The 144,179-nt window shown below is 39.4% G+C and overlaps 3 protein-coding genes across 6 annotated transcripts; all 3 read left to right on the plus strand.

The window, feature by feature from the left end:
- Positions 1–13,544: 13,544 nt before the first annotated feature.
- On the plus strand, positions 13,545–101,133 carry EXOC6 (exocyst complex component 6). 2 transcript variants are annotated; one of them, XM_033065865.2, is made up of 24 exons: positions 13,545–13,672; positions 32,019–32,190; positions 33,477–33,524; positions 33,652–33,742; positions 34,649–34,694; positions 41,833–42,037; positions 43,107–43,262; positions 43,920–43,988; positions 47,315–47,398; positions 47,491–47,537; positions 47,911–48,031; positions 49,826–49,897; positions 51,396–51,493; positions 52,577–52,682; positions 54,518–54,627; positions 55,642–55,753; positions 56,566–56,700; positions 59,809–59,988; positions 63,000–63,029; positions 68,586–68,727; positions 76,656–76,729; positions 99,079–99,191; positions 99,521–99,532; positions 99,999–101,133. In XM_033065865.2, exons 1-24 carry the CDS (start codon positions 13,590–13,592, stop codon positions 100,129–100,131), a joined length of 2,439 nt encoding a protein of 812 aa, XP_032921756.1. In that variant the 5' UTR covers positions 13,545–13,589; the 3' UTR covers positions 100,132–101,133. The 2 variants fall into 2 exon arrangements, with proteins under 2 accessions (XP_032921756.1, XP_032921757.1); XM_033065866.2 differs by lacking the exon at positions 63,000–63,029 and having other exon boundaries at positions 13,559–13,672.
- A 600-nt stretch (positions 101,134–101,733) lies between these two features.
- On the plus strand, positions 101,734–110,602 carry LOC116999142 (cytochrome P450 26C1). The gene is made up of 6 exons (XM_033065461.1): positions 101,734–101,925; positions 102,000–102,224; positions 102,354–102,629; positions 104,194–104,349; positions 107,715–108,221; positions 108,486–110,602. The coding sequence occupies exons 1-6, from the start codon at positions 101,734–101,736 to the stop codon at positions 108,846–108,848; spliced, it is 1,719 nt and encodes a 572-aa protein (XP_032921352.1). The 3' UTR covers positions 108,849–110,602.
- A 696-nt stretch (positions 110,603–111,298) lies between these two features.
- On the plus strand, positions 111,299–115,303 carry LOC116999144 (cytochrome P450 26A1). 3 transcript variants are annotated; one of them, XM_033065464.1, is made up of 7 exons: positions 111,299–111,769; positions 112,609–112,833; positions 112,925–113,212; positions 113,324–113,473; positions 113,809–113,943; positions 114,162–114,314; positions 114,506–115,303. In XM_033065464.1, the coding sequence occupies exons 1-7, from the start codon at positions 111,350–111,352 to the stop codon at positions 114,845–114,847; spliced, it is 1,713 nt and encodes a 570-aa protein (XP_032921355.1). In that variant the 5' UTR covers positions 111,299–111,349; the 3' UTR covers positions 114,848–115,303. The 3 variants fall into 3 exon arrangements, with proteins under 3 accessions (XP_032921355.1, XP_032921357.1, XP_032921356.1); XM_033065466.1 differs by lacking the exon at positions 111,299–111,769 and adding an exon at positions 112,014–112,115; XM_033065465.1 differs by lacking the exon at positions 111,299–111,769 and adding an exon at positions 112,142–112,410.
- The last annotated feature ends 28,876 nt before the right edge of the window (positions 115,304–144,179 follow it).

The following is a 144,179-nucleotide window of genomic DNA, read 5'->3' on the forward strand; positions in this document are numbered from 1 at the left end:
TATTGGCAGTTGTCACCTGTAACAACCAGTTTTCCTCACTGCAAAACCTGGGCATGTCTCAGGGTCTGGCAGAAGGCACTGCTCAGTCCCAGTAGTCAGGAAAAATGAGGCCATACAGTCCAGCAGGAGACTGATGTGTGGATTGGGCTGTGTTGTGCCCCATGAACCCCCCCCAGGTGAAAAGGTTGTGCGGCGGATGCCCAGGTGAGGGATGCTCGCCCTGAAAACAGTGCTGCAATGACCCCTGTAGCTAAGGAAGAATTAAAGGGCTCAGGAAAAAATGTTCTGAGACTCTCAAAGATATTGACTGCCATTGGCAGGGGACTTTAGAGGCCCCAGCAAGAAGCATCTCAGTGATGCACTCAACTATTTAAAGTGATCTTAAAATGCTTGCTATCTTACAACCAGTAGAACTGTTATAGTAGCAGACAGGGAGATGGGGTCCCTTCTGTTTCAGCTCTCACAAAGCAAATCCCATTGGGAATGATGAGTTTGCTTTAACGCTGCTTGCAAGGGGTCATCTAAAACCAAGATGTAATCCTGTCTCTGTCTCTCTGCTAAACTAAGCTGGACTTCAGTCCAGCTAACAAAAATGAAAAAGGAAAAAAGGAGAAGAAAAAAAAAAAAGAGAGGGGGGAGTTTATCAAACTTATTAAAACAAAACAAGAATGTTCAAACTACTTTTAAAAAAAAAAACGTTTAACTGGCTGGATTTGAACTAGTTATTTATTGGCCAAAGTTTTTTTTTCCTCATTTTTAATCTCATTGATGATGAAGTATTTTAAGTAGTATTGGGTAATTCTTCTTTCTTATTAGAACATTTCTCTTCCTCTTCCCCCTCTTCACCTCATGCTTTATATTTACAGAGAACATCAGGTAACAAGGCAAACCTGGCTTCTGACCAAAAAGGTATTTTAGCTGGAGATTCATTAGTGTGTATAAAAACAGCCAGCCTTGTTTAAAGGCACTTCTTAGACAAGAAGAAAGGGGTTCAATCACCATATTTCATTTAAAGTGAAGATTAAACATCTTTACCAGGACAGTGCACTAATCCCATGAATCCTATTTATGTTGAAATGTAGTGCTATTGGCAATAAACAGCAATTTGAGAAGTCATAACCCAAGGAAATAATTGTTAAGTGACTTTAGAGCTCCCTATAAATTTCCTCTTCATGACTTTGGCAGTAGTGTTCAACAACAGAGTTAAATATTTGTTTTAGGTGCTCCTGCCTTTAACAGACTAATTAAAAAGATGGAATTCTTTGATTCTATCTCAAATAATTTTACTTCTAATCTCTCTCAGGCAAAGTCAGCTCTGTAAATGAAACTAAAGATTTTTTTTTCTGAATCGAGACTTTGCAGTATAGCAATAAATTCAAGCACTGGGAAAGTAAATGCAACTGAAGTACCCTTAATGATGCTATTGTGTAGTTGTTATGGTTGTAATCCCATTACACAGACCTTTACCTTGAAGGCCATAAATTCTTTGAGAAATAATTCTAATGGAAAGGTGCATTACTTAAACATTGTGTTTCAAAATGATGGCAAAGGTAATTTAAGTTCGAAAAACCAAGTCACACAGACTGAAGTAGTAATAATGGAGGGAGATTAAACTTTTGCCTATCATGCAAACCTTTTAAATTTGTACTTCCTGAGAAACTGTGCAATGGAGCTGTTCCCGGAGTTACTTGTAATTTGCATCACTCACATGCCTGGAACTTGCCATTAAGGATCAGGGCCCCATTCTGCTCTACACCTGCAAACTTAAAAACAGTACCTGAAATGAAAATTGTCTGTCTAAATACCTGACCCAATGCCCAGTGAAGTCAATGGAAGATTTTTCATTGATTTTAATGATTTAGTTCAGGAGCTAAGTAAGTATTTCTAAGACAAAAATCAATACTGTCCCACAGTGGTAATGTTTTCATGTGCTTCTATTGATCCTTTTGACACAGATTACAGGATACCTTGGCACTGTCAACATACCAGGTTTTAACAAACTGATTTGATTTATTAACACCATTTGATAAACATCTGAAGTAGCAAGTATTTATCAAATGTCAGCAAACAAATGTTCAGCAGACGGGTCACCACAAAAAATGACTTCTTGCACAATGTCAGCTGAAGTTTAATAGGAAAAGGCTTTCTGTAAAATCAGTTTAGGTGAGAGCCCTTCCATGATATGCTCAGCATAAGCTGGGTATTGAGAAACTGGTTTGTTTAAACCAGCTATGTTATCAGGTCTAAAAAATGCTCTTACCTCTCCTGGAGTACCTTAACTTACCTCCTTACATGAACAGTGAAAAAAAATTGCTATTGACAGCACAGTTGTAAAAAATTATTCAAATTTTTCAAATCCATTGTTTTTCAAAGCCAGTGTAACTTGCTTAGTCTGTCAGTTATGCTTTATGATTTTATAACCTATCTTCTAAATAAATACAGGGAAATGCATAATTCTCTTTGAGAAAGACTGAAATTCATTCCTGTGTTTGGAGCATCTGACTTACAAATGGAAGTCCTGGGGCATCAGAAATGGGACTGGTTGTCAATGGTATTTACAATGTGATCACTCAATTGGCAGCACTGTAATTTAGCTTTGCCCCTTTATAAACCAACCAAAACTCTTCAGTCATTTCACTAATTCAACTTGATTTTTGTATAGCTATTTGAAAAATAAATAATTCATACAATTAAACAATTGTATATGGTAGTCTAATGGTGCACACCTTTCATACTACATGAAAGAAAATCTACTCTTTTATGACAGCAGATTCTTCCACATGTTATTGCTTTTCAGTTTACTAATAGTCACCAGAGTGATCCACAAGTTTAAAATATAATTTCCTCCCTTCAAAAGGATCTTTTTCTCCTGGAAGAATATTTGAAACTTTTCAGAATTTTCCTGATCCAAACCCAAAACTACATGTTATATCTGACACAGACTAGGATGGGCTGCATTCATTTGTATTTTCCAAACCAATGTAAAGCCTAATTTGCTAATTGAATTGGTAATCATTTATCACACATAACCTGTTACAGTATGAATATCTCTAACAGTTAAATCGATCATAACAAAAATGTGGATATCGTGTAAATCTTATCAGGATCACTAAAATAATGGGACTTTTGTTTACAAGGTGTCGATTGGTTTTAGAAGCTTTGATAATGACTCCAGACAGTCAATAAATACAGAGACTTTTACATAGCCAGTAGGAGCCGAACTAAACTATCTAATCTTTTTAAAATGACAGACAACACAATGAACTCTGAACTTAATCCCCTCCAAACATTAAGGAGACAGTTCAGTGCTTAAAGTACTATTCAAACTCAAACCCTACATTAAAACAAAATCATTAAGTGTCTGCTTTAAACACACAGGAAAATTCAGAGGTAAGGCTGATTTTTTTCCTTCCCATTGTGCCTGGGCAGTGGTCTGTGGTGGGCTCCAAGTCGTCGGTTGCTTGTCTTGGACAAGGAAAATACCTCTGTGCTTTTTGAAATTTTGTAGTCAAAGCATTTAAAACCCCTTCAAAACTGAAATCTTAATTGCTTTTTGTCTCCATCAGGCAAAATTTCCGGTAAGATTTTGCAGCAGACGTGGGAGACAACGTTGCATGCTACATTTCAAGTTGCAAAATTTATACAGTTGGGCTCATAACCTCTGAAAATGATACACTGCCTTTAAGAGGAAAAGGAAACTATAAATGTAAAGCTTATATTACACTGAGAGACGGGGGAGGAGAGTGGCAGGTAATGGCTAACACAGAAGTTGTGTATTATGAGCATATAAATATATTAAATACCATTTATTTCAGCTTGTCAATTTCTGGAATAGACAATAGGACCATCCAACTGTAGGACACTTTAATCTAGTAGTAATAAAGTAAGAGAAGAGAAAATAAAAATATTTTAAAATTATCATTAACAATTCTTCTGAAATAATTGTTAGCTTTCTAACATTATTAGAATCCCTATTTGCAGTGCAAATCTGAATCCTCCCAGTACTGCTAAAGGTTCATTATTACCCTGTTTCCATGAATTGCATCTTGTCTGTCCCTTTTATTAGTTTGTCTTATAAATGTACCTCTCTGGATAATGAAAAGAGGAATTATTCTGTTCTAACCTATTCAGTGTATCCATCTTGCTTCCTAGTGTAAAGCTGATGTGAAAAAATATTTTTGTTTTCTTCTTAATGTGACCCAGATATCTTTAATGTATTCCTGGCTAATTGGAGATAGGACATGTTAAATATCTGAATTTGTTATTAATTAATTCTACTGAACAGACAATATTTCCTGAAATCTTAGTATCTCAGATAGATAGCTGTATTCAAAGGGGGAAATACAATTAAAATCATCATTTGGACTTTAAATTTTTTAATTACCAGAATCTGCTTACATTGTAGAATGCAATTTGTTGTTCTACAATTTTGAAATTTTGTTTTATAGTATCCTCATTGTCTTAGTAAGTTTCAGTATGCAAATGGCTTAATATATTTTATGTTATTAACAATGATTCTTAAGTCAGGAATTTCTGATATTCCCACTAGCTGGCTTTTGCCATGATTAATTATTTAATCTTGTCTTTCCTGCAGTGCTTGATGAGCAGACTATAGCTTCTCGCTGTTGAGTTGTCACTCAGATGAGCTACATTATCAGGAGAGCCTAAATCTCACAATGGATTGTTATCTGTGTTCTCAAAATGAGATCACCCAGCAGAAGTGAGAGTGTGAGTATTCATTTGGCATCAATGTGTGATATTTTAAACCATTTTCTAAAGTCTGAATTTACATTAACTGTATACAAACTATATCTTGATTTCAGACTCCAGTTATGCTAATAATTTTGCTAACTGAACACAACATTTCAAGATATTCTAATTTTGAAATCCCTCTAAATCCTTACTTTAGGGTATTTTTATATGTTTGACTGACAGGTTTTTTGATAATCATTACTTTCTCTGATGATCATTTGTAGCAGGATTAGTAGAATTTCATGACAGCTTATTGCACAGCACATTTCCTTAGCAAGAGTTGCCTTTCTTTTCCATGATTGCCTGATTAGTATTTCCTGAATCAGAGAACAGCTATGTTTCATAATGAAAAAAAAAGAAAGATAAAGAACCAGAGATCTGCCAGATCTGTGCTGAATGAAAATCCACAACTGCCAACATATTTGGCTGCTGGCTTTTTCCTTCTTAATTTCTTCAAAACTTTTCTTAGTCATTCTAACAGATTTCTTCCTAAATCTGCCCCAATAAGTTACTATCCATTTAAGGAGAACTACTGTAGGAAATTTTACAATAGGAAAGTTTGTGTCAAAGAACTATAAACTGGTTGTGAATAGCATCTAACCAGTACCCAGCCAGAGCAGAACCTGCAAGTGTCTAAAAGATCTTAGTGTCTTTTCCAATTTTTTAATTGATCAGACCCTGCCCTTACTTTGCCTGACTGTGTGTATTTATAGCAGTGTAACACTAAACCAGATTTGCCTTTGTTTTTGTGATTTATGCGTTTTTTTCTTGAACAGGAAAACATTCATTATCAAATGTTGTGAGAACAATACAGTAACTGGAGGTTATTTTATATGAAAATATTGTTGATTGTTCGTCCCGTAGAAATCTCTCTTGGCAGCTCACTTCCTGCCAAATGAATCAGCAAAAGCTGGTCATGAAAGTTGTTAATATATAATACAATCACCCAGCACTGCACTTGCTCCTTATCTATAAAGTCCTTTCGTGATCAATGATTCACACCACCTTTTGATTATAGTCTCTGAGCACAAACAGTTTCTTAATATAAATTAATGGCCTTGGAATTTCTAAATAAACATTCCCTTTTGTTTAGCATCATTTCCTATTTTCATACCAAAACAGAGTCTTATTGTAATTGTTCAGTTTTCACTGGAAAAAGGGTTTGTGGCCTGGAATGTTCTCAAAAAACAACCGGTTCCTTTCAAAGCTAATGGTGTTGATTTGCAAGGTCTAATGTGCTACATTAATTGCATAATATAGGAAATATTATTAAAAAGCAGCTAGTGTAGTATGATACTTTAAATAACGATTCTTGTACTCATTTACTGGAAAAGAGATTTTCTCTTGAAGTGTAGTATTATTTGGCAATGTTTGCTTGGTAGGTTTTTCTTTTTCTTTCATAGTAATTAAGACCCAGTTATCTAAGCAGCAGATAGTCAAGGTACTTCCTTTAAATTTCCTGATTGCTGTTAACACTACTGAATAGGCATGGGCTCTTCAGCAAAATGAATACTGAAAATTTCCTCTGGCCAGATCTGACTAGAAGGACAATTAAATACCAGCCACCATGCTGTGGTAACCTAATGTTAACTGTTCCCTCTTACAAACTTAAGGGAAGCATGAGTGGAGAATATAGCAGAAGCATAAGCATGACCTGCACAGAACTGGTGCAAAAAACTGATAGTATTCCTTTCTAAGGCAGAGTTATTTCACTTAAACCAATTAGGTGGAGTTCTAACTAAACTAAGAACCTGAAAGACTGAAAATGCCTATGGAGATACTTAGTTTAATTAATTACTAGCTAAAGTGATTCAAGCCTATATTCAGACAAGTTTTTTTTTTTTCTTCCTGAAGTATTAAAAGAATAAAGGCCATGATAAAAATGCTCACACTTCTAAGTAGTACTTCTGTTTGTAGTAGTTTCAGTTAAAGCATTTAAGTTTTAAGTGAGAATAGACTCACAGTGGGCACCATGTCTGTCACTCACTGGGGCTCAGCTGACACAGCAACTCCTCAAGCTGGGATCACTTGGCCATCACCAGTCACATGTCCATCATGCACTCATCCCAAGCCCAAAAGTAGTTTTACTTTCTGACTCATTCATACCCCAAACTAGAAGAGGGGCTGTTTTTCTCAGGAAAGTTCTCCTGGGTTACATAAGGAATATAATTGCTGTGGCTGTCTAAGACTGGATGCTCGTAAAAATGTAGAGAAAAAAAAAAAGCCCTCCTGAACCGTAAGGAAAGTAATGTCCTTTTACAATTACAATATCTGTAATAGAGCTCCTCGCTGCCTATAAAGAAGCAAAGCCCTTAGGCCCCCAGGACATGTCCTTGACTCAGTTTTAGTCAATGCCTTTTCCCTAAGGTAAGCAGAGAGAAATTTTTTTGTGCTTGTGTGTTTTATTCTGTAGAATGATAAAGATACTACTTTGTAGCATCATTCAAATGCTATGCTAAAACATATGGTTTGTATGTTGCAATGAAAATGAAATAGTACTTGTTTTCAATGGCACCAAGCATTATATAAACACACATGTAATGACAGTGACTCTCCTCTCCTTCCCACTGCAGCCAGACAGAAGTGCCTCTGTTCAACCAGCAGTTTTGATGCCTTTATTGACTCTTACAAAGATAACATCAGCATGAGATGAGGATCTCCAGATATATTTAGGCACTTATAAGATGTCAGTGAAATGTCAAAAGCAGTTAGTGATGCACTGCCTTCCTTGTGGGAGAGACGCGTGCTGTTCTGACAATTTACCACAAAAAAACCCCCATGTGAAATAGAACATTGTTCATTCAGTATTTGGTGAACGTGGATATATACACTGTCCAATTCTTAAATCTGGTGTAACTAAACCAAAAAACCAATGAATTTGATTTTGACTACTATTCAGAGAACATAATTCACTTAAATGCTTTGAAATTAAAAAAAAAGGTAATTTCCCTGCTGATACCTAATGAATGTACTGGTCATATATTACGTAAAAAGGCAAAAAATGGCAATGGTAATTCCATCATCTCCCTTCTGCCTGTTTTCTTCAAGAATCATTCGATAGGGCTGTTGCTACCATGTTTCATCTAAGAGGCAGAAATGAATCTGGCTATCAGAAAAACAGGCACAAGGGGAATGGGAGCAGCCAGTTCAGTTTTTAGGGAGAATGAGCTGGTTTGCAAGGGTCCAGTTTGGGGATGAGCCCAGGAAAGAAGGCAGCAGCAGAGCAGGAGATGCCAGAGAAATGACTAATGGCATTGTTGTCCTTGTGGAGGGATGTAAACAGGAGATATCTGGGCAATGACCAATGAAGTAATTTGTTATGGATGGCATTGCATGTGAAAATTATCTATAGTAATTCCATTTGAGGCTGGACATTTTCCCCCTTCTCTCTTTTCCATGATTCATTCAAAATGGATTCCAATCCAACTGGGAAAGAAAATTAAACAGACTCAAAGATGCTAATCATGCATTGGCAATTTTAAAAAAAGGAAGTAATCTACCCTGGAATTGCATACCCTGTAAGGACCCTATTATATAGCACATTCTTGTAATGGTCATGTGGGTAAAATGTATTTTTAAAGTATCAACACAAGCAGGCAAGATTTAAACCAGCAGCTCTTGGCCCTCTGGTATCCCACTAGGGTTGGGGAAGAGCAGGAATTAGGGGAGGAAGGGGAGAAAGGACATGGTGAAAGTGGTTTTGCTTTAGATAAGCCTCTGCATCCTGTTTCACAATATTGTTGATAATTTGCCTCAAACTCCCCTCTTGCTCTCTTCTGAGCTATGAATTGTTTTTGCACCTTCAGCAAGAAATAGGTGCTTTGGATAGTTTTTTCAAAGGAAAATCTCAGGATGATTGGTAAGACAGCAACAGCTCTCTTTATAGCTAACAGGGCCAGAGGTTTCTACCTGTTCAGATAATTAAATACTTCCTTCACAGAAATAGTGTGAGTTTAACCAGTTCAGAAACTATCTTCTCATTTTCTGCCAGGAACTTCTAGAAGATTAATACCTTCTCAGGCTTCTTGACCTGGTTAAATCTTAACTAGTACAAGTATGATACCTCAGAAATGATAACGTCTACTGTAACTGACGTCTAACGTCCTTTTCTGCATGGAGAGTACTATAAATTAAAAAAACGCACTTACATTATTTTTGATGACAAACTATTTAGTTGCACCCTCCAAGTATGTTATGTATAGTTGTGAAGAAAAGATACACTGTTCTCCCAGAAGCCGATGTCAAGTGCCTATACTGAATTTGTCCCTTTGTCTTTTTACAAAAATACTTTATTTCCTTGAACAAGACAGTTCCCTAAAGCTTTCTGAGAGTGGCCCTGAGCTCAGCTGGAAAAAGGAAAAGCTCCTGTATGACTGAAAGATGTAGATGTTGGGCACATCTGATGAGTACTGGAATTATGGTGGGGAGGAGCAGATGACAGAAGTGGGGAGGGAGAGCACAGGTTGCACAGACAGCACAGGGTAGAAGCAGGGTCATCTGCAGCAGAAAGGGCTTTTGGCAGGTGTTGATGTACTCCTGCCCACGGAGCTGAGGTCAGACACAGATCCACCACTGAACCTTGGATCCTTCTCTGGATGTCATGGTCTCAGACAGGTTCAGTCGCAGTGTAAAACACTCTGGAGAGCTGAGCAGCCAGGTCTGGTGCAATTTGGTCTGATCCTGTCCAGAGAAACAAGGTACTTCAACACCCACTGCCACAACAAGAGACTGCAACATCTCCCTATTTCTTGGTCATTCACCTTGTATTTGTTTGCTTCTTTTTAGATTGTTTTGCTTTGTTATCAACCATCTTTACTTCCAGGCAGCTGTGATACCAACAAGAACATTTGCACAACAGATTCAGAGTCCTGTTTATTTGGTTAGTTGATTTCCTAAAGCAAGATACTGTTTGAATTTTTGGGAAAGGAGGAAGAAATTTTACCCAAAACCTCTGTAAGAATAAAACTAATTTAAAATCACATAAATATATTAATAAAAGCATTTTGTAAAAATTGTCATGCTTCCATCACTGCATTCTATTTTTATTGCCAGCCACAGTGTGTGATGCCTGGGTGTAGATGTCTGAGCCATTTACTCTCCTCTTCCACAGTGCAGCAGATGTACTTTCTTCTATCACTCAAATAAGCTTAAGCTTGTTATAATATTTGGAGTTTACTTTCACAGTGTCACCTCATAATTGTTAAATTAATACTCAATCCGGTGACTGTTAAGATTAGAATGAGTAGTTTCAATATCCATCCTTTCATCTGCATTTGTGTGACATCCAGTGGCTGAATGGGTCAATCACAGGCTCCCATTTCTGGTGAAAAGTGTAAAAATTACTCTCAACTCCATGTAGAGCATGAAAGCAGGAAACGTATTGCATAGTAATGCTAACAGAGCAATTGCTTAATTTTGGTTCAAAAATAAACTGGTGATTATAGCAGCTTGTTCAAGGAAACACATTGCAGATTTTTATGTAGCCTTAACTCACTGCAGCCTTCAGTGTTCTTTCCCACTGCTACTGATGTGAGCTCATCTCCTCAGAGTTCCCCCTGGGCACAGAGAAGTGAATAAGCTATTTATCACCCTGCTCGAAAATGAGTAATCTCTGTTTCCCTGCATTGAACTGTTGACTGCACCATGAGTGTCCGGATTCACCAATTTTGTCAGGAACAGTACTGAGAGTAGGAGCCAAATTTTGATTAAATCCCTTGAAATGTTTTAAAAAACAAAATATATTGATTATCTGAATGATATTGAATTAGGCTTCTAAAAAGTTGTTTAAACTTAAAGATCTAGAACTCCAGCCTCATGTTTGAAATAACTGCCTGAAATTAATGGCAGTTGTGCAAAGTGTTTTCTTTGCCAACATCATGAAAATTACATGACAGCAGCACTGCTCTCAACATTTGTTTATCCATTTTTTCCCATGCAGGTAATAAATCAGTAACAGGGGTTTTTTTGCTCACACAGTTATCATAGAGCATTTTTTTGCAATTTGTTATTATAAGTGGCAACTACTAATGCTGAAAATTATGGGAACATAAATGTTTCTCTGCTTTTCTAATCTGCTTTAGAAGATCCATAAACCTTTTTCATAAATCCAGCTAAGTCCTTGTGTGCAAGCTTTTTATACAGCAAAAGGAAAATAGAATTAAAAAAAAATAAAATTCTAACCCCATAAAACTTAACAGAGAAATTAAGCATTGATGTCTAGTATCTGAAATTCCTTTAAAGTTATGTTTTCACAATGATGAAATTTCAGGTTTAATATTTATTTCAAGGATGTAAAACTATCATTTTGTCAGGAAATTTGTTGTTAAGACAAATACATACTGGACACACAGAGAAAAGACTGTGCAGGCCTGGGTACTGCATACGAGGCAAATGTTAGCAGCAGACAGGAAAAGAGCAGCTGTGCACCATTCTTGGACACAAAGTCCTCAGGAGTCACGAGGTTAGCACAGGATCTTTTTCTCTATGCCTGGTTTTGCTGACTACAGAGTCACTTAGTCAACTATACTAATCAGAATAAAAGTCTTCTCCTGAATTTAGACTAGTTTTATGCTATTCTATGGCAAGGAAAAGCAAGTCAAATCTCTCAGAATTGTATCTAGAAGAAAATAAAGATCAGATATATGAAAATGCCCTTGCTGAGATCCAGTCCTTTGAGCTGCCTCTTGGAACCACCCTAAGGTATGCTTCTTTTTAATAGTATTATGCTCTTCATGATGGATGTGTTCCATTTTATTGCTGGTCTTTCAGTCAGCACAATATATTAGAAACTTTGTTTTCTTGACCCTGAAGCCTACAGGAAAGCTGAGTTTAATTTCAATGCGATTGGCCCTAAGTGAAAAAATACAAACCAAGGTCACCTACTCTGCTCTTCCTTTTCACCAGGATAAAGTGATCTGTTTCTGATGGCTGGCTGTAGCAAGTGCTCTTAAAAATGGAAACAAGGGGAAATTTTCTCTTTTGTGTAGTAGTGTTTTTAGTTTAAAGTTAACATCTACATTTTAAAAGAATTAACTGCTTCTTACTCTTAAATTTTTAATAAACGCAACTTTTATTTTAATCACCAAAGACACAACTAACTTAAGGTTTTACTGTTGATATTTCTAAATATCTGAAGTTGGGTCTTTTTTTTTCATTTGCAGCTTATGGAAACTGTTTAATGGTAAAAGTACAACTGAAAAAATGCCTCTGCATAGTTGTCCTTAAAAAAAAAAAGTAATACATATAAGATTGCAATGTAATTTGTCTAGGTGTATTGTCAGTATTTGTAGAAGAGTTTTAAAAATAACCTGCCTGGCACTGTAGGCATCAGGTTGCAGTACTGGTCATGCTAAAAAAAGAAAATTAAATTTACCCTGAAAAATGTAAATGTATCAATCTATAACTTCAGTATTTTGGTGATGAGGGGAAAAAAAGGAATGTGGGAAGATTGTTACTGCATTTGAGAGATTTCTTCAAGGAAATACTACAAGTGGTATGATTTTTCTTTTTTTTTTTTTTTCTTATAATCATGCACTTTGCAAGCACTTGTCTACATTCAGAATAGTCCTTGTTGATTTAGTAGGTGCCATCAATAAATTCATCTGAATCAACACTGAAAATGAGAAAGACACAGCATACACAAGATGTGCACTGTCTTCAGTGCTATTTATTAACTCATGTACAGGTGTAGTTGCACCAGGGCAGGACAGATGATGAGCTTGATAACAGTAACTGGAAGGATGCCAAATGCAATTGTAGACCTCGATGCATTCACATTTGTCAAATGCTGACAGTTCCTTACTGGAAAAAGTAGCTATACATCACCCTGAAGTTTTACATATCTGGCCTATTTCTTTAGACGAGCTTCCCACTCGTGTGCAGACAACTTTGCCCAGAAAGCAGGTGCATCCTGTCTCCTGAGCATGCAAAACCCAAGGATCAGTTAATCCCTCACCACAGGACACAAAGTGTAAAATTTAAATAGAATATAGGTTATTCCTCCTTCATCGGCACACGAAGCTTTGCTGTACAAAGCAGTAGGAAACATGATGGCAGTTTATAGTGAAACCCAGCAAGCCACTGCACGTAAAGGTGCACATTTTTTGTGTTGGCTTGGGTTTGTTCTATTTTTACCCGGACACTCGAGCTTCTATCATGTAAAGGATGGGAGGAACGAAGTCAGTGACATAACCTGAATGCAGAAACCCCCGCAGAGCCTCCGCCTCAGGGGTCGGTGCCTCCCTGCCGGGACGGGCACGGCCCGCGTGTGCGGCAGCGGTCGAATCAAAACAAACATAATAATAATAAATAAAACAAGACCATACCACGAAACAAACCAGAACTAGCTCAGTGAAAAAGGCGGTGTTGAACCCTACAAGCCCTCGAGGTGTGTGTGCAGCGCGGCGTGCAGCCGCTCCGGCCGGGACAGGGCACGGGCCGCGGTTGGTGCGTCCCTCGTTTGTCACAGCGCGCTGAGCGGGCGGCAGCGGCTGGCGCCGGGCACACGCAGCTGCCCGCGGTCTCTGCCGGGCACCAGTGCGCGGAGGTGCCATGGGGACAGAGGGGCTTTGCTGGGCTCCCCGGCCTGGCCCTGACCCTGACAGGGGCAGCGGAGTACCGCCGAGCTGGTGGGAACCCGAGGAGCGCGGCCCGGCACGACCTGCGCACCCTCACCTGCACCTGTCCCTGCTCCTCCCTCCTCCTCCTCGCCACCCCGCCGCCCCGCGAGCACCGGGAAAGCCTCCCCGGCGGCTCCCGTGCTCTCCGCCTGGCTCCGCCGCCGCTCCTCCCTCGGCGCCTCCCGCAGCGGCGCGGCCGGCGGGTCCCTCCCATCCAAGATGGCGGAGAGTCTCCCCGAGCATGATCGGATCCTGCAGGAGATCGAGAGCACCGACACGGCCTGCGTGGGACCCACCCTGAGGTGCGAGGCGTGGGGGCCGCGGCGCCGCCAGCGGCCGAAGCTCCCCGGCCCTGCCCGCTCGCCGGCCCGGGGAGCCGCGGCGCGGCCCGGCCGCGCTCTCTGACAGCTGCTCCCCAGGGGCCGCCCGCAGCGCCGCCGGCGAGAGCGGCCGCGCCGGGCGCGGAGGGGACGCGCAGCCCCCGGTGCCGCTCCGCGGGGCCCGGCCGCCGCCCCCCGCGCCGGGCGCTGCGGGGCGCAGGGAAGGGGCCGTGCGACGCGGGCAGGGAACGGGGCTGTCACGCCGTGCCGGGACGCTGGCAGGGAACGGAGGCCGAGCGGAGACGGCGGCCGTGGCCCTGCTCTCGGCTGGCCGCTCTCTGGCATTGTGTCCCGGGGAAGCAGCCGGGCACGGCGCGGCTCCGGCGCGGCTGGAGTGCGGCCTCGGGCCGGGGCGGCCCTGGGCCCGGCGCGGGTGGCCCAGTGCCGGCCTTTGCTTGGACACGAATCAGCCCCCTGGCTGTGCCGGCACCCCCGGTTCTGTGCTGAGAACGGGGCCGAAACTGTATCATGGGTGGGTGTTGCAGTGCCCCACTATGCTACCTCTAAAGGATGCGGTCTGAAACCTACCCCCCTGGCCAGTTTCCTTGGAAATGTGACAGTGTTCAGAGCATTTCTGGTGTGCCATGACTTCAATGGTTTGGTTTGCTGTCGTTTTCCTCCGATTCCACATACTGCCAAATGGCTTGACCTGCAGTTGAAGACAAGGTTTTGTATAACCTTTCTTGTTCGCGGCGAATGTGGAAGTGCCTTACACTTAGAGCTGGGGAGATAAAGGCAGGGCCTGTGGAGAGTGAGTTGGGTTGTAGGGGAAACACAGGAAAGGGGATCTTCATCATAGAGCTTTGCTGGTGCTTCCCCGATTAAAGATGTCTGAAAGAAGTAAAAAAGCATAGGCACCAGCCAGACGGGGGAGAGAGAACTGTGGATTTGAATGTTATCTCTTTGAGAAGATACAGCGAGCCTGTGTGCAGAAAACTGGAAAAGGCAGTTTGTGTGGTAGCGTGCTGCAAAGCAGTGAGCATGGTGCTGCTGGCTGTTCCTGCAGTGGGAATGGTGCCTGCTGGAGAGTGTGGACATGGCTGGAAAAGGATACATGCATGAGTGAGCAACGCAGTCCTGAGAACTGGTGAAAGAAGAGTTTCTGTTGTATGCCAAATGGATCATTTTGCACATCACGGCAGTTGATTTTGAGGTTGGCTGCGTGTGTCTGCAGTGGACCCTCCAAAGCTGTGTTGGAGGTGGCAGTCTGGGCATTTATGTGAGGCTGGGGCTAATCAGTCCTCTGAGAGCCCCCGTGGGGAGTGTGGGGGATTCGTCTAGACATCACACGGGAGCTACTTGCTGGCTCAGCCTGGTCTTGGAGGTCAGCTTGGAGCAAACTGTGCTCTGATCTCCCCTTATGCTCCTTAAACACAGCTGCTGTTGGGAATACAGTGTGGAGATGCTGAAGCTGAGCATCACAAGGAGCCTCACCTGTAAGAGTCTGTGGGCTTAGGCTGACAGAAAGTAGCTGGAGTGCTTTCAGACTTGAGCTGTCCCTGGAGGCAGTTTCACCATGTTTCACTTAACAAGCCCAGGCAGGTTGAAGCTGGTGCCTGCAAAAAAACCACAACAAAATATTAATTGCAGTTTCTCCACCATCTTCAATATAGAGCTTATATCAGAGTAACCTGTACAAGGGACAAACTGAGTATTTAGCTACACAGCAGAAGAAGGCATCCACAGGTGTGGATGAGGAAGGGACTGTAGAAATCTCTTATTCATATTAAGCATTTTAAAATGTGCTGATGTTTTTTTAAATACTAAAACTTAATTTCTTTTTTTTTTCCTACATGTTCCTGTCCTATCACTGACTTTCCAGTAAGGGAATTTTGCATTGCTGACTTTGATGATTTTAGGGAAAAAGTGCATGTTGGTCTGATTTAACCTCTAGTATTTAATTACAAATAAAAAAACCTGAGGTGAAAGAGTGGTTACACCCGGCTGAGTGTTTTGAAAGAAGTCCACCAAGCACCACAGAAATATACTTCTACTCCATAAGAACAGCAGTGTTTAAGATCAAAACTTGAGCTGTCTGCTCAGCTCTGTGTTATAACTTGTGAATTGCAATTCACAAATTACAATTGTGAAACTGAAAAGTCTGAAGTCCCACATCAAACTGCAAGATCTATTTCAATGAAAGAAGCATGAATGTAAAATGGAGCATTATTTTCTGCATGAGATCTAGGTTTTACTTGCTAAACAATATGAATCAAAGAAATGAGTTGAGTAATTCTATGTGCAGTTGCATAAGGCTACAACATGAAATGATCCATTGATTTCCAGTCACAAAAGCTATTGAAGCCAGTTGTCTTGCATAATGACTGAGATTACATTAATTTCATTATGTGAAGTGGAATATTTTTGTAATCTCCGATTTGTAATGCTGGGAGAATATTTATAGCGTTGCCACATGAAGTAAAGTACCAACACACCTACTTAAATAGAACAAAAGAAGGGACTTGAGGTGAGTGGTTTGGATAAGTAGCATGAGGTAATATTAAATGCTGAAGATTGTCAGATATGCAAGATCTGACTTATCCTTAATTGTTAATATCAAGATTTTAATGTCTTCCTAGTGCATCCATGCTTCACAAAGGAAGTGTGTACTTTTTTTTTCCTTGTGTGCCCGAAATACATTTTTCCTCCTGTTTTTCTTCATTGTTTTCTTGCTGGTTGGGTATAGCTGTCCCTGCCAGCGTGTAGTTTCCTACCCTGCTACCAGAGTGGCAGCACTTGTTCTTACGATATAAAAAATAATAGCATTTAATGATATATAATAGTTTTGTTATAATTTACAGGAAAAGAACAGCATACAGACTGATCATGCAGGTGATTTTCTACTGCTGAGATCTACCCATAAAGAGGAATGTGAAATGCAGATCCTGTTTAGGAAGAATCAACATACAACTAGTGCAGTTTGGGTTATCTGCTGCTTAGAGTACTGCTTTAGACTGCTCTGCATCTCACAAAATGAAGAGATTGTATTGGATTAAATTAATTTTCCTTTTAGATTTTAACTGGATGAATTTATTGCTATAAATTTGCTGCTATTTTACTTGCATCTCTAAATTCAGAAACGCATGCTGAATCATTACAAATGAGACCTAAGCCAACATGCCTTTCATTAAATAGGCAGACTCTGTATATAGCAAGCCAGGATTATTTTTTTAAAATCAGACTCTGTGAAGCTTTTATCAGCATATTTTTGGCTTTAATGGCTAACAGAATGAGATTAATGACAAAACTTGTTAAAGGCTCATCACTCTCACCTTTGTATATAACATGTTAATATTGTATAATTCCTGTTGCATACATACTTTTGAGCTTCTCTCAGAACTATCACATTTTTAATCTTTAGAAAGGAAAGACAAAAATAAAGGCAGTTCCTTCCCATAATCCTCTCAACAACAGCAGAAAAATCAGAAAGTTAATAACAAAAAAATTAAGGCCCTCACTTAAAGCTATGTCTTAACACTTCTTGAATCGTCAGTTGGACATGCTGTGATAGCTAGTAAAACAGATTCTCTTCAGAGGAAAATAATTGACCTTATTTGATGTTTGGTTTATGGTTAGTTGAAAAAGGTCAAAGTGGAACTTGACAGAGGAGAAGTTGTTCTGCCAGTGGCCTGTCTACTATAGCTATGAGTCTCTTTGAGTCTGTAGTAATGTATAGTATTTCAAAGCTATTTTAAAAGATAAATGAATTAACTCTTAAACTCTAGCTTGGCAATATATTTCATAAGCATATGGTAGACTTTCTCGAAACACTTTATCTTGCGAGCTTTGCGTCACTAAGTCTGCAGTGTTCTGTGTTTCCCATACGCAGCCTGTCGGGGGAGTACCTCCATGCCCACAGTCCGTTGACTGAACAAAAATACAAAAGTAAAATTAAATATAAAAACTGTGGGGGATTTGATAATGGAAATTTTGTTGCTAAGGTGAAGTTGATAAGGAGGTGCTATGTCTACAGATGTTTCTGTAAGTGGAATGTACTCTGTAGCTTTAACCCACCATCACAGCTTGGAAAGTGCTCCTCAAAAGTCAGTGTAATAATGCTTTTAATCAGATTCTCTCTTCTTGAAATGTCATCGCCAAGCTATTGGCTGGTAGATGTTAGAGCCTCTTCTAGGTTGCTCTAAGTTATACATGAAACTTCTTTGCTGAGTTCTTAGAGAGCTTCCTGTGAAAACATTTTGCTGTCCTGTTGTCTCTGGCTGCAGCAATCACACCCACAAGCAGTTGGTGCATTTCTGTCTGATGCTGCAGTATGCTGCAGTCACCTTCCACTGATCTAGGACTGCATTGCACTGGTAAAAAGCAGCACTGAGCTGAGACTCAAAGCAAAATAATTTCTGTATGGTGCTGCATTTTTCTCATTTAGTTTAAACAGAGTTTGGAGGTCAGACGTCATAAATGAGTTTGGCTAAAGTGTTAGAACCAATTGATAGGTGTTCATTCTGGACTTCTGTCCTTGAGTTGCAGAAAAACCAAAGGTAAAAGCTGCACTTTGGTAGGACATCGTTACAAAAACTAAGCAAGACTGTTTTGTCCTTTACTGATCAATGTCTCTAAGAAAATTCGAAATTAGAGATATGGAGTGAGAGTCTAATTCTGCTGCTTTTACTGTGTTATGGTACACATTGCAACTGCAGGTGCTTTGCCTGGACTTGGGTCTGTAATTTGTATTTTGGAGATATTCTTGGCCTTTCTAAAGCAAAATGAGCAAGGTGCTTAAATGTTATGTAACTTCAGTTTTACAGAAAGTGTACATTGCAGTTTCCAGCAGACATGATTTAGGTTTGTGATTGTGGGTCTTCAACACAGCAGTTAGTAAGCAGTAGCATAGGCAGTATGAATGAAATCTTAAAGTGTGGGAAGATTTTATAGCATTTACAGAATTGCAGGCAGGGAAATACTTTTTCTGCCTGTGGTCTATTGGGATTTGTAATGTGGTTATCCAATAACAAAATGTGGTTGCCTTCATTTTTCTCCTGTGGTCTTACTTGTCTGGTACAATTGTCTAAAGTAATTTTTCTGTGTTTTCATTATTTTGGTTTTGGAGCATGAGCCAGCAATTGGCATTTTTGTCTATAGCTTAGTCTTGTTTCAAATAAAGAGCAGATGTAAGAGTACTCTGAGATCATCAGCCAGTGCTTTAGAATTTTAATGGTTTGATCATATATTTTTATTAAATATAATATGATAATGTTTTACAGAATTGTAAGCTATTGGTTTGAAAATCGGTAGATCGTATCTTTACTAGTGGTCAGTTTTCAAGCCCTTCTCAGTGTTCAAGTTAATGTGTTTTGTTCTTGGTTCCCTTTCAAAGAGAAGTTACAAAGGAGCCCCAAAGAACTGGAAATTCCTTGTGTGATAGCTGTGATCTCTTTTGGATCAGGACTGTACTCTCATGTATATTGGCTGTGGTTTAGCCTCAGCCAGCAGCCAAGCCCACCTAGCTGCTCATTCACTCCCCCACATGCAGCATGGGGGAGAGACTCAGAAGGGTAGAAGCTGCAAAACTTGTGGGTTAGGATAAAAACAGTTTAATAAGAGAAGCAAAGGCTACACACACAAGCAAAGCAAGGAATGCATTCACTGCATCCCATGGGTGTTCAGCCTTGTCCAGGACAGCAGGACCCCATTGCACATAGTGGTTACTTTGGAGCACAGAATCACAGAATGAAGTAGGTTGGAAAAGACCTTTGAGATCATTGAGTCCGACCTGTGACCTAATACCTCCTCATGAACTAAATAAACCATGGCATTGAGTGCCACATCCAGTCTTCTTTTGAAACACATCCAGGGACAGTGACTCTACCACCTCGCCGGACAGACGATTCCAGAGCCCAGTCACTCTTTCAGTGAAGAATTTTTTCCTAATCTCTAACCTAAACTTCCCTTGGCACAGCTTAAGGCTGTGTCCTCTTCTTATGTCAGTTGTTACCTGGGAGAAGAGACCAACCCCCACCTGACTACAACCGCCTTTCAGGGAACTGTAGAGAGTGATAAGGTCACCCTGAGTCTCCTTTTCTCCAGGCTGAACAGCCCCAGCTGCCTCAGCTGTTCCTCACAGGGTTTGTGTTCCAAGCCCCTCCCCAGCCTTGCTACTTCCTCTGGACGCACTCAAGTATCTTCATGTCCTTCCTAAACTGAGGGCCCAGAACTGGCCACAACACTCAAGGTGTGACCTCACCAGTACCAAGTACAGGGGAAGAATGACCTCCCTGCTCCTGCTGGCCACACTGTTCCATTGGCCTTCTTGGCCACCAAGGCACACTGCAGGCTCATGTCCAACCTGCTGTTGACCAATACCCCTGGGTCCCTTTCTGCCTGGGCACTGTCCAGCCTGTCTATCTCCAGCCTGTAGCACTGCAGGGGCTTGTTGTGGCAAAATGTCATCACTCCCAATGTTCCCCCCTTCCTCCTTGTTCCCCCACTTCATGTACTGAGCAGGATGCCCTCTGCTGTGGAAAATCCCTTTGGTCAGTTGGGGTCACCTGTCCTGGCTGTGTCTCCCCCCAGCCTCCTCAGCAGCGTGGCAGCACGGAAAGGCCTTGGCTCTGTGTGAGCCCTGCTCAGCAGTGACAACAACATCTCTGTATTATCAGCCCTGTGTGCAGCACAAATCCAAAACACAGCCCCATACCAGCCACTGTGAAGAAAATTAACTCTACCCCAACCCAAACCAGCACATATGTTTATATATCAGTTAATCTTTACTATAACAGCTAACTTTTGTTTTATGACTGGGTTGTTATGGAGTAAGGAGAATGACCTACTTGCTGTGAACCAGCATATCCTAAAAAAATAGAGGATTGCCTTTAGTGTCACTTGCATATTTTGTTACTTGGTGCAGGATTAGATGGTATTCCAGGTATTTAAGTTGAAAGACAACAGTCAGATAAAGCAGCTGTATATGTGATGTATATTGCCATGAAGGAGCAATTTTTTTTTATTGCTAGTCCATTATATAGAGTCAAAAGGGCATATGAAGAGTGTATTCTGTAGACTGATTAATCTGGCATTCAGCAGCAGAACTGAAGTACTGATTTTTCTGTAGCCTGGTCATATTTGCCATTGGTAGCAAAAGTGTTTTAGAAGGAATCACTTACATTGCTGCAAGTTTCAATATATTACTTCTCAAGTTTTTATAAAGCCTGAAACCATTTGCAGGTAATCATATCTGCACTGCATTTTTTTGTTGTGAAAAAATCTTTAAGTTCAATGCTGATTAAGTTTTTCATGAAATACGTGTCTGCAGATCAGGTTATCTTGATCTTTTAACTGTTCATGCATCAGCTTCTGACTCAGTTCTTGCAGTGATTTCCAAATGAGCAACTGTCAAGTGAAGCTTTAACCTAGCTAGTAACCTGTGTGAATTGTTCTGAAATAGCTCTCTCCAATTTCACAAGCATTACCAAAGAGCTTGAAATTGTCCCAGTGTTTAGGAAACAAACTTCAAAACACATTAAAGCTTTTAAAATAGGGGAATCATCTGATACATCATCATCAGAGTGGTATACTTAATAGATGTTTCATGCAGTTTGTGTCATTGTCTCATTTAAATTCAGCCTTCTCTTCATAAGAACAGCCTATGCTTGTGCACTCTTACATCAATGACATTCAGAAAAGCCAGTTCTTACTCTTGTCATCTCTTCATTGACTTGTTCCTCAAGCTGATTTTATTCAGCATCTGGTGACCCAGATTTTGGACCTACCATGTGCATAGGAAGTGCATAATTTTACATCCTTCACAAATGCCAGTCACACGGGTGCTTACTTCCTTGCAGAGTTTTTTGGAAAGCCAGCAGCATAGCCTGTGCTCCAGCTTGCTTTGTGTGTGGCTGAACTATTGATACCTACCTAAGGAACCTTAGCATAATTCAGTTACATAGAAGCCTGGTTTTGACTGGTAAGTGCTGGTGTATTTGCAAGTTTTGTTATGTTGCATTTTATGTATTATACTACTAAAATGAGCTCATTCAAATTGAAGAGGAGTCATATGTCTTAAATAATGCTTTTAAGATAATACCAGAAAAGGATTTGCAAATAGGAAACTATTTTCATGGGTTGTAGTAAACTATTAAATACTAACTCATTCAAAAATACAGACCTAGCTTTGCATCAGCATCAAGTAATCACAGGGCATTTTATCTTGCTAAGGGCTTGCTGTGGCTAGTTGTAAAATCTAGCTGTGGCTAGTCTTTCTGGCTATTTTCTGGTGATGGTTGAAATGCCCAAGCCTAATCCCTGTCATCACAGAGCTTGGTACAACAGTAACAGTTCAATTTGAGGTTCAGCTTGATGAAGTATTTTCAACAATGCTTCTCTTCCTCATCTTGTACCTGTTTACTATGGAGCTATCTGTACTCCTGACAAACTGGGTCCTGTGCAGGAAGGAGTTAATGATGTCTCCTGGGCCCTGGCTGAAGCCCTTCCCACACCTCAACCTTTGCCAGTAATAGCAAACTAGTAGGGAACTTAATCACTGATGGAGGTATTAAGAAGGAAGGAAACAGATTTTAGGGTGCATCAGCCTTAATGGAAAGATAGGATTGGACAAAGAAGACCTAAAGGACACTGGGGATTTATTTATTTTTTTTCACTATATCATGAGAATAATGTTCAGTTCTAATAGTGCGAGTGGGATTTTCACTGTGTCTCAGGGAAAGTAATTTGCTTGCAAAATTGCAGTGAGTGTAACTTGCAATTCTCCTGTGAATCAGAGTAATACAAAATTAATAAAGCATGTACTATCATATATGTACCTGGGGGATACTTTTGAGACATTTCAGCTTCAAAAGGAAATGTTTAAACTATTAAGTTTTGGGACTTTCACAGTTTGCACGCTTCCATAGGCATAGTGTGACTTTGGAGGATTTTTACCCATTTTGTTTACGGAAGCAATGTTTTCTTACAAGTTTTGTTTTCAGTTAATTTCAACATTAAAGTGACATAGTAGATACTGTTTTATACTGTGTATTTGTTCTGGTATGTTTCATAAACTTAGGAAGCTGCAAAGAAACATATTTTCTTTTTCAAGCAGGTAGAGAACTGGAGTTAGTTGCATCACACTCTTAATGGCCTCCTAACTGAGAGAAACTCTGAGTTTCAGTTCAGCTTCTGAATTGAAAACAGCCTTTTTTTTTAGATGTCTTATTTTCTTCAGTGATCCTGGGAGATGCGCAAAGAATATGCAGCACAGGCTGTTGTTTTACGTGAATTAATACATGATGATTTTTAAAATTTATTTTTATGTATGTGTGAGCTCACAGAGTTAACAAAAATGAATAATAGAAAGTCATTCTAAAATACAAGCTTTCATGTTATAATGTTTGCAGAGGAGTGTGACACAGAATGGTCTGGTTTGATCTGTATTGAATAGAATATATTCTTAATCAAATTGCTTTTGAAACTTTTTAATTACTGGGTATTTTATCTGGAAGTTCTTTAATTTCTGAAATTATGTATTTACATCTGTGTAGCGTTGATATTCAAAGCTTATTGAAATAAGTAACTTACACATTTCTGACATTAAATATTCTGCTCTATTTCATATGTCTTGTGAAGAGACATATATGAGATTGTTGAAATATGAAATTTATTTTCTTCCAAAACAATTGGTGTGTATTTATCTTGAAGATTATGTCTCAAGTGCTCTAGATAAAGTTGACAGATTAGCTAGATGTTGTAATAGATGTCAAATTATTTCTGGTACACGTGTAATATAAATCTCTCTAATTTTTAAAAAAATAACGTAGAAGCTCACAATTTGGTTTACAGATGAATCCATTGCTCCCTAAAAGATAACAATTTATGTAACAAACAGTCTCTGGAAATATTAAGGGAAGATAAAAATATTGCTATGTAGACTTGAGTTTCCTACTTCATATTCTAGGAAATAACAGGTTCCAGCTACATCCACTTGTATCCATGTAGGCATATGAAACAGATGGCCAAGCTTGGCACTTCATTCGTGCCGATAGCCGGTACCAGAGCAAGCAAAGCTGCCGTTTCCTTTGCTGCCTTTTTATCTGCTATTACAACACAAAATTATAGGAAAAAAGTGGCAGCACTGCACTTGTTTTTCAGTTTCTTGCTTCATACATCAGTAAGTCGCACAAAGGCTCAGCAGGAAGAGGCATCTCCTTGGTCAGCAGTGTAAAAACAGGAAGGAGGAAGTCTATTGCAAATCTGGGTGTACTGATTATCAGCTCATGTTTCGCTGCAGAGGATGTCCATTAACAGCCATCAGCATGATCCATTGCTTATCCACATGAGCAATGACTGCTCTAGTGCTGCTACTACAGAATAAGGACCCTGCTTATAGGAAGTAATGTTAACTAACAAACTGTACTCGGCCCTTTCCTGCTCATAGAAACAGGATACTATTAGTGAGAACAATTCACAGAAATTGCACATCCAGGAAAAGCAGGCAAGCAAAGCATAACAGCTAAACTAAGATTAATAAAATCTTTTCTCTGAATAGGCCATAGCTGAGGTCTGTGTTGTTCTGGCATGTAATGTGAGCTTTTAAATAGAGTGGTGAGGTGTAATTATGAGTAAGAATGGCAGAACTGGAACATAGGTAGCATCTGGAATTGAAAGGCTGCTTAGGTTTTAAGAAATGTGCTTATTACCATAACTGCAATTGAATTACAGGAAACACCTGGACATTATTTTATAAAGCTTTTTAGGGTGTATGCAGCCACCTATATGACATTACTCCATGGAAAAATCCTTACAAAGTTTGTAGCTTGTGTAAACAGAAAATATCTTTGTATATTGTAGGACAAAGGAAGTTTCTGCAGTGTTTCCTGTGAAAATGCAGCTCAAATGGAGTGTGTGATACAGTATCGTGGTTAGGGATGCAATGGTTATAGTCACAGTGTGACAGAGCTGTTTCAAGGGCAGAATCTTAATTTCCATTGTCAGTGTTTTGTGCTTGCATTGATCCCACTAAACTCAGCATGCAAATTTGAATTGTAATTATTACTTTATTTTAGAATTTTATTTTAAAAAATATATTTTTTGTTTCATTTTGGGATTTTTTCTCAAGGAAAGGAAAAATAGGGAGAGCATCTAGGGGGTCACTTCTTGAAGTGTGTGTATGACTAGTTGAGAGCATCCCTAGGACAAAATTGGCATTGGGAGCAAGATAATGAATTCTAAAAACATTATTATCCATAAACACAGTTTCTTCATTTGAGAGTTGGTTATTTGTGTGTTTTGTTTAAAGTATTAATTTGAAACGTTTAATAAAAAGTGCATTTTTGGGGGGATTTTTTTTTGTGCTTTCGTTTAATTGATCAAAGTAATCAGTAGGTTTTTTTCCCCTCCATGCTGCTTAGTTTGAAGCTCTACAAATGAATCTTTTTCTTTTGCTTCCGTTGGAGGTCAGAAGTTGCATGGTCAGACTTGCATTCCATGTCAAACTCGTGCAACTGTTGTACAGATACGTGTAATTCCTGTCATTGTCACAGCATTCATGGAGTTGTAACTGATTGGCACTTACTGAGTGGTTATCAGTATCCTGAAAGGAATGTGTACATACAGTTTTTTATTGCTTCATATGTCTTGTGTAATCAGGAAATGAAAGACTTTGTGGCAATATAGGCAGGGGTGGGGAAACCTGCAATTCTTCCTAGAAATGGGACAGAACAGGATGAGTTGGGGGAGGTGTGAAAATGGTGGAAGGTGGCAAGTCATTAATAAGGAGTTTCTTCATCCTCTAAAAAGACTGATGTTTTTTTCTCTTTTCTTCTGACATGTTTTTTGGCTACTTTAAAGTATGAGGTCTGTTTTAAAAGTCTCTGCTGCTGCTAGAACCTATTATAAAAGATTACTAGGAGGAGAATTGTTCTCTCAAAAAGTTTACAGTAATGCTCCATAAGCTCAGATTTGTCTTTCCTGAATATAGATTGCAATTAAAAGTTGAATCATTGCCCATTTAAAAAAACCACACAAAATCCCAAAACCTTCAAGAAATAATAATTTTTTTAAAACTCCCATGGGATTTGTTAAATATTACTTTTTTCTTTATCTAATAGACTGTTCTAGTAATAATTTTCAAGTGAGAGAGTTAACACCAACCAGGAATTCATATTATCTTCTGTTTTCTTATGAAAGTATAGGTATTTTATTTTTAATAAAATAAACTCTTCAACTTCATTTTTTGGCCTGAAGCCTGAGTTCTTGAGCAGTTCTTCTCTCCTTCAAAAAGTTACAGCTATTGCTATATAGATATGAGACAAAATTACTTTAGTTCCTATTCTGATTCTTGAAATCTATTTTTCCATGCTCAAACAAGAAGATTACAGTAGAAGTTGTACTTAGGTGTGGTTATCGTAGTTTTCTCCTCTAAACGCCATAGATGTGGAGATAGACTGGAGTTAAGGAGGGAAAAAAGCAAATTTGAGATATTTACTCAACTTCCAGAAAGTGATTTTGGGTTCTTCAGCTTTTACACTTACTAGTCTATATGCACTTCTATTGCCTGCCCTTCCCAGTCAATGTATTAAATTAATTTCTGGGCTTATACAATTTTTTTTTTCTTCTAACTTTTTATTTCCCTCCTTGTTGGTGAAATTCTCATCCTCTTTTACTCCTACCTACAGTTAGGCATTTAAGGATATGTATCCTGATTGCATGCAGAGAAATATTTGTATGAAATGATAGAAATATATTTTTGAAGTGAGATGTAACCATTTGTGAAGACATTTATGATGCTCACTTAGAGTGATCGTGTGTATGTATGGAGTTGTCATTATGGAATAGATCAGATTATTTCAGGATAATTTATTTTGAATATTAATTTTTTTTAAGGGTTGTGTGGAATTCTTGGCTTGTAAAGTTTAACCGTTTTTAACTTAATTTTAGTTCTCTGGAGATAAGCTTTTTTACTTAACCGTTGATATTTTTGTGCATAGGATGGTGCCCTCTGGTGCTTCAGTGTATTTTTGCATGTAAACACAAAAAGTCATCAGTAAGACCTATAAAATACACATTTATTGTTTTCAATTGGAAAATGGTCACACATCTGAAAATCCTCCTTCGTTATTTCTTGAGATCTGAATTCAAATCTGTTTATCCTTGTCATTCTCCCTTCAGCCTACCTGGTAAGAATGATCAAGGTAAAAATATTCCTATTGCAATAAAATGTATCCGGTGAACTCGGACATTTTTCTCGTTTAGGTCAGTCTCTGACTACTCCTGGTTTATTCTTTTTCCTTTTTCAAGTACTTTCTACGCTATCTTCTTCTTGCCTAGACTGGCATTAATGACTCATCCAATTTTTGGAATGAGTCAAAAAAACAAGTGTCTCAGTTTATATACAGGGTTCTGGGAATATAGACAGATAACCTGCTACACATTACCAGGAAAGCTGTTCAGCTCTGCGTATGTTCTTCACGGGTCTCTGCTTGCCTTATTCATTAGGAAAGAAATTAGTACCTGTCCTGTCACTGATTTGCCATACTGGTGGCTAAGTAGTCATTTAATTTAAAGTTCTCTCATTCCAGGCTGAAAATTAAGATGATAACGTTATATTGGTTTGGGTTTTTTGGGTACCAAAATAAATTATAAACTTCTGTCTCCAACATTAGTGATTTTCTCCTTTTTTTAAAATCCAGTCTGAAGACTCATACCAAGAAAAAAACTTTCTTGTTGAAGTTTCATGGTATGAATCAACCACTAGTAGTCTATAGGGTCCTGTAGTTGTGCAGATCAGAGGTTGAAAGCAATTTTAATAAAAACGGATCATGTCTTTCAGTTTTTTTCAGTTCAGATTTGTGCTGTGTTTCAGACCATCAGCATCCATTTCAGGGGCCCAAAAGCAAAGGAGATCCTTGGGGCTCTTCATTCAGAGGTGTATAAATGTAAACAAAACCTGAAAGAACCGTGTGTTGCACATGTAAAAACTCCTTTGGTATCCTAGGCACATTTGTCCCTTGTTTTGACTTTTCCTACTGCTGGATGTGAAGCGATTTACAGTGAGAGAGAGATTTTTAGAGTAGACATAATTGCATTGTCATCTCCTGAAGAAGTGGAGCTAGAAGGGTTACTACTTCCTCGCTTGCTTTTGAACAGAACTCTGTGTGTATTGTAAATTCAGTTAATTTTGTCTTGAAATTTTAAAGAATTATCTCTAGGATGATTTTAGGATTTTGTGTCTCTCCAAGATACTGCAGTATTGGTGATTTGATTTGTCTGCCTAATAATTTAGCTCTCAAAAGTGGAGAATTGTTATCAACATCTCTTGCAGTATCATTATCTGTTGAAAAGTACACTTTCAGATAATTTTTAAGAGGTAGCAATTCTTTATTAATTATAATAATTATTATTATATCTTGATTTAGATAGGTGTGGGTAATCTTTGAAATATGTGTGTGTATGTATGGAAAATGAGCTTCAGTATCAGAAATAAGCTCTGATGTGTGATGTTCCCTAACAGGTAAATCAAGTGTGTATTGTCTCGGTTGTGTTAGCAGATTTGAGAAAAAAACCTAATTTCTGTCCACAGACAAAGATGGCCTGGCTCTCCAGTGTACACTTACATTTTCAAAAACACTGGTTGTTTTAGGCCACATGTAGTTCTGAAACCCCTAAACTGTGTGTGTAAAGTATCCTAAGGGAGTCAATAAACCTGTTTATTAATCTTCTTCTCAACGTATATGAGAAGACTGTGATACAAAGAGTGAATTTCTTTTCAGTACTCTGATGATTTGTTTCTGTAAAGGCAAGCAGTTCTGTCTCGGGGGTTTTCTCACGCGTGTGCTGACAAGCGTTGGTTTGTTGTTCCCACAAGGTGGAGCTGTTTGCGTAGGTAATTAACATGGAATTTGTAGTACTAGTGCATCTTAGGGAGGTCTGTCAAAATACTGGTTTAAATCACAGATCACAATTTTGTTAGTATCCTTGCAGAAAAGGGTACAATGTACACAAAATAGTAACTATTATTTTAAGAAGGTAGGGTAATCTTGTGATTAAGGTATTGGGAAAGTATTGCTTTCTTCCCCTTTATTTTGAACATTTATTCCCTGTATTATTTTCAATTAAATGTTATGATAATACCCCTGAGATTAAAAAACAGTACTTTGTTATAATTAACTTTAAACTAAAGCGACCTTAATGTTGAGGAAAACATAATCAACACATATTTTTATAACAGTGAAAACTGTATTGCCTAGTCTATATTGTATGTACTTCCGGAACTTCTGACTGTGTTTTCTGGAATTTTTTGGTATCATTTTAAAGAGAAATCTTCTGATTCCTTTGGTCAGTATTGTAAGAGCATGTCTGAAAGTGTGAAATGGATCAAAAGTTTTCAAGGCAGTTATTGGGTACTGCCAAAACATCCTGCAATAACTAAGTCCAAAAACACAGTGTATTGCTACTATCAAAGAAGGTTTGGTGGTACAAAGTCAAGTATGCAGTTCCTCTTGTACAATCTTTTCTCAGTCTCATTCTTATTTTAATTACATTTTCTTTACTGAGTTTTACTGCTCTTTTAATTTATGATTGCATGACACAATTTGCAGTTTGGGCACATGGTGATAGAAGTTCCCTGTCTTTTGGATAATGATGCTCTTTTCTCACTTCTCTTTGAGAACACTGGAAGGAGACCTAAACCTGGAGGCTTCTTCCACCCTTAAACAAAAGGCCTAAAGAAAGCAGTAATAAATTTAACTTTCTCTTCTGTTTAAGGTTTGTTTTTTTGTTTGGTATTTTGTGTGTGTGTTTGGGTTTTTTGTATGTTTGGTTGGATTTGTTGCATTTTTGTTTGGCTGGGGTTTATTTTGTTTGTTTGTTTTGGTTTTGGTTGGGCTTTTGTTGGTTTGATTTTTTTTGGATTTTTTTTTTCTTTAGCATGCAGTGCAGTATAGGTATACTACAGGTATATAGTATGGTGCAGTATAGCCCAATTTGAGGAGGCTCATGCTTGCCAGATGTCTGGGAAGGCACCTTAATGCCTCTGGTCCTCCTAATCTTCTTTTCTTCTTCAAGAACTCTGACGACAGTTGGATGCCCCTCTGTATCCACCCTGTAGCTTCCAGCATCTCTGACCCTTTCTTAACAGAGCAGCACTCATGTAACTGCAGTGTGTATTTTGGAGTGCTACCACATCAGTCATTGAACTTTCTTTCTGAATTTTCTTATCCCTTCCCCGTTTCTGTACAGGTGACAGTGCTATAGTCCACGTGCTTGTCCCTGTGTCTTCTCCTGCAGAACTCAATGCCCACTCTGTCTGCACCTTTCTTTCCTCCCAGGCCAGGATGCTGCTTCTCCCTTCAGCCAGCACTGGATTCTGTGTGTGGGTATTGCCCTGGTGATGCAGGTCACTTATGACCATCCACCATCCTGGGCAGCCTTGAGGGAGCCCTTTCAGGCTGTCTGACGGGAGCCTCAGGAGGAGAGACTTAGGGGCAGCACACATCTGCTCCCTCCAGCCATCATGTGATGGTAGAAATGGTGAGGGGTGAACCACTTTATGCATCAACAATCTTATTTTTCCTTTGGTGCACTTTGGAGGAAAGAACCCGCTTTTATTACCATAGCCTTATTTTCCTATCATAAGCAAAAGGGGCTATTATTGGAAAATTTTATTCAATAGATTTTTCCACTGGAAAAGTATCTTTAACAAGTAGAATATAAGGAATTGGCTTTCTTCCTTCGGCATGTAGGACAGGATATTGCCTTTCTTTTGTCACTTAAGTTCAGTTGCTTCTCTGAATATATTGTACAAGGTCAAAAGAAACTCAAAAAGTATAAAGAATGTTATTACATGACTCTTTTCAATCTCTTCTGCATCCTTTCCTTCATTGAAAGGTCATGTTCCTGTCAACTACTCAGCTATAGGTTTGTTGTGCTGATGATGAGTTCAGATCTCAGCAAAGCCCAGATGTCTGGTTAGAAAAGAGAATCTTGAAGAATATGGGAAATCACACTTCTCCAAGAAGACTGGGAGGGAAATGCTTTGTGCTGTTCAAGAGTTTTAGAGGCCTTGACTCATGGTCTTGAACTTAAGACTACTTCTGCAAATAATGCTGAAACACTTGGAGTTTCAGCCTTTTCTTTTCCTCATGTTAACATTTTTTAATTCTTCTGTTTTTCTAAATGATTTTCTCCTTATAAATATCTGGAGAAAAATTTATAATTGCGGAAGTAAACTAGAGGCTAAAAAAGCAATTTAAAGATTTTTGATCCCTCTTTTTTAAACACTTGCAGTTTGCAGTACAAACGTGTTTTCATATGTATGATTAAATCATCTTTGTATTGCTGCTCTCATTCTATGTGCAAAGCTACTTCAAAACTACCAGTCTTTGCTGTTGTTGCTGTATCAAATTACTAATCAATTTTTGGAGCTGTCTGTGCCTTACCTTTGTTGGGAGACTCCATACCCCTTTGGATTTGGTGCAGTTCTTTGTAAAACCTCTTCACTTGCTTACTCTGCCAAAGTCTAGAGCTTTAAATTGCCCTGTGCCTCCTTTGCTCCTTCTCATGCTTGAACTTTTTCCATGCAGAGTTCTGTTTCTGACACTGCTTAACAAACTACACCAATAATTTCTCCCATGTTTCCTGCTGGAGTTTTCTAAGTGAGCTATTCAAGAATTAGTAAAATAAGCGAGAAGACCTGACCTTTCTGACAGGTGCTGTGAAGGAGGCAGCCTTAGGTGTGTGCATGCCATGGTTTTGCCCTGGGAGCTGTTGGCATGGGCGGGAGGGGACGGAGCCTTGGGGATTGCCTTTGCCAGGGGTCCGGCTGCAGCCGCACAATGCTCCGGTCATTGCGGCTGGAGGCATCCAACCCTGATTTAGTTGGATAACTCTGCTGTTAGGAATACCAGGAAAGCAGATTTGTATGTTTGCACTTCTTTATATTTAGCAAAGAGTGGAATTTGATGGAAAAGCGATCCATGCTATTTGAGGTGGTTGGAGAAACTGATTCTTTTGTACCCATATTTGAGCATTAGGGCATAAATAACAGACCAGTGAGGCTCAGGTCAACCATGATGTAACTGGTTAAGCACCTGGATTAATGCCATAAGGGCTGGGTTTTGCACCATCAGTTCTCAATTTTGTGCCATCTTTTTCTTAAATGCTGTTTTGATGGAATGGATCCACCAAAAGATGCCAGTAACATCAAGTTTGTTTGCTTTTATTTTCTTGTTGAGAGAGAGGTTTCAATAAAGATTGTTGCATACATGCTGTTTTCAACTGGGGAAAAAAATAAAACTTTTATTTTCTTATTTGTATTTAATAGGTCTGTATATGATGACCAACCAAATGCACATCAGAAGTTTATGGAAAAACTTGATGCCTGCATACGTAACCATGACAGGGAGATAGAAAAGATGTGCAATTTTCACCATCAGGGCTTTGTGGATGCTATTACAGAACTTCTTAAAGTTAGGGCTGATGCAGAAAAACTAAAGGTAAGGAAACAAGTTTTTCAGAGTTTCGTATATTATTGTCTTTGAAATTAGGAGGAGCTGGACTCTTCTACTGGAGATTAATTTAGTGTCTATCACATGCACTCTGATGTTTGCAGCAATGTTTTAGAAGTGAATTGAACAGAATTTGTGATTAGAGCTGTGTTGCCTGATACAGTAATTTATATTTACAAAGCTGAATATTTTATTATATCTCATTTTGGTTTTTTTAATGTATGTTTTCAGAAAATGCTACCAAATTATCTTGCCTTTTTTTAAAGGCTTTCTCAGAAGATGAAGGGCAACAAATGATAAACACAGTATTTCTTAAATAGGTCTTTTCCTAATCATGTGTTTATATGTCAGACATTAGAAGAATTGAAGGTCCTTATTACAAAACTAAAAATAGTACAATTATGCATGGGAAAAAACCCTGTTTTTTACTTTGTGCTAATCAGGAGAGTAGGTGGTGTTAGTAGTTTTCATGAGATATGAGAACCAAGATTTCCTTGCAGATCAGAATGCAGAATAGTGAATTATGAGATCCGTCCCTTTTAGCTCTCCTTACACTTTTGAGAGCAAAATATGCACACCAGACAGAATGAGCATAGTTCATCAGAGGTTATGATTAGAAGACCATTATATAAAGGATATTCAGATAACAAGAGACCAAATACAGCATCAATGAGGTCATTGAGCATCTTTGTTCAGAAATTAATGAGATTTTTAATAAACTAGAATGTGCTTCCTTATTATGATGACCTAATGAGTCACTTACTATGTGGGAAAATCTGAGGTTGAGCTTTGCCTGCACCTGCAGCATTAAAATGTTGCTGTGGTTTGGAGATTTCCACGTTTGATGTTAATCAACCACCCAGTGTTTGCATTCAGCAAAGTATGAATGTTTAATTACCATAAAATGCAATCACCATTTCTTACAGACAATGAATGGCCCATAGAGCTCATTGAGGTTATCAAAAAGGGACCAGTGGTCAATTGGGTCAATGATTTGAATTGTTTGACAGACCTACAGAAACAAGGAAAGTTCAAAAATCCCAAGTAAATTTGAGAAGTTTGCCACAGAATCTGTTAGAAAGAACTGTCATAAGTAATTGAATTTAACAAAAGCCCTTTGCGATCAAAAGTTCAAGTTCAAGCTGTAGAGTTAATTTGAATTTGCATTTCTTTGTTCTAAGTTTCTCAGGAAGCATGATCTGATTACAAGGGTGAGCAGTCACATCAGGGCAATATATGCATATTTGTCTAACAAAGGTGAAATTATTTTTAAGGTCCAAGTTACTGATACCAACCGAAGGCTTCAGGATGCTGGGAAAGAGGTGAGAAAATGGTGCTTCCTATATGACATTATGAATATTTGTAGCAAAATAAATTTATTTGCATAATTTAAGTGTGATTTTCTTTCCTTTTTTTTAAAAAAAACCCCAAACAACACAAACCTTTAAGGTGATAGCCCAAACAGAGGAAATCATCCGATGTAGAGTTCAACAGCGGAATATTACTACAGTTGTGGAAAAACTACAGTTATGTCTTCCAGGTGAGAGACCTATAGCTAAGTATGATGGCAAATTAAATAAAGTAAGTCACAATAGCCAAAAAGAAAAGTCTTCTATATTTTCTAAGTTCCAGTCCTGTAACATCCAGTTTAACAAAAAAAAGTAGATTTTTAAAAGATGTCAGCATGTAGGTTCCATCTTTTGCAATATTTGACACAGAGCAATTGTGACAATGTCAGAAGACGGTGAGACATTTAAATGGTGCAAACAGTGTAACCACATACAGCTTTCAATGAACTAATATTTTTAATGTGGTAAACAATTAATTTGTTGCTTGAGAGGGTGGGTTTTAGCATTTGAATACTGGGGAGAATACTAATGATGCTTTTTCAGCATTGTACATTCAGCTCTGTGTCACTGCAGGTGTTCTGAAATAAAACAAAATGGCTCTAAATGTTGTTTCAGGAAGGTGTTATTGTAGGATTACACACAGCTCCATAAGGGTTTTATCCTGTTTGTCATATTGGTGTAAAATAGATTTGAGAATTTTTCTCTGAAGTCTTCTTGTTGACGTGTTCTGAGTACAGTAGGTGGTACTGTTGCCTTTTTATGGAGATGGCCATGGACTGGTGATGCAGATCAGGTTGTGGTGTGTAGTAAGTGAATGAATATGCTTGATATGTATAGCCTTGACTGTTTTATTAATCTTAATTCTTTTTAATTTAAAAGCTGCTAAGAGTTCCATTATTTTTTAAAATTTTTTTAGCTGCATTCTAGAATATTTTTTGCTAGCTTTATCACATTTATGCTACAGTAGGAATTAAATAAAGTAAATATAGCATATCCTTTTCTATTTCTAATTTTGTCCTTTACAGTATTTATTTTCCTCTTTTATTAACTAAAACCACAAATAAAACTCACAAGTTAATCTGCTTGCTTTTATGCAGTGCTGGAAATGTACAGCAAACTAAAAGAACAGATGAGTGTGAAAAGGTGAGTAAACCTATTTCTGTGAGAAAAAAATGTAACATTTGTAAGTAAATCGACAGAATAGCAAACACTTATGTAGACAAGTAAGTATTCTTAGTCTGTAGCTTGGTAAACGTGTAGTCTTTGTTTCCTAATAATGATCTGTATTTCAAGAATATTTGAAAATTTTGTATTAAAGAACTTCTAGGACCTTAATGATTGCCATGAAAAATACTGCTTACTTAAATGGGGATGACATGTAGTGGAATTATGATTATAAAATGTGAAATAAAGTTTACTGGTTTTTACTACTTAAAGTAGTTTAAGAAGTGACAAGAATAAGATCCTTAGGGACTAAAGGTCTTTGAGAGTGCATTAATATCTGATTAATATATCGTTATATATTTAAATTAAACTCATAATGCCAGAAGAGGGGACATTTTACACCTTATACCTTTCTTTAGGCCTATCTGGTTTCTCTATGGTTTTTGTGTAAATGGGACAATGAGACTCAAGTGCAGATAATGTGTTGTTTGGGGTTTTTCCCTCTGCGACAAATTGACTTGTTAAAAAGAATTAAAACTATAATTAAAAATTAATTTCTAGAATAATAGTGTATAACTGGTACATGACCAGCTGCTCCTTCCTATTGTGTCTCTACTTTTTATTTTCTCAGGGAACCATTCACTGCTTCTGCAGTCTCAGTATTTCCAGTTCTCCCTCCCTCCATGGCAGCTTGGCTGCCCCTGCCCCCTGCTTTAGTTGCATCCTGTCCCACTGGGGCTGCTGCCTGCACCTCACACACCCACCCCAGCACTACCACTGCTGCTGTTTTCTTCTTCATGATTTGCGTGTCATCACTGCCACCGTGATCCCTGCCTGGTTTTCACAGTGCCTCAGTCACACTGGTGCTCTGAGCCTGCCCTTTCTGGGTTCCTGGTTGCTGGCAGTGCCTCTTTGTGCACTTGGCACCACTGCAGGGAGCTCCTGCTGACAAGTCTGTCTGGACAGGACTGTTTCCATTTGGAACTAGCTGTGCACTGTCAGTTGTCTGCAGGCCTGCTATGTAATACAGATTTTCTTTTGGACTGTTTGTCTGGATTTTGGTTTCTGAGTAGCCAACACCTTCTGCCGTACTGTTGGACATCTGAAAACCCTCAGCAGCCACTGTGTGAGCAATCACCTCTTAGAGCCTGTGTACAGACATGTCCAAAATGCTTCAGATTAACTGTATGCATCAGATCTATGAACATTGCAGCAAATCTGATGCATCTTTGACAGTGATATATGTGCTACGTGATACCTATGCATGTTTGCTCTCTGGGAGGTCTTCTGCAGAAATACAAAATCTTAAGAATGACCTTACAGCTATGGCACAATGGCGTCTCTTCATTACAGTTAAAACTTGCGGTATGTGAACCAATGTGGTAGATCTCATCAGCTTGACTATTATACAATAGTTACCTCTGAACAGGACACTGGTTCAGCATGTAGTAGTAGCAGCATGTTGCAGTATTTTTGGAGCAGCTCTTCAGAAAGATGTGAACAGTCCCCTTGCTACTCAAGTCGGAGATCAGACTGAAGAGTGTGCTGTCTGAATCACACCACTTCCCTCTGCAAGATCTTCTATGGTTAATGCTACACTTAGTGTCCTGAAAAATACTGAAAACACTGGATTCATGGCCTGCATTCTGCCCTACCCTTGCTCTACCAGGCAAGGCAAGCAGCATCCTGGTTTTAGAATTGCAAGGGAAGTTGTAATTCCTAATGTCATCATGTAAAGGTCATTTACATGGGATAAAATTGCTGGTGCTTTATAGAATTTTGACTCTGTATTTGCTAGTGCTTTTGTAGAGTTCACTGATGGTTGATGTGCTTTCTGAGAAACCATCAGTACTCTTCAAATCTAAAAGACTTCTATCTGACAATTTTCCCGTGGAAATTGTTGCCAGACAGGAAGTCTTAAAAGTCAAAGGACTCTTGAATTGAGGGGTTTGGACATGTTATTGTCATACCATAAAGAGATCTAAAGGAGAGGGGAGATGCCATAGCTTTGATGTACTTTGAAATCACATGGGGTGCAGGAGGCTCAGACTCTGCTGCAGGCTACTGCTGCAGCTCAGGTAACTCTTCCATTAGCTACGCTACAGTTACTATTTTGCCCTATAATACAGCCTACAGGTGGCTGTCCCATGGAACTTGCAGGTAATTTACCTGTGGCTTGGCAGAGTGCATGTGTTCTGGCCTTTATCACTACTAAAAGATTGAGCAACAGCAAGAACATCCATAGTGTTAGTGCAAACACCTGACAGCTGATACGTGCACATACAAGGGACTTCAAAATTGATCTTCCCAAGTTTTGCTGTGAAACTTTTTTGTGAAAGAGTCAGAGTAGCTGTCACAATCTAACATAACAAAGCAATGAGAAATGTTTATTTTATGCGAAGATTTCTCAAAAACCTTCATTGAAGTTTGTTAATGGAGCCAATCTTTCACTTCTCTTTTTTTATAAAAAGACATCTTGACTTTCTCTGTTTGTGGCCTTTTAGAACATAGTTTCATTATTCCATTGTCTTACAGTCTTGCACCATGAATAAAACTCTCAAAATGTTATATATATAATGAATATAACTATTTCTAATGTTTAAAGGAAGGAAAAACAAAAGTATGGATATTATGTATGTTTGGGGGATAGTTGTTACAGGAAAAAGATTGGAATTTAATTTCCTTTTTCTGTGGCAGAGCTTTTTTAAGATAATGCAGAATTTTAGATCTGGAGTATATATTGGTTTGTGCAGGCGGAATGGAGTTTTACAGAGAAGTCCAATAAGTCATCTCTTGATAGCAACTTTTGGTCCTTTACCAATACTGGTAACATTTGAACTGATGACCTAGAGGTGAAAGGCTCTGTATCCTATTTATCTGTCTCCTGAGCCATGGATAACACAAGTTGACAAGAACTGTAGTAGTGAGAGGAAGTAACTGCAGAATCTGCTCTAAACAGACACAGTTGGCTGGAAAGAGCTGCAGAGGGTTTAAAGTCTTAACTGAGGAAGCACAAAGGAGAAGTGTGGTTTCTTTGCTGCTCTCCCAGCTGCCTAATGGTGGCTATGTAGTTACACAATTTGAGCTTGAATTTTGAGTCAGAGATAAGGTCATCACACATTTCATACAGCTCTGTTACCATGGCCTTAATGTTTGAATTTTGATGTGTATCTTGAGAGGCAGGACCCAGCTGCTTCAAGTGATTGTGGTCTAAGTGGAAATCGTTAGAACTGGTGTTCTTGCAAGTCTTTTTCCACAATAAATATTAAAAAAAACCCAAACCATCATACAATGGAAATAATTCAATAAGTCAATTGCAAAGGTTGTTGCTGAATCTTCTTGAATCTTCTGTGAGATGGACTGAAGAACAAGTGTAGTGGTTCAGAGTTTTTGCCCTGAAAGACATGGATTTGTTTTTTGACCTTGTAAGTTTTTTTTCCAACTGTGGGAAAGGCAGAGTTGATTAGGTATTTAGGTTACTACAACGCATCCTTTCTCTGCATAAATCTTCCAAGCATCCAAATAAACCTTAAGGCTTAAAGGACGCTAATATGAAATGATTTTTATAATTTGGTTCTACCCATGCCGGTATGGAAGATATCGGAACAAAAAAACCCATATAAATTTGATTTTGTTTTCTGCATTGTTTTGTAACAGTGTCAGAATGAAGCACTGGATTTTACCAGCAGCAAATCAATACTTCCCAGAGGTACCATGGATCTGGCAAAAAAACTCATCACAAGTTATATGATGGGGCTATTTGATACTGAAATGTCAGCTGCTTTCTTTGTCACCATTCTCAAGTATTGTTAGTTCGATAATGTCACTTTCTAAAAAGGTTTCCTACATCATTATTGACAAAGAAGGGATTCCACATATCTTGGTTTTTTTCCACACAGTGACTCTTTAATCTGATTTTCAGAAATACTTAGTCTTTGATTTATTTTACAGAAATTTCAGAGTTAGTAGTGCCTTTATCTCAGTTCATGGTCCTTTGGGCAGGTGACAAAGTTTGTATGCTGGGAAAGTTTAAAACAGGTTCAAAGTTGGAGAGGCAAGTGGGTTTAAAAACAAAATAAATACTTATGGTAAAAGGATTTTAATTGCAATTTCTACATGTCACCTTCAGGATCTTTCTGAATATGATTTTTCTGTAGCATTATTGAAATACCCCAAGGAACTCCCTTAAATGTGTTTGGTAGCAAAATTTTAGGTATTTACTCAGTGGTAATGTAGTAAGCAAGAATATGCAGTATTTCCTCGAAGGGAAACACTAAAGTGGGAGAATACTACTATTTTTTCTTTGTAAACTAGGTTTGTTTCCTTAATTAAAATAAAATGAGGATTTTGTCTCTTGTTCTTTTCCAGCACGAAATTTTGGGATATAACCACATGTTTTTTTACTTAATAAGCTTGTGTGCAAATAAATTACACTCAAAGACTGAATTTTGCTGAGAATATCTTGCTCCTGATCTAATTTCTTTACTGCTGTAGTTTAACTTGATGGCACATTTTTAGTAAGTTAAGGTATTTCTTTTTGCTGTCTCCAATCAACACTCTTCTGATAAAAATCTTAAAAGTTTAATTGTCATTTAAAGCATGAAAGAATGCTTCATGTACACAGAAGTAATGGTCATTTTATTGTAATTTTGGGGGTTTTGTGTGTTGATGTTTCATATTCTATACAGACCTGACTGTTCTGTGCCTGGGGCAATTTGGCAAAGGATAAATGATGGAAAACACTAAAATTAATTTTTTTGGAGTGGGGGAGGATGGCTGTTTCTGTGTTGTGAGGTTTTTTTAATTTACTTTTGTGCTGTGTGTTAGTTTTTTCTTTCCTGCTTCTTGCTGGTATTAGAAGGTTCCGTTTTTATTGTTTAGGGATTTTAGTAAAATCCATTGTTCAAAATCCATAGTTTTCTTGTTCTGGTTTTGAAATGGATCAGTTCTGCACAGTCTTATCATATGACCCATTGGGTTATATGTTTCAAACTTGTGTCTTTTAGTCTGAAAAAATTACAGATTTTGCATCAGGGAGCATACTCTCACAAGATCAACTCAGAATAATAGACAGAAGCATGCTATATTTATATGAAAAATAACTTTCAAGGACACTTCTTTAACTCATTTGTAGTCAAGTGGGCAACCTTCACCTTTATGTGATAATACATGCTGGGAACTAATAATATTGTCAAAACCTTCAGCATTGAGTTAAATCTACGGAATTTTAAAAATCTAAATACGTAAATGCATAATTTATGAAATTATGTGCAAAACTTTTTGGTTTAAATCCTGACCTGCACATGACCTTCAAATTAATAAGACTTTATCAGAACAGATGTTAAAAGGGCAAGGTCCTGAGCTCCATATATGTATAATTAGTGAGGGACTCTAGAATGGATTTAGAATGGATTATGTTAATTCTGATCTTAGAGCCAGCAGTCAAAAACCTTCCAGATGAACTAACAGTGTTCTGATAAGCTGATCTGTATAATTTAAATAAAAACCTTTTATACGATTTTGATGCTATTATGGTTTTATTCCCCAGAAGTCTCACCATGTGGCACTCTTGGCCATTTTCTATTTAGAAAAACAAAACCCACACACATAAACCCCCCAGACCTTTTCTTATGTGCAACATTCCCGTCACCTTATGTATATTTTATATAAACCAAGCATATAACAAACAAAAGCACCTAATTTACACTTGAAGCCTCTTTATTTGCAGTCTTCTGAAAGCAGCTCTGTTCTGGAATAAAAGAGAAGATTTTTCCCATCCTCCATCTATGCTGATTTGTTAACTTAGAAATGTCTTGATTAAGAAGATTCAAAACATTGTCTTAATTTCAGAATTGAGCAAGAAGTCATGGTTCTAGTGTTAGTAATTTGTTATTACTTGTCTACTGAAGGAAACCAAAAACTTGAATTACATTTTTTGACAGTGTTTACTCACTATATTTATTAAGTTATGTCCAGAAACTAAAGAACTGTAAAGGACACTTATCTAGGTTTTCTTATTTGAAGGGATTTTCATAATATTCAGCTTTTTCCCTCAAAATAATTTGATAATTTTTCTAAACATATTATATTGGACTTTTAAGGAAGAAAAAGGAATTAAAAGTATGGAAGAAAAGCTGAAAATGGTTTAAGGATATTATTCCATATTTGTGGAAAGGAAAGGTTGGAACTAGCATCAAGTTAACTCCCTGTGATCTGGGTGTTTCTGCTTTTCCCATTTAAGACCAAGGTAGAAGGCATCAGTTTACCTTATTCTGTTCTAATTGGACAAACGAAATTAATTTTCCCAACTCCCTCCAGGGCTGAGTAGCTGCTAAGAATAAGAATATTATATAGAGGGAAATTATTGTCTCATCTGCAATTGACTGCTGTCATACTCATGTTTAACCTGGTCCCTGTGCGTCCCTTTAAACTGTGGTTGAGATCACCACTTTGTTGATTATGGTACTTAGTTAATTCAATGTAGTTGTTTTCTAGGTGGGATAGATGGGATAGACTGTATTTTGTCAGAAGAGTTAATAGGTTTGTGATTTACAGCAAAATATGATATATTGCTGGGAAAAAGCATTGGTCAGGATAGGTGTCTTTTCTGACTAAGGGTCATAGAAAGAGGGTTAGCATAGATGTGTGTATGTGTTCACATGTACCTGAAGAAGGCAGATACCTGCAGGCATACTTTTTAAAGATTGTTTTTATTGTTTGGTGCATATACTGCAGTGTTGGGTGATTGGCAGTTTGTGTTTCAGAAAAAAACCCAAATCATAAAAAAACCCTAATCAGTTCAATCTAGAAGGGAAGATAGTGGTTGTGACTGCAGTGTCTCCATTCTTCAGGATGCTCCATGTGATACTGGGACTATTGATCAGAACAGGTAATACTATAGGAGCCTACTTAAAGTTTTGACTTGGCTGAGTCACTCTGGCACTTCACTGGGTTTTTTTCAAACTAAAGCATTATATTGATGACCTTGTGATTTTTCTAAGAATAAATTAATTAGATGCATATTGATTCCATGTGTGATATTGATATATTTATTTGATAAATTATTTTACCAACTTTTTATAAGAAGTTACATGATTTTATTTTAATCTCTTTGTAGATATTATTCTGCTTTGAAAACAATGGAGCAACTAGAAAATCTGTATCTTCCTAGAGTTAGCCAATACCGCTTTTGCCAGATAATGATAGAAAATCTTCCAAAACTGCGTGAAGAAATAAAAGAAATATCCATGTCAGATCTGAAGGATTTCTTAGAGAGTATTCGAAAGCATTCTGACAGAATTGGGGAAACTGCCATGAAACAGGTAAGCCAGCTGAACAGAATTACTTCAGTCCTGTGGTTTACTGAAAATTTCTGTTTCACTAGTCTCAAATTATCCCAGAAGGTTTGTTCAAAGATTACAGTCATCCCACAGACCTGAGGGTAAACATGGAGAGCTGTGAAATTAAACATTTTTTGTGTTTTTTATCGGTGTCCTAGACAAGAAGTAGTGTACTCTGCAGAAAAGAAGGAGAGATGCTGTGTATCTCAGGTTTCAAGAAATTATTAAGTACTACTTTGAGTAGTCAGCTCCTGGATACTCTGTGTCTCAGCAGTACTGCACCAAACCAAAAGCAGCCTATCTGGCCAGTTAGCCAGGATGAATTAGACAAAAGAAGTGTTGAGATAACTGCTAGTTCTCTCTGAAGTGCTACTTGTACAGAAGACTGAGGTAAGAGCCAGAAGGAGACCTTGCCTGCTTCATCACAAAATAATCTGCCACTTCAGAGCACTACTGCTAGGCAAGGTTTAAAGCAGTTAATGCTTTTCAAGTTTATTTGGAGAGCAAATAATGTTTTCTTCTGACTTCTCATTGACACAGTTCAGGTTGGGTTGCCATTTTGTCATCTAAGGTTCTTGTAAAATGCAGCATTGATTATTATGAATGAAACCTGATTGCAAGGTTATGCTGTGCTGCGTTCAGTAGCAAGGGCAATATAGTGCCTTTGACTTCTGTAGCTGTCTGCTCACTTAGACTTAACTGAAGACTGCAAAAAGGTATCTGGAACTCAGGTACTTGTACTTCATTTAAATATTGATTCTCTGCAGTTTATGATCAGGGAAATTACAGGTGGATATTTTTACACTTTTGTGCCTTTAAAATTTTATTCTGGCAATTAGGGAAAAGTTATGCAGGATTCACTGTTGAATTTATTTTTCGTCCCGAACTGATTCAAGGCAATATCACTGGTGTAGGCTGAGGGTGTGTCTGTACATTGCAGTTACACTGATGTGTATTTAATTGCACCACCTCTTTATAATTTCCTAGCATATACTCATCAGTGATGAAATTTGAATTTCATGCCTCTTAACTGATTCTACTTTTAAAACAGGCACAGCAGCAGAAAACCTTTAGTACTGCTCTTCAGAAGCAGAATAATGTAAACTATGGTCGGAATATGCATTTAGGGAGAAACAGGATTTTGGAATCCAAGAATGAAATCACATTGAAGCGAACATTTGAAGATGAGGATGAACATGAAGAAGAGGTAACTTTCTACTAAATCAGTTCATCTTATTTAAAGTGAATTTTGTGGGTTTATTGAACAAAACTTACTGTCTGTACACTGGCTTTATATGCTTAACATTAGTTAGAAAAATACACAGAACGCCTTCAAGGAATACCAGTCCAGATCAGCATTTTAGGGTGAAAAATTAGTGTTAAAATATTAGTTGTATTAATGCTAGCTTTAGCATTATGTTTGAGGAAGTTCAGTTGGACAGGACCTGCAGTTATTCTGGAATTTATCTGCAACTTATGTCATACATTACCTGCCCACTGTTAGTGTTATGTGGCCCACTAGAATATTCTGGTGTTGCTAAATCCTGCGTTTTGGTATTGAGGACTTCAGCTTAGGTAAGAACTCTTCCATCTGTCAAATATTCAGTATTTCTAAATTGAATACAATAGCAAGTATTTAGACCTTTGTATCTGATGCTCTGGAAACACAGAGAAAGAAGTGTGGTATTGTAACACAAAATTTATGACTGCAATGCAAAAGGATGAGAAATTGGAGCAACTGTTTAATTGTTTTCTGATAGAAGCCATCCATTTTTGAGTCCTTCTTATGTAGACAGTTTTTGTTGGTAATGCAGATTACATGCTTATTATTTTTTATATACTCCTCTTTCCTTTTGTTCTTCAGGTTTTAACTGCCCAAGATCTTGTAGACTTTTCTCCAGTCTATAGGTGTTTGCACATCTACTCAGTTTTGGTATGTATTAGGGTGACCTCAAAAAGAGATTTACATTTTTAAAGTGACATATTCATTTTCACATTTTTCATACTCTTAATAGTTCCCAAACAGGCAAGTATATTGCTTCTAGTATTGCTTGTAGTGTTAGTAGTTCTGAATGAGCCAGCTGAGATGGGTATGGGTACTCAGGACTTGAACCTGTGTGTTCTTTTGTATGCATAATAAAGGACATTCCACAAGGCATTTATTACCTAGATGTTTCTAAGTATGTTTGTAAAATATGCATGTTTGCATTGATTCTGGTATCCACACTTTCACAGTTCCCACAAATGTTCCATCTTACCCAAATATTTTGATGAATGTTGCAAAACATAGGAATAATCAGTCTGAATCTTGTGGAAATTAGAGTAGTAGCAAAAAATAGGAAGCGAAATCTGGAGATTCTGACAGGGTGTGCCCAAGCAGATTAGATTGGATTCAATGGCAAAGACACAATAACCTCTTTTAGCTTCTGCAAAAGAGATTCAGTGAACAAGTTACAACGATGAAAACTTTATTTGGGAAACATGGTATCAAATTATTTGTTGTTTTCTTATCTTTCCTTTGTCTCAGTTACTTTTGAAGTGAGTTTACTTATAGAATTTGAGTATCAGTACACATAGATGACGTACTTGTAAGTATTGCTAATCCTACAGTCTCAGCTGCACCTGCCTTTAAGCATTCAGACTGGGTTGTCTTCTTTTTATGGAATCCTTGCAGCTGTGTTACATGAAAGCTTGTATATTGAAATATTGTTTAAAATGTAATTTCACTATAACTTTATTTTTTTAAAAGAAAAAATGCAAATAAAACCATAATTAATTGTTCATCTCACTGACAAGTTTGGAAGAAAAGAAAGGCTGCCAGAACTATTGGAAGAGTGAAGTTTTTCACAGAACAGTGTGAAATACACATTAAAAAGAATGTGTAGAATTAAGCATACCAGTTGACAACAGCTGCTGATTTTTCTTTAGTATTACGATGGAACAGGAAGTAAAATTGATAGATGACATTTGAAAGTATTACATAATTATGTTTTTCACTTTGTCAAGGAACCTGAAGTTGTGCCCTTTATCCAAATATATGCTTTTTGGGTTTACACAGGAAGTCTTCCAGATTCCAAATTTACTGTAGACAGAAAACAACTTGGAGTGTTCCCTGATATCAAAAAGGCTGCTGATGTAGACTTCTGTATTTCCTGCCAGCATAATTTCCTTAATAAGCCATGATAGCATCATTAAGAGTTGTGCATTAGCCACTTTTGGGAGTCCTTCTCCTTTACCTTGTGTTGCAAACCAACTCTTTTTAGTTTAGAGAACTTGATGATGGCAAAGAAGGGGAGTTGATACCAGATGGCTTTTAATTTCTGTAAGGATCGCAGCTAGTGTTACGTTCTTAATGGATTCTGTTTCTGCTACAAAATTGTAGAAAATATTCTAATTTCTCATAGGACAGAAGTTTTCTACTTTGCTTCTTCATATTGAAGAAGAAAGCACAATTTTTATCTACCTCAGAATATTACACATCTTGTGATTCCAACCTAGTGATGGCAAGATACATACATACCAAACACAGACTGCACTTATGGACCAGTAACCTTAGGGACTTATGAGAAATATATATAAAGGATTTTTTTTAGTCCGTATGTTATGTGATGTCCTGCATATAGAAATTCTTGTGAAGATACCCCTGCCCCTTTTGTATGTAATGTTGCCTTTTAATGAAACACCATATCAATGTAAAGCAAGTGTATCTATGGTGTGAAGTGGGACTTCATACATTGGCAATATTCCTAAAATTTCTAACAAGACATGAATTGATTTATTGTTTCTGTTGATAGAAACTCATGTAATTTTGGAAGCTGTGCAAAACAAATGTATTGCTTTGTTGTATTTTATCTTGCCTAGACTTTGCTGGTTCAGTGAACTATCAGGGTTGTTGGTGTATTCTGCTGATTGCTTCAACACATCTGGTCAAACAGTTGTTATGCCTGAATTGTTAATCCTGACTGGATTGTATAGTGTGGTCCATAAGATAAGATAAATATCATAAGATATTTTACATCTCCACTTGTGGTGTGGATTTGAGAACAGCTAGTCCTTTTCACTTGAGGCTTTTGTCAGGACTGGGTAGAGATTTGATGCTGAAGGTAAAATCAATAATCTAAAAACTGCACTGAGTATTTGGGCTGGGGGGGAATGGTTGATGTGTTTGCATGAGCTGGAGCATATTGTGTAAAGTTCTGCAACAGACTGTTCGTAAATTTGCATATTGGTTTCAAGAGGAATTTTTTTTTTGTTTTTAAGCGAAGTCTCTCTTTTAAGCTTTCTTAGGTTAGCAGTATTTCTAAATATCACTAAATATTCATGATAACTAAATACTCATTATGAACTAAATTTATATCTTATAAAGGAGTTACGTAAGTAATACTGGATTAGTAGGATAAAATGTCTGTAATAATTTGATTTGGAAATTTTTTGGAAGACCAAGTAATGGAATTCTAAACAGCAGTGGCCTAATAATAGGCTCATAAAGTAAAAACAAACCTTAAAAATGCTAAGCTGCTTTATTCTGCTTGCATACAAATTGCATGTGGTTTGGTAGATAGATGAGTCAATGTAGCACTGATTTCAAATGGACAGATGGTTTCTACTGAATGGTCATCTTAATGAGATGAGTAGGATGTCACTTGAATTCCTCATCATATAATCTTTAGGCACAGAAGGTATTGTATTCTTGAGGATTGTGATAGGAAAAAAATCCAAAGCCAGACTCATTATAAATGCAAAGAGAATAAACAAATATTCAATAAATCTCATATATGTCTTTTCCCAGGCAGAGTTAATGCAGGCAGTGTTCAGAGGTTTCACATATTCACAGAAGCATTTTTGTAACAGCTTTATGATGTAGCTACTTTCTTGAATAACTTAGAGAAATGTGTTAGGAGACAATGAAGTTCAATTATACAGTAGTACGCAATATGCCTTGTCTATGAATATTAATATACTTTGAAAGTTGTAGTTTAAAAATGAGCATATTGTTTAAAATGCATAATGTTGCTTGGCAAATGTAGGCATGTGAGCAAAATTTCTATTTACAGTACAGGCTGTAAGGTTCTCTGCAGAAAAAGGTAATTTCTGCATGTTTAATGCATGCAAAACTTTGCTGGTATCAGCTGGAGGTTTACATGTGGAATAAAGGCAAAATATGTACTTAGTTTAAGAGAATTCTGCCTTTAAATTAAGAGGGGATTTTTTTCACACTGAGATGGTATTCTTTTTTTGACTACTTATGTCTTTTTTTAGGGTGATGGAGAAATATTTGAAAATTACTACAGAAAACAAAGGAGGAAACAAGCAAGATTAGTTCTGCAACCACAGTCAAGCATGGTAATGAATACTTTCAGTTTTGCAATGATTTGAGTTGAAGCTAATGCTAGTGGTATTTCTGTTCCTAAACTTGTTTTCTTTTTCATTGAAAGCATGAAACAGTGGAAGGCTATAGAAGATACTTCAGTCAAATTGTAGGGTAAGTTTTCTAAATGAAAATATATTTCAGTTTTACGATGTTGATTCTTAATTCAACCTGTGTTCTTCCTTTGTCCAAGAACTTTCTTCTGCAAGATTCAGTTTCTGCACAAATCATGTGGGTGGTTATGGCTGGATCTGAGCAGGAAAGAGCATCTGCATCCTACCAGGGTGTCCTCCAAGGACCCTGCAGCAGCGTGGGCTCCAGATGGCATGAAACAAACTTTTCACATTTTTACTTCATTCTGGGTGAAGCACAACACCAAACCTACCAAAGTCCAGTGGGGAAGGTTTTGGTTATGCTTGGGTGTGAAGGGTGGTATTTGCTCTAATATTAGAAACAACTTAATCATTTAAGTATTATTTTGTTTTAGTTTCTTTGTAGTAGAAGACCACATTTTACATGTAACCCAAGGACTGGTAACTAGGACATACACTGATGAACTCTGGAACATGGCCCTTTCCAAGATCATTGCTGTTCTTCGAACACATTCAGTAAGTGAGAAGTCTCATCAGTATTGCAGTTTAAATCCTCTTACTTCAGAGCTCTGTGTATTTAAAGCAGGGATAGCAACAAAGTGAAAAATTACACCTCTCTCATGTTTCTTTTTCTTGTGATTAAAAATTGCTCAGATTTGGGAAGGAGCCTGCCAAGCTTTTGTTTTTCCCAACAGTATCAGGCTGTGATCCACAGCCATGGGCTATTTGCATAATCCTCCACTGATTTACAACTCACTGGGTCTTCCAAACCTTCTCTTAGTCCAGCAGTTTAGAATATGCAGAGTTAATCTGCTGTTATTATTGCAATCCTTCCTCATTAGTCTCAACTGACCTCTTCATTAGATCAGATTGAATAGTTCAGCACTGAAAGCACCACCAGGAAATAGTTCCTAATTATCATTCCAAATGCTGTGTTTCCAAAATAAACTCCACCAGCAAAACCCTTGCAGCTCTCTTTTCAATGATATAGTAGTGTTATGTTTATGTTGAAGTAAAGGTATTAGAAAAATTCTGTATCACTTGGGTGTTTCAGTGCATTCAATTGTGTCTCCTAAAGTTATATTCCTACCTTAGCTGCTGGATGCTATTTCTTATTCCTCTGTGAAAAACCAATGGAATACACATTTTTCACTCAGATTGACTGATAATAAATTGCTTCAGAGTTTATTATTGGTGTAACTTTTACTGTCGGAAAAAGTGTGAGAACTTTATCTTTCCCTTTTGAATGTTCGCTAGCAGCATTTCCTCTATGCAGTGCTATTTTTAATTTTTGTTAAAATCTGTCTTAATTCAATAAATATTTTATATTTAATATATACTGGGGGGAAATGGGGAAAAAGTTGAGATTGCAACCATAGTTATCATAGGACCTTTATTAACAGAGGTACATGAGATGTTCTCGTACATTTTTACTTCTTTTGAGAGGAATATTGAGATCTATTCATCCAGCATTTTTTAAAGCTAAATACTTTCCTAGTTAATTGTCTCCATGTGGATTTATGCATCTATATAATAATATGATAACTTAAAGGTTGAAAGTAATGTAATCTCTGAAGAAATCTTCAAAGTCTTGTGTTCTTGGTCAATATTTCTTCTCCATATGTGTAACTCCTATCAAACCCAATTCTATCAGAATCTCTCTAACATCATCCTACTGAAGACCAGTGTTTAGATAAGTAAACCAAGCCCTTCCTTTTTAATAAAGCATGGTAAGAGCTAAACTTCAAGAAAGGTGAAACAGATGTATATTGTCTTTAACCAATACTATATTCTCATGCAGCTTTAAATTCTTTTAAAAGTTTCTTTTTACTTTATCCAGTATTTCAAAAAGTGAAGCTGAGGGGAAAGCCTTAGTTGTACAACTGTACACCTCTGAAAATCAGATTTCCGTTTTAGTCATCTAGTAAATAACTTAATGTGTTGGCCTTTTTATCAGCCAATTTAAATTTGAAATTGTATAGAAAATATTTTACTAAGTTTTACCCATACAGCTGGGAAAATCTGTCTGAGGTGGCACAGCATTAGTTAGAACCAGGCTTGGTGATCAAAAAATGTCCTGTGGAACCTCTCTGATACTGATTCAGACAAGTCTGCTAATATTCCGCTAAAATAAAGGTAATTTGCTGATTTTTCAGTATCAGTACACCATGCTGGTATTTATTGAATCTCATATTTTAGTTGACTTTTTCTGAAATTTACACCATTGATGGAGAATTTAACATGTGACACTATTCTTTGAAAATGTATATTTTAAATCCTTTTAATAAAACCAGAATTTCTCACTTTCAGTCATATTGCAATGATCCCGACCTTGTTCTGGAACTGAAGAATCTCATTGTAGTATTTGCTGATACTTTGCAGGTACATACTGTGTTTATTAATTTAACTGAAATTCTTGTAGTCAGATTTGAACTTGAGGTGAGTGCAATGTTTGTGTTTTCATTAATCCTATATACAAATCAAACCCAAAATTGTGCAGTAATATTAAAAAAATGCATTTATTGCCTTAGGTCCTCATTTTCAGTATTATGAACTGAACATGTGTGTTCTGGGCTATTCAGCAAGCATCAGATACAGTAGTTTCACGAATACAAGCCGCACGGATTATAAGCCGCACCCCCGGTGCCTCGACAATGTTGCTGTCTTTGTCAATAGATAAGCCGCACCCCGAATATTAGCCGCACTTTCGTTCGTGCACAGCTTTCACAAATTGGCCAATTAGTAACAGGATCGCGGCATAGCGGGCTTTACTGGCTCGGGGCGGGGCCAGGCAGGCTCGGCCCGCTCATGGTTGCCGACGGGGCCGGGTGGCCCAGCTCAGCGCCACGGCTCGGCGGGGCTGGCCGGGTGGTGCTGCCGCCGCCGCCGGGCTCGCTGGCCCCCCTCTCCCGTCAGCACCGCCCCGCTGCCGCGTTCCCTAGCCCTGCCGGCGGGCTCGCTGGCCGCGGCGCGCCGCGTTCCCTAGCCCCGCCGGCGGGCTCGCCGGCCGCCCCCTCCCATCTGCACCGCCGCCGCGTTTCCTCGCCCTGGCCGGCACTGCAGGCCCCCGCACCGCCGGGCTTCCCCACGCTGCTGGCCCCGATTATGCTGGGCTTCCCCCGCTGCCAGGCAGCCCCACCCGCCGGCCTTCCTGCTTCTGCCATGCTCCCCTGCACTGCTAGCCCCAGTTCTCCCGGGCTCCCCCGCCCTGCTGGCCCAGGCTCTGCCGCCCTCCCTGCCCCGCCCTGCTGGCTCAGGCTCAGCCGCCCGCCCCCACACTGCTGGCCCCGCCTCTGCCAGGCTTTCCCACCTCAGCCGGGGCCGGCCGGGCTCCAGCTTGGCTTGGGGCTGCCGCGGGCTCTCACTTCCGTGTTGGCAGCTTTTAGAATTTTGTTAATAGATTAGCCGCCCCGGAATATTGGCCGCACTTCCGGGTTTCCACCAAAATTTTGGTCAAATTGGTGCGGCTTGTATTCGTGAAATTACTGTATTCATATCTGTGCAAAATTGGTGTTGGTTTTTTAATTTATGTAGGCTGTTGTCTTTTAAAAATGCTTTGTTTCTCTTCTTAAGAGAGAATAGCATTTCAATTACCATTAACTCTTTAGCTGAAAGACTGGTGAACATCATTGGAAAGTATTGCTGCAGTTTTTAACAAACAAGGAGAAGTGAGGCAAATTTCCAAATTCATAGGATACATACTTTGGTAAAAATTTAATAAATCAGCATGTAGTAGTATACTAAAAGTACTATAATTTGTATTATAGAGGTTATAAGACTGAATTTGTGTCACCTCATTAGGTGAGAGTGACTGAAGTGTTGTGATAGGAATTGAGTGTATTGGTTCTTGAACTATCCCATCTTCATTTTCATCCTTTAGGGCTATGGTTTTCCTGTGAACCGACTATTTGATCTTCTATTTGAAATAAGAGACCAATACAATGAGACACTTCTTAAGAAGTGGTCTGGGTTGTTCAGGTTAGTATATCAAAGTAGTTGTGCCTTTTGTATTGCATCTGTTGTTCTTGTCTGAACTCAAGTTTTTATGATCTAATTCAGAAAGAATTTGTTCACTCAAGTGTTGTTTATGAATTTCAGTTTGGTTAGGACTGAGATATTCATCACATGTAAATAGTAATTAGAAGAAGAGACATCAGGTCTGCTTCTATAGTTAATGGAAAGAAGGAAGGTCTCCAAAGGGACATTATCAGAAAAACATGCAGGAGAGAGACACGTGGTTCTCTTCTTTAGGAACCTGATAATTCCAGGTTATTGCAATAGGGCTTTAAGTTCCTAATTTATGTTGTCTTAATATTTACTGTTGGCTGATATGCACATCTGCCTGACAGACTACTGACATTTCCACTATGTCTTTATGTTTTGTTAAGGAAGGACATTTTCCACCAATTCCTTGGGATCATTTGGTTGAATAAAATCTAAACCTAGGTATATGTCAGCCTGAGACTGTACTCCAAAGCCGATTTGCAGATAGGGTGTGATGTCTCAATGTGCAGATATTGTTTGCCATAACATGTTTTATTACAGAAAACCGTAATATAAATTGGCCACTTAAGGTTCTCCAGTTCCCTGTGCTTTTATTCTAGACATTTGACTAGAACTGAAGTGCAGAGGGTGCCCAAACAATGCTGTGACCATATCCTGCTTGAAGTTCTTTCAGGCATCTCCACTGACCATGTGTAGCTCTGGTGCCAAAGTGAGACACTGAATATCAGAGTAGGAATAGTGCAGGTTCCTTAATCAATAGATATATTACAGTTTACTCTGGAGTGAATTAGTTGCTCTAAGGTTCCTTTGCTGTATTACGCACATATGAAATCACTTTCAGGTATTTTTTTCCTCTGTGATTATACATACAGTCAAGAGTTAATGTATATGAAATATTTCCAAAGTAACCAAAAATACTTAGGATGTGTACAGTTCTTAAAACTTCTTGAAGATGCAGATCTAAGTGTGGTAGTAAAATTTATATTTGTTTACACATTTTAACACCAGAAAATACTGTTACATGTCCAAAGCTTTTTCACTTCACTTATTCACCAGGGATATTTTTGAAGCAGACAACTACAGCCCTATCCCTGTAGCAAATGAAGAAGAATACAGAATTGTCATAAGCAAATTTCCTTTTCAAGATCCAGAACTTGATAAGGTAAGGGAAACTTTCATGTTATTAAAAGTTTGTGGAAATCCAGTTGAAGACACTAGGGACAGTAATGATTTCTGTAATTAAAAAATAATTAAATTTTGAAAGGCTAGGTTGATTAAGAGGCTAAATCACCTTCTTTCTGTGCAATTACCTAGTCATAAGTAAATATGAAAATTAAAGGTTGAGTCATTTGCTCAGATGTTTGAGTAATGAAACCCATTGTTTTGTAAACAAATTAATAATAGAGTTTAATTGATAAAGTCCTTATGTAATTGTAATGCAATCTGTCTTTAGCTAAATTTTGTTGCAACTTGTGTTTAATAACTCGGTATTCATGGTTGCATTGCAAAAATATATCTAAAATAGAGATTGGTTAGAGACAACCACTTCTTAATTCCGCTTTAAATTTAAATATTTGTGTTTGAGTATGTGGGGCAAAATAAACATGAAGGGACTAAGTAATTCTGCTGTAATAGCACTACAGTAGGATGTCCTTTTGTATCTTCAGCCATTCTTTCACTATAAACTCTCTTCACAGAAAGGTGACTAACCTTTTCTGTTCTGCTATTCGAGTATGATTTTAGAAATACCAGCGAAGAAACAGGAGGCTCATGATGGAGTCTGAGAATCACATGACAGTGGGAGTAACTGCTGTAGGGGAAAGCTGTTTTATACAAGACCAATTGCTACAGATACCTGCAAAAGTGAAAAGCTATTTTAATTCTGTGGTTCAGCAGGGATTTGCCAGCAATTTTAACAGCTGCATGTCATTAATACAGTGTTGCAATGAAGATGAAAGATTAAAGGAGGTTTTTGTGCTGATTTTTGAAATGAGATTCCACAGTGCTTTCTGGATGCATTCCTCCATCAAATTAATTTCCTTAGCCATTGTAATACTAAAATAAGTTAAGTAGAATGGAAATCCCTTACAGTGTTGGAAGTATACTATACCCTGAATACTATTTAGCATGGCATATTTTACTGATAAACTGGAGAAATTTTTATTTTGTACTAAATAGTTTTATCTGCTATACTTATATGTGTGATTACTACAAAGTTTTGGCTGTTGTTGATGGATGTTTTTCTCCTAAAGAGAAATTGAATTATTCATGGATGATACCAGTTGTTGATTTTTTTTTCATGCATTAGTCATAAACAAAAAATATTTTTTGTAAATGTCAAAAATTGTGTTCAGTGCAGAAATACCTATTTAGTCTGTATAGATTTAATTGAATTTATTCACTTTTGTTCTCCCAAATACACTATCAGCTTTAAAATCAAAGTAAGAAACATGATTTTATTATTACAAACTTACAACTAGTTCCTACATGTTAATCTAAATACCTGAAAATAATTCAAACTGCTTTGGTTTTATGAACCTTAAAAAAATACTCTAAGCATTCTCAGGTACTTTGAGAATCCCAGACGTGTTTAACTTCTCAAACTTTTTTTTTTTTGCACTGCTTTCTTTGGGAAAAAAAAAGTTTGTATTTTTGAACCTCTTATCCCTGTTACTTCTATCTTGTTCATTCACATTAAAAGCAGTTTGAGACCTGTTTTTTAATGTATGTTTGTAAATTGCTTTCTGCAGGGGCATCTTAAATTACATAACATCTCCAAACTTTATCGTAATTTAAAGAAGTGATAAAATTCTATTCTGCTTATAAACTGTTTAAACAGATGTAGAAGTTAGCTCAACACATGCAGCTTTGTATTTGATGAAAATCAGAAAAGGTTTAGATAGATTAAAATGATGATAATGTTAAGTAGCTTTCTAATTGTTGTGTTTAGTACCAAGCTCTCTGTGTGTAAGACAGCATTATCTCTTATTTTCTCAGCAATCCTTTCCAAAGAAGCTTCCGATGTCTCAGTCAGTGCCTCAAATTTATATGCAGGTGAAGGAGTTTATTTATGCAAGCCTTAAGTTTTCAGAGTCACTTCACCGCAGGTAAGCTTGAATTTTATCAGGATAAAGTAGCTTGTGACTTTCAGATGACCTAAAAATACTCACTAAAATGAAAATATACTTTTTTGTGTACTTGCTTGCTATGCTTTTAATAATTTACATGTGTAATTTTTCATGTATATTTTATCTATGATTCCCAAGACTGTAGCATATATTTATACATATGTGGGTATGTATATACTGTATAATATGTGCATTGGTGAGCGTGGCTTGGTAAGTAGTTTAAAACACTGCTGGGGTTCTTTAAACAGTATTGACTGGATTGAATAATCTGGAGAATTTATTTATTTTAAAAAGCATGCAAAGATTGAAAAGCATACATCAATGCTGACCATTTCAGAAGTAATTGTTTAGCATCCCTGATTACTTCCTAATGTTTCCCTACTCAGTGCTTGGAGTTTCCTTAGCAATGATTTCTCCTGCAACAAAACGTGCTGTCTGTTCACTCCCTCTCCTATCCCACCTTTTTCTGATGGAAAACGTCGCAATTCATCCATTTCCTTCCTCTTTTGGCCTTCAAAAGCTTAGTTTTAATTGCATAAAATAGAATTCAGAGATATGAAATCTGGAAGGTATTTGTGGCCTTGTCACCCACTTCTGCAGTGTTAAAGATGTAAATTACTCCCTTTCACACATTCTTAATTGATACTGTTTATAATTTACACGTACTAATGAGCACATATTGACCTCCTTAGTAACTCATTAAAACCCACAAATTACTCTTTACGAACTGCTGTGTCAATAAACATGTCTAGAATCTAAAAATAACAGATTTTGCTTCAGTGTTGAAATTCAGTTAATGAATAATTTGGTAGGTGAAAGAGGTGTTCTGCCTGTTAGATCACAGAAAACTTGGAGCAGCCGGAATTTAAATGCACGTAGAGAATATTTAGCATCAAAAATTCCCTTTGCAGGAAAAAAATTAAAGTTATGAAGTATTGCTGTCAAAGTATTGCTATGTACAGCATAATTACAAAAATAAACTTTTTTTTTCAGTTCAACAGAAATAGATGACATGCTCAGAAAATCTACGAATTTGCTACTTACAAGAACTCTAAGCAGTTGTTTACAGAACCTAATTAAAAAACCTCATATAGGTTTAACAGAGGTAAGTTTTGAAACACCTATTCAAAACTATGGATTTTAAAACAATCCATGCTAAAACTATTTCTGTAAATGTAGATACACAAGTATTGACACTACAGTATGAGAAAATCAAGTGGTGTTTGTTTTAAAATTAAACATGAAAATAAGTATAAAAAGCATCATTATCTGTTACATACATAAGAACAATACATGTTGGGTCTAGTTGGGCCCAGGGATGCCTTTTGAGAGAGACATGACAATCAAAGAGTTTTGTGGTTTTTGTGATTAAGAGAGAGTTGCAGGAAATAAACCAAAGACATTTACATTTTTGTTTATGTGCAGAGTATGATTTGTGTATTCTGTCTAGCAGTTAGTACTGCTAATGTTGAGTTTCTCTTTCTTTCTATAAAAAAAAAAGTGGAGTGAAATACAAGATATATTTGAATGCGTCATTCTCCAGACAGTGTTTTGACTTTTTAAGAGCAGTAAATTAAAAAAAACCAAAATGGCACAAATTAGTGATTTTATTTCAGCAATTAATTTTCCTCCGTTTTCCCTTTTTAAATTTTAAACTCTCAATTGGATTTATTTATTTACTGGGTAGATATCTGAAATCTATGTTTTTGAAATGGTGTAAATTTGTATTTAAGCTACATTATTACTCCTTAGTGGTCTTTGAAAGCAAATTTGAAAACTAGCAGGAAATAGAGGGTAACCTGAAATAATGCAATGAGTTTCTAGTAGCGTTGTTCCTGAAAAAAGTAACCATTTACAAAATTAGATTGCAATAGGTGATACAAAAAGATTTTTACAAGAATTTTTTGTCTCTTGTAGCTTGTTCAAATCATCATAAACACAACACACTTGGAGCAAGCCTGTAAATACCTTGAGGATTTTATATCTAATATTACAAATATTTCACAATTGACTGTTCACACTGCAAGACTTTATGGACTTGCTACATTTAAGGTATGGCATATCTCATCCATTATATGACTATGTCTGAAAAGTTATGTGCATAAAGCATTTTAGAACAAAAAGGGTGGGAGCAAAGCTGCATGTCTTCTCATCTTTGTCTCTAAAATAATTCTGAACTGTTAAGCATTCAGTTGTAACACTGAGCAGATAAACAGTGGGTTTTTATGTTACTGGTATGATCTGGAATATGTCAGTACATGAGAAGCCTCAATATTATCTTTCAAGTGCATTTTTTATTAAGTTGTGAAATGACAGTCAAAGCTTAACTTCACCAGAAACTTTTAAAAGATTAAGCTCTAGTTTGTGTAACTTCTCCCTTTTTCTTGATGGAATCAAGCAAACCAGCTACCTTAATCTAAAATGTTTGAACCTATTTTTTATTCTACAGTAGAATTCTTTTGTGATGTATTTTCAAGGGGTGTACGTATTAGTATAAAAGAAGTATTAACAACTTGTGCTCAAACTAAAATTATTCTAAATTTTTAGAATTTAAATCGCAAAACAAAAGTAAAAGTCATCAGGGATTCTATGGCAGCTGCAACTTGAACTTTAGGTATTTGGCATTTTTTCCATGCACACTGAAACAATGGAGAGTGATTTCTTGTATTTATGGGATAAAGAGGATTGATCCTACTGAGGGAGTTCTATTTTCTGCAATTCATTTGTCTCTTGATGCAATATGTAGCCTATCCTACTGCAATATACCCTCTGGCATAGATGTTAAAAGGTGGATGAGGTGGAATAAAATACCATAATTGCAAGACATTTCGTATTTCCAGTTAATAGCTAATGATTCTCCCATTTGCTGTTGCTTGTTTTGCTAAGGATTTAGTGCATAAGGCAAGACAGAAAGGTTGTGGCCTAGCAACCATACTTGGTATTGCCTTCCCAACAATTGTACTGATTTTGGTCTAGGGTGCCTAGTTTGCTTGTTGTGTACCAATAGTGCATGTGTGTCTTGGAATTTGTGTGCCTATAGCTATTTTGCTCTAATGGTAATTCATTATATTTTTACCTATCAAGCATGCATTCAAAAACACTTAATACAGCTAAAGTCTTTCATTAAGAGATGAGATATTCTTTATCCTTGAATTTAATTGAGTAAGTGCATTTGCAAGTTGCATTATATTTTTTGTAGATTGCTTATGCTGTTTAACAGCTATGTTTAACACTCCTACAAACTAAGTTTGGCTAGAAGGATTCAATACTGTGTCTGTTCTTAGTGAGTTCAGCATGTATGCACTTTGGAAAAACACGAGATAAATGTGTGTGTGGTTTCTCTCTTGTCTACTTGCCTGGAGAACTTGTTAGCACAACGTTCTCCAATTATAGTAGAAAATTCTTTTCTTGTTAATCCTTTTTTTCCCTCTCTATTGTAATGAAAAACTGCTCACAGTTTCCCAACTGGGCCCTCACAGAGTTTGGTATGTTCTACTGTTATTAAATTCATCTCCTGGTGGCAAATTGTGTCACCTCCATTCTTTCAGAGTGGTCAAAAATCTCCTTTTATTAGCGGCATTGGTCACGTTTACATTCCATGAGATGAGCTTTTACATCTACACTATTTTTTTAATGCAAGACAAAACTAGAAGGACTAGTCTTGCCATTGCCAGAAAATAATTTTAGCATTTAAAGGTGATAACAACCATTCCACAAATAACTTAGATTAAAAAAAATAAATGCAAACCCAAACAAAAAAAATTGAAGCAATTTTGCTCTAAAACTAGGCAGATATATTTGCAAGTCCCATCATTATAAATTGTTGCAACTGAAATTTCTTTGCTGATTAGAAACTTTAAATTTAGACTTGACTTTAACTGAAACTTTCTTGGTCATGGCCATCTATAGAATTGTGGATATCCCCATTCTTCTTTGACATGATGACAGGTTACCAGATTCTTGCATGTTGGATTTGGAGAGGTGTTCACTGGAGGCTTTCTCAAGTTGGTTTGGCAGTAAAAATGCTATGTTTAGGGAATCATACTTTGATATTCATTTATGGCAGGGCTGCATGCTTTCTTGCCTACTCCTGAAGTGCCTCTCAGCCTAGGGCCTGATTAAAGACTAAATTTGGCGTGCTCAATGTGAGGACACCTTTAAGCTCAGATAAATGTGAATTTTTTTTTCTTTTTGTGTTTCTTATTTATGCTTTTCTCAAATGCCATGTTACTTGCATTGCTTTCTTCTAGAGGAAAGTAGCAATGGGAGTTTCATCTGGTTTTTTGTTGCTTCAGTATATCCAGGCTCTTTTTACCCTCTACAAACCTTAAGTGAATGATACATTTGGTTTAAATCTGATGTTTTAATTGAATTATTTCTCCATATCAGTGAAGAAAATTTTATGTTGAGCCTAAATTAGAAGGATACTCGGTATCTTTAAACTCCAGGATGGCACAACTTTCCAGCAACACACACAGGCATCTGCACATAGATCCTGTTGCATCTCTGAGGATGTCCCCTGTACAAATGAGGCAGAGACAGCATTGTAAGCTCAGTTCACAGTAAATGCAGGACTTTACTTTTCCAAAAAGTAGAATCCAGGGTGTGGCAGAACAAAAGTAGGTGCAGTTAGGGGAGTGCTCTGCATCACAGTGTGTGATGATCAGGATATTTAAAGGAGGATGAAAAAATACGAGTATTTTTCATATGTGCAGCTTGAAGACAGTAATTTCATAAAAATCATATGATTGCTTGATCTCTGTCCATAAAAAACATAATTATTAGGTTATTTTATTATTTTCTTTGTAAAAGAAAAATCAGTTTTGTGTCAGGGTTGGTAAATTTGTAAGGCTGAATTAAAGGTGGTTGTTGTGAAGAAAAAAAACTAATTGCTTTGTTTTCAAATTAACTTAATTTGTCTGAAGACTTTGATTATTCTGTAAACACTCATAGTGTTATAAATACTCATAGTATGCATTATGGGAGTGTTTTGAAAACCACAGCCTCAGATGTAAGAAGACATTAAAGTACCAATTTCAATAAAATATTTTTTAATCTAAGAAAAACACACAACTTCAGTTTTGTTGATGGATATAATTTTATCTGCATTTACTAATACTTTAGAATTCTGACAAGCATTGCACACTTTTATTTTTTCAGGATGCAAGGCATGCTGCAGAAGGAGAAATATATACAAAACTTAACCAAAAAATAGATGAATTTATTCAGATTGCTGATTATGATTGGACAATGTCTGAATCAGATGGAAGAGCCAGTGGATACTTAATGGACCTAATTAACTTTTTAAGAAGCACGTTTCAAGTTTTTACTCATTTACCTGTAAGTGTTCAAAATTAAGTTTAATTTCAAACTATTTGAACATAATTTTATTTTAAAACAGTAAGGTTTGAACGAAAGGTTCTGTTTTCTTGTATGTGCACATGTTGGCAGATGTATTTTTAAGTTATTCTCAGCACAGAAATATTGTCAGATGTGTATCAGAATACTTACAAAATACTTTCAAATACTTTAGTCTAAATATTGTTACCAGCAACTAATTTGCAAATAGTGTAAGAACTCATGCAGTTTTTTAGAAATTTTTGATTCACCATCTTGGTTTTGTGTGCACATGTGCTGGTTCAAGAAATGCAGAATTGGTGTAAATCCTGCATTTGTGGTAAGATTATGGAGGTCTTACTCTCTAAGGTTTTTAGCTAAATATTTTTTATCATAAAAAGTTATCTGATTCTAGTTAAAAGGGCTTAATTGAATGAATTCTTGTTCGTATTCAAATACATCCTGTGTTATTTTGTCCCAGGAAAAAGGGTAATGTTAGCCTGTCTTGTGTATGAATTGTTACTTTCTGTTGTCTGATTTCCCCTTGCTTTTAAATAAAAAAGACTATTTCTAGTTTGGCTTATCATCATAATGGTTTATAGCTTTATAGGTCTGGAGTAACTTCAGTAGGTAATTCAAGCTACATCTGCTTTTTATCAGCTGGTCTTGGTTGTTACAGTCGCATTGATGTCCAAGTCTTTGCCCACCTGCAGTGCTTACAAAGAATAAGTCCTCAATGCATAAGATGTTTTGAGGCTTCTGACTAAAAGAAAGAATTTCTGTATGTGCACAGCAAGATGTTTAAGTTGCTGGCATAGCAGGCTTATCTTGTCTTCCAGATCTTAGCCAGAGACTGTGATTCTTCAGTCTCTTTTTAACTGACTCAACGACAAAGCCCACTCAGAATGTATCATGTGATGCTGATGTGAATGTGTCATGTGAGGCATGTGCTTCTGTGCCAAATCAGTGGAGCGTTTTTTGATAAAGAACAGCAAGTTTGTTAGATAGTGTAATTCATTGTAATTTGGTATACAAAACAGTGTGAACAAATGGCACTGCTCCTCAGTGGCCATATGCATATGGCAGTTAAGGGATGTGAAATTTGTAGAGCAGGATGTACAGAAGTCTGTCGTGAATGCATGTTACTAAATGGCTGTTCAAAAATGAGCCACAGACAAAACAAAGTAATGTGTTAAAAGGAATGCAAAGAAGCAGCTGTGGCATTAGGACTTAAGAAGTGTGGAAGGTATAGAATTCTGTGCCTGGGGGTACAAATCAGCCTTTGGAGAAAGGCTGTAGAGAGGTTATTGTGTAATTTCAGACTCTGGTCAGGTAACAAGCAGGATGTAGAACTGTATGGACAAATATTCTGCTATGGCAACAGGTTTCTTGTAATTTTTTACTTACCCTGCATCTCATTCCTTCTCCTATCTTGGATAGGGAGTGTTGTGTGTGAGCTGTGGAGTTTGTATGAAAATGTGTGCACACTATGGTGATTATTGTTAGATTTGTACTAGGAAGTTATTTTCGTTAAGAGAAAATTTATAGTAAAAGTGTTTTCCAAGAGTAGCTCAAACCAGGTTCTATAACTCATTAAAATAGTAAGTGCTTTGGAGCGATAAACTAAGCTAGATTTTCACATGCTGTAATTAAGGTTTGTAATAGTTTGAGAATTAATTTTAATTTGTGAATTATTCCTCTAATGTTACAGTGTGATTTCCATACTAATTTTTGTATGGGTGGCAGAAACATTCCACTGCTCAAAATAGTTTATCAGAGCCTTTTCTGGAATTAGAAGTCAAAGAAAAAATTCCTAGCACACTGGCCATAATTCTAATAAGGAAAAGAGTGGGGCAAAGAGAGAGAGCTCTTCTCTTCTACCTTTACATCCCCAATTGTGTTAGAGGGCCTTGGGCTAAGACTGAGGACACAGGTTGGCCACACTAGTTCTTTGTCATCACACTCCAGGGTCACTGACTTTCTCTTTGATATTGTTTCAAATGCTATTCTGCCTGTAGAAGTGTTATAATATGTTCTTTAACAATTTTTTTTGGTGCAGTCATTGGGTTCCTGTCATTAAAATCTTGTTTTATTTTCGTTGTATGTATAAACTGTGTAAATGCACAGGGATGTGCATTTGTGCTTTCATGTGGGACTGTACTGTAATATTTCTATATCAGTTTAGGCAGAACTTTTGAAAAATGCATCTTATGTTGTGTATCTGTTGTATGCAATCTTCATACAGCATTGTATGTTGTATTATTTTCATTGGAATATTGGAGCACTAAATCAGGTAGACCATGAACTGTATTGAATCTGCACACAGAGGGACGTAAGTTAGTTGAGGTCTGATATCTCTGTTGAATCACTGCAAATGTTGTGTCTCCAACGCTTTTTTCTCTCAAGTTTTGCATGTTAGTTTTCTTCTCAGTGTTTGTTTGCTGTACTTAAGAAGCAATTTTGAAAAGGAAAATAGCTTTCTTCCACCTTATAGTTATATTGCCGTAAGTTTTATGTTAAAATTTATTAATAGGTCATGTTGTAGTTAGATTCTTGGTATCCTGAGCCATTTTAAGTCTTGCTTAAACAAAGTATGTTAGTAACATACAGGTAGCCTCTGTAAGCAATAATGGTAAACATGGCTTTTATTTTTTAACCTAACACTTTTGGAGTATATTCTTTCTTGTAATGAAGAGTTTCTGGAAAGGCATTTCAAAGACACTTTGTCATTTGAAGTTTGCTACTTTGATACATTGGCATACAGTTCCTTATTACAGAAAAACATATTATTGCCAACTTAGTATTATTTCAGTTATAAACTCTTTGTTACACTTTAACAAAATACAATAGAAGTTTAGTGGTTTTAAAAAATTATTATGATATAGCTGTAATTGTTCTTTTTGTACACTTTTTCTTATCTTTTATTGCTACCAATTTTTTTATTCTTTTTTTTTTGAAGTTGACAGTACATCTTAATTTTTTTGTTTTGACTGCCTTACTGGTTTCCTTCTCAGCATAACAACAATGACCATGCAGCTATGTCGGTAAGTAGATGCAAGATGAAGAAAAAGCATGTGAACGGAAAAACTATGAACTGCCTGCAGGCTTATTGCTTCAGTTTTTAATCATTTAATAAAAAGACCCTTTCTGTTTTGCTGATAACTTGCTGTGTACCTTGTGTGGATGCATGCAGGGATCAGGTTAATGACTAACATTGGGCTTTCATAGACTGGGACAGACAGCGGGAGTCCTAAAAACCTTGCAGAAGGTTGATGGGGTGTGCCTTGCATCCCAAATGAGGTAATTTAGAGACTGAGACCTCTTGAAAGAGAGGTCAGGTATCAAAATAAGCTATGAGACATGCATACAGAATTAGGATAGAGTGATATAGCTGAATAAAGAATCAGTAAAAGTTCCATCGTTCCTCTGCTACATTTGTCTGGGGTCAAGGGAATGTGTGTGCTGGTGTTCATTTGCTTTTAAATTTTTTTTAAAGAAACTGATGATTTGCGTTTAAGCATTTTCCCATCCCGTGATTATTTTCAGGTTGTAATTTTTTTCATATGAGGAATTTATTTTGATTTGGCATAAGCATTGCCGTGGTAATGAAAGTGATGATGTTAATATTACTAAATTATTAAAACCTGGAGAATGGATCTAGCAGAGGGCTCCCAAGTTGTTAGGAACCTAGAGCATGGGTTGTTACAAGTGGAGGTGTAGGAGGGTGGAGTATTTAGTCTGTTAAAGAGAAGGCTGAGAAGAGATCCAGTGACAGCCTACAATCTCTTGAAGAACAAATACAAAACTGGTGGAGCCAAATTTCTTGGACTGACAGATTTGGACCTGGCTGTGGTCCCAGGTAGAAGCTTCGGAGGTGGAGCTTTGATATTTGGGGGAAAGAGTGCTTGAATAGAGCAGTGCAGTGTTGAAGGAGATTGCACAGAGGGTGCTGAATTCCCATCCTCAGTTACTTTGAAGAGTCTGCAGGAAGAAAGGTCAATGGACCTGAAGCAGTGTCGGCAATAAGGCTCCAAGTAGAAGGTTGGACCAGATGGCGATGGTGGTTCATTCCAACCGACACTTCTGTCATTTGAACACTCAGTATCCGGGTGAACTGTCAGGCTAATAGGTCATGAGCTCTCTGTTCTGTGTAGAAATATTTCCTGTTAGTATTGGAAAGGTCTCAGGCTGCTGGTTATTTTATGATCGAGGACTAGCAGAATTTCAGCAACGTGGAACACAGAAACCGTGTGGCTTTTGGAAGGTTAAAATTGAAAAGTCGTGCAGTTTTTAATATTTGTTTTCTGAATTCACAAGAATTTAATCTTTTGAGATTATGTTTATGTCCCCTTTTAAGTTCATCTTGCCGTTCATGGTGCCATTAGATGCTTTAAATCATAAAGCAAATTAAAGTTTCATTATACAGCCATTAATCTCATGAAATAAATTAGATGATCAAACTTGTTATTAAGGAACTACCTACTTTAGTTTTATTTTGAAGAGTTAGGGAAAAATGTTACTTTGTATTTCCAGATCAGTTAACTTGAAATCATAGTGGGTCTGTATGTAAGTGGTTTTAATCTAAATTTAGAATTAGCTGAAATTTTATTCTAGATACCTGCCTTGTCAATGCAAAGTTGAAAAAGAGTTGCCATTGAAAAGAGACTGTTGCAAATTAGTTTAAATTAGGTATTTTAAATTGTTTCAGTAGCATTTGGGGCAGAGACTGAACATAAAATTGATTCTTTAAAATTCCATTCATGTTTTTAGAATAATTTTATTCTATCAGTAGTTTAAAAGCTGGAGTTTTTAACCTTAAAATTTGTATGTTTAATTTATTTGCATTCAGAGAGAATAACATTATGTTATTTCATATTGCTAAATAATTCCTCACCTTAGCATCTTAGATTAACGGAAAAGTTTTGTTATTTTCTTTTTATGCTGAGGATGGCAGTTTGTGTTATTTTATTGTTTCTGTGATTGGCAGCAAAAGCCTAATTTCACAGCTTGCAGTGAGAGTGCAGGGGTGGTGGTTTTCTGCAGCTATATTCAAAAACTGTCAATCAACAGCCTCCACAGGCTACTTAGAGAATGGGTCTTCTTACAGACTTCTCCAACTGCTGCTTCATGCTGTCTTTGATTGGCACAGCCTGGCAGGGAGGATGGATGAATCTGTCACTGGCTGGTTAATTGTGTTGCTGGTCTCAGCCTGACATCAGGTCTTTGACTCCTAAGTGGCTCAATACAAAACAAATTAGCAGATTGTAGTCATATTTCTCATTCTATATGCTTTGACTTTGCTGAATGCAGTCCATAAATCATATTGACTGACACCATAGTGAATGATGAAAGCTGCTTTTGAGACAGCTAGCATGGGTTTTAGAAAGCAGCACCGCGAAGGTGCCGTGGAAGGATGCATATGGCTGACCCTTTGGGAATTTCCTAGGAGCCAAATGTCTCTTTACTACAATTGTTCTTAGGAGAAAAGCTTTTGGGTCCTATAAAAAAGGATTTAATATGTCAGCAGATTCTCTTTACAAGCTCCTTTGAAATATAAGAAGTTTGTCTAAGGGTTTTCTCCTTTTACAAACTTGTATTTCAGCAAAATGTGAAGGCTGGGTGAAAAAACAGTTGCCTTTAACACTGTTAGCAGGTGTTTTTGTGTATAGAATAGGGTCCTTGTTTCCTAAACTTTACACTGATTGAGTGGAAGAATAGGTTTTGTAGATAGGAGCAATTAGCATAGGCGCAGCAGAGACAATAGTAGTGTCTCCAAATGGGAGGCAACTGGGGCGAATGTGAGAAGCCTGCTGAATCTCTGCATGCTGCTGAATATAGGTATTTAATTGCTAGATAACCATGGCCACCCCCACCCCCTTAAATAATAATAATAGTAATTTTAAAAAGCAAAAATAACAAACATCAAGACTGTTTTAAAATTAACTGACATTTATTCAATCCTGAAAAATAAGTGTTACAGCTATATTCATGAATCCTTACATTTCCTCTTCAAAATGCTTTATGAAAAATTGGCAAGGAATTGATGATGTGGTAGATGTTGGAAATTTGGAGATTAATTTTTAACTAGATCCTGTTTTTCAAACACAAATGTTAATTTCAGTCTTTTCTGGCTATCATACATCCAGTGTCTTTTGAACTAGTAAACACTGAATTTTGAAGAGGATAACAATATAGTTCACATTTCTCTTAGTTAAAATTCAGCATTTTGATAGATATGTGTAGTTTTGTTTTTTCTCTAAATTTGAGAATATTAAGTGTTTTCTATTAAGTATCAACTGTGTATAATAAACCTGTAGTATTTGTTGATGTGTCATTTGAACAATAAGCCTGTAGTTCAAGTTACATAGTTGGAAATAGGTTTTATGTTAGGATGTTTCCATTTTATGAAACTTTAAAACCAACATTAAATGTACATGTATTGATACTTACTTGAAGTCTGAGTGGCTTTAGTTGTGTCATTTCTGTATTGTAACCATTATCCTGTGCTCCAGTACTATTGATATTTGCCAGATTGTAGCAATTAACTACACATGCTTGTTAGAAATATAAAATTCTGTCATTTATTTAAGATAACGGAGGAGTGTGCATTGTTCCCATATGAAATAAACTGAACTTTAAAAATTTTCATGACAGCCTATTAATCTGGCTGAACTTTTATTACATTATAGTGGCAGCATAAATAGGACATGGAGCTGATTTGATGGAGCAGTACATTAAACAGAGATGCACTAGTTGTTCCATTAAATCAAAATGACATTTCCATTAAGTATTTCAAACGCACTACACTGTAATTACATGAACTGTGGCCCATTTAGTCCCCTTCTCACCTCCCTTTTTCCTTCCTTTTTTGCCTATTCTTTTTTTCTTCTTTTTCCCCCATTCATATTGATATTGTTCTGCTTGGGGAATAGAGCTGCATGTCTCCCAGTGTAATTGCTCTTGGGTTTGGGAGACTTTTAAGCATGCTGTTCTTGCATTGTTTCTTACATTCTTTGTTGTCAGTTCATCTATTTTGCTCAAATATGTTATTTGCTTTTCTGAGATTTTCAATTAAGAAACTGACATGTCATTTTAGATAAAAAGCTCCTTACAGTTCAAGGTGTCCTAATGCTAAAAAAGAGTTACCAACAGCTATTTATTGTTTCAGTGTGAATGTGAAGAGAGTTGAAAGCTTTCTGTTGTGTTCACTATATTTTAATTACCTTTTAACAAATAATGGATTTTTAAAGCATTAAATGCTTGGGGCCAAATTTGCTTTCTCTTACGAAAATTTTGTGCACATGAAAATTCAATCATCTTAGCAAGTTAACTTAGTAAGGACAAGATCAGGCTCTTCAGATGCTGGGGCAGAACTTTTTGGGACAGTGAAGTGTCCATTGTAGTTGTTCATTACTTATACCTGTTTCTGGGAGTCAACAGTGAATTGATCAACCTGACTTTGTAGAAAACAGCTGGAGAACCATGATTTTAGAGAAAAAGGTGACATCACTGTACTGATGGATAGAAGTAAAAAAATAGTGGCGTGTGCTCCAGTAGCTCTGCTATGTTATGATTTCTTTTGTGTAAATGTGTTGTTACCTTTGTTTCAATATCATTATAACATACACATCAGTTGAAGAGAGTGGTTTCAGTACATTAAACTACAGAGATTCATATAGTTGTATTTGACACCCAAGTTCACTCTGTTTTAAAAGATGGCAGTGCTGTGAATAGAGTGGGGCCATCTGGTTTGGTATCTGGTCTCAAGAGGTTTTTGTAACTTTAAGGTAGAATGAATTTTGTTAGTTTTACATTTTTCTGTACTAAATTTTAAATAATTTATGAAGGTGAATGTCTGGCTTTGTGTTTTGTTTTTTGATCTCATGTTGGGAAAATTGTCTGAATTGCATGTAGACAATACAGCGCAATATTGCCAACTAGACTGTGATTGGGAAATTATTTCTATTTTGTACAGCAGAGGGCTACATTTCATTTTGCAAGCAGTTGATCACTGACAGCACTAGTTTATTAAGCACCTGAGATGGTGGATTAGCATGAATTTTTAAAATCATTTAGCAGCAAACTTTGAGATGGAATCTGAGCAGTAAAACTACCAACAGTTAGCAGTAGCTCTTACAAGAAATGCCCCAAACAATTGCAGTCATTTTGGATTATATAAAGTTGAGGTTTTTTAAAATTTGCTATTGTTAAAAATATGCAGCATGTTGATTTTCATTACATTCTTGCTTTCATTCTCTTTGGGTTAAAAATATTTAAATAAATCCACAAAGCTGTTCATATGCTTCAGCAACTTTAATTGTCATTGTTTTGGAAATGTCCTTGTATTCATGAAGACTGTTGGATTGCTGGAAGAATTTCAGTAATTGTTGCTTTAACATCTATTTAATTTAGTTCTCTGTTTGATCTAGTAGAAACCAATCTAATAGGTCAAAGAAATAACAGAAGTATAATCTCTCTCTTTCTAATCTAAGTATTGTATCATTAAGACTTAGAATGCATATTAAAATCAAATCAGATGAGCTGTTCTTTAGTGATGTATCATTTGTTTCTATTGTAAAACTTGTTGCTTTTTCTACTAGGGGAAAGTGGCCCAGACAGCTTGCATGTCAGCCTGCCAGCACCTTTCAATGTCCCTAATGCAGATGCTACTGGACAGTGAATTAAAACAAATAAGCATGGGAGCAATTCAGCAGTTTAATTTAGATGTGATACAGTGTGAATGTAAGTATATATTCCCATCTGTATTGTATTAACATTGAAAAAAGTTATTTAATGTAAGCTATATATATGCAGTGATCCTTCTCTGTAATCTATTAAACCTTTGTCTTTTATTTAAAAAAATAGTATTACAGTACATCTTCTTGTAAAAGTATTTATGTGTGAGTATGTTGGCATTCCTGGGAAATTTTTAAATGAAACTTTTAACTAAAATATTTAAATTGAGACATACATTGTTGCTACTCCTAATGGGATCATAATCACTACAAGCAGTAAAGATTTAGTTTAGTACAAAATTGCCCAAAACTACTACATAAATATTATGTTTTACTGGTTAAGAAAAAAAGATCAAATGTCTATGAAATTTCCATATTTCCTCTTGAGTTTACCTATTATGATAAAAATGTTAAATGTGCTGTTATGTAGGGTTTCCCACTCCTAGAACTGCCACTACCTTCCTGTGCAGAATAATAGTGCTCATTTAGTAAACATTAGCTGTTGTTTTATTGCCATTGTTCAAAATATGGTATCAGAATTGTTTTATAAACTGGTTCAATGCAGCACTAAGGCAGGATTAATTACCTCGTGTTGCGTGGAGCTCGTGGTTCAGGGTGAGTTGTTAGTCTGTAAGAGGGAAGTTCCATGAATAGGAGGTGTTAGAACTGGCTTTGTAGTTGATGACTGAGATACAGTGGAAAAGCTCACTAGAGTTTTTTTTCAATGTGTATTTTTCAGATTCTTCTACTCTGTTGCTTTTTTTTCTCAAAGTATCTTTCCTGTTATATGTTTGAAGCATAGGTCTCAATGATTTTTGGTGAGAGCTATAAAATGGGTCATATCCTGAGGCTTTTAGTTTGGATACATGAAAAAAATTTATGACTACTCTATTAGAAGCCACCTATGGGAAACTGAAAATTTAACTTCAAGCAATTTGGTTAGCATCACAAAAGGTTCTTGTGGGAGTCCAGAAACAGACTTAAAGGGCATTTTTGACATTTTAACCATATACTTGTCTTTCCTTCTCCTGCCTTATTTGTTACATTCCAGCTGAACTCAGTAACAGGTAGAGCAGACATCTTTCTGACAGTCCCTCACTGTCCAGCCTTAAGGCCTTTCAGGGCATGGAGCAACCTGACAGGACTATCAGGGTCAAATTGATAGAATATTTGTGATTGTGACATTAAAATTCTGTGATTGTACAAGTTAACCAAACAGATCATAATTTGACTTTTCTTACTTCTGATATGTTTGATGTTGCAAATTTAACGGTGTACTTTTCAGGTAGGTACACAGCAGTGTGTTTGTGCATTTGTGTAGTTTCCTAGATGTAAAAATGATACCAGATGTTAAAGGAGAAATTATACAGTATTCATAATACTGACATCATAATCATCCATCTTAACAAGCTGAATTAATGCAACCATTAAACCATCATGTGCCTTCTGAACAAATAGTGTAACAGTGAAGAAAATTTATCCATTATAGTACTATTCTGTTTCTAATATTTAAAGTATCAGCTGTGAACAACACAGTACCTCACTACTTTTTGTAGATTAACGATGCCCTGTTTCACCCTGGGATTTCTAGCAGTACAGGGGATAAGATGCATGTCTTGCAGGTGGCTTTCACAGTATGAACAGTATATTCACAGCAAAGAAGGGAGAAGTTCCACTGTTTCCAGCTGTCATCTGGTCTTTGTGTTGTTTTCAGACCTTTTTCTTCTTAGGCAAAGGCTGATATGTGCCCTGATTAGTGTAATCCTGATTTCTCTTACCATTCTGTCTGTCATCTTTGGTTGATGCACATCAGAAACTTTACTCGGTGAGGAAATCTTAGTAGAGTTTTATTTGATCTAAAATGATAACATTTCATTATTTTAAAATAATAAAATAACTGTAAGATGACATGGTTTTTCATATGTATCTATTATTCTGAGTGTATGGCATGGACAGGACATAACAAAACTTTGGCCAAAATAAGAAAGTTTCAGAAAGCTAGTAACTGAAAACTGAAAAATGCATTCTTCCACCACTGTGTAATTTCTGGCATGGGCTGTACAACTGCTGGTAGAATGAACTTAATTTCTTCCTTTGTGAAAAGCTTTTAAAGCATGTTAGAAAAAAAATTGGTTTTCCACAGAAACCCTTTGAGTAGTTTAAATACAATTATGGAAGCTTGTCAGAATAATGTGTTGCAACCACATTTTGCAGTCTGTGGAATAAAGAAGTGACAAGATTTTGCTCAGATTGCTTTGCTGATGTGGTTTCATTCATAAGGTCCATCACAGGCACATTCCAGGCCTCACTGTGATGCCTGTGATTTATGTTCTTGCTCATCACCCTCCCCCAGCTTTATTCTTTGATGCTTTGGGATTAATGGATACGACAGTGACATTTCAATTAGTGCTTAGAGTGTGCGAATTATTCACAACTGTTGGGAGTTTTCTACTGTATTGTATTAATGGGTTTGACATTTTACTTAATGGGGTATAATCAGATGAATTTTGAACTAAGAATTTAGATGACATGTAGAAAGTTATTAATATCTGAAAGTAAACTGTTATAAATTCTTGCAAATATTGTAGATTTTTTTTCAGATCTTTAACATTATAATTTTATTCTTTCCAATATAAACTGGGAGATACAAATAAAATCAGAAAAATGTGATAATAGTAATGAAAAAAACTAGTAAGTTAAAAAACAATCAACAGTCAAAACAACAATCCAGCAATCTGTCAAAGTCAATAAGTGCTCTTCTTAGTGGCAAAGGATAGGTAGAGGTAGAGTGATAAATGGACTTCCAAGAATGGAAGGTGGAATGGAAGGAAGTTATCTGGTGGTGAACTGGGATTTTTGTTATCCTGCACTAAATTTTCATACAGTGGAGTACCTATAATAGTTAACTTCAAAAAGCAGAGTAGAAAATCTGTAAATATCTGATGTTTTTGCTCAACAATAATAATAACAACATCAGGTGGTCTTATCTCATGATTTGTAAGGGAAAAAAAAATACCATCATCTTGCTCTTCTTCTAGCATATTTTTTGTTTCCTTCCAAACATTCTAAAATATTTTTTTATTTCAGTTTGTCCTGTTCTAATCAAAGTATTTCTCTACTTTCTCTGTGAATTTTATAACCTAGAGCAGTGTTTTACCCCTGTATTTCATAGCATTCTTTCTCAGTGGTTATTTTCACTAGGATGATTGAGATTCCTGAAACACTGTTCAGAAAATAGAGTGTACTAAGTCCCATTGAATAAAATCCAAAGAGTATTCTTTTGCTTCAGTGTGTTACATTTTGGTTTCCCAAGGAAGGAAATGGGTTGGGAAGTGGGTGTTTGCTGTTTTTTGATGATTAAATTCAAATGTGGGTTACTCTATCTCACTTTATAGGAAGAAAGTTGTATATAATAAGAAATGAGCTTTTCAGAGACATCGTCCAGATCTACTTAGCTTGCATCAGCTTCTTATTAAGGAATTAGAATTTGTCTGAAGTTGTAATTGTTGGAAGAGCTAAATTTTTAAAAAAAATTTTAATGTGTTTTAACATAGATGAATTGTGAGGTAGGATTAGTTAACAGAATGAAGTATGAGTGAGTGGGCATCCTTCTTTGCCCAGATGTGAAAGGGTGAAAAGGTTTTGTGTCTTGCCTATAAACAATCAAGGGCTAGTGGAGAGTTAGTGCAAAGCTGGGTGCTCTGTATTTTCCTCATCAGCCTTGCGTGTGGTTTCCTGGCAGTCCCTCCTTTCACCCTCTGCATGGAGAGCGGCAGTATCCAAGAGCAAGTGACAGCCTCACCGAAGTGTTCTCTGCTGAGCACACACAAAAGTAGTCTGCAGGTGGGCATGCCAGAAGCTGAGGAACCCAGAGCCTGTTTTTCCTTGAAAAGGCACCATGTTCTTGTCTGGAGGCCCTGGCTTTACCTGCCTGCTGTCTCGTCTGGGCAGTCAGGTTAGCTTCACTCGCTGGAAGCCATCCTTCATCTGCCGCTCGCATATGGCAGCACGGGCGGGAGAGGAAGCAGCCAGACCTTGCTGGCACTGAGGCTGCTGCCTGGCCAGCTGGCAGCTCCCTCAGCAAGGCTCCCTCCAGGCGTGTTTGAACAGCTGGAGCATCCAACAGGGCTGCAAAGTGGCTGAGGCAGCTGAGATAGTCACCTGATTCTCTGCTCTTCCTTTAAAAATACTTCTGTAGCTTTGCAGTCCTGCCTGTGAATCAGTGCTATGGGACTGGAGTTAAACTATCCTAATTTAGCTTTTGATTCCAAGTCTGGACTCTGGTTTTTAATTTCTTCCACTGAGCAGCAAAACTGTTTGTCAAGAATTAGGTATTGAATTCCCAAACTGCCAGAGAGGCACAAAATACAGGATTTTGAGAAAATAAAATTTAGAGACCTAAATTAATAAATCTAAAATTGTGTAGAAATTTAGTGCAATTTACAGTTAAAGATGTCTTAAATTCCATTTAGTAGATATAGCCTTTATCTTAAGATCTCCATTAATACTTATGTATGTATATGTCAATTCTCATATATCCTGTATACAAAATGCAATTATAAGATCAAAGCAAAATCTTCAAAAGAAAATGGACTGAAGTAATATTTCCAACATTTATATTCATCACTATAATTTATGTGTTACCTCCCAGCCTGTTTTTGTATTACTATGTATTTGTTTCATTTGATCCTGGCTTCTTTATATTCCTAAACTGCCTGTTACAGGAAGTATGTTGAGATTGTACATATTGAGGACCCACGTTGTTCTACATACACAGTGTCAGCAAAGCAGAGGAAGAGAAGAGTTAACAAAAACCTTGTGAATACCAGATTCATATAATGTATATTTTCAACTGATTTTTCCGAAACGTTTGAGTTTCAGATTCAAACTGCCAAACAAGCAGTGAGTGACAGTTTAATAGTGACTTTTGCATTTCATTCTCCTGTATTATAAAATTCCAGAGTGCTTTTATGCACATTAAGCCAAACAACCAACCAGCCCCCTACCCCTGCAAATCCTCTTTAAGCCTAGAATGATTGTAGGGGGTGAATATTTTAAAAGATGTATATATGACAGTGTTTCATTACTATCTAGAAAAGGGCCCTTAGGACAAAGACATTAAGAATGTTAATCCTGTTCTTATATCGTCCTAATATGCTGCGCAGTAGAAAATATTTAATTAGCTTTGTAAAATTGTTAGCAAAACTTAAAAGCCCTGTGCTGAGGGCGGAGGTGGAACTGTCGGACTGTTACCATAAGTAGATTATCTTTTTGCCCTCTGAACTCATGAAATTATAATAATGAAACAAATTCTATTGTAGTCAACCTGTCAGAGTGTTCCAAATGTGAGAATAAATGCTTGTGCTATAATGAGTATCCCTAATGTTGTAAATGTATTCATAATATAAAAATGTAGTTTAAGAGAACAAAGCTTATACAACAATTAAGTTTGGTGCACTGTGTAATTCTTGTTCTATACCTGCAATGCTAGGAGGTATTATGTAGAGAAACAAAATTGTTCTGCATTATTTAATGCATTAGGATAAATTCCAAACTCTCTTAGCCTGATGAGCACACAAAAGATGCAAATATTTGCCCTGTGGCATGTAAGAGTATTAAGAATATTCTGCTGTAGGAAGATATCTCCTGAAGTATAAAGTGCCAAAAGCTAGCTGAAAAGATTTTCTGAAGGTCACATTTTTCAGTTATATTTACTTTTCAGTACTGTAACCCTTTTTTAACCACTCATCTTTCTCACAGTGCTAGCCAGAATTGTGGAGTGGCTGGAAGAGCTGAGACTCTGGTGGGGAAGCTGGTCAGTGTGTATGAACAGAAAGTTAGGATCAGATCAGATGATTTGATGGGCCTTACCTTTCTGGTTTAAGGGGTCTAGAAAAGACACCTTCTGACCATCATGTTTATCCTCTTTATTAATGTGCTGCCATGGCTCACAACTCATGTATCTCTTACCTGTTTGCTGTGGAGCTTTGCTTAGGATTCCCTGCTGGAGTGTGGTATTCCATTGTAAACTCTGGGTTTGGCTGACCTCAGAGCCCAGCTTCATGTCCATAAGAAAGGAAATACCTGCAGAAGACAGCCATGTAGACATGTAGGCCTTTAGCCTAAGTTGTTCAGAAGGGTGCCTAAGGTTTCTGGGTTAAGGCATCTTTGTAATTCTACAGGTTGGTGATTGTACAGGCTTTTTTGTCTTTGTTGATTTAAGGAGTTTATTATGAGAAAATGCTCCCTACAAATTACTGAATTTAAGGTATGTTTTTTCTACTGTTTTTTAGCTTTTTTTTTTTTGGCATCTTTGTGGTAAATTAAAATTCCCTGAAAACGCCTCTAGAAAGTTGGTGTTATTTATAAAATACGAAGACCAGACAATTTTAACATTCACACTTTTATACAGTAATCATTTGCCAATGTTACCAGTACTTGTCTGTGACATTACTGTGGTCTCCCTAAGGCATTTGATTGCTATTTTTTATTTCTTTAGTTGATAAAGAAAAGTTGTAGTACAGTTGAATTCATTATCCTATTACATGACTCTCATAAAATAACTTGTGCTTTAGTGTAATAAAAATAATAAATTCCACTGGTAAAGCTGCTACTCTAATACTATATACATCTACTACTGGGCTGTTTTTAAGTATTTAAGTATCCTAGTAGTTTCTTGTAAGCAAGAGTCTTTATCTAAAATTGTATTCCATATAGTTATTTTTGGACTTACGAAATAGTCAATCTGTATTCATTAGTCTGCTTTAAATTGAAACCATACTTTCAGAAATAAATGTTTGAGGCCATTATTTTACCATCGTGCTAGCTCAGAGGTTTTCTGAATTTTTACCTCCACATAATCTGCATTTTCTGACTAGCCATTTAAAAAAATACATTAAGGATTTCATATTACTTCTAAATGTTAGTATTAAGGACAGTAAAGTTTAGCACTGGGTCTGGAAATTGGATACATGTTTTGTTTCCTCTACCATTGAATGACCTGTTTCTCAGACTTGGAAAGAAGTACAACCTTTCACTACCTCTTATGATGCTTCTCTAACACTGTTGAAGTAGTATCTACTTTGTTTTGTTGACAGCTCTACCTGAAGGGTGTAAGAAAAATACTCTTAAGTTATTTTGAAATAAGAGAACTAATCTGAGTGAGGATGTGAGCCAGTGGTTGTTTGTCTTTGTTATTAACTTGTGACTGGGATAATAACAACAAAAAATGTATTTATTTTTAGGTTTAACAACTGTTGATCTCTTCCTAATTTAAATAAATAGCTGACTTTCTTTCACTTACTGTGTTGCTGGTTTTTGTATTACGACTATATTTTTGCCTGCCAATTTTGACAGCCAGTTTGGGTGCAAAATGAGCAGAAGTTCATTACTGATAAGCAGGCTAAAAGGCATGAGCAGGCATTTTAGCTGTGCTCTGACATTGGCACATAGGGCTTTCTATCCGTTCCTTACACATGAAACTAAGTTCCACCTTAATGTTTGTTCTTTAATGCTGTTTAGCTGGAGGTGGAGGTTTTACAGCATGGATTCTGTAACAAAGGCAAATGTTTGAAAATACATTGACAGCCATGGAATTGGCATTATTTTGAAATTCTTCAGTAATCGTGCACCTCAGGCTAAAAAATATCTTGGTTTCTGTGGTTGTAGCATTACTACTGGGATAGAATTATAAACAAAATTTCTTTAAAAAAAGAATTTTTAAGCATAATACTCCTAAAAGTATTATTCTTTGAGATTATTGGAAAAACTGTCAAAAGGTTTTTTGTTGGTTTGTTTGGTTTTAATCTCTGTGAGTTATTAAACTAGTCCTATGAAACTATGCTACCTAGCATTTATCTTGCATAGAACTTGATTTTTCTGTTAGATTTAAAAACAAAAATCTACATCCGTAATATTTTACCCTTTTTTTTGCAGTGTTTGCTAGTTCTGAGCCTGTGCCAGGATTCCAGGGAGACACCCTGCAGTTAGCTTTCATCGACCTCAGACAAGTAAGACACTAGTTGGTGTTTTTTATCCTACTAATTTCCCCTTCTGACCAATGCTGAAGTTATTAAATTCAAGAACCTTTCATGTTTTTGCATTCCCATGTAATTAGTTGTGAAAAGCAGTTATTTGAAGTGTTGTTAGTGGCACTATTCCCTGTAATTTAGCGTAAAACTGTTTCTCCAGTGTGTGGTTAGGGGGCACTGTGCTACTGGTAGTACCGTTACAGGAATATTGGATTGAATTTTGGTCCTGGCAATTTTGTGAAGATCCTGCGATGCCTTTTTGCAAGAGTGCATGTGTTATCTTGGTGTATGCTGGTCTGATTCCACTCTGAGCATTTGTTCCTGTCTACAAAAACTACTCTCTGTGTAGCAGAATCAGGCATTGAATTATTTAACATTTCCTTTCCTTGAATTTGTTACATAGAATTCTTTTAAACTGTTGGACAGCAGCTTTATTCCAAGTCGATGATCTTTATTCTACATAAAATTTATTTAATTTAAAATGCTGTAATATTGGAAGCACTTTTCCACAGATCTTGCCAAAAGGAAGTTTTTCCCAGACTAAAATCTACTTAATTTTTGTAAACCTTTTCATGCTTGAAGTTAACTTTTACAAAGGATTTATTATTTCACAAAATTCTAGGTGTAAGTATCATTTAAATAGTGAAATGAATCATTAACTGCATATGGAGGTTCTTCAGCCTTCTGCAGATGTTGATGGTATTTTTCAGTGCCATTATGAGCCTATCAGAGTCATTAAAAAATAAGAGAAGGTAGACAGAATTCTATACCAAATTACCTATATAGTAAGAATACTTTTACTTTTAATAATTTAGTAGGTTTTTCACAGCAAGGATTATTAAAGGGCATTTCGGAATTGTTGAGGCAAAAGTATTCAGATTTCTTTTGGTAGTTAGAAAAGACTTCATTGAACTGTCTTTTTAAATGAAAAAGTTGAAAGGTAGGGTTCTCTGTAATATAATAATGAACAATATCTACAGTTGGATAAGTGTACTATGTGAGAAGGATACAGGATTATGGCTACAAGACTTACTCATGCCACAAATCTTGCCTTGATTAGCAGCCTTTCTCTTTTGGATTCTTTTTACACTCTCTTTTTCTTGTCAGTGTTAAAAGAGACTAAACATCTTCCAATTTTTACTTGGATCACTTCAGTTGAAGGGAAAGGATGTTGAGACTTTGGCACCATTTCTGCCATCCACCTAAGTGGAACCCTTGCAGGGCCTATGTTTGTTTCAAGGAAAAACATGATTTCCAGCTATGCAAGAGGGCAGGGTGTGTACATGCGACAGGAAATAAATGTTTTTGTATGTGGAGCACTAACTGGGGAGTATGTCACTTAAATAGGTATTATTTTGTTGATGATAGCTCTTAGTTTGCATTAGCAGCTTATAAGTAGAATGCTCTCAAGCACTTTATAGAGGATGCTCTGTATGTCATGTGAATTTAATTGACTTAATATACTTTATAAACAGGAAAAAGTTGGGTAACTTTCTATTGGGTTGCAACTGGAGCTTGCAGATGTAGAACAGTTCTAGCATGTTTGGTTTGATTTGGTTTTTACTATATTTTTGTGTGCATCACCAAAAAGTATTGCAGGCACACATCAAAAGCTACCATTTAGTAAGGATTTTCAGTGCTTTCCCTCTTCTCCTTATTTGTGATCCATTTCTGTCTTAATAGGGTAGATGACAGTTCTTTTCAAGAATACTTAGAAAGGCAACAGAGCCTTTTTTAGAAGGTTCTTATAAAAGGTCATGCTTCTGTTTTTTAGTTTGAATTTGATACTTCTTCATGAATTGCAGGATATGAAAGATAAGGAAGTAGGTCCAGTGGTCAGGTTTTACCTGCCCACCCGGACTGTGCCCTGAGGTCAAACTCCTGATATTGGCTGTTTGGTACAGAGGAGCTGATGACAGGTAGGGGCTGATACAAGGGGGAAAGCTTGAACCGTATCAAAGCTAAAAGGCAGGAGATTTGGGACTCAGTGAGAGACTGTAGCTAAAAGATGGATCAGCAGGATTGCCCTCTTCTTAAAAAGCAGCTGACCTGCAAGGGAAAAGACTTTATCCTCCTGCCAATCACATGGTTGCTAATGGAAGCCAGTTATCTCAACAACAGCTACTCACTCTGTGCTGTACTAGTACAATGTGTGAGATTAATGAGGATTGGGCAGTAGGATATTATAGCACGTTTTACTAAGGAAGTAAAGTCACTTACAGGGAGCCAGCTTGGAAGACACAGAGAGGAGCTACACTTGACTGATTACCACATAGGGAGGAGCAGCTTTGAAAAGAATTGCCATAGGTATTTTCAACCTAACAGTTCTTGATCCTCTGTCTTTCCCTGAAGACAATGTGTAGGCAGCATGTTGTCCTCAGCAAGCCCACTTTCCTTCTTCCTTCCACAGACATAGAAGAGCAAACAGAAACAGCTGGCATGAGAAAGAGTTGTGTCTAAGAAGACACCAGTAGTCAGTAGCAGGAAGCTCTAAGAGGACAGAAATCACAAAGGAGCAAGTACTTACCAATTGTCCATTTGAGCGACCTCTGTCTCTTTATACTATTCTCCACTTAGGTTTTTGTCGTATTTAACATGCTCTTTAAAGATCTTTGCAATTTGTAGAAACCCTACTTAATAGAAATTTTGGTGCTATTTCCATAACCACATTATCTCAGCATCTTACACAGGTGACTTAGCTGATCACACTTGATCATATAGAAGCTTGCAGCTCCAGGTACTTTAGCAGGTAGAAAATTGGGGCAGATCCATGGTTCTGTGCAGCTGCAGTAATTGTGTCATGCCTTATGCCACTTGTCTTAGCATATGACCTGAGGTCACACCTAGGTGTACCCTTTGACCCCACTTAAAGCCATTGAGGGGCCATCTCAGCAAGGCAATTATCAAAGTGGCATGTGCTGCTTTACAGAGACTTGGCATCTTGTGAAGATGACCCAGCTCTCCTGCAACTTGCATTGCTCTCTGACAGTCATTTCTTGCTACTGTCTGTACAGGGAACGTGGGTAAATAGTGCAGTCGCTCAAAATGAGGGGGAATAAACTTTGGGGATTTTGCTACTAATTCAGATCTTAGGTCAATTGGAATTAACCTTCTAAAGTAAACAAGTCTTAGTTTGTCCTACTTGAATCGTCTCTGAGGAGGAAGCACAGCCTCCGACAAATTAGTTTTTTTCCTGGTTATGACCTGTTCTTTAGTGCCTAAAGACTAGGGTTACAGTTCTGGAATGTGAGGCAGTTTCTTGTATGTCTTGTACACTTCAGTACTGTGAGGATAAAACATGAATATTATAATTTGTGTGTTATTCTTTGGAGAGCCAGTGTAGTATGTAGCGGACAAGAACAATAACCTTGTGGTAGGCTGAGAGTTCAGCAGTTGCTGTCTTAGGCCAAATATCCTGATTCTTAACCAAGTGGGTGCTTACAAATACCTATTCTTGAAATCAAATAATTTCCTGCAGAGATATAACTAAGCTGCCAACATAACTTGATTGTTTCACTTTTTCACAAGTTGTTCCTGATGTTTCTCTCCACCATCAGCACTGCTTAGGGGCTTCTTCCTCTACTGTCTCATCTCAAACAAGTACTCAGCTAGCTTGATGATTTGTGGAATTTCCTTGTTTTGCTGGGTTGAGGAGAACCGTGTCTTATCTGTGTTCTTTTGGCACTTAAGTACCTGCTGTTAATACCCTCCAGCTGCTGTCAGTGTTGGTCCTGCAATGGGCAGCAGTCTCAAGTGAAAATAATCATATGCTGTTGGGAACTCCAGAGTTAAGCAACTAGAGTAGCAGTATCTGTACCCACAAGGCAGAGTTTGCAGTCTGATAGTGGTGTCCTTCAGATGGGAGACCAAGGGCTGGGATCAACAATGCCCATAAGCTCTGCTTAAGCATGGGGGAAAATTTTAGAAGATTTTCAGTAGTTTCTGTTTGTATTATCTCAGTGTTAGAGATAAATTGGACACAAAGTAATGACCCAATCAATATGATTAATATAGAGAGTAATTTATCATAGAAACATTAGAAGATACATTTTTGTCAGACTTTTGTTTATGATGTGTGTAAATAAGCATGTGTCACATCTGTGAACTGAAGTTACTGGTAGTACACAACATGTATTCCTTCTGCAAATTGATACCTGATATTTAGAAGTATAATACATTTTCTTCTCATTCCAAATAATTTATAGTTTATTGGGTTGCTTGTCCATTTATATTGTAATGTGTTTTCTGGTGAGAAACAATACAAACCTTGTGAACTGTACAGTTCCATGCAACAAATGTAATGTAAATTTATTTGAAAGAGGAAATTGTTGTTACTACTATTACTCCCCTTTCTTCCCATTCATTACTGAGACATGGCATTGTCCTTCTCATAAGCTCAGAAGTAACTCCTTGTAGATAGGAACTGTGTAACAGACCACTGGGCTTCAATCCCAGGCACAGGCTTTTCTGCCACTGAAGGCAGGGTGACAGTTCAGTCTTCCCCACTGTAAGGTTTGCAGTGTTTAATTTGGATTAATTTCCTGTGGCAGTAACTACATTTCAGCTCTGGCTTGTCTCCAGTTCCCAAATGTGCAGCCTGCCAAAGCTCTTCCATCTGTGTTCCCCGTGGAGAATGCTCTTGAGCCCTTCAGTAGACCTCAGAGAATAAGTTGCAGCCTGTTGGCAAACCTGTTCACCATAACTCTTGGAGGCTGAGGGCTCTAAAGGTGTGGCTTCCTTTACAGGCTGCCAGCCCACAGAGTGCCTAGGCTTTGAAATTAGTGGAGTACACCCACCCCAACCTCTGTTCCGAGAAAGAATCTTGAACTGAAAAAACATCAGGAGTTTTCAAGAGGGAGAAATCTCCAACTGTATGTTTAGGAGCAAGTCTTATAAACTTCAGAGTTTGAAGATAAAAGTAAGACATTTTTATAAGGCAACAGTTTTAATTTTTAATTAGAAAGTACATAGAACATTTCATCTTTTGCTTCCTGAGGGAAATGGTTGCTGAGACTTTCATCTTCACAGAGGCTCTTTCACAATGCTTACTGATCCCTTTCCCCCTGTTATGCACTCCCCAGCTTCTCTGATCAAGCAGAGGAGCATGTTACATCTGTAACATGAAGCCCAGCCTCAGGGTGCTATGTAATGGGATTTGTGCTTCTCTAGTTTTCAGTGCAATGCTGCTTATTTAGCTAAAGAAAGGAGCTCAGGTTTCAGACAGCAACAAAGCAGGAGTTGCATCTCCCTGGATTTCAGACATAGAGCCTCACTTTGCTGGAGGAGGAAGGCAATTCTTCATGGACTTTCCCTTCTCCATGAATTGACTTGGCACTAAGGCAGGAGGGGGGCTTGAGACACACTGTGAGAGAACAGGCACAAGTCGGGGTTCGGTATCTCATGTATCTCATGATTTGCATCATACAGTGGTAACATGCATATGCATCTCTGGGTTTAAAATGACACAGTTATTTGAGTGTGACTGCAAGCAAAATGTGTGTTACCTGGCTTGCAGGGAAGACACAATATTTCTTCAGATAACTATATTCTTCCAAGTAAACAGGAATTCTACACACAAATGTGACAATTTGTTTCTAAGTACCTATATTCCCCGATGAACTATCTTACTTTTGGTTTCTCCTTCTCAGCCAGGTTCTGCAAAGCCTGTAGTTAGTCACAGTAGGCTCAGATCACAAGCTGTGTGTATAGATATTTGTGAGGAAGATCTCAATCAGTGCTCTGTACACAGAAGCAAGCTGGCTCATTACTGGGATGGGATTTATACCTGCCAGCTGGTAGGAATTAGGAAGCTTGGGAAACAAATGCGCAGAAATTAGCAGCAGGGGGTTAAAAACAAGCATGGCTTTGGATTCACTATCTTGATAAGGATTTGCAGAATCAAAGCAGAATGGCAAGTTAGTCATTTCCTGGTAGTAAGTGTTCCTACCCTGTTAGTGGCAGAAACTAAAAGCACACATGCCGGGTATTAGGTGTCTGTATTCTTTAGGACGTTAAATCATTCATCAAATTCAGAGCAAAACAGATTGTATCCAGTTCATCTAAATGCTCCTTTTTCAGCAGAGAAGTGTAAATAACATGCTGGTCATGTACCAGATTTTTGCTCTAGATCATGGTGTACTAACAATGGGGGGGCATACATGAAAACAGGTTTAAAAACCTCAGTACAAATGCTGTTACTTCACTAGCTCTATCAATACCTCACTTAACAAAAATTATACACATATGGCCATTTAACTACAAGATACCCCATTCCATCTGTGGCAAAAACCTTCGCAGTTTCTCCAAATGGATGTACAGTATATTGTGCACAAAAGGCTGTGAAGTGTAAAGCTGTAATGCATAAACAGAATGCCGTCTCTTAAATGACAGTAAAGAATGGCGTAAGTACCTAAATCATGGAAGTTATAAAAAACTTAAAAATTCCTTGTTTTTTCTTTAAACTAGTTAAGGGGCACAGTTCTCTGAGTTCTCCTCTTACTTAGCAAGAAAAGAAAAAAAAAGGTAGAACTACATGAGCTGACAAGAAGTCTGTACTGTGTATTTAGAAACTACATAGAACCTGTGAAGCACTGAGCCTGACTTAGAGACCTGCCGATAACAGTTTTTGAATAAGAACATAAGCCTTAGGGCAATTTTTGTTATTGTTAGGTGAATTTATAATTTTGGGAACTGAGACAGGAAATCACATTTGTGCAGGTGAAACGCTTGACTTACAACTGTTCAGGGGAGTTTCATCTTTAAATGCTACCATAATGGAAATCACTAGAAGTTTCACTGGAGAGGTTGATCAAAGCAGATATGAAAGGAAAAAAAAAAGAAAGAAGAAAAGAAAAAGTTAGCAAAAGCTGCTGTCAAGACTATTTAGATGGACATATCTGAATCCCTGTCTGAATACTACCAACTGTCACATTTAATCAGCTTTAAGCTCTTCTTGGTCATCATTACTTTTTCAAGACACAGTTTAGAAATAGTTAATCAATTAATTCAAAACCTGAAGAGCTGTTGTCTTGATGAAAACTTCATATCTCTGGAAAACCTTTCCATTCAAGAAAGCTCATCCCATAGTTGCAGAGGAAGTTCCTGTAAGACTGCGACCTAAAAGGAACTAAATTTTGTCCTTGTTAGTTGAAGTAAAATCCCAAGAATACTCTGCACATAATGTTAGAACCCAAGGGCTTCCATTTCCTTGGGCATGACACTAAATTTCTTTAGTAACTAGCATGCTGTGGAACACTTTGTGAAGCAGGAATTTCCAATGGCATTATGAGAGAAGGCACTAAATAAACTTTATGTGGAAAAGGTGTTATTCTTTTGCAGAAGGATCTGTTGGTAGGAAAATTTCAGAAGGTTCACTTCCAGATAATTTCTCAATTAACAAATATAATCTTTGAATTAGAAGTTGATCTGTGTGCCTGTTATATTTGTAAAAGCCTACTTACCCTTAAGTCACTGATACACATTCCATTCAGTGAAAGTTATTCAATGTAATGAAGATTCTCTTTGGTTATTCTTCTGTTAGCAGTTTTGCTCCCATCCAGTCCTTGCCTTTGTCATGTAAGAAATTATGTACGTGCAAGGAAGAAAGATTTGGGTGCAGAACTTTCCAAAGTTCGTGAATACATTATCCAGCTGTTCTCTTCCTGCTGACAGCCAGCAAGATCTCCACCATTATGTCTGGGCCCTTCTGTAGCCCTGACCTGATGGGTGGAGTTCAGTTTTGGAGGCCCCATCTCCCCAGCACTTCCTCTGAATTCTGTCAGCAGTATGTAGTTCCTATGAGTAATGAATAAGCATTGTTAATTGAGCAGCACAAGAGAGGAAAATTACTGTTTTCCTTCAAATTACATGTTATTTGTATTCTCTTAACATTTCTGAGTCCTAGTCTCCCATCGGGGAGCCATGGAACTGGTAGCTGTGTTAGTGTATTAAGTAATTTCTGCCCAAAAATCGCTTACATTCTCCAGCCTTATATAAACTGGGAGTACCACTGGTATGTAGTACGTACTGAGCAGCACTACTAACCCTTTAACCCTGCAGATTTGCCTTCAGTATTTTTTTCAGTTGCATCAATCAACATACTTAGGTTCCATTATTTTTCTAAATTATCTGTCAATCACATGCAGCAGACAGAATACCCCATTTTTTTTCCTTTTGCTAGTTTCTTCTGTGAAAAACAAAGTCCATCTCATGCTTGGAGGTCACTGCAAGGCAAATATAAAATCCAGTAAAATGAAAGGAATCTTTTACATCAGGAAAACAAAACTTTTTCTCTGCTTCAGGACAGTAACAACACCAGGAGGGAATTGAATGGACATAGTAAGGCAATGATTTGAATTGGTGAAATGTAGTTAATGAATGTTTATTCATTTGTATCATAATATCTTGGGAAAAAAGATTGTATGTTCAAAAGTCTTCGTATATGGTGTACCATAATGTCACACTGATCTGCAGTTGGCTGTCTTAGAACTGCAGAAATACAAATTAAAAAGCATTACTCTGTCTAACTAGACTGCCTTCAGCCAGTCAGTGAAATTGGGGAGATTAATACAAAGATACCAAAAACTGGCAAAAGAAATCATTGAATTTCATCCTGGTTTGTTACAACTGGTTTCTGAACAAAGAGCACTATTACTGTAAACAGTATGACTGAACCAGCATGTTCTTAGGCACAGTTTATCATATATGCTAATATTTATGGCTCTCATGGGTTTGTCAGGTTTGGAGCAATTTATCCTTTTACAAATTGTGCTATTTTAAAGAATATTGAAACAACGAAGTTCACATTGAAGGTTCACCATATAGATTGTGTCCTCCCTGCAGAGAACTTTCTCTAGAGCATTAGTAGCAAAGGAGTGGTTCAACTTAAAAGACCCTGCAATTACAGAAAGTGTAAATGAAGAGTGAATAATAACAGAAATGCAGAAATAAATCAAAATATGAGTAGATGGAAGCACCAGGTGATGGGGAGAAAAGAAGAACATAAAAATATGGGATGAGGGGAATAAAAGATAAGTCAATTTGTGTCTGTAAATGTACTTTATTATTCTTACCCTTTTCTTTCTGTGTTTACAATTTTCCATGGATTATGCTGAGATCCAATAAGAACATTTCTTTTTTGAACAGTAGAAATTTGAAGAGATGTTTTTATCCAAAGAAAAGAAAGGACTTTCAGTACACAGTTAATGGTGTATAAAGTCCAGAATACCATCAGGTTGCTTTATTCCCTGGAGAACTCAAGCCTTCCCAGTTTCAGTAGTGTGCCTCCAGGAAATCGTTCAGGACTCGTAATTAGCCCACGCTCTTCCAGAGTGCACAGTGTAACTTGATGCAGTTAAACCAGAAGACAGTTTTCATCTTTTGACCCTGTGTCAAATGTGTCAGTTGAGCAGCTTACCTGAGATCTGTAAGACAACATAGGCCACCAGCTATTTTCCCATAGAAAGGAACATGCAGTAGGACGCACACACAAAACCACAATTTTAAAACCTGACTTGGACAAGTCAAAGTAACAGAAAAAGTGGCCATTATAAGTGGTGCAACTCGGTGCATTTGGAGTCTGTTTCTTTTTGCCATTCTGAAGTTTAAAGAAAAATATGTGCCCTTGCTTAGCATGTATGAAGAGGACATTAAAAGTGGCTCTTTCACTTTAGGTGCTAACAAGATATTGAGACCTCTGGAAGGGTGAATGTGATACTGTCATTCCAATGCACGTCCAAATGATAGTTTTGGGAATGGCAAAATGTCTAGTATAGTGTCTACGTCTTGTATCCATCGTCGTGCAGAATAGTTGAAAAAGTTCACAGCGAAATGGAATAATGTTGAATAACTCCTAGACAGAAATGCCCTGGTAACTGGGTGAGGTGGGGTGGTGGTGATTTGTGTGTGTCAGGGTGTGGCAGCTGCAGGGGGGACCTGAGTAACTGGCAGAAAAGGCACTAGTTGAAAACTCAAATGACACTATAAAACAGCCCTCATAGCTTAATTAAATAAAACCAATAATGCGATTTTAACTTCTTTGAGTTAAAATTACTTTAATAAGGGTGTTAATTACTAGAGGATTAACACTGCTTACATGTGATAATAGATCTGGTCAGTCAATAAAGGGTGAGAATAATGTTCGTTTAAGAAGCAAAAGAATCTAACACAGGATTACTCGCTAGAAAGGGATAACATTTCAAAGTGGCAAGTAAAATCAGGGGAAGATGTTTTCAAATTGCAGGAGGCATTAGAGGCTGAATTTTGCCATCATTACGGAGCAAAAGTTCCATGTGTACTGGGATCTGTTTGAGCTAAAATACAAAGAGTAATTATTGCAAATGACATATGAAATAATTTGTAATTACTTGGTTTTCCAGGGAAATCATAAGAAATATTTTTTTTAGATAAAGCATTTAAGTAAAATACTGTCTATAGAATTGAGGAGAAAATGCATAATCTAAAGGGGAGAAAAAACATTTTCTAAGGAGTATAATTTCTTGAAGATGTATTTCTTAGAAAAGAAATTATATTGGATTATTGCCTTTAAGCAAAATGGGGTTTTTCCTAATATGTTTGCAAACAACAACCAGAGGAGAAACATCTTTTGCAAAAACCCTATTAAAAATAAAGGAAATTTTGAGGTATTCAGGTTGCAACTTGCTGGGCTTGGAAGCCTTTGTTAAACCAAGTTATCTAGACAACAAGTTAAGAAAACAATACCAGGATTTTATATGGGCTATAGTATTTGGTAAAATGTTTTGAGAGTCATTTGATAGATACAAATAGGGAAGTAAATGCTTTATTGTAGCTGAAGAGGAAAGTGAAGGTTGTCTGTGAAAGAATATGAAAGTTTTTTCCTAGTGATTTTGGCTTTCCTTTTAACTTGTCTCTATTTACATTCCTGAGCTACTGATTGTGGAATTCCTTGTCCAGAGGTTCTCAGGTCTAGCATAGCTTTCCCTAAGGGATGTAACTTCATCTGCTACAAAGGGTGGTTATACAGCCATACCCTGAGTGCACTTCTTTGGAAGAAATAATTATCTGTTTACAGTAAACTTATGATGGCCACATCTGTAAGTATCTATGCCTTATGGATTTTTGTTTCTGGATGCAAACAAAATTATGCTGTTTTGTGGCCTGTTGTGTATTTCAGTGGCTTTTCACATAATCTAGCTCAGCACCCAAGATCAGCGGAGGTACTTTATTGAGCAGTTGCTGTATTTGTATCTGCTTCCTGCAGAAGCTTTTTAGCGAGGCACCTTGTATATAAAATTCTGAGTGTTTCAATGGCTGCCTAAGAGAAGAATCTGGCACACTGTGGCTATAATTTTTTATTTCAGATGTGCAGCTTTTGAGAAATGCACAGATGCTAAAAGAAAGTAAGCCAAAAGAAAGTTGTTAAAGAAAAAATAATTACTTTGTTGTGTTGAACCAAACTATTTCCCCTTAACTGCTGTAGAACCTCAGGTTATCTCAATGGAAATTATGTGATTCATAGTACACACTGCAGATCATGGACTTGTGTGAAGACCAATTGCTGCAGATTCAAGAGTGCTCATAAACCTTATAGACATGATGTGTATCCTCCTGTTAAGGTGAATCCATTGCTGCAGCAATGTAATTTCAGTATATTTAATAGATGTAATTTTCTCTGATGTCTTTGTCCAAGTCAGAATATTACCAGAAATGACTGGAGAGGTGGGAGAGGGAAATGCCCCATTCTCTGAATCCCTGGTTCCCAACAGTGCCGTACTGGCGGTGTCCTGGGTCTCTTCTTGAGCTACAGCTTCACATAAAGAGCTGAAATCCTCTCTCCCTCTGTAAGCACAAAACTGATACCATGGAACTGTGCCCCATACTCACTTGTCTTCTTATGGCATCAGTTTGCATTTGCATGCCAGGGCTGTGTGTCTGAAGCTCCTTGCTTCAATCCTAGAAGTAACTGGGCTGAAATTTAAACTTGGGGTTGTATACTTGGGCAGACCACTGCAGATGATTTGTTCTTGGGTACAGCAGCCTGACTATCTAGATTAGGTGTGTGTGTTACAAGGACAGTTCTGGGGTAGTTAAAACTAGCATTTGTCAGATAATGACTTCTTGTGGTATGGTGTATATACATACTTGTAAGACTGCGGGCATCTGGAGTTACTCTTATGGATAGTGCTAAATATTAAATGTGACAGATGGGACAAGAGTGTTCAATTTCAGAATGAAAGTGAAAGTGAATGTGTTTTGTGTTTGAATTTTATGCTAGTTACACCAAATTAGATTAATTTAAATTAGACCCACCTCTAAACCAGAGAAGGTGGTTAAAATTTAACTTTAAATTTTGAACTTTTTGATGACATTTTTATAGTGAATCATCTCAGATGGATTTTTACAGGAAGGACTGAGACAAATGATACAGTTTTAATCCCTGGGAAGCTTATTTTAGAATACTGTCATCATATGCTATTTATGGCATTATTTCATTGACGAGTGAATAGTTTAAAGCAAACGTGTTGTGAGTCTAGTGCTAGTGAAAAAGAAGTGCCTGTAGAAAATTAAAGATTAAATAAACTAAAATATAAAATTTCTTTTTGGTAGATGTCAATATTTAAGTACTACTGGAAAACCTGTGTTTTACAAAACAACCAGAAGCCAAGTGAAAATGCCAGCTGGGATTTAACAGTGCTGTATTAAATGTTTCATAATTTTAACAGTTGAAATTGTGTTCTCAAAGTCTTGTTCAGGTGAGAGGCAGATGGTCTGTTTTGGGGAGCTGCACTTACCACCCCTGCATGCTGTTTCAGCGTGTACACCTCTGCATCAGGAGCTCAAAACCAGAAAAAATGGTGAATGACCTGAACATTGCATAATACACAATTTTTAATCCACACAAATTTTGCCATTGACATAGTTCTATGCTTTGTCTAAAGGGACTTTGTGTACGGACTAACACGCTTGACAGGAGCAATTTGGCCCGAGCCCGTGCCCTCTGGAGCCTGACTGTCTGCCAGGCTCCTGCTTTTCAAACTCTTCCCTGCTTCTAGACTCAAAAGATGGTTCTTTTGCTATTAGTCCAGCTTATTCTTTAATGATGAAAAACAACACACTTCATCATAAACATTTTCACTGTAATTAAAGAAATCTTCTTTGAAGAGGTATTACTTGTTGCTGTACTGTGTGTTTCATAGGGCCTAGCTATTTACATTTGTCTCAGAAACTACTTCTCTGTGTCTTCAGATGTTACATCTTGGGCTGCTTGAAGTTTTAATGGGATTTGTAAAACTTATACATTGTGAGTGTTTTTCTGGTTATGGTAACAGCAACAAGCTTGTTCACGTGACTTCAACAACAAGTATTCTATTTTGCAGGCAAGCCTGAGTTTATTTGGAGTGCCAAAGAATAAAAAAAAATTTCATGAATGTAACAAGACCAGGCATCTCTCAAAGTGTACCACAAAGTCCAGATTTTAGGAAAGAATTCTGCCTTTTGCAAGGATTTTTTTCTTATAAAAGATACATGAATACTTCTGTTATAAGAAATAACTTCTGTTTTTTCTTAGCATAGCAACAAATCCCAATGGTTTAGCTGTCATAACATCATACGTTGTACGTTTATGAATGTGTTGAAGATTGTATCCCAACATTCAAGATAGTGACAGATACAATTTCACTGATAAATTTGAAACAGATGGTAGCATTGAAATACAAAATTGTTTCATTCTTGTGAAAAATTCAGTGTCCTAAATTTAGACACAATTTCTGAATGCATGATGCTTAAATGAAAAAGGCACGTTTTAATGCAGTGGCTTAAAAACTGAAAGACACTGCCTTTCTAACACAGACTATCCTTCCTTTGAAAATCCAGGGCTCAGTTTTCAAAGCATTGTCTAGGAATTTAGCCTGCGACCCCCATTGACACTAATGGGAATTGCATAGTAAGTCCCCATAACATCACTTTGAAAATCCATTTGTTGTACCAATTCAGAAAAAAATAGCATGAACTACAGGACAAATTCACAGATCAAGAGAGCAATGTACACTTTGAAATACAAGACCAATGTACATTATTCCAGTTAAGTGATCAGTAGGGGGGATTCTGAAATTCACCACATTCACAAAATAAGTCACCAGGTCTAAATAAAACAAAATATTTTGGCAAGTGGCAGGCAGACTTGCTAGCCAGGCTAACAAGATGTTTGTCAGCAGTAATGAACACCTACTGATTAAGTGATAATTGTGATTGGTTGGTACAGTGTTATTCTACAGTTAGCAAACTCTGCCTTTTTTTCTTTCAAGCTGGACTTAGGTATATATTTTTTAAGTAGTTCTGTTGTTCCTTTGCAACTAAGGGATGTTCAGAGTAAACAAGACTTGTCTTTGTCCGGTTTTGATTCTGATCCTGGTCCTTTATGTTTTGTTTTCCAATTTAGTAAGTGCTTTCATGGTGTGCATGCTTTAATTAACAGATGCATAACTTGGTGAATAATGATGGTGCTATCTTCATGGTCATGCAGACAGTTTTTGTTGGAAATAAGTGTATACCTGTGTAGCGTATGTTCATGTGTACTTGTGCATGAAACCTAAACAGAGATTAAACAAGTGTTGTTGTTGTTGTGTAGCTGTGTTACTGCAGTGCCTATGAGTCCCAGTCATAGACCGTGGCCCCATTATTCTGGGCAGAATATAAATAAGTGTTTTAACAAAAGAAAGACAGTGCTGCCTCAGAGTTCCCAATGCAGTGAGATTATAGCTCCACTGAAAGGTTAATGTTATGTCAGAGATTATGAAACAGCAACTATTCTGGTTGACAGGCTTCCTTCTGGGTCTTGAAACCCATTTGTCCTCCTTAAAACAGGGTGGGGTGGGTTGGTACAGTGTGAGCTCCTTGAAGTAGGAAATGTTGAGGACTGGAACATTTGTGAGTGGCCTTTGTGAGTTTACTGTGTTTAAAATGAAAAAGTCACCTTTATGTTTGGTGCTTTTTAGCTCCAAAGCCCAGTGAAAGCAGAAATAATTGTAGTATTTATGTGTTTTCTCTTTCTTTATCTTAGTGACTTAAATGATACCTAGCTAGCAATAGTTTCTTTTTTTTTTCCTAGGCTAAAAGCTGTGCATTCTAAAGGAAAAAATTGTAATCTTATTTCTGTATTCTTTCTTAAGAAAGGATTGGGTGTAGCTTGCAGTTGTATATGCTTGGCACTATTAATTTCCCAGAAGAGTTCACCGTATTCTAGGCTTTGGGTTTTTTTTAATTAAAGAGGTCAAAATCCATTATATCAAAATTTCAAAGAATTTACCAATTAGCTGTAGTCTGTGATGCCCAGCAGGTGGCTTTTATACTATTAAAGGGAGATTGTTTCCATCTCTGATCAAAGGGAAAGCAAAACAAAAGAAAATATAGAATATTTTGCTGTACACAGTGCAAACCACATGCTGTGTAAATTATGTGAAGACTGTACATGAGAGACTGCTAAGTCATCCCACTTCAAGAAAAAGTTCTGTATATTTTCACACTGGTCCTCACAAGGATTTCAGTGGTAATGTCTAAGTCTGTTTAGATTACTGATTAGCTGAGAAGGTTAGACAGCTTACTATTTCCTAAAATGAAGACTTTAGCATTTTTCTTATTTAAAAATAAAAGTAAAAACGCACAATTAAGTAGATAATGAATTTACTAGAAGTGAAATTAGAAAAAACTGAGTGTGCTGGAATGTTTCAAGACACAAAAAAATTCCAATTTGCACTTTTCAATGAATCTAAACTTCCCCGATTTTTGCCTGCTTAAAAGAATGTTTGTGACCTTTTGACCCTTTTGTTATCCCTTACTCAGAAAGGCCTTTATTCTGTAAGACTTAGGTATAAAAAAATAAAAAGAGCATTAATGGCGTAACAGTCCTTTCTGATCACCCTGTGTAAGATGTTTATGCAAAGTGTCAATAGAAGCAATTGGCCTAACAGTGTGACAACCTGCTTTGCTTGGAAATGGGCTAATCTCCTGTTTGGGTTATCCAGAGGTCAGGTAAGGATTTCTTTTTTCGCACTCCCTGTAGCGCATGGGTACATAACCTGCAAACACTACAGGGCAGAAATCAGAAGCAATTGAGCCCAAGGATGCCACAAAGCATTTTTAGTTAATCCTGACTGGTTTGCTTTTCCTGATTTTTTTTTTTCCTTTGCCTTCTTTTAGTTTTTCCATTCCTGGTCCCATCCCAGAGAGTCTGCTTGAGCGTATAACACATAATGATGACAGGGACTCTACCAATTTCATTATCTGCTGCTTCACTGTGTTGTTTTTTCTTTTTTTTTTTTCTTTTTCTTCTTTTTTTCAAACAGGCATCATCCCACTCTTTTTTGAAGTTCACGTGGAAACCTACTTTAAATCTCAGTTTTTGAGGGCTGCCCCCTTTGCCCTGTCACAGCAGGCTGGAACTCAATAAGAGCTCAGGCAAGCGTAGCGGGCCGGGCAATGGGCCTTGGCGGGCTGCACGCTGTGAACTCCTGCCTCACTGAATCAGCTTCTGTGTGTTTTTATAACTGCCTTTTTTTTCCCTGTTAATTATGCCCCAAGGCTGTGGAAAGACAGCATTTATCTGTTTCAACAGACTAAGCAGCAAGTGTTCTGACATGTTTATCAGGCAAATTGTACCTGACAAAAGGTAATTACACATGCAATCAAGTCCAGAAGTAACTGGGTGATTAGGGGTTAATAAACTGTTTAGCATAAAAGATATTCAGCTTGTGAGCAAGGAGAGTGGGCCAGAACTGACATAACTGACAGTGATATATTAAAAAAATTACTTTTCTTTGGATGGAATATTTGACTTTAGTAAAAGGTAAGTAGGAAATTAAGTGTACAACTCAGTTTTTCCAGCTCTTGAATCACTGGTGCCATTTGTACAACCAAAGATATTTACTGATGCTCATGGTGCTTCAAAAGAGATTCCAACTTGCACCATTCTAACTTGCACTAAGCTACCTTGATAATTTACAATTAGGAGTTTTGTAGTATAACCAGCTCAGTGTCTAATGGACACTGCCCCCATTTCCATCTGCAAAGCTCATGTCTCCTCCTTCTGTCTGTTGCTGTGTTCACTCTGTGCATAGCTAGTTCCCAAAGTTGCATTCTCTTCCAAGATTATTCCTGACAGTTGCCCAAAAGTAAAAAGGAAGGGGCATCTGTATGATATCTGAGGATGTGACAAGAGGCTCAAATGGCATTGAAAGGGCCGGATGGTCGATTCCAGCAGTTCCCAGTGCACAAAATTCTCACGTAATTACAAGATGGCCTAAATACAGGACCATGGCTGAGCTGCTCTGAACTTTAGGTAATACAATACAAAGCTTTAGTGAGCAATGATGAAAATTTCCATTCAAACAGGGCTATATCACCTAGGTACTGGGAAAATGCTAGAGTACTGACTTTGAAGAATAGATGCAAGAACCCTATTTGAAATCAGAATTCTGTCACTAAAAGTTTTTTTCCCCTCATAGCATCGATATTATAATGTTTTTTGTTAACTGATCATGTTAGCTAGCAAGGTCTTGCAGTAGGAGCTCTTTTAACCAAAACATGGTTTAGTATCTTTTAAAATAAAAATCTTTCAATTAAAAATGGCAGTTATCTGTATAATATCAGAAATTACTATAAACTTTTACATAAGTACATACAAACACCTTTTCTTTTCCAAGTGATGTTTATTTCTACAGAGAGACCTAATGTTAGACATAAAAGGCATTTAGAAAATACCTGCACATGAAGGGAAAATTACAAAATCAAAGCACTGTAGAGCATAATTCAAAGTAAAGGTGAAGTACAGCAACCAGAGGCTTAAGTTACCTATAATGTTAGAAGTATATATGTGACTAATAATGTAATGGTTTGGGAAAGCAACACTTGCATGTAAAGTAGAAGAAACATGCTGCTCTCTGATCATCAGCCCTGATGGTTCCGAGATGTTGGATAAAGATTCCCCTTATGTTACACCACTAGAAGAGGCAGAATCCTCTAAAGAGGTGGAAGTGTAGCCTTATTCTTGTAAATGTAAGTAAGTGAACAACATATAGGAAGTTCTGTGTGATGTACAGGAGAGGCTAAAGCTTGTTCTATTTTTTTTTTCCCTTCTTTCTTTTTTTTTTTTTTTTAAAATATAAACAATGACTCAGACTCACACACATCTTTGCAAATTGTTCCTAGTCAGAAGGGAATAATTGCTCCTTGCTCCTAGGGAAGCATATTCTGCTTCATTACAAAATACTCGGGTATAGTATTGCCTGTCTGAGCTTATTCTTATTTTTCACGGTTATTATGGGATAAAGAGCACAGCAGGGCCATTGTTCTTGGTAGCAGAGTACATCTATTTAGTTTATTCAGTGCTTCACAGTGTTTTGGCTGCATGATAAGCTGGTTCTGACTGAACACCTTTGGGTGACTCCTTAGTTGGGGCTGACAGAGTAGCTTTCTTAACAGCCAACATGGGCTATGCTGCCTCCAAACTGAGAAGTGAGGGAGACAGCCTTTCTGTATAAAGTTTTTTCCCATACATGTTAACTTAGGAAAGATGTATGTGCAAAATAAACATTTTTCCTATTGTAATTTCATGGCAAGCTGTGCACTGCTTGATGGAGTTGCAACCAGTAGCACCAGTATGATGTGATACACTCTGTGGCCTTTGACTGATTTTTGAGACTGAGAAATACTGCTGGGACCTTCTTTGTGCCCATATTTATGTTTTGACAGTGTATGCCAGTGTGGAGCATTCTTTGTTAGACAATACATCTCATTTTCAGTTATTGTCTCAGTAATAGTGAAAGCTTTAATAGATAAAATAGTAGTAGGGAAAAGTTTCTTTAACTTGGCCTTTAATCAGTTTTGATCCTACATGCTGCAATAAAAACTACTGTCACAGAACCAGCAAACTATCCTGTGCTTCATGCACAACATCTGCTTGTGGCCAAGACAGTCCCATTTACTCTATAGCAGGGAGAGGAATTAAAATTATTAATTTAAATAGGGCACCCATTGTGTAGCAAAATATGGCGTAAATCAGAAAGGAACAGAGCGGTAGAAATTGAAACAGATTGGTGAGCTAACACCTCTGCCTTGTTACTGCAGGACTGAAGGTGAATTCAGTGTTGTTGTGTTGTGCTCAAGTGGAGCTTTGCATGAATGGATTGAAGTTATTTTCCACCACCCATGTGGTGGTCCTGGGGCCAGTGAGTCATTTCTGCTAGACTGTGCTCTGTGCCTCTGGCTGCTCGCCAACCTGCTCCTGTCACAAAGCTCCTGCAAGGGCTGTGCATCTGCCAAGCCTGGGTGCCAGGGCAGATGCAGGTGATAGGAATGGCCAGACATAGATCCTAAGAGCTGCACACCAGGCAGCTCTTGCCCACCCCACAGCATACAGTGCATACAGTACTTGCTGTCAAAGCCCACTGCATACAGCAGTGTGCCACAGTGCAGAACTGCAGCTGTGAGTGGGACAAAATGTACAGTGCATAATCGTGCACAGCAGCAGTCTGGTCTTCAGCAGTGTCTGCAGCTCCCTGCCACATTTAATCTAGAGCCAGGACATGATTGTCACACTGCAGCCCCTGAACAGATGCACAGAAGGAGGGAAGGGGGCTGTGACTGAGTGGCATGTGTCATTTGATTGGATGTCTGGGCCTTTGAGATACCTGCCACATGTAATGACATCTGCTTGAACTTAAGAGATTTATTAGCATGAGGTTGGTTGCATGCATCTCTTTGACCATGCCTGGAGCCGGGAGGAAGCTCTGGGTACATCTCCCTTGCCAATAGTGTCTCTCTGGATGTTCATTCTTTAGGACCAGGACTGTCTTGGAGTGCACAGAATATGCTTCATGTTCTGTGTGACATTTTTTACCTTGTGTTGAAAAACAACAGACTTCATGGTATGTTTAGAGCCCTTCGTGCTTACTTGTGTTTGGCCAGGTGACAAATGAGGAGTAATCTTCCAGCCATCATTATCACTAAGATTTCCCAGAGCCATGGCACAGTCAGTTGAGTCAACCATTGAAAGCATCATATGCCACTCACTCATGCTGTATGGTCAGAGAAGTTTCTTTGAACTTGTCAGCCCTGTAATTGTGTCAGTCATCAATGGCTTTGGGCTGCACATTGCTAGCAGAATACCTTTAGATACCTTTCACCCATATGAGCTTCAGGGTTTGTTAGGATTTACCCAGAATCCTCAATTTCAATGGTATAATAGGGATAAAAAATGAAATCTTTCACCTCTGACTTACTGAATACAACTGCAGGGAACATTGTTCCATCCTTAAGGACCATGTCCCATGTGCAGCCCATGGCAAGTAGCACTGTAAATAGCAGTAAGTTATTAATGACCAGATTATATAGTTTGGGTTCCTGTCAGCTTTATCCTCACAGCTTGTCTTGTGCATCTGCTTGTCCTATCTTTCCACTCTCTTGGTTGTACTTTGAAATACCTCTGTGAGGGCTGGGCACCACAAACTATGTAACTCAGGTGATAACAAGTGATGAGTAACATGCAGTAGCAAGTGAGGCTGTGTTTCACTCCTGAGGCTGATTTTTGATTTATCAAGCCTTGGTGACTGAAGCCGTATTCTCAGCAACTCAGTAAAATTGGTGATGTCCATCTTGAGAAAGGGCTTTGTGGGAAAGAACTGTTTGAATTTTACTTTGATGGTTATCGTGGATATCTAGTCAGCAGAGAATGAAATAGCCACCTTGGGTTTTAGATCCTTTCACCCCTATGAGATAGTTGAATGTAAAATGTAAGTGTCACTGAGGTTTGTAAGAGTCCCTGAAGGTCTTTGGGATGACAGAGCAGTAGGTGTGTCAGAGGTCCATTATAATCCCAGGAAATGTTGCTACCTAGTCCTAAAAGACTACACTACAAATAAGGAGGGAGTAATTAATTAGAAAATTATGTATTTCAATTAGACACTATATTTGAAACTAACATAAGAAAGTGGTTAGGAAGTGGAAAAATTTGCAAAAAAAGAGGCATATAAATTTGAAGCTGGGAAGACTGGATGTATGCTTTTATTCTGCAAATAAATTGGTGTTACGATTTTGGGCATGAGCATTACTGGACACACCTGACAGGCTGAGAAGTTTGAGTAAGGTAAGGTTCTGTGGGGTGCAGTCCTACTCTTAGTGCACCTGAGAAGTCAGAGGAGTGAGCGCCTGCTGCAGCTCTGCCTGTGGGAGCAGGGGCTGCTACTGTTCTGTCCAGGCTGTAACAGCTCTGGTCTGACTTAGCAGAAGCAAATGTCTGAAGTGAACACGTTCTTCCTTGAAATAGCAAAATAATGTGACTTGCAGTAGTCAATTACATTTTTTTAAGTGGTCTTGTTACACAAAATCCTGTTCCAGCATTACTGAAGCAATAGGTCTCCAGGCAAGCGGGGCTCTGGGTTACACTGAGGACCCAGCTCAGCCGAGCAGCCACGGGGACTGCTCGCTGGGGCAAAGTGCTGTTAATGGTTCTCACCGCTTATTTTAACAGTGGGTTTGGCTAACACGGGACGGCCTGAGAACAAGCCCTTGTTAGCCCTCAGCAGCAGGACGGGGCCAGGCACCAGACGCAGGGGGAAGCTGGGGCGCCCCGCCATTGACGTCAATGGCAGTGGGGCCCGCTGGCCCGCAGGTAGCCGTGGGAAAGGCATCCCCGAGCGGGGCTGCCTGTGCCCTGGCCCCTGGCAGCCTGGGCAGGGTGCCCAGCGGTGCCTGGCCTGCACCCCGTGATGGTGGAGGGGGAATTGGGCTTTGAGGGCTGTGAGGGTGCTTGGCTGCTGGAGGTTCGGCATTGCGTCTGATTGTAAAAGCAGGCTGGCTTTTTGTTGAACAGCATCTCTGAGCTCATGAGTCAAAGACCTGATTTGAAACTGCAGCCAAGCATAGGACTGTGCTTGGGGATTTCTTGTTCCTCCACTGAAGTGTTTGGGTTTGTGTGGGCCAGAAGTGTGCCCGGGGCTTGGCGCTGAGTTTCAGGGATCAGTCACAATGGACAGTGCAGCCAGGAGGTGTTTAATTCACTTAGTTGAGACTACCTGAACCTCTCGTTTAAATTACTGTGAGAAGCAGCAAACACGAGCATCCCTGTCTTGCTCCCTATGGTAAACCAAGTTCCCCAATACTAAAGCGTGAAGCCATTAGCATCCCCTCCTGGGGCCGAACCTGCACAGCCGCCTCCCCGCGCACTGAGGGAGGTGAGACACGTTAAAGAAAGAAATGGGCAGGTGAAGGGGGGTGTTGGCTGGGCTCGGCGAGGGGCTGCGCCCGGCCTCTCTCCGCAGAGCCGCCCCGCACGCCCTCACCCGCCTCTCCCCCCGCAGCTCCTGGACCTCTTCATGGTGTGGGACTGGTCCACCTACCTGGCTGACTACGGGCAGGCCACCTCCAAGTACCTGCGGGTCAACCCCAGCACGGCCCTCACGCTCCTGGAGAAGTAAGTGCGGGGGCCGGGCCGGAGCTGCCGGCGCGGGGATGCAAAGGGCGCCGGAGCCGGAGCCGCCGTGCCGGGAGCGGCGGGGCCGGTGCCGCGGGAGCAGCCAGCGGTGTCCGAATTGGCGCTCTGGGGAAGGGACACGCTCAGCTTTGCCCGTGGTGAAGCCGGCCCGGCGGGCGGGCAGGGAGGGCACGGTGAGCCGGGCACGGTACCGGCATCCCGCTACCAACCTGCTTGTAAAAACCGCACCAAAGCACGTTGCGGTTTAAAGACGCTTTCTAACGGTGTTTTCTCTTCTCTCCTGTCTGCGATGGAAATGTCTTTTGCAGAGTTCACAGAGGGTACGTATCACCTATATTGTTACAAAATATTGTTTCTGTAACTTACTTAATTTCCCGAATTTCGTTTTTGTATCCGTTGGTACTGGAAATCAGTAATATAGATGCCCGGTTTTGACGGTGAACAAAACTCACCCATTCACCGAATCTGAATTTACCATGGAAGCAGATGATACTAACGGGTTTTCTGACTTGCTTCTCTCCTAAGGCAATTGGTAGGATTGGGTCCTGCTGAAAGGGTATTTGCTTAATACTTACAGGTTATTTGTAAAGTAGTATTTGTTAAAACGAATTCTGCATTGCAGAAATTTAATTTAAGAACACACAGTGAACAGGTTTTGTAATCTTTTAGTTCTTATTAGCAGAAAGATCAAAAGAAGAATAGTATTAAACCGACCTAAATAGTCGGATTTTTCCTTTTCAATTTACGTTTCTAATGTGTTTGTCATTTGCTTTTTTATTTCTCTAGAATGAAAGACTCCAGCAAAAAGAACAACATTTTTGCTCAGTTCAGGAAGAATGACCGTGACAAGCAGAAGCTAATAGAGACTGTAGTAAAGCAACTTAGGAGTTTAGTGAATGGTATGTCCCAGCACACATAGGCCTCTTAAATCAACAGTATCTCATCACATCAAGAGGTGTTTCTTAGCCACTATTTCTACTAAGAAAATGCTGATGCCAGTTAGGACTTTTGTTTGACCGAGAAGAGGAAAAATGCAGTAGATGGATTGTACATGTAGTCTTCAACAAACAATTCTTTGTACGTATTTTTAATGGATCGAATACTATTTTGTATATTGTAAACAAATGGTGATAAATGAGGTTGTACAATAAAAAACAGCGCAATCGTATTGTACATGGAACAGCTGAACTGTAAATATGTTATTTAAATATCTGCAGATATGGTGTCCGAAACTTTGCTCTGAGTAGGAATTATTTGAGAAATGATCCCTTAGTTGCTGTTTTCTGGTTGAATCCTAATTTAATGTTTTTAAGCATTGAGATATTTGTGTTTCAGATGCCGCCTATTGTTTTCCTGCATTAAATGTATATTAGCCTTAAAGTGATTGGACATAATTTTCTATACCAGGTTTTGTAGTCTGGAGGTATGAAAAAGTCTTCTGATTTTTAGTACCTTTGAAAACTACCTGAGAACTAGACTTGATATCTATTTAGCATTAGGACTTACAGGCTTTGTTCTCCAAAAGGGTTTAATGTTGAGGTTGTGATTGTAAATAACCATTTTAGTTCTTTATAATGTGACATGTTGTTTCGTTTTGGTTTTGTTCCTCAGGGTTACTATTTCTAACTGTACTTTTGTAAGATCTCGGGTTCTTTATCCCAGGTTGCAGTAAGGAATAGGTTTGCCGCTGTTGGTTTCGTGCCGCATCTGTTTGTTAGTTTGCGCTTTTTCCTGCCAGCCCCATCCCAGCGATTAGCATTTTGTCCCACTGCCGGTCTCTTTGCACTGTCCCCTCCTGGCTAGTTTAGACACTGAGAGAATGTCTAACAAATACAAACCAAATGGAACGTGTAAAAATAATGTACATTTTCGCTGTATTTTTAAGTTATATGACGGTCTAAATACAGTAATATAAACCTCACCCGTATTCCTGTTTAATTTCACACACCGGAGCACGCGTCGGAGCCGGTTTCGCGGGCCCTGTGCAGGTCCCGACTCATCGGTGATTTACCCCGCGGAGGGCGGCCGGGGATCCGCGCGGCCCCGACGGCGGCTGCGGGCCGGGAGCCGGGGCTGGGGGAGCCCGGGACGGGGCTCGCTACCTGGGCAGGCTGGCCCGAGGGGCGCGGGGAGGGTACCCCGCTCCCAGGGGCGGCCCCGGCTGGGCGCCCCGAGGGGCTGGGCGGGGGCGGGAGGGGGCGCCGGGCCCCCAGACCCGGGGCTGCCCCGCCGCCGCCCCGAGCCCCTCGGCCGCTGTCCCCGGCCCTCCCGCGCCAATCACCGCACTTGGCCGCGCTGCTTAAATATGCAGCGGATACGTCATCTCCGAAGGTGGATCGGGCGTAAGTGGCCAATATCTATATAAATGTGGCCGAGGGGCGAACCGGCAGCAGGAGGCGAGCGGGGCCGGGCGGGCACAGCCGGCAGGGCCCGTCGCGCAGCGCCCGCAGCCGAGTCGCGGGGCGCCGGCCCCCGTCCCTGACAGCCGCCGCCGCCCGCGCCGTCCCCGCCGCCCTAGGAGATGCCGGCCGGGCTCTCCTGGCCCGAGGCGGCGGCGCTGGGGCTGCTGGCCCCGGCTCTGCTGGTCACCCTGTGCCGGCACCTGTGGGCGCTGCGCTGGAGCCTCAGCCGGGACCGCGCCAGCGCCCTGCCCCTGCCCAAGGGCTCCATGGGCTGGCCCTTCTTCGGGGAGACTCTGCACTGGCTGCTCCAGGTGAGGCGCCGGGGACGGGGCGGGCTGGGAAGGGGCCGGCGGGAGCCACGAGCTGACCCGCAGCTCGTCCCCAGGGCTCCCGCTTCCACAGCTCTCGGCGTGAGAGGTACGGAAACGTCTTCAAGACCCACCTCCTGGGCCGGCCGGTGGTGCGGGTGACAGGCGCTGAGAACATCCGCAAGATCCTGCTGGGTGAGCACACGCTGGTCAGCACGCAGTGGCCCCAGAGCACCCACATCATCCTGGGCTCCCATACTCTGCTCAGCTCCACCGGTGACCTGCACCGCCAGCGCCGCAAGGTGAGCCTCACAGCCACCCCGACAGGGCACACAGCCCAGGCGGCACCTGGGGCCCGGCCTGGGCCTCGGTGCCATGTGTGCTCCCCCTGCTTTAACTCCCCGCCTCTCTTCCCCCCCTTCTCCTCCTAGATCCTGGCCAGAGTCTTCAGCCGTGCCGCCCTGGAGAGCTACCTGCCACGGATCCAGAAGGTTGTGAGCTGGGAGCTGCGGGGCTGGTGCATGGAGCCAGGCTCTATCGCAGTTTATTCCTCCGCTAAAACCTTAACTTTCCGCATTGCAGCTCGGATTCTGCTGGGGCTCCGCCTGGAGGAAAAGCAGTTCAAGGATCTGGCCAAAACTTTTGAACAGCTGGTGGAGAACCTCTTCTCCCTGCCCCTCAACATACCCTTCAGTGGGCTGCGCAAGGTACTGCCGCCTGCACTGCTCCCTCTGCCCGGGGGCAGGGCCTGGGCCCTGGCAGCACAGACCCCGTCCCTAGGCCCACCAAGGGGCATCTGATGGGCCAGGATATCTGCAATGCCTGGTTCTAGGTCTGAGGACTTAATGTCTTACCTTCCCCAGCCATTTCCCCTTCTCTCTGCACTTCTCACCTGCTCCTGGCTGGTTTCCAGCACCTTGTACAGCACGGGGGCTCCTCTTCTCCCTCATGCACACCTCCATCATATCTCACCCTGTCCCATCTTACCCCATCTGAGCTGAAGTCAGCCCATGGCAGAGGGGCTTGTGGGCATAAGCACCAAGACAGGTGGGCACAGCACACCTCAGCACCTCCTCTGCAACTCAGGCAGGCTGAGAACTTAAGACCCTCTTATGGTCCTCAGTCTCTTGTAGTCCAGCAGCCCAGAGACATCCCAGGGAGAGGGACAGTCTCCTCTGCCTCTGCAGTTCTTCCCTGCTGCTCTTCCCCTCTGCCTGCTTCTCCACACTCCTGCTCTAGGTATAGGTCCTGAGTACCATTCTTCCTTTCACATTCTTCCCTCCTTCTGGCTTTGGGTTCTCCACCCCTTACCGCAGCTGAAGTATCCTGTCCACTTTAGCCAGGTTTTCCCTCATCTCTTATTTCTACTGTGAGCTCTGCCCTGTTGGATCACCTTACTAGCCAGTCCTGGTTCTCCCCTGGCCTCCCTTCTGCTCTTCATCGAAGCTCTTTTTTTCCCTGTCCAGTTTCCCTTTGCAGGTTGTTGCCAGTATGAGCTTTCATACTGCCCTATCCCCGCCTACCCTCTTTCAAGTCAGCCAAAGACTGTCTGGCCCCAGACCAACATCTTCAACTTTCCTTTAGGCCCATTTGTCTTTCTCCTTGCTTCCTGCCCTTTACTTTGTCCAATCCTTCCCACCTCAAATCTAAGCCTTTGTATCTTCTTCCCAACATCTCGCCATGGCCATTTTTCATTTCAAATTTCTGGTCCTTCTGGCTTTTGCAGGAGACACTTTTATATAGGCTTGTATGCTCTGTGACTCCATCCATTTCACTTTGCAAAGCTCACTTGACTTGCTGACATTTTAAATGAATGTTTTGCTGTGCTGGACTGCAATGCACCTGAGGATGAGCTGACTGTGATTAATGTGTCTTTATCCACTATACCCTTGTAAAACCATTAGTGCCTTGCTGTCTGGACTCAGTTTTCTTGTTCCCTTTTCTTGTCTCTTGGAATAAGCTTCTTTTGGACAATTGTAGGTGTGGTCAGTGCAGATGCCTCTGAATTTGGTAGCATGGATTTACTGCTGTCTTTTCTCACAGAGTTTCTTGGGACTTGTTGAATTTCATTCACAACAGGAAGGCAACAGAATGTGCAGAATTTTCCTCAGATTGCTGCCTCTTGCAAGGCTCTGGGGCTGGGCAGCAGACTAAACAGTTCTTGCTGTTACAGGTCCTGGGATTAAGGATTACTGCACTTGGGTTCCCCTGGTGTCACTAGAGAGGGGATCAGTTCCTAAGGTTCTCCTGAACTGTGTGTGCCTCTCACAGGGAATCAAAGCACGGGACATGCTACATAAGTTTATGGAGAAGGCTATACAGGAAAAACTGCAGAGAAACAACCCCGAAGACCACAGTGATGCTCTGGATTTCATAATGAACAGTGCCAAGGAGCATGGCAAAGAATTCAGCATGCAAGAGCTAAAGGTAAGGAGAACCTCTGCCTTGCAGCTGCTGGCTCCTGCCCCTCTCTTACCAGCAGTGAGGACACAAGCTCCTGCAGGGAGGGAGCCTGCACTCGGCACACTCTCATGCTCTTGTAGTCTTGTGTCTCTTTGCATTAGAAGGGACCCTTTTAAAAGGGAATGAATGCCCCTTCTACCTTTCCTCTTCATGGCTGCCAGCCTTCAGCCTGAGGTAGGGTGCTGGTAGGGTTATGTGGCTGCATTAAGGGTCTGCATGTCTGTGCACTCAGTAACCTCCAGGACACTCCTGGAAATACTCAGAGCTGTTTGTGTGCTTCTCAAACACAGCCCAGCATCCAGCCTAGGGCAGGATGTAGATCATGTCACTGGGCTCCTCAGGTCTGTGAGCCCAGAAATTTCTGAGGTGATAAATCAGAATGGGTCCAGGGATAGAACGATGGATTCCAGGTCATTCCCTATCACCTCCTCATCCATCAGATCATGTAGCTTGTGCATCGCTATGATGAAATGTGGTGTATGACTGTGACATAGGGATGAACCCAGGAGTCCTTACTGAGCCAAATCCACCAAGTGAATGGGACAAGTATTTTTTCAAAAGATCTTGGGAAAAAAATTGTCTTTAGTACTGGATCAATCATAGTTCCAGGTCACTTGGTATCAGTGAGTGATAGATGACATTGCATTTATATGACAAGTATTGAAGCAGTTTTGCATGGGTGTAGCAGCTGGATATGGTTTTAAAGTATTTGAATATAGTTTAAAGGTAGTTTTACTGTTTATTTAAGTATTTCAGGATAACTATAGAAAGACTAATGTTTTGTAAATATTTTGTAAAAATGCAATCTCTAAATCTAAAATATTTGAAAAACTTTGAGCAACTATTAGATATAAATAGAACCAGCATATATTCCTAAATAAATTTTTATTATAATTATTTATATTATTTATTCTAAAAATTTTATTATAATGAAAATTTAAAAATTAATTGACAGATTCAAGAAGGGATTGATTATGATTAATTAATCTCTATTAATATTCACATAAATATTATGCAAGAATAATTTCACAATCTCTCATCATGTCCTTGGCTCTAACCACAAATGGAATAAGGAGATATTAAGTATGTAACATAGACTGAGTGATATGGCAGTGACCATGGAACAGCTGATTCAAATTATAATATATTCATATGTTGTTCTGTACCTTTATGGTTAGAAAATTTCTGTATTTAACAAAATTACTTGCAAACTGTACTGCCTATGCTTGCAATTATGGCAATATTCTCCACCCTAATGAAACAGTAGTAGAGGTCTCATTAAATGAAACGGTGTAATTGGATAAAAAGTCCAAAGCTGTCTCAGTTGTGGATATATCTGTCTTTGAGAGACCTTCCAGACACTGGTACAAACTGTCACTAATCTGCCTTTTGTTCAAATGATCTGGAAAGAGAGTTTTCACAGAAATTTTCCTAAATACACTGTGATTTGCTATCACTGCTGCCATGAATTCACCAGGGCCCTTGATATGTAAAGGTCGTTGAGATATATTGCTTTGCCAACAATACTGTTTGAAAGTATTTTAAACCTCGGGAAGATTTTTCAAAAACTCATCCTGCATAATGTGTCATTGGCTGGGTGTAATGCTGGCTGTTCTGCATCCCAGGACAGGGACAGTACTGGTGAAGAAGCTTGGGAATATTCTACCTTCCAGCCACTGGTTCTGTTGGCCTTGCAGAATCAGGGGGGGAAAGTTGTGACAGCCGCTGTGACACAACTTCTGCAGCAGCACTGTCAGAGGTTGATGCAAAGAGCATAAGGGCTGTTATTTCAAACCTAAGAGCTTGCCCTAAATTCCTTGCATGCTATTGAAATGTCTTGGGGTTTAACTGGATGTGGTGGAACTGAGACGTTTCTTTTCATCTGGGTCTGCTACCTTATGAATGTAAAAATTCCTGCTAATGCCTGCAGGAGGTGTGATAGGGGTTGACAGGGATCTGTTGTTCCAGGGGTTTTATTTCAGCTGAAAGATGCCCTTGAGACCTGCTCTTTGGCAAAAGCCTCTAGTCCAGCCAATATATGGTACTAAAGATGGTAGCAAAGAGTCATCTTTTTACATTATTCTTAACTTTATCAGACTTGAATCCAAGTACCTTCAGTGTTCTCTGTGTTTATGGCTTCACGTCTCTAGAACTGGCTGTGTCAAAACAATCTGAAGTCCAGACACAGTAATGTGAAAGGAAACTACTCTGTGTCCCTGGAGGATTTTGCTCCCCTTTGCCCCTGGGCTGGAGCAATTAGAGCTCTGTAGTACCCATCAGGTCCCAGGCTTCCCAAGGGGGCAGCTCCTGGTACTCCCCCCCTTTGGCTTCTCCTTGGCTTTTGACTCTGCACTCCCAGCCCTGTGCTATGGAGCCGCTGGCACCTTCAGATGGTGCTGTAGGTTTGAGCATTACATTTGCTGTCAGAGATGTCTCATGCCACAAACCAGCTCTGGGCAACCCTTAACTTTTAGAAAACCATTGGTAGAAGTTGATCAGAGGGTGCTGCAAACAGCCCCCAGCAACTTGGCGTGTACTGTTCCGTATAGACCCTGCAGACAGTCCCGCAAAGGCTGGGAGGCTGTGGGGAGGTCCCTGACCTTGGCCAAGGCACATATTAGATTTGTCTGTGCTGTGGTCCATGTATGTGAGCTGGTTAACTTCATAACTTTTTATGGATGCATCTGCTGTGGAGCTATTGGGATCTCTGCTGTGCTTCAGACTGTAGAGCTTGAAAAGCCAGCAAGTCCTACTGGTATGTGCTCCCTGCTGGCTGCAGCACTTCTCAGGCTGACCTGCTCTGGCAGGGGGCCTTTATGCTTTTGACTCTTGCCTTGTGTCCCCTCTCAGATAAAATCAATCATAACTGGAGATGGGTCAAATCCAGCCCATTTTAGCTGCCAGTCCATCTAGAATTTGTGCATAAAGCACTGGCCATATCCACTGCCTAGGCAGAAAAGTAAAAGATGAATGCAAAGGAGAATTGGCAGATGAAGATAATACTTGAACTTCACTCAATGTGCTATAATGCATGCCAAAGCGCTTCCTTAAGATTGGTAAATCTTGTGAGGAAACCTCAGAAGAGCTGGACTGGAGGTAATGTGTACTCATCCCAGCTGTGGTTCTGCATCAGTCACTTGGCAAGTGGGTGTCCAGTTCACACAGAAATGCTCTGGTTCCTGCCAAGCCAGGATGGGTGTGAGTTTGGGGAGAGCAGAGTGGGGGCCAGGGCCCTCTGCACAGGCCAAAACCTGCAAAAGGTGAGAACATTCTGAGACACAATCACTTTGAAACATTATTCAAACTTGTCATTCTCATTCCTCTCCCAGGAATCAGCAATTGAGCTCATATTTGCTGCTTTTTTCACCACGGCTAGTGCTAGCACCTCTCTGATCCTCCTGCTATTGAAGCATCCTTCAGTGATTGAAAAAATAAGGCAGGAGCTGATGTCCCATGAGTTGTACCAGCAGAGTCAGTGCTGCCCTGCAGGACCCTGCCTGGACACCCTGACCATCCAGAGCAGGGACAGAGAGAAACCACTTTCCCACTCCATGGCCAAAGACATTCACAAGGACCAGAGCCAGCCACCGGCCCCAGTGGAGGAAGATTCCCTCCAGCCCAGTGCCCTGCTGGAGCCCACTGTCCCCCGGGGCAACCCCTGCACTGGCCCCCAGCTTCTGGCATCAGCAGGGCAGAGCTGTCACTGCACCTCAGACATCAGCCTGGAGAAGCTGAGCCGCCTGCGCTATCTGGACTGTGTGATCAAGGAGGTGCTGCGGGTGCTGCCCCCAGTCTCCGGAGGCTACAGGACGGCACTGCAGACTTTTGAGCTCGATGTAAGTGCTTTCCACTCTGGCAGGCTGCTAAAAGCTGCTGCCTGCCGTTGTGTGCAAGCATCCTGTGTTCAGCACAGTAGTGGTGCTTGGCAGTGTAGCTCAAGGGGAAGTGTCACCCAGCAACCTCTGTGGGTCTCAGTTGGGCTGGGGGAAAAAGGACGGTAGAGCAGGTGAGCAGTGTGATGGGGCTGTCCCGTGGCACTCTCTGCTCACTCTGCAGTAGCACAGGTATGTAACAGTCTCTCCTCTTCTCTCCCTGCCCAGGGCTACCAGATCCCCAAAGGCTGGAGCGTCATGTACAGCATCCGTGACACACACGAGACAGCTGCTGTGTACCAGAGTCCCCCCAGCAGCTTTGACCCAGAGCGCTTCGGTGCCGGCCGGCCGGAGGCTGCAGGGCGCTTCCACTACATCCCCTTTGGGGGAGGGGCACGGAGCTGCATCGGGAAGGAGCTGGCACAGGCCATCCTCAAGCTGCTGGCCATTGAGCTGGTCAGCACAGCCCGCTGGGAGCTGGCCACCCCTGGCTACCCCTCCATGCAGACTGTGCCCATTGTGCACCCTGTCGATGATGGGCTGCAGCTCTACTTCCACCCCTTGCACCCCAGCCAGGGCCACGAGGCTTGAGCCAGGGGTACACTGCTCCCCTCAGCCCTGGGAGCTCGTCCACAGCTGCTGGGAGTAGGTTTCTGCTGCCCCAGGCTGGCTGTGCTACTGGGTCACTGCTGAACAAAACCTTAAAGGTCTTTCTATTTTTCTTCCCCTGGGGTACAGGCTGGTAGGGTGTGCAGGGTACTGCAGCAGGGTGTCCTACAGAGTCCCACTCCTGAGCACTGGGGCAAAACCTGCTGAAGCTGCTGGCAGGGTGCATATGCCATGGGGGCTCAGTCAGCCCCTGCCCCATACAGGTCCCCAGCTACCAGGGATGGGGAGCAAAACTTCCAGACCCACAGCTAGGACTCCCAGGGTTATCTCCTGTAGGCGTGTTATAGGAGAGGCAGGACAAGCATCCTGCACACTGTAGCTTTTTAGCTGAGAAAAGAGGGAAGGTGGGGGGATCTGCAGGAAGACACAAGCCAGAGTTGCCCAATCCATGGCATCAACTCTAGCTAGAATAATAGGGTGTAAAGTGGTTTTTATTGTAAATATTTAATCTCATTCATGCACTTCCCATTAGAGCTGGCACAGAGGATATCTCTCATTCACCTACTAGTAGTAGCTGTGTATGTTGTGCTTTAGCACTGTGCTGCTGCTTAGGATCTGCCATGAAGCTCCTTGAGGTCACCCCAGGATATTCTCCCCAGCCACAACCTGGGTGGCAGGGTGCTGAGGGCACCCTTTGAGATGGCTTTTGAGTACCCCCACCGGGTATTTTTCTCCCATGTAAAATAAATTAAATGAGTCCTGTTCCTTGTGTACAGAGAACAGAGCTGGACACAGGTCCTTGATCCATGTGTTTATACATTTCTTCAGCTTCACTTCTAATCCCCACTGTCATGCATTCTGTGAGAATGCAATGGGAAAATAAAACTCCTTGTCCCACCAGAGCATCCCATGCCTGGTGGTGTCGTGTGCTCTGTGTGGAGAACCAGCTGGACCCGTGAGGGCCAAAACATGGCATGAAGACAGCGTCCCTTTGGAAAAGCTTTGGGGAGCTCTCCAGTTTCCTGAAACTATCATCATCCTGCTTCAGTGCTGGAGCTGGCCTTGCCCTGGCCAATCCCCCTTCCCTCTCCGTGCTCGGCACTGCAGCAGGGCTGTGCAGCCACCACCACGCTACCACGGGCAGAAACCTGGCTCCCAAATGTGACAGGTCAAATCTGGAAGAGGTTGAACTACAGGGCTGAGTTAAGTGCTATTGGCAAGTCGACCCTGTAATGAACCAGAGCCTCTAGCCCTCCTGACCTTGTCCTGAAAGGTGAGTCTTTTTGCCTATCAGAGGTGAAATCAGTAGATGGTGGCTGCAAGTGCCAATGGCTAACTTTAATTAGCAGGAGCTACTGGCTGGCTGAGACTGCGGGCAGGGCTGGGCCTGCAGCATCCCAGTGCCTGGTGCAGGAAGGTCAGGGCTCCTCCAACAGTGCACTTAAAAATTACCCTGAGCACCAACAAGCCCACTGAAAAATATAACATGAATCTAGTTTTAAAAAAATAGAAAGAAAAAAGAAACTGATAAACTCATTTTGTTTGCAGATAAACACAAGTATTTACAAATGAAGTGTAATAATTGTTACTTGTAATCAAAGTTTGTTCATATTAGGCTGTTAATTTCTTGACCCCCTTCCAAGATGTTTTTAATTATCCCTTTCACTCTTTACCATTTGATTCTTTTCAAGCTGATGGCTGGGGAATACACAGCTGGGGAGATAATAAAGCCTTCCTGTGGCAATTATCGGTGCTCAGGCCACCGTATCTCGTTATTTTGATAGACAGTGAACTTGGCGCGGTTGCCGGCCGGGTTCACGCAGATGTCACGGTCCGTGTTGTAGGTCACAAGCAGGTCAGCGCCCGGCGAGGGGAGAGCGCCGGGTCAGGGCGCGGCCGCCGCTCCCGGGCAGCGCCGGCCGAGCCCCGCGGAGCCGCCCGGGCTCGCGGAGAACCCCGAGGGGCTACGGCAGCACCCTCCGGGGGTGCCCTCCTGGGCAAGCGGCTGCGGAGGCGGGCGGGCCCGCTCCGACAAGGCATCGTAAGAGGAGGGCGGGTCTCGTGTGATGCATTGATTGTTAGATAAATAATAATCAAAAGTGACATCTCCCTCTCCCCCATACGGACACACACACAAAATTTCCAGTGTTTATTGAGCTTGTCTGGGAACAAGAAAGCAAAAGTAACAGGGAGTAACAAAAAGATAAAAATCGCAGAGGAAGAAAAAGCGTATTGGCAGCAGCCGCGGCCGGTGGAGAGCTCCGCGGTCCGCGCCGGGCGCCCCTTCCCCAGCGGCCGGTGGCTCCTGTGCCGGCAGCCAGCAGCAGCTCCAGCCAGCGCAGCCCTCCCGCCGCCCTCCTCCTGCCCGGAGCCGCCGCTCCCTCCCGAGAGCAGCGCAGTGCCCGCCCGCCCGGAGCCCCTCCGCACCGCGGAGTGCCCGGCCGTGCCGAGCGCCTCTTCCCGGCAGCGGCTGCCCCGACAGGATGCCGGAGCGCCTCAGGCGAGGGCGGGCAGTGGATCCCAGGGAGAGGAGCTGGGCACGGCGGGTTTGGTGTTTCCTTTCCGCGCTCACCTCCTTTTCCCTCGGTGACCCGCGCTTGAACCTGCATCGGGAGGCTGAGACGGACTGCTGCCGGCAGCTCCTTCCTCCGCGGCCGGCAGAAATACAAGCCGTGCCTTTCGAGGTGAGCCAGGGGACAGCGGAGGCTCATCCGCCGATGCGCCGGCGCAGCTTCGGCTCTTCTCGGGGGTCTCCGGGCTGCCCCAGCACGAGGGACCGTCCGCTCCGGCCGCCCCACGGTCCCGGTCCGGCATCTCCCGGCTCCGGCTGCTACCTCGCCGTTCCCAACGACGGCGGCAGCGGGCGGGCAGGGAGCTCGGCAGAGTGCATGCAGCACCGCGGAGTAAGTGTCTCCGGACAGCCGGGCCGCCGGGTGCCGCGCGGCAATTTCGGGGTGCAGCCTCTGGTCTCCAACGAGCATCGGCGATAAATCCGAGGAGAGGAGGTGGTGGCGGCCGACCATCGGCTGTCAGCTGTCGACGGCGTCCACAGCCCACTCGCCGAGCGCGGTGCAGGGACAGCGAGCCCGGAGCCGCTGCCGCCGCCCCCGACAGCACCTTTCCATCAGTGGTCTGCGGCGGGTAGGATGCACCACGCAAAGCAAATAGTTAAAGATTTCGGGGGGAGGAGCCAGGCCGCAATCCGCAATTAAAGATGAACTTTGGGTGAACTAATTTATCGGACCAAAGGTAGGGGTGGGCAGCAACCTGGGAAGGGTATAAAAGGCGGCCCGCGGCGAGCCCAGCCCGCGCACTCACAGCTCCCGGGGGGCCGGGTGGGAGTCGCTCCCCAGTCATGGGCTTCTCCGCCCTAGTCGCCAGCGCCCTGTGCACCTTCCTGCTGCCCCTGCTACTCTTCCTGGCTGCGGTCAAGCTCTGGGACCTATACTGCGTGAGCAGCCGCGACCCCAGCTGCCCACTCCCGCTGCCCCCGGGCACCATGGGGCTCCCCTTCTTCGGGGAGACGCTGCAGCTAGTGCTGCAGGTAAGGCGAGGCGATGGCGTGGGGCGCGGAGAGGCTCCGCTCTGGAGCCGGAGCTCCTCTGGCTGCAGGGGAGGGAGATGAGCGGCAACTTTGACAGGCTCCCGTGCCCAGGTGGGAAAAAAACTGCTCTCCCTGTCTCTTCCTGTTACCCTTTCTAAAATTTATTTTGCTATTTCCCCTCTCTCCTTCCCTGTCTAGAGGCGGAAATTCCTGCAGATGAAACGCAGAAAATACGGCTTCATCTACAAGACTCACCTCTTTGGGCGGCCCACGGTACGGGTGATGGGCGCCGAGAACGTGCGGCACATCCTGCTGGGCGAGCACCGGCTCGTGTCCGTGCAGTGGCCCGCCTCGGTGCGGACCATTCTGGGCTCGGGCTGCCTCTCCAACCTGCACAACGGGCAGCACAAGCACCGCAAAAAGGTACGGCCCGACGGCGGGCGGGGAGCGGGCGCGGCCGCCCCGGGCGCGGCGGCTGAGCCCGTGTCCCGTTCCTCCTCGTCCCCCCGGGCAGGTGATCATGCGAGCCTTCTCCCGGGACGCCCTGCAGCACTACGTGCCCGTCATCCAGGAGGAGGTGAGCGCCTGCCTGGCGCGGTGGCTGGGCGCCGCCGGGCCCTGCCTGCTCGTGTACCCCGAGGTGAAGCGCCTCATGTTTCGCATTGCCATGAGAATCCTGCTGGGCTTCCAGCCCCGCCAGGCCAGCCCTGACGGCGAGCAGCAGCTGGTCGAGGCCTTCGAGGAGATGATCCGCAACCTCTTCTCCCTGCCCATCGATGTGCCGTTCAGTGGGCTCTACCGGGTAAGGCTCACGGCGGGCCAGGAGGAGAGAGCGGCCAGAGCACGGGGGGACCGGCGGGAGGGATGGCAGCACAGCCCGAGACCCACACTGCTCTCCCTTGTGCTTGGTCAGGGCTTGCGGGCACGCAACATCATCCATGCCAAGATTGAGGAGAACATCCGTGCCAAGATGGCCCGCAAGGAGCCTGAGGGTGGCTACAAGGATGCGCTGCAGCTGCTGATGGAACACACACAGGGTAACGGGGAGCAGCTCAACATGCAGGTAAGGTTCCCCAGGCATGGATTTATCTCTTTCCCTCAGGCCCTCTGAGAGCATCACACTTACTTTGTGGAGACAAGAGGAAGGAGCAGGAGATGCTCTCTGTCCCCATGAAATAAATCAGCTTGTGTTGGGCACTAGTGTGTTGAGGCTGCGGTCAGGCTGCTGGATGGGGAGATGTGTCCATGGGGAGCACAGCACCACCAAGCACCGCCATCCTGGCCCCTGGGGATCTGTGTCAGTTTGGGAACAATGTACAGCATTGCAGTGGTAGAGTGAGCCTGATAGAGATACTGTGTTCAAGGCCTGGTTTATGCCTCTTCTATCCTTTGTGTAAGGAGCTGAAGGAGTCTGCCACAGAGTTGCTGTTCGGGGGCCATGAAACCACTGCTAGTGCTGCCACGTCGCTGATCGCCTTCCTAGGGCTCCACCACGAAGTGCTGCAGAAAGTGAGGAAAGAACTGCAGATGAAGGTGTGTGAATTCCCCAGGGGCATTTCACGGGAGGGGGCAGTGAGAGGAAGGTACCTCCAGGACAGGTATCCCAGACAGGACTTCCTTTGACCCAGGTGGTGCCCTATTTTTAGGAGTGGCAGGAAAATAACTCTTGCAGCTGAGGGGCAGCAGCTTTGCAGTGCCAGGAGCTCTCGCTGCATGGTTCATGAATGTCATGGCAGCATTCTCCTTTCTAGGGGTTACTGTGCAGCTCCAACCAAGAGAAGCAGCTGGACATGGAGGTCTTGGAGCAGCTGAAGTACACAGGCTGTGTAATCAAAGAGACCCTCAGGCTGAGCCCGCCTGTTCCCGGAGGATTTCGGATTGCGCTCAAGACCCTTGAGCTAAATGTAAGCAAGGTTTGGGCACAACTCCTCAGAGCAGCTGCAAAGTATTTTGTGTTCATGTAGTCTGTCTGCCTTAGAGTGACCTGCAGGAAGCCAGGAGGGGAGGTGGGGTGCGCTGATGTGTCCTGTGCTATCACTTCACATTATTTAACACAGCAAGGTGCTCCACATCTCCTTTCTGTTCTTTTTTATAGGGTTACCAGATCCCTAAAGGTTGGAATGTTATTTACAGTATCTGTGATACACATGATGTGGCAGATCTCTTTACCAACAAGGAAGAATTTAACCCAGATCGCTTCATGTCTCCCTCTCCAGAGGATTCCTCTAGGTTCAGTTTCATTCCTTTTGGTGGGGGCTTGAGGAGCTGCGTGGGCAAAGAGTTTGCAAAAGTCCTTCTAAAAATATTTACAGTGGAGTTGGCTCGGAGCTGTGACTGGCAGCTGCTGAATGGACCTCCTACAATGAAAACGGGCCCCATAGTGTACCCTGTGGACAATCTGCCTACCAAATTCATAGGTTTCAGTGGCCAAATCTGAGAGCTCAACACTCACCTCTGACTGGATTTCTATATAGCATTTAATATGTACATAGTAACTTTTTATAGTAACAAAGGCCTTTAAATATTTAAAACTTGTAAATGTACAATAGTTATTTATGTCTTCTAAATATTTCAAGAGGCTATGATATTTTTTCCCCCAAGCACTACAATTATGGGTCTCTGATTCATAATTAGATAATGTTATTTCTATAGAAATAAGTTTCCCCCTATTTAAAAATATAATTGAGAGCTGGCTAGCTAAGCATTTGAAGACATTTCAGGATGGTGTATGTATTAAGAAATATTCAAAAAGCATTCAAAACAATGGTGACTAGCTACTCATCCAAATTACCTGAAATGGTTTTGTTTGAGAATGTTTTCAGTGTTATTTGTGTCTAGATTGTATGTTTAATGTGTGAATTTTAAGTTTGATAATAAAGTTTATTTTTGATGATCCTCTGTATGAAGATCTGTGTGTATGCTAGACAGTAACTTAGTGGATGTGGCTCTAGGGTTTGGATGTAAAGTCACATCTGCTTTTATGAACAAGATATTTGCTATTTTTGTGTTCATAACTCTGCCCTGTTTACATGTAATTGCTTGTGAGTAGTCAGTTGTTAAAAATTTTAGCTTGTAAATGCTAGAACTGTACAAAACCCCATGCATGGAGTGATGGCAAGGGGCACAGGTCTTATCAAGCACATCATGTTGAGCCACAGTAAATAAGAAAGAAAAAGAAATAAGAATAATAACACATAGTCTTTCTCTGGAGCTGGTTGAGGAAAGAATTCCATAAATGTCCTCTCCTCCCATATTACTGCTGACCTGTGTAAACACACCACTGAATCTTGTTCTGTGTTGAGCTTGCTGGCTATGAATCTTTACTTACGAAGGTGTCTCTTATCAGCTGGTCGAGCAAATAAAATCTGCTTATTTCTCCTTGAAATGCAACAGCTCTGACTAGGTCAGAGATAGAGCATGCATTTGGTTTAAGAACTTCTTTCCTGGAATTCAACAAAGTGAAAACTAAAAGGCAGGCACTAATGTGAATTGATTAACAGAGAATCAACTGTTGAGATGCAATTCCCCAGGGGTGTGTAAGCAGGGCAGATAAAATGCCCTGGGCATGACCCCTATTTTGGCTTAGCCATAAGGGTTTTGTGGCCACCCCCACTTACTACACCTATTAGTCTTCCCTCAAAAGTCAAACAACATAGGCTGGCTCTATAAACATCTACAGAGTAAACCAATGTAATTCAGTGTCATGAGCACTTGTAGCACCATATAGAATAATTACATTTTTTGTTTGCTTCTGGAATACAGTCACTATTTTATTATGTTCTCCCAAGATCAAAATTAAGGACAGAGCAAAGTTGCCCAAAATAGCTGCAGGTGCTTAATAGTATCTATGAAATTCGGAGTTTTTTTGAAGGAGTGTTTCTATAAAGTGCTTGATATATTTCCAGCTAGCATTTTAAACATGGGAGCTGCTAACATACAGCTTTAGACGCAACCTACATCTGAGCATAAATATCAAGAATTTTTCATATTCAATTTTTTGTAGCACCAAAATGCAAAATGCATTCTTTTTAGATTGCACCTAAGTACCTGAGTTTTCTTGGCAACATTTAAAATCTTAAATGTTCTTTCCTGTGCAAAACTTCTTGTACCATTGTGTTTCTCAGGGATTTAATGAATAATCTCGGTTTAAGACCCCTTTATTACCAATATAGTAATGGAAAATTGCAAACCTTGATCTTGATTTGGAGGTGATCTGGAGAACAGCAGAACTCTTGTCTTGGTAGTCTTTACTAACACTTTCTTCTGTAATATCAAAACATTTTCCAAATCCAAATAGATATTGATGTTCTTTAATATTTTTTGATTTGTTTTAATTAAAGTCTTTTATATATGGGAACTTTTTGCATGGTCTTTATATTATTTTACTTTCTATTTTAATTTTATAAAGAATGGGAGCCTGAGTGCTGTCTGGAGAATACAAACACTTTCACAGTGTAAGTCTAAGGTCATACATGCAAGTCTTTCGTTTTTGGTTTCGAGTCAAGTTTGCATGACTTTTATGTTTGAAGAAGAAAAAAATCATATACTTTATTTGATTTTGTCTGGACATCTGGGGGCACATCCTCAGCTGCTGTAAATCATGACAACATAACCTATGTTAGGTACTGCCCCTGTAATAATTTATCTCTGTAGCTAAGCGGTCTGTCACTGCTGTGCAATTTAGGCATCCTGGAGCTAGCTTTAAACAAGCTATCTTGAGAAATGGTAGCAGGGTAGCTACAGTAAAACGGAGCTCAGTGTGGGTTAATTGCTAAAATATTTGCCCAACTTCTTGAGCAGGTTTTACAACCCCTGCTAATCTCCTGTATGCAGCTGTATTTTGACAGCTTGGATGCTGGCTGCAGACCAGTTTCAGGTGAGCTCTGGTGTGAGTGCAGCCTTGCCTGCTCAGCAGAGCCTGGGGTGGGCACATGCTGGGGCTGTGGTTGCTGTTTAGGTGCTGCCTGTCTGCTGCACCCCGAGTCCCCACCCCTCTTGTTACGCCGGATCCAGGAATTGATTCTGTTAAAAAGTTACCTATCAAAAAAACTAATTGCTTTTTGGGCAGACCAGGTCCTCATTCCAGCTCCCCACAGGAGCATAGTTTGTGCTGGGGTGCTGCACTGAGACAGGAGGCAAGGTATTTCATATTCCTCCTCTTGGTTAGCCTGTTATTTAAAAGAAAAATATTTGACCAGGTCTCTCTTCGAAAAATTACACACAATTTAGAAGGTGCTGTGCTTTGGTCCTGGAGTAAAAAACCATGATTTATATGTAACATGCAGGTTCTTCCCTGAGGGTAAGGTGAGTTAATAGAACCCACACTTCTCCTAAAACCATGTGAGTAACAGCTCCTGCCAGCCAGCAGCAGCTAGGAAGCTTAGAATTTCTGAACTATCTATTCAGTGCCAAATGTGTTGCTCTTTAACAACACACAGTTGTATCTATTCTTTAATCAAAAGGCCATTTAAGGATTACACTGATGTAAATTGGCATTGAGGAATGCTACGTGGTAAATCAATCTTTGATTAAAAGGTAAGAGTATTTCCACATAAGGACAAAACAGGTAAAAGTGAATTTTGCTAGTGGTTTTATGACTAAGAAAAAATATGCTGAAGACTCATTGGAAATAGTTAAAATTAATTTGATTTGGTTTATTTATTTTGCCCTTGTGAAACAAAGACATGCTGCTTTCAGCACTTGAGCTGGGATTTTCTTTTGTTATAGTTCATAGAAGCACCTATTCAAGGGGCAATATAGTTTGAAGTCGTGTGTGCTTAAGGTTTTGAACTTACTTTTCTGACATTTTATTTTTATTTTATGGATTTAAAAAATTTTATTCTGTTCAGTGATTTAGAATAACCTTAGGAGAGGTACCAAGAAAAATACTTAATAATATGTAAAATATTTCATCTTTGACTTTCAAGTTGTACTTTTCTAAGTGCTCTAGGAAGTTTTAAAAAATGTTTTTACAAACATACATCTAGCCATCTTTGAGAACAGAACACTGCTGTGTTATGTTAATTCTACACGACTGCAGAAATTTTTAGGGTGGATGCTGATAAAATAATATGCCTGTCTTTTAAAAACTAAGGTGCATAAAATTATAACCCTGGATCCAACTCTCTGGTTTTTTTTTTTTTTAAATCAGTGGAATTGATTTTATGAAGTATAAATTCTGAAAATTTGCAATCTATCTCAAAGGGAGTTGCACTGCTTAGGCTCCCTGAAAATCCAATATTACTTTTGATATAGTCTTAAACACAGATTAAATACCCCATGTATAAGTAACCTATTGCTGAATTTCTTTACCTGAAAGTTATTGCATATCATCCTTCCTAGAGCAGTCTAACAGGATTGTATGCAAAATTACTGGATCTTTTACGAGGCTATGCAGGAGACATTTGCATAAACCAAACTTTAATATACTGACTTTTGGCAAAGATTTAGAAATTTTAAAATGCAGACACAAATCTTGTATTTGAGATACACTGCTGGTATGTTCCAGGCCCAAATTAGTGAATTTATTTATGGCTCAGAGGTGCTATGTTACATGTAGTTGTCCTCTATTATAACAAAAAAAGAGAGGGGTGGGTTTGGATAGCATTTAATTGAGATCATTTTGTTTGCCAGGTGGTTTGTATTGTAAATTTTCTGTCAAGTTATACATCCAGCATGCAATGCAAAACATATACAGATTAGCAGCAAAAATTCAAAAAGTTTATTAGTTGCAACCATTAGAGTGATAGATTAGGAGAAAGGAAATGTAACTGGCAGCAAGTTTAGAGAAGACTCATTACTAAACTGGCTTGCTTCACTTGTTTAATAATGTCTTACAAAAAATGTTATATGAGAAGTTCAATGAATAATGCAGCCTTCATTAAGTTATGTAAATGAATGTAGCTTCGTGGGTGGGTTAGAAATAAAATATTTAACAAATCTGTTTACATCCAAAGAGTAAAAGCAGCGGAAACAGCTTTTAAAGAATCTGAGATTTAAATATTTAAAAGGTGACAGACAGGAGAACTCTCGTAGTAGGACATAATAGTGCTGTTTTAATAGGTGTTTACAGCTTGCCTCTTATTGCAACATAGGCAGAGCAAGATATTAAGTATTCTCAGTTAATTAAAGTGTTACTTGTCCCTTTATCAGCAGTCCCAACATTGCAGTTTCACTTGCACACTGTTTGTGCCCCGGAGACATGCAGAATTTATGTGATTTGCAAGACTGGAAGGATCATTTTAGCCAAAGTGACTTATGATGTACTTGTTTGCCAGGTCATTTTGTTCACAAATACACAATCATTCATATGTTGCTAGATTTCAATGCTTTCCCCCAGTTTATGACCATTTAGGAAAGCCTTAAAATCCCCATGGGTTAAGACTATGCTGCTGTGCAGGATAACATGAGAAAATATGAACCCAGGACTAAACCAGGCATAGACAGCAAGTTCTCCTGCCACACCCATAAATGCCAACCTTTCTTAGGCTTCTCCCAAAGCAAATCCTTGGATTTGGGCCTCACAGTTTATGCAGGAGGTCAAAGATTGTTGGAGGCTGTTTTTGAGCAAAGCGGGGGGATAAATTCCAGGGCTGAGGGCCCCTCACAGGATCTCTCTAGAGATAAAAGTAACCAAAATGCAGTCAGTACCATTTGCACTCTTGAGTAGGAGGCAGGCCCATTACTTTGTGAGATGTGGGAAGCTGAAAAGATTGGTGTCAATACAGGGATGTGGGTCCTGATCAGTGCTCTAGGTACAGTTTAAGGAGATGAACACAGGCATACATCTACCAAGACTTGTTAAATCATCTTTGTTAATGCTGCTGTAAATGAAATAGCTTTCTTCAGGAATTGCTATTTCTAGGGGAAAAGCAACAACTTAGGTTTGGGATTTTTTTCTGCTTGAGCTCTATGGCATCAATATAAATTGTTGTGTCTGTATCTCAGAAACATACTGCTTTTGTAAAATATCAGCAGAACAAATATGTTTTCAAGATTGAATCTGAATTTTCCATGGGATTATAGTAGGTGTTGGTTTCCTTGGCTTGCTGACTTAATTGACTTAAAGAAGCAAGAGGTTGTGGTGTGCTTTATCTGACAGCCTTTATTTTATATCTGAGCCCTTCTAAATGAACTAATTGCTTGTAAGGAAGGGACTGCTTATTGCCCTGCTGGCAAGACTAGTGCCTGCCTATGTGACTAGAGCTGGGCTTTTTTCCCGTCTTACTGAAAATCTACATCATACACCTACTCATCAAACTCTGCTTCTCTCCCAAGCTTCCCTTGGGAGCCCAGGAACCACAGAGTAATCGGAAACTGCTCCCTGACCTGGCAATAGCCTCCTCTTGTGTGAATTGTCCTTAACTTTGACAAGAATGGAAGGAGATAGGGTGGGAACAAAGGGGAACCAGCAGTGAGACATAAGCCCCACTGCTCCAGCACCAACTTCTGCCCTGGCTGCTTGACATGCAGGTGATTTTCACCCTGGTGTCATCCTCCTTGTCCCATGTCTCTGGCTCTTGGTGTCATTATATTAAATACATATTATTGATGTTAATGATGCTGCCTACAGCACTGCAACAAGCTAGCACATGCATTATAAATCTAGCAGTTAAAGAGAAAAATTAATTAATTTTGCTTGAAGTGATGGCATGTTGTGATCTTTTTGCTCATTTTATGACATGAAATGGCTCAGATTTATGACATTTTGGATGGAACTTTTCCTCTAACTGGGACTAAGAGCATGTTGGCCTCTTAAATTCACAAATTGTCAGTCAGTACTTCTAGAAAAAAATCCCAAATTTCAACCACAAGGACATGCATAGCAGAGTGCATTTTACAGAGACCAGTTGCTTGCCTGCAAAGCAGAACCATCCACTTTCTTTGGAATTGTCTTATTGTTCTCCTCTTTTGCATACTGCTAGTAATTTTTTAAATCAACAATTTGCAGATATACTTATTATAAAAGTATTCAGGAGGAGAGAAAGGAGACAGGCTGAGCATGCTGATGTGGAAAACCAAGAATCCTTAAGCAGTCAAAGGTACTTGTTTATTTTGGTGGCTCCTTGGTGATTGTCCTTTTCACCTTTTATTAACCTGCAAATGGATTAGCCCTCATAAACTAAAGAGAAGAGACCAGTGCACAACCCAGTGCCCCAGAGATAAGGTCACAAAGAGGGGACGTGTCCCGAGTACAACCTCGGAGAAGAAATAGAAGTCTGAAGGCATTTACACGAGGCTGCCATCGCGCTTTACTAGCCCTACTGTGATTTACCGTATCAGTTCAACTGCTGACACCTTTATGTCCCTCCCTCCTATCCCAGCAGGCCACAGAGACACAGTCCATGATAGATGCTGGTGAACTTTTCCTCTGATCACCTTCTGAAGAACTTTCCCATAATCTATTGTTTTCTATCACAGTGGAAAACAAAACAAGGGGGTTTTTTTGACTTTCAGTTACCAGCTATTTTGCCCTAACTTTAAAGCAATGTACTGAATTTATTACATCAGTGTGAAAGAAGTTTTAAACTCTTGTCTCTTTATCCTACTCCCTGAACTTAACATGGTCCAGAGTAAATCAACGTAATTGCTGTTAGACCTACATTGTTGCAGGAATGTTTTATATTCCATGTTGTCAGTTATTTAGACCAGTTAATTGAAATTGCAACCATAAAGAGAGAAAAGCTACAGTTAAGAAATTAACTTTTTTTTCTGGTGCCTGTGGCTACTTGTATGAATTATATAAAGAGCCAACATTAACTTTAATGTAAGACCAAAAGTGTCTGGAATATCTAAAAGGAAAAATACATTTGTGGATTCAAGGCAAGTATTTCCTTTAGTCGACTGATAAAAATACAAGAACCCATTCTGGACTGAGAGAAGCAGTTGACCTGTCGTTCTTCTTTGTAACTCAAAAATATTTACTAAAATTTAGTATTTGCTTCTAAATAAATAAATGCCATGGGCTACACCTGGTTTTGTCTCATCAAAATTCAGCACCAGTATTGCAGCATGAGGGGGAAAAGAAAGTCACAGCAACATAAACAAGGGGTATATTGAAGAGAGTGCACTTGGAAGAGGGGAAAACTGTGCCACAAACTCTCCTGAGGTGTTCTTCCTCCGAGTGTGCCCTCAGCTGACTTCCTTGCTCCTGCAGCCTGCAGAAAGGCTGAGAAGTGCCTACAGAAGCATCAGTACCTGTCTAACAGGGAGTTAAGGAGTGGCTGGAGTGGGAAGGAGAAATCCAGGGAAGGTTAAGTCAGTGCTGGTCAGTAGTGTCCTGATTGCAGCGCTGATCAGCTTCATCCTTTCAGCAGAGAATTGTGCTTGAGAAGGTCTACCATAAAATGCTCCCAAATACGTTTCCCCAATCTTGTGCAAGGCTCTCTGTTCCCTCTGGCTTGTGAGTGTTGCAGACTCAGAGTTGGTTTGGTTTAATTATTTTGACAATGGCTTCTTATAATTAACATTGCCATAGAGGAAGATTTGGCCTAATGTCTTTTAACAAATTAAGTACTTGTTATTTTTTTCTTTGTATTCTGAACTTCATGCTGTCTAAGCCCAACTTCTGGGCTCTGCTCTATTAGTGCGGCTGGCTGTGGTTTTGGAACAGTTGTTCTCACCACAAGTGGCAAAAATACAATTGAGATATTATAAACCAATCTTGCATTCCTGAATTGAAATGGATTGCTTTATCTGGCAGCGTGAAGCCTGCAGTCAGGTTAGACATAGAAATATTTACTCCCACTGTATGTGGGCAAATGCACATAGTTACACATAACTATATAAAGTCAGGTTGAAATATGAAAAAATATTTTTAACTTTGTATCACCTACACTAGACAAAGAAACACAGATGCACTGTGGACTTCAAGCTTAACCTGTCACTTTCAAAGCACGGTGTGCGTCCCACTGGCTTCTGCTCCTTGTTTGCCTGCTCTTCCTGAGGGCTGGAGGAAGAACAAGAGTTTTAGCAGCAGTTCTTGGTCAGACAGCAGCAGCAAAGGGGCAGGAGTGCAGTCGGGCCAGCAGCTTGTGCCAAGGTCAGCAGAGGTGCTGCTCAGCTGGTTCGGGGCACAGAGGTGCGCTAAGGGAACCGCGACACGGACCCGGCGCTGTGCTGCGGCTCTGCCCGTGCCCTTTGCAGCTCCTCAGGCTGAGCGGGCACGGCCACCAGGGTCACCTCCCTGCCAGCCTCATCCTTTCCACCTTCCTTTGGCCTCCTGCGTGTCTCTGATCGCTCGTGTGTGCTGCTGCACGGTGGCTTCCCTCCTGTAAGGCGCTGCTCTTTGAATGCAGCTCGGGTCCCTCCTGCTCCCTGCCCGGTGCCGGCTCTCCCTTTGTCCTCGCGTCCCTCAGCTCACGGTAGCCCTGTCTCCCTCCCCACCATTCCCGTCTGAATTGCCTTCCTCAGTCCCCTACCCCTAGTGAAGGCAGTCTCTCCAGTCTTTATTTGTCTGGGAAATGGCTCATTTAACTGGGACAGGGAGGCTGGGCAGGGATGAGAAAGGGCCATTGTTATGCTGAAAGCAGTTAATGGGTGCCACCAGACACTTGTGCGACCTACAGACCGTAGCAGAAGTCCCTAAAGCAGTGCAGGGACTGCCCAGGCCACCAGGGTTTCCTTCTTCTCCCTTCTCCGTTTTCAAATTTTCGTCTGGTAGGTGCTGGTCTGGCACCATTCCTTGGCATTTTCTAATGAATTTGATGGAGTAGTCAAAACACACCACACTACAGAGGGAGAAACATCCTGGAGTTGAGAAAAGGCTTTATGATATGCCTGCTGTCAAAGACCTGAGGCTTTGGAGAGCTGGCAGCCCTGTCCTGGGTGGGAAGGACTTGTATGAATTACATAAAGTGGTGCATGGAGCTGCAGACAGGGCTCCCTCTGCATCTGCCTGGAGCCACCTGGACATGGGATGGCTTTGTGGAGAGGATGGGATTCTGCGACCCAGGCCCTTATGTTGTCCTGAGCATTTAAATGCACCATTAGAAAAAAAACCAACCCATTTTCCAGGAGAAAATATTTGTTTTTACAGGCAGGTGTGCCACCTTCAGCAGATGTGTAGGTCAGCTGCATGGTCTGAGTGATCTTATTTGATTAAGGAAGTCTTCCTTTGTGTTTCTGCAGAAATTAGGCTTGACTCATGATTGAACTGGAGCTTTTATGGTTATTAGGCAAAACCATTGTCAATTTAAAAGTCTAAACTCAGGCTTCTACAACAAAAATAATTCATTGTCATACAACTACTTTTCATGGGGCTGCCTGTTAGAGGCAATGTGAATTTTGGCTCAGTTTTTCAGTTCTGCTGCGTGGAGACTTGTCAGTGACTCAAATTTTCACCTTCTCCCATTTTTTTCTCTTTCTGCCTCACTCTCTTTCTGGATCACAAATGCTGACTTTAATGTTCAACACGAGCAGTAAGTCTCTCAGCGTTTTCCTGTGACCAAAAAAATTGAAAGATAAGTAAGATTTTTCTGGTCAGAAATTGACTGTTACTGATTCATTGAAACAAATCCAAGTGGCTGTTGGAATGTGGGTAAATATGCTGTAATGAATCACTAGTGACCTCTGAAGGGAAGATAATGTGTCAGAGATTGCCTACAGATACATCTTGTAGACTGGTATGGAAGATGGCTGTTTCCATATTCCCCACTAGGTACAGGGAAGGCACTTGAAATAAATCTTATAAGAAACAGGGTGGCTGGCATATGGTGTTATTCCCCTTCCAGTCACATCCAGCTCAACTCAGCAGTGGCTGGCGCAGTTATCGTTGTCCTTTAATGGTCCATGAAAATGAACTTTTGATCCCAGTCCTGTTTTAAGTAAACAGATGACCCCATCAAGCAACACCATCCCATTTGGGAGCTCAGCAGAGGCTAAAGCTAGCAGTAAAAGATCTGCCATTTACAGATACTGCTAGTGAGCTGTGAACTTTTATCCAGGGGGTGATGGTGGTGAAAGGACGCAGGAGGAAGTAGGAGGAGTGACACTTGGGCCTTACCAATTTATGGTCAGGTTTTTTTAACTCTAGCTCTTTCTGTCAGAAGAAATGTTGGCAATGAAGGATATTATCCATGAATAAACTCGTGAGGAAGAAAAGGTTAGTAACCCCTCCTGCCTCTCCTAGAGGTTGCCTGTGCAGTGGCAGGAGAGAGTTCACATCTGGTTCAAGTGTCCCCTGACTGCAGTGGCAGTCCAACACCCTGCTGCTTTTAGCTGGAGTGATGCTGAAGGATGGCGGCCAGCACACGTGTAAACCCCAGCCCTGTGGAGCTGAGCTGGGTGATAAAGTGAGTAAGTGCCTCTAACAGAAATTGTGCACAGCCTGAACTCTTTCCCGTTTTAGTGCCAGAAATCAAAACTCTATTGCAACACGGTCTGCTTAAAGGCTGCTACAGGCCACTTCAGATTTGATCTTTAAAGTTCCTTTTTTCAGGAACAAGAAAATTCACTGTCTATAAAATTTTTTTTTTCTTTTTTTTCCCTGATTATTGCAATCTTCTTTGTTAAGCCAAATTCATTAGTTTAAACTTAAGGACTACCTTATACCATAAAGCTGGTAAACCTTTTTTTTTTTTTTTTTTGGGGGGGGAAGGGAGCTGTGCGGCCTTTCACCTTCCAACTTTACAAGCAAAGCCAAACTTCTGGGCAATCACTGCAAAATGCTTTTCCCTCCCCCTCTTCCAGTGATGGCTGCAAACAAAGGTCTTTAGGGCTGGCTACTCCAGACTTCAGGACTTTTAAAGGTCTTTACTTGACTGGAGATCAAAGGTTTCTCCCTAAAGAGTTTATCACTCAGACAACTCTGCAGTTAGCATTTCAAACTGGGTTTACAAGTCAAATAATTTAGCAATTTCTTCTAACCATGTGGCCTTATGCAGAGGCTGCTGGATGCCAATTATAGCACCATTATGACACGGAGTGCCGCACTATCTATTGACAAATGTGTGTACCCTTTTCACCATTCTTTACTGCAGAAAAAGAGGTTTCCACACATTCTGAGTAGGTCCCAGACTGCTCAGCTGGGGTTTGAGTTCCCTTCCTGGGATTGTGGATTCCTTCTTTGTCACCTTGAGTATGGCTCTTCAGCTCTGTGTGCCCTGGCAGAAAATGTTTTTCTCCTTTGAAAGTGTAAGACCTTTGAAGATAAGTAACTGGATGGTGGGCATTATTATAATTGGTGTAAAATGCAGCAATATGACTAAAATGGAGTCTTAAAAATTATTCAAATGTCCCTGACCATTAACCTTTCTCTTTTCAATGTTGTTATCAAACTGTCCTGATACTAGGAAGAAGAGATTGGTGTGTGCAGGCCAAGCCAATGACCAAAACACTGTTGTCAGCAAACCTGTACCAGCAGCTCTATCACATTAGCTGCTTGAATACAGAGCTCTGTTAATCTTCTGTGCTAGGTTATCATCTGTTATGTTCTTGTAGGTTTCCTTGGCGTGCTAATCACTTTAAGCACCATTCAAAAGTGCATTGAACAATGACACTAGCACCCATCTTGGATTCATATAGCTTTTCCTCTCACCAGGCAAAAAATGGAGCCATTGAATTGTTTTGGGGATGGCAAAACTTATGGTGAAACTTGTATTTCTGTAAGTGCTTTACACACGTCATCACAAAAAAACCCCACGTGTTTACACATGTTGTACTTTAATTTGGATATAAAATTATGGTAGCAATATCAGCTCCCCTTAAACTGTCACACAGTAATACATGGGATTCATTGAAGGAAAGGTGCCTAGCCTTACACAAACAATCAGCCTGTTGTAAGCAGAGCTGTGCAAGAAGTGTTATATATCCCATATAACCCTTCTTTATGCACCTGGAGGGAGGTTTTGCTCTGCCTGCTAACTATGGAGGCACAGGGTCTGACTTTGTCTGGCAATTCCAGAACAGAAACATTTTATGGTAGCAGAAAAAGTCAGTAGGTCAGGTTTTTCAGACAAAAGGCAGAAGGGTTTCTCAGAGCTCCTGTGCAACCAGCAGTATTCTCAGTATTTAGGTAATATTTTTACTAGTAATTTAACTGGCTAATTGTTTTAAATTCAAAGTGCATGGAAAGGTAAGGAAAAATGTCAGCATGCTAGGAGTGATCTGTGGCATATATTTTTCCCAGATGGATATTCTGTCTTGTACTTGCCAATCATGATGTAGGCTGGTATGTTCAGAATTATGGGTGATGAGCACTCAATGGAATAATTGAATGTTTTTATTAAAGAAATGGTGTGTTCTACCTGCACCTACAAGTATGTGAAAGGCTGATTAAGAATAGCTTTTAATTTAGGATATATTAGGGGTACATTAAGTACAAATACTCCCTCTTGTTTTACATGACAGTGGTATCCACTCAGCGTTCTGATAACAATGTTAACTTCTTAGGAAGCATTTTTGATCATCAGACCCTTTCCCTCAAAGAGAGGGTAGTTATTTTCTACATTATTGGAATTGTATAGCTTCCCCAGGCTGACAGTTTCTACAGAAGCCAAGGTCCTTCATACAAACACATTGCAGAGGAACACAGAGGGTGTAGCATCCTTCTCCTGACCAGATTTTGCGTGCTAGCCTGTCCTTGAGCAGTGTCTACACCATGCAGAAGGCTTTTGCAGACAAAATTGAAAATAATAATGATAGTGATATGATATCAAGACAGCACTGTCTAATGCAGGGACCATGCAATGTTATGTACAAAAACAAGGTATAACTCAGAAGACAACATCATTTGAGTTGATAAGCAAAATTCCACTTGAATTTGAAAAAACAGGCTGTATCTAGCCAAAATGTCTTCCAGGACTTCTCTAGAAACTCATTTAGTCAGGAGTCTTATAAAAAGACTATCTTATTTGTTTTATTACTATTTAAAATATCATCTAGGAATCTGTAGCATGAGCTAGGAGTCCAAAAGAGCATTTTCTGACGCATCTTTGTTCTCAATAAGCTACAAATCTTGAGGGCCCTAGATGCATTAATTTTTTACTAGATATGCTCAGGATGTCACTCAGGAGAGAGGAAATAGCAATTATGCTTCTCTTTCATCTAATTGCCTGCTAATGCAAGTTGCCATCCAAGCCATAGGAAATATGAGTCATACCTTGGCTGGGTGACACACTTCACCCTCTTGCTGGGAAGGTATTTCTCACCACAGAGCCTCCAGCAGCGTGCTGGACTGTTCAGCTCCAGGGCACAACTTTGACCTTACCTGGAATTGTGCCAGACCATGATTATAAATATTCACTGGTCTGGTCAGGAAGCAGGATGCTATCACAGGAGCTGTAGTGCTTCTCTGCAAGTGAGGGGCTTGGCTGGACCTTTAATGAAGTTATACATCTTTTGAAGGAAGTTTGATTAGGCTGAGGATGAGTTTGGTGTCAATTTGGTTACCATGTTGATGAGATGGCTACTTGAGCGTGGAGCTGGAGTGTTCAACTCTGCTTTTCACAGTGCCACCTGCAACCTTAGCTCTGTATAACCCAAGATTTCTAATGATGAGTGTGCTTGATTTTTGAAAGAAGAATACTTTGAAAGATGAAAGTTAAGCTCCTAGGAACCCTAATTCCAAAGGCTCAGGTTTTACCCTCCGTGATGTAGTTCAATTGTTTCTTGAGATGACAGTACAGGTCAGTGCACTGGGGAGTCTTTTGTCATTGCAGTCCTGGGAATAGAGGTTAAATCTGACAAGACTGAGGCAAGAAACAGCAACTCTGACTTACTGCAGAAATGCTCAGATTTCCTAGTGGACTATCACCTTTTCTGTGCCTGAATGTGAACATTGTCCACTTTATTATCTCTGTCTGGAAAGAGGAATTGAATAAAAGATTATCATAGACCTGAACCTTTCTGAGTGATTTATCAAGTAGTAGGAGAATTCTCAATATGAGGGTTAAATCTGGAAAACAGCTGTGTTATGAGCTGAATCAATGCAAAATACAAATTCCTTGTTCTCTCATGCCCTATTTGGTTTGTTCATTTTATTTCAACGTAGTAAATGGGGATCCAGTTTTGCATTCCTTACTCAAATGCACAATTAATGTAAAAGAATCCCCTTGTCTGAAAACAAGTTGTGAAAGGTCTGAATTAAAACAGCAGGACCAGGCAGTAAGTCATACACTGCAGAATAATAACTTCTTAACATAATATCATCATGTGCCACAAAAACTAGAAACTAAAATATTCACACTGACCATAAAAATATCTTTCTACACTTCACCACATCCTAAGGTATGTTTTCTTTTGGAAGTAATGTATAATATATTCCTACCATTACTATTGCTTGGTGAAGTGGTTCTTGCAAAGTTTACTATCTGCTGATGCAAGGTGGGGGAGGAAGTGGAGGGAGAAAGAGCTTGTTATTAAATTTTAATTTTGAGAGAAACTATATTAATATGTCAATATCTTGCAGGAATTATTTTACAGATAGCTTTAGTTTGGCAATGATGTGGTAATTTTTATATCAGAGCTAGTAATTTTTGTCAAAAGCAATATATGTTGTCATGGCACTGCTCTATCAAATACCTTCTTTGACACTACTGTTGCAGGTAATTGCTATCTAGTCACAAAACCCATTCTCAAAATGTATCAAACTTGGCCACCAAAACAGGTATGGTACTTGCTTCTACTATTCTTAAAGAAAAACTCTTCTTCAGTGTCCCTTTTCTAATAGTTAAAACCTTCTTCAAAATCCAGAAAAAAATTACTCAGAGCTATATTATAACTGTCTATTCTTGCACTAATTTGGTTTTAAAAGTAATAAAGTTTTTTCCATTTTGAGTATAGAGAACCATTCTAGCAGACTTCACTCTATTGCACCACACAAACCTTTTCATTCTCTTCTCCAGGGGCTAATGTGAACAGTATTCCAGATGAGGCTCGAACAACACCTTCTCCAGTGTTATGAATGTTTGCCTATTTCCACTGGTAGTGCCTCACCTCATATATTCCAGGATCACTTTTGGCTTTTCACAGCCATATCATGTTGGCAACTCAGTCTTTCCATGATCAGGTAATACCTCCTGACCTTTAATTTTTCCTTCCGTGGTTTCCAGCTGATGAGAATTATTGGTCTCATCTTAGTCTATTTTTAATTCTTGCTATTAGTTGCTAAACATTCCCGTTATACATTACTTTTCATGCCATTAACACACTCTTGAATGCCATTTTCTTTTGGACACTACCACCCTCTTGACTTTTTGCCTTCTTATGAAATGAGATGGTCAGAAAACTGATCACTGTGAAATTACAGTAGTAATTTCTCACCCAACCATCTCTGACCAAATATTACTTCTTTTAGAATCTCCCCCCTAGCAAAATCCTCATCCACCTCACAGCGCTCAACTCTTACCTTCTCTACCTTAATTAGCAGCACCTACAAAATACAGCACCAAGTGCACCACTGCATGCTTTTTCTGTGCTGAGAAATTCTGTTATTTCTTCAAAACAAACCACCATGAAATGCCTCATCCAGTCTGATATATTTACCATGAATTCTCACTGGTAGAACTGAGCTTCATATGTCAATTCTGTACAACATCCTATGAAACAATCCTTAACTTGTCAGGAAAAATTTAAAATGTATGCATTTCAAATATGGAAATGGTATTGTTAACAGCTGCAGCTTTGTGATACATGACTGCAATATTCAATAGCTAATACCTCCCATAACAGAGGCGACAGAATGCAGAAGAAGCAGGATAATGCTTTTTAAATGCTTGTCTGACTTACTTTTTTTGTCTGTTTGTTTCTCCACTGAGACTTAAAATTATTAAATTCTTTCAAAGTGAGTGAAAAACATTTTTGTGACTACAGTTGTGCAAAAAATCAGCTTTATTTATTTATTGATTTAATCTTTAGAATACAGATCTGGCGTAGTTGATCTGTACTAACAGAAAAATAAGATTCAAGAAATATTAATATTCTCCTAATTACACAGAGATGATGTATATACTAACTTCTTAATACATAAGTTAATGCCTTCATTTCTGTACCATTTTATGACTTTGAGATTTAGATATTTGTGAAGCACAATGGAATGGAGAAAGAAAAAGAAGGATTTTCTCTTTTTCTGGTAAGGACAACTTCAAGCAGATATAGTTACATATGTAAAGCTATATTTAAAAAACAAATTAAATGTAGAAAGGCTTCAAAAAGTTTTCATGCTTGGAATCTCTTGTAAAATACCTTCTGTAATTTGTATATTAGCCATTCATTTAACAGTGGAAAAGATTTATAATTCTCAGATATAAGTTCCTAGTTCTTGTTCATTCCGATATATTTTTAAATCAATGACTTATTCATTAATATTTATTTGGAAAAGAGAATGAATAGGTGGTTTGGACTCATATTTGGTCAGATAAAAAATGCATGTAGTAAGGCACCAAAATCTTTTCTTTAACGAATGGAAAGAATCCATGATAAATAGGCTTTTTCTCCTCCTCAAAAAACAAACCAACCAACAAAATTAAAATCAAACCACAAAAAAGCCCAAATAAACAAAAAATCACAACAGCACATTTATAACTATTGAAATCCAGCTAAAAATTATAAGAAGGTAAACTTTTTTGCAGGTGACTTCAGGCTCAGACACCTGGTTTTGCAGCACAGAACCACCTGTGCAGCATCAAACATGAGAGGAAGGAAGTACAGTACAGAAGGTAAAAAGTACAGGGCAAGGCAATGTGATGTATCCCTTAGGTCAAACAAGAGGCTGTTTGTGAATGACCCTTCTGAGGCAGGGTATGACTGCCCAACACTGGAGCTCTCTACAAAGGGATGCATAAATAGCAGTTGTTCACAGCAAGGGTTATACTATATGGCTATTAGAGTGAATAGAAGCAACTCTCTTCTTGCCAATGACAGGAAATAAGGTCAAGCAAAGATAACAGGTCTTTGAATTAGAGGTTTTCAAAATATTAGTCTTACGCCTTTAGTATGGAGTGAATGAGTGGTTCTTTAAAGCGTCCTGCTTCTAAAACTCAGGGACATTTGAAACAGCCTATGAAACAGCAATTGTGAGGTTTTATATCTGCCTGCCCCAGCTTCACTTACTGCAGGAGGCAGTACATTTAGTAACATAGTCAATCTGAATGCTAATAATTTAAAGGGCAGCTGAGGCCTTTTGGGATGTTTTGTTCAATCTGCATGTTTCTCTCCAAAAAGAAGGGAGAAGAAACCATGTAGTATGTCAATGCTGTAATAGCACTGTTAGACTTGCTTGAGAAAATAAATGTTTGTATAACAGCATCTTGTTTACTATTAACCTTTAATACCTGCATGTGCTGCAGGAATAGTTATCTTTTCCCATAATTATTTAATGGATAAACTACATAATCAACTTCCAGAGAGACCAAGCCTTAACTTTCTTCTTAGGCATATTTTTAAAAGAAATTTGATCTTTTCCTGTTACATGTTGCTGACTGTGACTCATAAATCATCATCCAAAACCAGTCATTATCATATTTTACAATGCAAGCATTTAATAACAAAATTTGTTAGGGAAATAGTTTTCCACTGATTTTTAGAAGCTCAGTCTGAACTACTGTCCTGTTATCCCTTAAAATCTTACAAAGTATTTTTTCCTGTATTTTAAAAACATGAAGCAACTGGATCTGTGATAGATATATGAAATTAAATCACAGACAAAAGCTTAAGATAATTTAAACTCTTATGTACACATATCATGCTCAGCAATCACACAATAAGTGACCCTATATAAACTTTTCCATAGGGGAGGGTGAGTTCAGTAGAGTGGATTCAAAATTAGTGAAACTGCCAGCAATTGTGAAGATATGGGCAAAACATGAAAGACAATGAATATACTTTTTTTTTTTTTTTGGTAGCATCTCTAGTAAAATAGTACCTCATATTAATTTTGTATTGGTATTTTGTAGTCAAGACCAGAAATTAGAAAGTAATTGAACACCAAATTACTTCTTACAGATATACAACTGTAACTATCTCAGCTGTGTATGAGTTTACTATGTTTAGCAGGTATGCAATTTGATTTTGAACATATGTTTTTCTTTCAATAAAATATGAACACTGTTATGTAATTTCTGAATAGTTCGTAAATTCATGTAGCATAAACAGATAGACTCCATACTTTGTTCTGGGTTTGCATACACATTTGTGTTTCAAGTCAAATGTATAAACAACACTGGATAAGGTGATTATTTTTTAAATAGTAGAAAGTCTTGTCATGCTAACAAGAAAGGGTAAAAACTCTTGATGACCACTAATGTATTAGTTGGGTTAGAAAAAAGATTAAACATCCTTTCTTATTATCCCTTAATCATAGTCAAGTTCCCCGATGCAGGGGTTTCATACCTTTCATACCATAGGGATGCCAAAATGACTGATCTAAGTAGATCAGCTGCAAGGCAAGGGAAGAAAAGGATTTCACACATTTGTGTTCCTTTTGTAATGCTGCAGCTCCTCTTTTAAAATGTCATAAAGCATATTTCCCCTTGGGGTTTTGCATTTAAGAGAAAAATCTTTCTCCTTTTATATTGTATGCTTTGTTCAGTAATAAAATGCCAGTGATTAATTAGATAGATGAAGATTGTTAAATAAGCAAAGAGTTTGTTTCTGGTAAAAATGTGCTGTTTAGGCAGAAGAAACATGAAACATTAGAGTATATTTGTTTAAAATAATGATTATAGATACATTTCATTTCTACATGACATTCTTCAGTTTTTAGAGTGATCTACAACCAATAATGAGATCTGTATAAGGAAAAAATGCTAGAAATTATTATATTTCAGCTTCATTTTAAAGATTGTTGGTTTTAAACTACAATAAGACAAGATTATGTATTTAAAAATGTTTTCTCCATTACCATATATCTCTTTAAATGGTGGGAAACAAGAGAAGGTTGTAGACCTCATCAGGTTTATCACATCAAAAATCTAATTCAAATCTGAATGTTCAGCAGTCAAGTTATATTAAGATCCAACCAGGAATAGTGGTCAGCTTTTCCCAAGGCATGTGCATCCAAACATGCAGCAGCACCCAGGACTGGTCACTTTACTTCTGCTGCTCCTGCTCTGGAAAGGTTTATCTCATCCCTTTTCCCAACAGAAATCTCCATGTCTCCAACTCCTTTTGGCCTGACTGAGGAAGAGGGAAAGAAATAAGCTTATTTTTGCAAATAAGTCTCTGGCTTCTTGTCACAGATGTTAGTTATTGTTTACTTTTTATAGTTCTCATACTGTTTACAATAATGTTACAAATAATGTTTGCTCTCTCCTTTTCCCCCTCCTCATTCTAATTTCACTTATTTTCAATAAAGTCTTTATTGTGTTTTCCTTTAAACAGTCTGCAGAGTAGGATTAGCTTGACAATATATTTTAGTTCTTTGTGGTTGTATATATATATTTACATATATATATAAATATATATGCAAGATTAGCTCTCTCACATTGTTTTTTTCCTACTCTTCATTAATTTTAATGATTGTATATTTCTACCATAAATTCTGAGCTCCCTGAGTGGTGCCAAGCTCTGAGTAGTATTTGGTTTTCTTTCTTCCTTAGGCCTTTAACTTTTATTTAAAAGCATATAAGAAATGGTGCCACATGTCCCCTTGTGTTATTCCTTACTTGCCTTTTTACCCAAAGTTCACTAACTCTGCTCAGTCTTTTATTCATCCATTTTTCCACAAAGGGTGGCATTTTTCCAGGGTTAGACAAATTTTTTTTGGTAACTGTTTGAAGTTAAATATTTTATATGCTCTTGAGAGGTTTTTAACCCCTCCACATTTGCCATGTGTACCTGAAGATGTATTAATTCAGCAGTCTGTGTTTCTGAGTGATGACTACACAGACCTTGATCATCCTTTTGCAATTTGTACTGACAAACTAGGGAGTTTCCTGAGCAGCCCCATTTGAGATGTAGATTGAGATTGGTCTGTCCTGCATAGAACCACTATGAATGTAATACCTGAGTACTGCAGTCCCACTGCATTTTCTTTGTTTCTAATAATGAGGAAAGGAATTGTCATTATTCTTGTTTCACATACTGCTCAGCATGCTTCAGTTTATGACTGCCTGCATACTTCAACACAGATTTTTCGACTCCTCAACTCATGTCCCAACTGCTGCAGTTTTAGTATGGTTACTGTGCTTTAGGTGTGCTTTCTAACTCCACTTTTCAAAGGAAAAATAAGAACAGAGGATCCTATGTAGTCTGAATTTCCTGAGTTTTTGGATGAAAAATGTTTATCCATCACTTTAAAAATTTGATTACAAACTTGAGTCCTGCTTTGACATATTTTCATTCTATACAGGTGCATGTTTTTTTCTTCTCTGGCTTTATATGTATGGACTTTCTCTGTCTATTGTAGCAGCATCCAAAAACATTAATATTGTATCTGAGGTGCCTGCTGAGCGTTTCCGACACTTACCCTGGGAGGGGCGCACATGTTAGTAATGATATCTCCAGCTGCTGCTAAATAAATCATAATGCCATCTTAAAAACATTGACAAAATAGAACCAGATTCCATATTGAAAGCTGGCCAATCTTTCATATGAATGTCTTTCACAGAAATTCCTGGGCACCTGTTATAAGACTTACTCTTCACTTTTAATTAAAAGATATCCATAAGTATTTTTATTAAATACCTAAGCACACATGGTCATCTCTTTTTATCTTTTGTTTTTTTTCCATAGAGTGTAAAATCATCTGCCAAGTACTTTACTCTGTGCGAAGTTTGTGGTTTGGGAGTCATGTTGAAATGGGTAACCAGCAAGATGAAAAAAATGGATGTAAAACTATGAAACTGTGTTTGTATATCCAATACATAAAATGCAGGCACTTCTCTTTTATTTGTCTTGTACTGCTCTCTAGAAATGAAAACATAATCATAGAATCATTTCCTGCTGGAGAATGTTAGAGAATAAGTATTACCCATGTTTTAATAATAAGGAATGAAAACATACATGGGATAGGATTTTGAAATAACTTAATGGTACTTCCATATTTTTTACATGTAGGTACTCAAATGAAATCCAATTAATCAACATTGAAGGATGCTTCATTATTTTTCTGGTTTTTTATCATATGGTGAATGGATAGGCTTCTGCCTTTCTGTGTAGGTCTTTCTTGTAATGTTCTCTGCACTTTTTCATCTTTTCATCTGTAATGCCTGACTTTTTTTCCCTGAGGCAAAATGCACAGTTACAAAATCTACCCCTGGCCTGGAGCATTCAAATTTACTGGTAACTCTTAATAGAAAGTCTCCATGTTACTTTAGTGTTTTTCTTTCGTGGGGGCTTAGAAATCCCTTTTCATGGTGTCTTTCAGAAATATGACTTTGAGACAATTTCCCCTGTGTGTCTGCAAGCTCTGCAGAACAGTCTGCTTTCAAGACAAGTTTTCAGGTAGTCATGTCTTTTAATCCTGCTATATGTTGTCCTTTTGAAACAGTTTATTCCTACTGTTTTAGCCTAATGCCATAACAGAAGAATAATGGTAGTTGTCTTAAGAGGAAATAAATGAGACTCTTAGGTGCAGACTGTGGAGAGAAAAATATGTAGGCCAAGGAATGTACTTAAACCATTGGCTGTTCTGCACAGTGGGGGAAGTACAGTGTACTTTCAGAGGAAACCAATGCTGTTCATATTAACCCACCATTTTCAGTGCACAAGATTCCTGTCATGCTGAAATTCTGTGTCAGACAAGAGCTATTAAGAGCAAACTTAACAACAGGATCTGGTGGAAATTTACTTGTATATGCTCTGATAGAAGTCACCAGTGACTAGTACGTGTGTAAATTTGAAATAATTTCAACACCATATGTTTCCACAAGTGAGAACTACCAGCAAGAATCTTATATCAGGGTGGTGTACCACATATCTATTAAATTAAGCTTTGTAAAACATTGCCAAATCAGGAGGCCCCACATGACTTTTGTTTAACGTGATGTATATATTGCCTAACACCTTTAAGAAACTGTTTAAGCACTGTTTATGCAAAGAGAATCCCTGACATTGTGTGCCAAGTTCAATGTTATCATGGTTTACAGACTATTCTCATGCCCACAGGGCTAGAAAATCTGCCCAAGGTCATAGGAAGGGTGTAGTCTAGTTTGGAGTGACTTAATATGAGGCAGGATGTGATAGAAGTACTGGATATTAGAAAGTAATAAAGCATTTTAGATTAAAGGTAGAAATTACATGTTTTTATTTTCTAGTTTAAATGTATGCAAAGGAATGACAAGGAGTCAGAGGATTTTTTCTTGTTTTTCTGAAGTTTGTACCCTTAATCTTGTTCTTGAATCTATTTTACTTTGTTGATATTGCATAGGTAACCATCCATATGTTAGAAGCATTTTCTGTTCACTAGTCTCTTTTCTTGCAGTAAAATACTCCACAGCCAGCAGTTTAAACTCATTTAAAATACATGGATAGTGTAAAATAAAATGAATCTAGAACTAAAATTGAATGGATAAACCACTGAGATTATTAAAACTGTTCCATATAATCAATAAAAAAGGGAAGTAAAAAGAGTCTGGGATATTGTCATACACAAAGTACGTAAAACATCTCATCTGCTTTCTGGCATTAACCCAGCTGAGACCTAGCTACCATGTAAAAAACAGATTAAACTAACATCCATCAAGGTGAAAGATAATTATTGCTTGTGTCAGACAACACCTGTTTTTGCAGCATTCCTCAACTGAGTTAAACTAGAGACATGCTGAAGTTTTCCACTGAATTTTACATTTGACAGTTGCCTGAAGCAATTGTGTCTGTGAAACACCTTCACCTCTTCCTTTGTTTACTTTTTGGATAGACTAAAAATGGTAAAATACTGAACAGAAAAATTTCAAAAATCAGGTAGAAAATTCAGCAGCAAAATATGTAAAGCTTTGGATGGATGTTTACTGAATAATGTTGCAACAGTCTTTTGTGATGTCTACATATAGATCTGTTGAAAACATTCATTTGGTGATGAATTCTGCTTACATTACTTAGGTGAGTGATCCCACTTACTTCAGTGGAAGTTTGCAAAAGTTCAAGTAGAAGTTCCTAGATAATGCTATAATGTACTCCTGCTATCTTTAAGCATCACTGCATAGTTGTAAGGCAAAATGTTCATCCTGTTGCATAAAATAATCTGTATTTCAGGCATTGATTTAACAACCAAGTCCTGCTTCAGTTGTGCCAAGACAGCGTAGAATCCACGGATCAAAGTGAATTCTGTTACATGAAAAGCGAGGATACATATGAACAGTACGGCTTTCACAGGTCAGTTCACAGAAGGATTTGGGATTTTTTTCTGTGTTTTGAGTGGTTTATTTATTTATTTATTTTGTTTTGGTTTGGGTTTTTTTTTGCCTTTTTGAGACACATAGGATAAAGTTTGATTTTGTGATTGTCTTTTGAATTAGACCTCTTAAAATAGAACTTATTTTTCCACTATATACGAAAAAACCATTGAAAACTCTGTCATCAACTACTCTGCAAAGTACAATCTAACTTGATCAGGTTAATTACTAAATACTAAGAGGTTCAATCCAGGATTCACTTAGGTGAGATAGAGTGATATCTGATAGAAACGCCACGTGGATGATTATGCTAAACAGTAGCTCCTAAACTAATTTGATTGGCATATGACTATGAATTGGGGCAAGTAATGGAGCACCAATCATCCCATTAAAATCAAAACTGTCAGCACAGGGTAAACGGTGATAAACTGTGTTCAAAAGGTAAAGAAAACTCCTCAGCAAAAAATGTGCTTCCCAAGAGAGAAACACAGAGGTCCATAGAAGAGAATGAGCTGAGGTCACAGATGTGATGTTTATTGGGGCAATAGATCCAGAGGCAGCACAGCATGGCTCATTGCAAAAGGAGGCAGCAGTTAACAGTGTTTGGTGCTAGCTGCTTTTAATGACAACTTCTAAAGATTGCACACAGATTTGAAACCAAACGTGATCAGATGGAGAAATGTGAAACAGATAAAATGTATAAGCCAAAGGCTCTGAAAGAAAAGCTACTGCTACAAATAAGTTAGGGTAGTCAGTTGTATCAGTTACAGATAAAAGATGCAAGATCATCTTGTGGGAAATCTTTGCTGAATGATCAGCAGAGAAACTATTTGTGCTACCTCATCTATTCTCAAGAGTTTTATCTGAGAGCATATCAGAGCAGCATGGTCACAGTAAGGGCAGGGCTGACACCACAAACAGAGGGTTTGTAGAGACTTCAGTGGTACCTTTTCCATTGAAAACTCTTTTGGTGGGCAGATCCTGGCCAGCAGAATATGTCCTTAAGAAAGTAATCACACTCCTGAGAGAATTAGGAAAGTGGAAAACAGAACAAAATCAGTAGAGGAGACCACAAATTGGCTGAAGTCAATGGTCATTCCACCAGAAACTTTGTGACCCATAAAGATCCCTGAATTTTTATTAAGATTGTTATGTAAGAGCAGTACTAGTACTGAGAGAGGAAGGACAATTAGTGACAAAAGAAAAAACGCTATGAATATTAAATAAAAAGGATGCTCTGCAAAAATCATGGTTTTATAGTGGATGTCAGGATGACCAAGAAAATATTTCATAATACTTTATCAATATCACCCCAATTATTTTCTAAAAACTTCAGAAGAACAATGGATGGACAGAGACCCAAATGTAACTTGACAGTAGAGCAACCAGAGGCAGGAGTTAAGAGTATGCAAACAGTAGGATTGTGTCTGTGGAAAGTGTTTTAGAGATGATGCCTCAATAGAGGATGAGGTCAGTGGAGAAAGCTGTCAATTATTTGAGCTGGAAATCTACGTTGCTGTGAACTGTATTAACAATACAGCTGGTACTGATTACATAAAAGCACCACAGGAAATACCAGAAAGAGTAGATAAAAAAAATATCCTTTGGTTTAAATGTATGAAAAATACATCTTTGCAGTTATGGTGGTAAATGTGGATGGTTTTAGTGCATTTCTTTACATCTTTCTGAAAGTATTGATTCTGTGCTTTAGAATATTTGTCTTAGAGTGTGATTTGGGTACATCAAACCTAACTGAATAAAAGGCGTAATTGATGATTAAAGAAATGCAATGAGATCAGTGGGAGGAACCAAATTATTAGCTTCTACATAATATTTTTCAGAGTTTTGTATTCCAGAAAAGTCTGAGCATAGACCTAACACACATTCTTTCAAATCCTAGCCATAAAAGCATCATTATGCTTATAAAACATAATATTCTTTGCCCTGGAGTTTATAGCCTTGAACTATTTCAGTGCCAGGTCTGTATTTCTACCTGTGTTAACATTTTAACTTCTACTACTGCCTGAAATAGTTCAAAACTGGTAGAGAAGAAACAAATGCCCAGGGCAACATACCATCTGAAGAACAAATCATTGGGATTAGCTGCCAAAGAGTTGATCACAGCAGGAGTCCGGTCCAATGAGCTGGTCTACAGACCATGTACACAGCTGAGTTCCATGTAATCAACCCTCACCCATTTGTCTGCACAACACCACATGCTCAAATTAGTACCAGTATTAACCATGGTGCTAAATTTAACTTATAGATTCTTCCTGATCTGTGACCTCCAGATGCCTACACATCAAAAACCTTTGAAACTCTCACCCCCTCATATCAGTTTCTAACACATCTTTTTGTCTGGTATTCATGAATTCAATTCTTTCCCATGAATTTCTGCTCAGAAAGATACCTAAAATATTGTTTTTCTATACTGTTATTTCACTCACCTGTCTCACAATCATTCTCTCCACAACTGAAGTCAGAAGAAGTGACTTGTCCTTTGGAGTTTCATAGCTTATATAATCTCATTCAGCATCTAAAGGTTGACTCCTATTTTTAACCTGTTAATGATGCCAGTGTCTATTTTCCACTTGTTGCATGTTCAAAAGAGCACTGAAGTGCTTTCATCCATGTATTTGGCAGAAGCTCCATTGAGAACTTCTAAAGAAATGCAACCTATTTATCTTCATTGCCCTTAGATACAATGCCTACAAAAAAATTGCCAACAACAGACTGCTGGGGTCCTGAGATGCCTGCTCTTCAAGCTGATGAGTATTGTTCTGGTGTTCTTTTGTAAAGCTCAGTTATAATTTGTGCTTTTTTACTTAATGATATAGCTCTTTGGGGCAGGGACTCAGGAATTTTTCTGCTTTGCATTTATGTCACATTGCTAGATCTTGCAGCAGTGCTAACAGAAGAACAATTAATAACACTTGTACAAAACTTGTACACACAACAGCCCATAAATGGAAATACTAACTTTTGGATGATCTACTGGCTGTCTTGAATTGCCTTGCATACCCAGCCTTTCTTCAGCATCAAGCAGGAAGATTCTGTTTGATTAATGTCATGTCTAAACACAGACTTTTTAAAAGCCTGTGGCATTTGCTGCATAGTTCCAAACACTGTATTCTGCACACATTAGCTACTTTGATTCTGCTTACTCCAGAATTAATAAAACTGGTCCCAGCCTTTCAGTGGCACTGTTTGCTTCTAACTTTCTCCCTCCAAATCTCTTAAAAATGCATGAATCAACACAGCAGTCTGACAAACCATTTTAGGAGCTGATTTGATTGATGCTTCTGTAATAGGTTGCCAGTACAAGTCCTACAACAAATTAGAAAGAAATGGGAGAGCAGGGGCGCACACAGGGTCCACAGAGCAAGGGTCAACTTCCTAAGTCTCACAGAGGTTTCAGTGTTTCGGTGGGGGAATGAGTTTGATATACTGTTCTGAACTTCCCAGAAGAAAGACGTGGGGATCTGAGGGATTAAACACATATTGGTCATCCACACCTGTCATTGTGAAGGTAACAGCAGCCTCAGGGGTGCTGGCAACAAAATCCTTCCTATCCCTTATCATTCCAGATGCCAGAGCTCACTTTCTCTCTGGGTCACAAAATGGATGCCAATAGCCACTCCTCCAGTTCAGAGAGCGGCAGGAAGAAGCAAAAGCACTCCCTTATATTTGAGATGAAAAGAAATTCTCCTTCTTGCATGCCGAAAGGCTTGACTGGAAAGCCATGCCCAGCAAGGCTCACTTAGTAGAACCATCTTGAAAACCGTGGGGTGAATCTGTGTTGGCACAGACTGGGTGCACATACTGCACCTGGGGCTCAGGCTTGGTAGGGTTTGTGCTTCTTCACAGGGAATGCTCAGGGTGTTCAATAGGCAGGGCAATGGAGAAACCCAACTTTATCCCTTGGAAAATTCAGAAGTTTAATTCATAGAACATCTGAGGTGTCAATTTAGAGACTTCACGGAGAATATATAGAATTAATCAAGTGGTGATTCAGGTGATTATTTTTTTGATCTCTGGTAGCAATATAATTAGTGGTGCGTACAAAATGTTACTGCTTTAGATCACATCCCTGTATGGAATTTCAGCTCAGTGTTGCCCTTCAACAGTGCCTCGCTGTCAGGTACTTCCCATATTTTAGGAGCACAGGTGGGTTCTGAAAAAGAAAATAAGTAAATAATAATAAATAGGACCGTCAGCCATCACCCTTTCTCTCACCCTTTTTTTTTTTTTTCTTTTAAGCAGCGAGATACTTCCTCATTCCTGCTGAATGCTCACCTCTTGCGTGAATAGTGGGGGAAAAAAAGAGCAGATATCTTGGATGTAAAACTTGCCAGCAAAGGAAGTGGAAGGGCTAGAAATAGAGCTGTATAAGTAGGCTTTGGAGTTAAATGGTAAATTTGGAAGACCTAGTTAGAAAAGAAACTTAGTAATGCAAACTGTCATGAAATTGCTTTAGAATTTTCTAAATCTTGGCTTTGTCTTCCTGTCATAGTTCAGCTGATTAAAAACATGCAAGTGCATTAGTGGGCTGCAGCACAGAGGTGATATTAACTGTAAGACTGTTAGTGATTGCTACAGCTGCTCTTTGTAAGTAATCTCTGGGTTGCTTTTCCTCATTCTTTTGGATGCAAGTAATGAGTAACTTCAGCCTTACAGGCTGGTGAAATACAGGGCTTTGTGTGGTATGATTATTTTCACACAGAATTTACACAGTTGTATAGTTTATCACTCTTCTTTGGATATTGTAGGGCTTGTTTGAACCCTAGGTAGTAAGCATTTCTAATGTGCTCAGAAATATTTGTCAGTCATATGCACCAGTGAGTTATGAAACTGCTTGTGAACTTGAAGTACAGAACATCTTGTCTTAGTAATTTTAAAAGCCTCAAAATATTTTCCAGGTTTTGTTAGTTGATAAGTCTAAAACTGATAAAGCATGAATTGAGGCTGCTGTTGAATTTCTAATAACATTAAGAAGGGATGGTAGTAATCATGTGCATGCAGGCCAAGATTCAGGAGGAGCATCAGCTTAGGAATCTTAAGTGTTTTCTCAGTTTTTCAAAGGCTTTTCCTGATATATATCAGGAATGAAGGGAACAAGCTTTTTCCTTTTGGAAAAAAGTGTCTCTACTTCTCTACAATACAAAGAATACAGCCTAAACATCAAAAATGGAATAGCAGTGCAAGGAGCCAAGTGAACTCATGTGTGCAGAGTTTGTTTTGTTTTTTTTTTTTTTAACTAACTTTATCTGTGAGTTCTCAGCCCTGGAGCCTATTTGAAATAAGATAGGAAGCTTCAGTCTTGTCACAAATGCAGCTACAACTTGTCCTGGGGAAGCCTTCGTAATGGGGTCAGGTAAAGTTCAATGAACTACCAAACCAGCACTATTTCAGAAATGCTAAGGTGCTCTTTCCACTGATCGCTCCACTCTCTCTGCCTGTTATTAAACTGGTAGTTTTTACAACATCAATAAAGAACTT

This window comes from Catharus ustulatus, chromosome 8 (genome assembly GCF_009819885.2).
Source record: "Catharus ustulatus isolate bCatUst1 chromosome 8, bCatUst1.pri.v2, whole genome shotgun sequence".
Lineage (NCBI taxonomy): Eukaryota > Metazoa > Chordata > Aves > Passeriformes > Turdidae > Catharus > Catharus ustulatus.

Excerpts from the sequence above, each read along its gene's own strand:
- EXOC6 (XM_033065865.2), top strand. The coding sequence starts at position 13,590 with ATGGCGGAGAGTCTCCCCGAGCATGATCGGATCCTGCAGGAGATCGAG. Across the intron at positions 32,191-33,476 it reads CTGATGCAGAAAAACTAAAG|GTCCAAGTTACTGATACCAA; the intron begins GTAAGGAAACAA and ends ATTATTTTTAAG. Across the intron at positions 54,628-55,641 it reads TCAGAGTCACTTCACCGCAG|TTCAACAGAAATAGATGACA; the intron begins GTAAGCTTGAAT and ends TTTTTTTTTCAG.
- LOC116999142 (XM_033065461.1), top strand. The coding sequence starts at position 101,734 with ATGCCGGCCGGGCTCTCCTGGCCCGAGGCGGCGGCGCTGGGGCTGCTG. Across the intron at positions 104,350-107,714 it reads TCAGCATGCAAGAGCTAAAG|GAATCAGCAATTGAGCTCAT; the intron begins GTAAGGAGAACC and ends TTCCTCTCCCAG. Across the intron at positions 108,222-108,485 it reads TGCAGACTTTTGAGCTCGAT|GGCTACCAGATCCCCAAAGG; the intron begins GTAAGTGCTTTC and ends CTCCCTGCCCAG.
- LOC116999144 (XM_033065464.1), top strand. The coding sequence starts at position 111,350 with ATGCCGGAGCGCCTCAGGCGAGGGCGGGCAGTGGATCCCAGGGAGAGG. Across the intron at positions 112,834-112,924 it reads AGCACAAGCACCGCAAAAAG|GTGATCATGCGAGCCTTCTC; the intron begins GTACGGCCCGAC and ends CCCCCCGGGCAG. Across the intron at positions 113,213-113,323 it reads CGTTCAGTGGGCTCTACCGG|GGCTTGCGGGCACGCAACAT; the intron begins GTAAGGCTCACG and ends GTGCTTGGTCAG.